Here is a 106,931-nt window from a genome sequence, read left to right as displayed (position 1 = left end):
CCATGGCCGTCGGTGGTCGACGAACTCAAGAATCAGAAATCATCTCAACAGTTCTCCAAATTTTGTGAACAAATAAATCGGAGGTAGAGAGCGCCATGTTTATTTCACCGCCTAGATTTAGGTACCAATAAAAAGATACCATTTTGCTCGTGAATTGACATCATTCGATCAAAGTGAATGGCAGCAAGTTTAGATTTTTAAAATGATTAGATATGATTAGAGTTTTAAAAATTAGGAAGTGAATTGTAATTTAGCAAAATTTGAAGGTCAAATGGAAGTTTAAGAAATTGTTGGGGTAAATGAAATTTCTAGAACCAAAAAAAGAGATTGATAATTGTTCTTGCCAGACTAATAATGTGCTTCTCCAAAATGTTACGGTGTGGCCAATTAATCAAGATTCAAAGAGTAAATTATTTTGGATAAAGTTGTTTATCTTGAATAGTTTCTACAAAGTCTATCTACAACAAGTTTCGGACACCAGGAATTTCATTGATGAATCTTCTAATTCAGATAACATTTCACAAGAGCAAAAAAAAAAAAAAAAAAATCTTGCAAGAGTGGAGTAGAATGATTCTATTCAACTTCAAATACACTCAATATTGGGAGGATGCCATAAGAAGCTCATGGTATTTTTACACTTCTGTGAGTAGTAAGTATTCACTGGAAATCTTAACATTTCATCAGCAAGAAAAACGATTTACGAGTCTCAAAACAGTTGCGGCGAAGGAATCTACCGGCCGATATGTCGGGAAATAACTTAAAATTTGTCAGGTTTGCTCTCTCACCTCATTTGTACCATCCAGCAAGAAAATGCCTCAGCCAGAAACAGAAAATGCATGACAAAGCCTGTAACGAAAGTATTGAAGCAGTCATTACCCTGCTAGACATGCAGGAGGAAGTAATTCCTGCAAACTCACCTGGAAAATAAGAAGTCTGATGCATAACATCTTTTCGGTGCACTGGCCGAACAATCTGAGGAACAGGTTTACCAGGGTGCCATCCTTTGTCCCAGTCAACAGCCCTGTTTGAGGATCAAATCTGGAAGAACACAAACCTTACAATGTCTAAAAAGGGTTTGTAAAGATGGAAACATGATTCAACAGAGAATCTAGAATGAACCTACTTTGGTAGGCGATGCCTTGGGCAAGGAATTATCTTTAAAAGCTGCAATGACAATAGAGACAATACAAAGTAAAATGATCAGGTATCACAAAATAATATAATTGGAACTGAAACTCACAAATGGGAGGCTAACCGAACCTGAGGACATGAGTACAGGAAATTCAAAACTTGTGGCAAGAAGAAGAGCAGCAGTGTCTCACTACAGAATAAATTGATAAGAGTTCAGAATTATGTGCGTGTAAAATCCACATAAAAGTCTAACATGCATATGGATACAATTACATGGTATAGACAACGGGTCTTAGCAAGGAGTTATAAATCCTGTCACTAAATTTTTACCCGGTTGAGCGATTCTTTCATGGTTGAACAGAATATCTAGCATCAAAGTACCCTTGGGAAACTTTATCAATAGCCTTAAAGCTGGCAGTGAAGTACAGAAAGAAAATTAACAAGTGCCTATGATTTTTCCTTCCCTCTGACCACATATTGGTCAACTCTAGCAACAAAGATCTTATCTCACTTTTCCATAGGTCATGAGTTCCAGAGTCAGAAATCTTATGTTTCACCAGACCAATTGTGCAGAAGCGGGTTATATCTGGTTTAAAGAAACAGTGTTCCTATGCCAAAATACTGATTTTACATCAATGCTAAGATGTCCATCCCTCGGAATCTATCAAACATGCTTATAAGCATTTGTATTCAACATGGAGATCAAGATCTTTTTTTTTTTTAAGTGCTTTACTCTGTACAAACCATCTAAATGTTCTACTTTCAGAAAGAATTTTGCAACACAAAGAAATAATATGATGACGTCCATAGACAGACAACTACAGCTAAGAATTTGCAGTTGTTCTAGCTTCATGTATATATAGAAAAATAGAAAGTAAACAAAATAATTGAGCATACCTGAAATGGCCAAGAATTCCAACAACAGCCAAAGCCATTCCAGCAAAGTAGGTGTAGGTGTCACCAACAAAGACTGATGAAGGATACCTAGCATACAAATAGAACTAGTCATATCTTGACAAATCTTTGTTGCATAAACTTCCCAATGCCAAGTCATGTAAATGTTATTTGAAGAGTACCATATAACCAATTGTTGAGCTGACTACGATTACCAGTTATAAGAAAGTAGAGCCAATGAAGAAGTCAGTAAGGGAAGGACAAGATAAATAGAAAATGCATGAGCCTGCTGATATTCTGGGTCTGTTGATGCACCAATTTGCATCACATTATGGATTAAGACCTGTAATTTGGCTGCCTATTATTAGTTTCATCTGGAAATGAAATATTTAGAAGAAATATGAAGATGTGTAGCCTTCTTACTGCAGCTGAAATTACAATAGTCTGCCCAGCTTCCAGACCATTTAAACCAGCATGGATGTTAATGGAATTTGTGCAAAAGACTGCTAACATGCCCATATATAGCTTGTAAATCCAACCTGTTCTTCCCACAAATATACAGACAAAAACAAGAGCAAAGTTATGAATCGATCTTGTGATAGATGAAACCTAATCATTAGAACAAAATTCCAACAGAGGTTGCCAGAAAACCCAAAAAGAGACCATGCAAAACCAGTTTGAAATAATTATTGAGAGAAAACATCTTCATTGAAAAATTCAAGATTAAACAAATAAATAATATGGTTGAACTACTCTTTATCAGGCATACAGGATTCATATCATTATCAACCTTAACTTGAGTCCACTAGGGTTAAAATCATATCTCATCAGAATTAGACTTACAGCAATATCAACCCTATCCTTAGGAGTTCACCTATATAACTACATTTCGCGTTTGGAGAATGGAATGGCAGTGGCATGTTTGATATGTTGAAATCAAAAGGGGAAGAGAATCACTGTTCCACTTTGGATTCCAATCTGTGCCTAATTCGAAAAGGAGGAACCAAACTGTTCATTCTTAGGAATCACCACTCCAAGTTTAAATACCAAAAAATCATACATCTCACCTCTTTTTTTATTTTCTTTTTTAAAATTCACACTTGCATAACCCTTTTTAATTGTCCAAATCATTTCAATGTTTATTGCAATGTTGAAACCAAGATAGGAGAAGCAGTATATACCTATTTCCCCTCCATTCCATTCATTCTTAAACCCAAGACATAGAGGAAATGGAATGGGAAAAAATGGGAGTTGAATGGAAAGGAATGAAAAGTGGAATCCATTCTACCCTCCCAAACATTACCTTATAGTATAATTATATATTAGGAATCTCTGGAATAAAAAGAAAAGTTGGTGGTAAATCCAACATTTATTTCTTACTGATAAAATAATGTACAAATTCAAAATCCTTCAGGGAGGAGATTGTATGAAAAAAAACAAGTGTTCTGCAAGTAGGATTTCCTTTTATTTAACTTGCATCCTTATAGTAAGTAAAACTATGATTAGTCAGATTATTCTGAGTTGAAGTGCCACTTACTGCTAGCAAACAACACAGAAGATGTCACTATCACATCTTCATTGTTTCCTAAGATTCATCTACGTCTATGATACATATATTTATTTTGTATAATATTCTATATATGTTATTCAGTGACATGAGAGCTAAATGTTACGAGAGACTTGAAAGTTGTAAACACCATGTTCACTTCTGAATTGAGAGCTGGGATGGTATTTGGATGAGTTTTTCCTTTTTCACTTTTTATGAGCATTCTCATGGTGCAACCTAACAGTATCTGCAGTTAACACAAAAGTCAAAACTAATATCTAATCTATTCCAATGTGATTGACGGTGTATGTAAAATGTAATGTGTCTAGTATCCACCAAAAAAGTACCTAAATCAAGAACAGCTACTCCAATATATTGAATAAGCGGCTTTGGTATGATGATCGTAGTATGCCCAGCATATGCCATTAACAAGGGAAGAGTTGCAAATGAGGGTAGCACCAATTTTCTGCCCTTCAAAAGAAAAGAGAATCAGCTTAATCTAGGGAACTGCATGCAGAATTGACTCCAGATGAATGAGATGAAGCGGATGCTGGAACTTGTCAAGAAAAAAGATAATATAAGAAAATAGTAGAAAAATTAAATGCAATAAAGTTGCTTCAGAGGATCATACATTCTCCATGGGACATCAAGAACATCATCCACAAATCCCAGAAGAATCATGAAGCAGATAGAAGCCAGTGCTGCATTATACTCAACAAGCCACTGCATTCAAAACACTCAGCTCAGCCATGCAAGTGACTTAAATTCATAAACACATATTAGACTTCTGAAGGAAATGTATCATCCATTTGCATTATCTGAAATAAGAGCTGCCCGCCGAAAGACAACACTGCATGTTAGACTTCTGAACATGTAATGTGAACATTAAGCAGTTGAAATGTGAACAAGTCACAGAAAGATCTTACATGAACAGAGCATGTTCAGAGAATGCAGAAAAGGGTGTGAGTAAAAAAAATACATTGCTTTAGTTAACTCCCATTAAAAGAGTCCATTCATTGAATATTTGCATGAAAGCCCACGCTCGTTGGCAAACTAACATGCAACCCTCGCCCTTTTTCATTCAGGCTTGGGATCGGCATTGGCAAGGTTCCTTTTCATTCGGGCTTGGGACCGGCATTGGCATAAAGAGTCCATAAATATCAAATACAACATAACATTTAAAATATGGAAGTGCAATCATACATGACCATGCTTGCCTCTATCACCGTATAACTAAAAAGGTGATAAGAAATGAGCACAAAATTGTTCCAAATGCAAAAGAGACTTGGTATGGACATGTATGCAAAAGAGGACTGGCACTGCAAGGAGCAACATTAATTGTGTGGTTTGTCATATGATTTGAACATGTATGAGAATCTAAACAAGCATACAATCAGTCATACTATAGGTTTCTTTCAAGGCTTCAAATCTATACATTCATATCTATCGGTTACCACATTTTCTTGAACTCACTGCATACTACACTGAATCTTCATTATAGATACTACATACCTTCATCCAGGTGACCAACAACTGAGTAATAGGTAAGTTAGAAGCTATAAAATCATATTTGTATTTCTTTAGATTCCTAGGTTCTCAATAATTGAACAAGGCCTTTGTTTCATTGTTAATTTATTACAATATTCTTCTAAAATGGAATCTCTGTTTTTAGACAAAATGAAGCTGCTTACCACCACAATTACCGGGAGAGTATTCCAACAACAATTACAGTGCATCATATTCTATCAGCATAAGAAAGTCTACAAAAACTTTAGTTGTTTATTTTCGTATATTTCTGAAGAGTCAGCTCAGAAAATACATTGAGAGATGCACATCTACACAGCAATATCACATATATTTATGAGCTTCACACACAAATATACATACATTGGAGTCTGCTGTGAAGTTGAAATGCTGAAACAATATGGCAACAACCAAGTAGACAAATCCAATAACGATGCCCAAAGATTCAGGCCTGAAAAACAATTCATGATATTATGAATATCTTTATGCATAATATGATGAAACATAGACATTACAATAAATATTTCTCAAAATCATAAATATTCAAATTATTATACAGATTAATACCTTTCAAAAACAAATTTGTCCCCATGCAATCATGCAAGAATTCTTCTTCCAGTGAGAGTAGGTTGATATCATACAAATGTTTTGTGCGAGTGCGTGTGTGTGTGTGTATTGAATTTATTAGCTTAGATTGAACAAAGAAAATGGAAATAAAAACTCATAAAAAAAAACTAACACACATCTTAGCAATAGAGCATCCTATTTTCCAAGCTATTTGGGTATTGCAATCTAGAGATATGGCCCAACCTAAACATTATTACCACAAAGTTATTCATAAGAGAATCCAACTTTTGGAAACCAATAAAAGATCGACAAGACAAACAAACAAAGTAAATGATCATCAGTTTAGTTATGTTGATCCCTGAGAAGTCACCATGGTTAGTCTCCATTATAAGGCAGCTTAACAATAATATAAGCAAGTTCAGTGCAAAAATTGAAATAGTGTCAACTTGATGAGTAACTGAAACATCAACCATGATAGGAAAAAATACAGAAGATGCCATACTAGTAGAAGATTCAAATGTCGATAATTTATATAATATGGAGACTTTATACAGCTTGTCAATAATAATATTACCTCAATAAATATGAAAGTAATGTATAAAACTTCGATATGAAGATTTTGTGAAAGCAGGAAGCTTCAATTTAAAATGGCCCAACTTGTCAACTAGGATAGAGTTCTAACAACAATTTCACCTAACTGGTCGCAAATATGCAACCAGACTTGGCCTTCTCAATGTAAGATGTGGAAAGTGGGCATGCTTGTGTTCCAACGGTTAATCTAACTAACGGTAAACATCCTTTGCCGCTTTGCGTGGAGGAAACATACTTTATTTAGGTAAAACGAAATAAAGTTTAATCGCCAGTATCATAAACTCGGCTACCAACAGTAAATTTTACGCAATCAACTTGCAGGGAGTCAGAAATTAACAAAATTGACACCAAAGAGGCCCGGCACTATCAAAAAATAAACGAAAGCTAACATTTAAATAAGAAAATCATGGTAGGGAAGCAAGGAGGGAAGAAAAAACTAACACTTTGATGGCTCCCTGCGGAGTCCCCTTCTTATTGATGTCAAACCCGAAGAGATTTCGGCGCAGCACGTAGCGTGCCGCCACGGGGATCATCCGTACGGCCACGACGAAGGCGCCGAAGCTCATGGCGGCGCTGATGGAGATGGATCGCCGAATCCCGGGCTCGATCTGGTAATGAACGAACACGAGGTAGAAGAAGGGGAGGAAAAACGCCGCGGCGGCGGGGACAATGACGCCAAGCTTCGGCGGAGCCAAGGGCGGGTCTTCTGCCGGTAGGGGTTTCTTTTCCTCAGCCACGGTCGGAGTCTGGACCTCTACAGGCTTCGAGGAGGGCCTCCGGCGAGTCGGCATGGCGGCGGTGGGAATCGTCGAAAATCAGGGTAAGATCCGAATATTAAATAGGAGGTCCAGGGTATCCACGCGGCGGATGGCGAGTGGATGCTCGACGTGTCGAAGTGCTGGGCCCGCAAAAAGGGTACACGCTGGCTGATTTGGGTACGAATCTAATACAATAAACAATAAGTAGTACTGGCGATGTCAACGTTTACTTGAAAAGGGAAGAACAGGGAAGAACAGGGAACCATACACATGCAAAATTATGATATACTTGATGTTCTCTGAATCTTTACAGTTATGGAGATATCGTAGAGTTGAAACCAACAAAACTTTGATTCGAAACAACACTGCTTTCTTCCCGCTGCATGTTTCTTCTCTTGGACCTGTTCTTCACATCTTCTTCCTTGTCATCCATGAAAGAGAAGAACCTCCGCAGGCTGTGCCTTGATCTCGAACTTCCGGCGCCGGAAGGATCAGTTCCCTCCACGGGGCAGTGGCGAAAGTACTGGCGAATCACGCCTACGAAATACACGAGCAAAGCAAGAACACATGCCAGTCCACATATCAGAAACAGGCCCAGAAAGCTGTATATTTGGAGCGTTTCAGAATCGAGCTCATTCCCGTCGGAGCTGCAAGCGCTCGTGCTCAGCCACTTGTCGTGGATCCGTTGGAGATCTCCGTTTTCCGACAGCGTAAGGATTGCAGTTGAGAAATCAACAGCCAAAGGAGAGTCCCTCGGGAACGCCTAGGTCGAACAAAGGCCAAGGTTCAAGCAAGCTGAACAGTAGAGTGATCATAAATTCTTGCGAAACTTACGAATCCCCAGCCGTTTCGGGTGAATTCTGAGCCGATTGCAGCAAACTTGCATTGAGTCGAGAGGAAAAGCTCGATGTACGGGCGCTCGTCCACCACGGCGGCGACGCCTCCCTCGCCGGAGCCGCGTTCGAGTGCTCTGGCATAGTCGCTAGGCGAGCCAAGAGCTTTTAGTCTGGATCTCGAAACGCCGAGATCCTCGGCGAGATAGTTTTCAGCAAACGAACCGACTTGAAAGCCGATAGGCTCGTCGCTGGCGATCAACTTTTCGATGCCTCCCACTGATGATGACAGATGTTGGACAGTGAGAATCGACGTCAGGCTCGCCGTGTAACTCGACTGGATGATCAGCACGACGAAGAGCCATATTATGAGAACCATGCGCCCTGCAGTGCTTATGGTGTTTTCCCCTGTGAACAAACAGAGAGAAATCTGAATACTCGAATAACAGTAGCAACTCAAGATCAAGTAGGCTTCTCTTACTATGTGCAAAAAATAGACTCGAGAAGCTGAACCTGCAAAGAAATCAAAGATTACTACATAGGATGAAGATGTTTATTCTCATGTGAGATCGAAAGTTGATATACCAAAATATAGTAACTATCTGCCTTTTAGGAGGGCCACGGAATTCGTCGTTGAGCCTGTGCTCGAGGATCCAAATCACTGCTCCTACTAGAAGCAAGGCACACACTGTGACCAGCCACATCTCCCAGGTAAACGGCTGCAAGAAAGCCCATACACCAGAGTTCATCTTTTTCACAGAGGTGACGATCACAAGCCCAGATTGAGCATATGGCTGTGTGAAATCGACAATCTTTGTTCGATTGGTTACTATGCTCATGTCGCCAACGGCAGCATCAAATTCCTAAACACAAGAAAAGAATGATGATCAGCAAGTTTTTCATGTTGCTTTCTTCTGCTAATTGGAAAATCGAATGAGCATTTACCCCTAGTGCAACCATTTCAGCAAGCTTGGAATAACTGGGATTCTCATGGCCATTTCCAAAGGATACAAATCTGTAGGGAAGAGGATAAGGCAGCAAGTTGACAGCAGCAGTGAACACATCTATGCAGAATCCCTTGATGTCATTACTCTTTGATGATACAGAAACAAATTGTCGGAAACTTGCCCGATTTGGAACTCCAATTCTCAGTTCTTTGCCATTGTTAGGGAAAACCCATCCGCGAGGCTTGGATACCGTATCCCCGGGCCAAATCATGCTGAAGAGTTGTTGATTAGAAGCAGAAAGATTTTCTGGCTTTTCATACAACTTCTCAGGAGGCACAATGGACAATCCTGAATAATTTGTCCAGTAACCAATTGTTCTCCACCCAGTTCCTACTATGTTGAGCAAATCATAGGCTGGTCGGATCAAGTTCCTTTCATAATCAAACTGGACTTTACCAGTCACACCATCAAAACTTGTGTTGAGAATCTTGTTCAGCAAAACCTGCCCCTGATCGAACACGCTCATGGCCTCAAGGTGTAGGCTCCCTCCCTCAGCGTCGTGCAAATTCGAGTCATTCGAAAATGAGACCCTTCCTCCATCTCTGAAAAAGGCATCCAATGCATGAGAAACCAACCAAACTGTATCGTAAGCATAGAGACCATAAGAATTCAGCTTGAAATTTTCAGCCTTTCCGTTCTTCACTAGTTGGCTCCATCTCGAGACCAGCACATTCTTGAGCCTCGAATCTGCGGTATGCTGGCGCAGAGCTAGAACTCCTTGCATTGCCTCCATAGTTGTTGCATCCAGCAGTGAGGAAGAATCCAACAGAGAAGAAAGCCAATCTGTTGCTATCCAAACATACCCGCTCGACATCATACCGAGGTATCTTGCCGTGGAGAAGACTTTGATGCCAATGTCTGGGCTCACATGTAGGACGATAATCCTTGAGCCCATGAGTGCAACCTTCACCAACAAGTCCATGATGTCGCTCGATGTTGCCCCGGGTCGTAATGCAGCCTTGTATGATATCTTGTGGCGTTTTTCTGCTAGTTTGTCGCCTAGAGAAGCAACTCCATTCCGACCATGATCGTCGTCGATGAAAACTGCTATAACCTGGTTCCACTGATAATAGTCGACTAGATCAGCAACGGCAGCCATTTGGAAGAGGTCGCTCCGGGTGCTACGGACAAAGAAGGGATACTGCAGGGAGTTAAGTGTGGGATCTGTTGCAGAAAAGGAGACAAGAGGAACTCGGAGCTCGTTCGAAACATGCGAAATGACATGCGCAAGTACAGAGGACTGGGGGCCGATGATCGCGACGATATCCGTCTCCATGAACTGCAAAGCTGTGCAAGTAAAATCCCAAAAGGAAACAATAAGCCCACGGTGTTGAAGCTCGTTGCGGAATTTCAACAGCCAGGTAATGTGCTATGCACCTTGAACAACACCAATGAAGCTGTTGCAATTGGAGTCTTGCATTTCCACAACCAGTTTTGTGCCGCGGAGGATGCTTGGATCTGCATTGATGTCGCTCACGGCAGCATCGATTGCAACCTTGGCGACTCTTCCAATGGTGGAATTGTGAGAGAAAATGGCACCAATGTGCACTGTAGCAGGCCTTGCGGCGGCGGTGCCATTCTTGCCGAGGCCACTTGGAGGGAAATCAAGAAGGAAAGCCAACAATAGAATCAAAGCAAGCTTCATCGCATGAGATTCAAGCAGAAAAAAAAATCTAAACTTTTCCCCTTTTTTTCAAATTTGGCACAAATCCATCTCATATATGCACGATTAGCGAACAAGCAAAAGGGAAGAGTTGCTGAAAAGAAGATCCATGAGGAAGAAACCAAAGATAAAGGATTACCTGAACCAGTTCTCAGAAACAGGTTAAGAGATTTGATTCAGAAGAATTGAAGGTGTGAATCTGTTCAAAACAATATATAATTTTGTTGCAGACCGAAGAAAATACTACAATTGAGGAAACGAATGCAGGATTTAGAGCAGATGAAGAGGAGAACTAGGAACAAGTTGTTCAACTTGAAATTCAAAAGGTGAGATCCAAACCAAATGCAACTACTCCACACGAAAATGGATCCAACTGTTCTACTGAAAAAGGAAAATTAATGGCGAGAGGGACAGGGAACTGCTGCACCGAAATTAGAGAAGAAAATAAGCAGAGGCAAAGAAATCAGGAAGATCATCTCACTGGATGTTGTTCTACTCGTTGCAAGCTCAAGCTTGTAATTCCTTTGGGAATTCTTGGGAGGAACAAGGCAATTCGAAAATTGTGCAGGGAAGAAAGAAATATCATAAAGGTCCCTTTCTCGATATTATTTTATTAAGAGGGACCTCTAATTCCGGCCTTATAATTTCGAAAATCGATTAATTCCTGCATAAATATCAAAAATAATTTTTTAAATAGTTTTTTAATTTCAAAAATATTAAAAATTAAATAACTAAATTCGTTTTCGAAAGAAAGGACACAGCCATAAATTTATATTGATCAAAAATTATTTTTAAAATAACTAAATAAATAATTTAAATAGACTAAAAAATAAAAATATTCTTAAAATTCTAATTCGATAAAATAATAAAAAAATTTAAAATTATTTATCTTATCGTATCATTTTCTCTCATATAGAAAAAATTAATCTTCGAATTGTTGATCATATTGAATTACCATGAAAAAGAGTCAAATATTTCACATCAAAAATATCAAAAATCTTCGACTAAGGGAGCACAATCTGACAATGATGATTATGAATAATGATACTCCACTTAATTTGTCGGCTAGATAGGTGGAATGTGAACAAAACCTTCGAGATCATCCTTGTCTCTACAATAGAATCTAATGGCCAATGATGGACCGATCACTTTTAGAAACAGGTGTCGTATTGTGCTAGGGTTGAATTTTTTTTAAGACAAAAAGCCAAAGGAATAAGAAGTAGTATAGGTGCTCAATCTTGTCACTCCTTGATAAAACCATGACAAAATCTAGTAACACACTCAATATAGACAATTGGAGTTGAACTCCTCATCTCGGTGGTGTTCTCCATTGAACAACGACAATTTCTTTTATTTCATTATCGTCATAAATTAGATTGTTGACTATTTCGATTTTGTCGTCCACAACTACTTCATAAATAAAATTTTTTTTCTTCATCAAAAATATTTTCTCCCTCCTCCAGTTATTGTTTTTGCATTAGACTGGACTTCCTCTATTTCGATTTTTCAATAATATTATCATCCTCTCTGTTACCTAATCCACAAATAGATTACACCATCCGTCGATCATCTCTCGAAATTGTTGTTCCATATCACGATCAAAAGCAAAGTCAACGTATTATTATTTTCTCAGTGGCATGATTCCGCATACCAATTGACATAGCAGATAACTATTAAATCTGATGATGCATTCATGAATATCAAAAGTGATCTTCTATAATCTATATTATTTGAAAAGAAATGGTGCGATTATAAATTCTTATCAATTAAAAACTATTTCAAAAACAAAACAAATAGTTTAAAATAATAACCCTATGAAACATTAAAATATCCTTAAATGCTTGGGGATCAATTCCTCTTTATGAAAAATATTCTCATTTTTTTATTAAAATAGATCATTAGAAATTTCCTAAAGTACTTTTACAAATATCTAACTAAAAAAAAAGCATAATTTAGAGAAAAAAATGTTTTTGTCAAATTTCTCTATTGGTTGAAAGATAGATGAGGAATTGATTTGTACGGACAATGTGAAAATGGGAACAGAGAGGTAGCCAAAAGAGTTGAATCTGATGGGAAATAGTTAATGATTTAGAGTCAAAAATTAAAATTAAATGAGGAGAGAAATAAAAGGTCTTTAGATTTAAAGCACAAAACACATTATGAAATTGTATGATTAAAAAAAAAAGCTGCTCAAGAGTCGTTTTCAGCACATTATAAATGGTTTATTTGATTATTGTGTTTTGATTAATGTAATAATTATCTCTAATTACTCTAGTTCACGCCCAACTACTCAATCTCAACCGTCCAATTGATCGTCCTTCATCGGACGGCCGCCGATATCCTGTCGCCGCGGCAACCTAAATCCCGCTATAAAATGAGGACTTTTGAACTGACTTTGCTCGTCTTCTTCAATCCTTGGGCGTCCGGCGACAAAGATATGGTTTTTAGGTTATCATCAGGTGTGTCAATCTTGCTTTTTTCCTTTATATTTTGTGATATAAGATTCAATTTGAAATTGGCTAGAAGCAATCTTCCTTGATTTGATTTTGCAATGCATTTTGTCTCCTTGGGCTCTAGAGTGAGAAACTTCATTTCTTCGATTTTAGGCGTTCGTTTAGGTAACTGTTTCGGATGTTTAGGTTGGATTTTAGGCGCTCCGTTGAATAGTCGGCAGAAACTGATACTGGTAGCGACTTGGATTTAGAAAGCATCTTCCTTCATGGTTTGGATAAAGTTTCAGCAGTTTCAATGCGATTATCTTCTAGATTGGTAATGTTAGACTGAGGGAATGGAGACAAGGATGATGGATCTTCATTCAGCTCTTAAAAGGTTCTTTAGACAGTAATGCCAGAGGCAAAGGTTGTACCTTTCCTTAGTTTGTAGCCTATATAGAGGTTTAGGCAATTTGGCTTCTTCCACTGAGAAATAAATGGTGAACGGCTATGTTATTTGTTTGGTGAGGCTGTAGCTTAACCTGTACATTCCTTATGTGAAACATCTATTTCAAACTGATCATGATGTTTGGAGAAATTAATTATTGATCTATTGCAGAATTATTGTGATACCCCATTTTCTCAGCGTTTTGACATTTGTATGCATCCATCTTTTATTTCCTGTCTCCAAGTGCTACCAGCAAATTTTGTCCTGGCACATAAATAACCAACTGATACTGCCATCCTGTAATTTGAATTTCTTGAGCCACTAAACAGATTAAACTTTGTTCGTATCACTAGTCCCTATAAATGTTTTTCTTGATCATGTTTGGTAGCTAATATGTGAATTAATTATTTAGAGGGACTTGCTTGTTTAAGACCGTTTATGGTTGTAAGGTTTGATACGAGTTCATAGAAGGGATCTAAACCAAAGAAAGATAAATCAAGCCGAAAGCAAAAGAAAAATCAGTGTGATATAGTATTGCTACTAGATCAATTGTGGCAGAGTACAAATGTTTGTTTTTTCTCTATGAGGAAGTATCTATAAGTTTGAGATGCCATAAGCTAGCCATATGATATCTGTTATTAGAGACATGTGTCGACTCCTTCGATATTATACTAGCATCATCAATTTGATATGCACCTTTATTCAATCCTAGCTTGTCACTGCTCTTACCGGAGACACTTGATGCTTTGGGGCATCAACTTCTTGTTGACATGGCAAAGCCATGGGCCGGGTCAACTGCTCTTGTCTAAGATTGGCATAAGCTCATGATTAGCCCTAAAATGACTGCTGGTTCTCGCATCCATATTGGTATATAATAAATGAGTATCCTATTTGCCCTTCATATCAGTGAGGGGTGTGTATAGAAGACAAAACAGTGGAAGGGACTTCTCTTTAGGCAGAGATAATAGGACCTGAAGGTAGCCGGTGATGGAAGAGGATGACCACATCATAAGGCACCACATGAAGGTAGTGAACACTTGCACTATATATATATATATATAACATGGCACTAGGAATCAATCGATCAAACACAGTTTTCCAGCCTGCTCCATGAGCAAACTGCAATCATGGCTTCTCCTAAGAGTGACCACACCCACAGATTGTTCTCATTCATGACTTTTCCTCCTACTTTTCTTTTTTCTCTGAGTTTACTCATATCATAATCATGGTGCCTTGGAGGGACCCTATTTCAGACCTTGTGACCAAGTTAGCTCGAGCATCAGGGAATGCCCATGCAGTTTTAATTACTAGTGATCAGTATCTTTAAAATAAGATCAGGGAAGAACCGATAGTACCAACAGTCTAATTTTGAAAATATGTTCTATGCCTATGCCTAAATTTTGGTCTCTAATCGGAGCCAGATAGTGTCAGTGGTGTTGTGTCAAGCATGTCAACGTGAGGTGTCAAAGGCACTTGTAAGAGAAGAGGAAAATCCAAAAGAAGGTAGAGACAAAAGGAAAAACAAAAAAGAAATTAACCTACTTCATCACAAAAACCAGTAGATCGACTGAAGCTCTCTTTGTATCACAATTCCAAGTAAATTTTATGTAGTGGTCAAAATGTGAAATGATAAATTTTGTTCATACCAACCGAAAAAGATAATTTTGCCTTCAATTTGAGTGCAAAACCTATCAAGGACTTTACTACATCTTCAAAAGAAAATCTCAAAAATAACTAAACGAATTAATGAAACATTGATGCGAGATGATTTGTACTTGTAGAGGGAGGGATGCACATGATGGCCTTAAAATGCACTGTCATTGAAATGCCCGTGGTTTATTCCCCTGCAAAAGCAATCAAATAAGCTATAAGGCAAAAAAAGGAGCATAACACTGGATGCTCTTCTGACCATCTGAATTTACTATTCAAGCAATCTTAAATGCATTCTTTTGTGGGTTGTATTTTTATTTCGATCGATGCTTTCAATTTTTATCTTGTAAACTAGCCACAAAACCATTCTATACAATTGGATCGTAAGAGAAATTTGACCATTTCATGACTCGTTACAAACCTTCCGAATTTCCTCTTATTTTTATGACCAACTAATGGTTGATTTACAGATACTAGCACTATGCCTGTTGGCTGAAGTGGGAAAGGAAGATGTTCTCAATGGTATTCTCATCGTTCTTCACTGGATAGTCGAGGATCCACTACGAAACCAGTCATCCACTGACACCTGTCCATTTATGACGACGATGCCATGACCGGACGACTGCCAATATCCCCGTCGTCGCGGCTTCCCAAATCGCAATATAAAATGAGGACTTTTGAACAAATTTTGCTCTTCTTCTCAAAAAAAGATCATTTTGATCTATGCTTTCAATTTTTATCTCATAAACTAGCCACAAAACCATTCTATACAACTGGATCTTATGAGAAATTGGTCATTTCATGACTTGTTACTAATCTTCCGAATTTGCTCTTATTTTTATGACCAACTAATGGTTGATTTACAGATGCTAGTTAGCACTCTCGTAAGTAGCATTATCACAACAGTTCACATTTTCAGTTGGATTTCTTTTATGTTGGAGTATTCACAGAAATTTGACATTCAGGTTCTCACTCAATGATTCAAATATTTATTCATTTTTATCAGGCTGGGCTTTAGTTGAAGCTGGAGACTTTGTAACTTAAACTATTATGTATCCAGAAGTTTTGGATCATAAATGACACTTTGATCTTCAAGATGCAAGTTTTTTAATTGCAAATCATGTCTATTTCTGCTGCAGTTACCTGACTCGCAGTTGCGAGGACCAGTTGTTATTGATTGTGTTCATATGGCAAATTGTTAACTAGTCGGTATGCAATTGGCTGAAGACAGACTAGTGATGAACAAAGAGCAGAACGTTATCATGCTACTGGAATATGAACATCTATCACAAGGATTTAGTTTAGAAGACTGAGATGCGAAACTTTGAATGTCAACAGTTGTTTGCTGTAATTTCATATGCATTTGGCAACCTGCCAAGCAACAGAGAGAGCAGAATCTTGCCAAACTTTTTGTAATGCAGAGTAATCTTCAATCAAGAGGTTCTGCGATTTGGTCATTAACAAATCACTAAGTTCTATGTGCCATTTCACTGATTCTTATCATCTCCAAATTCCTGAATCATCAGTTTGATAATTTATTTTCTGTAGACTATGCATGAAAATTTACATCGAAATGAATTACTGCATGTTCATCTACTGAGAAACTTACCAAACTCGTTACAATTTTTTTAGATGTTTTACATGGTTGGAATTGAAATGTACAACTACCCACCAAGATCATTATAAATATAATAAGCATTTCTTTCAAAAGATGAACTGATGGGACTGTGGCCTCAAAAGACTCGTGTATGTGATCAGGTGTCCTATTTTTTGTCTCTTAATATCACCATGTAGTAATAACCTCTCTATAGTATAATGTACGGAGAAAACAAAAACTTCTTCCAAAATTCTGATTTGTTCTTGCAATCTATGATCCCTTTGAAGCCAAAATTGTGCAATTGTGCTTGTATTAGACTGTGTAAAGTTAGTTATTTCTGAACCTCAGTGGTCATATTTTCAGAACTTACATTCTTAATTGTGTCATTTGGATATTAGTCAGAAGTCTTTTGCCATAAATTTATGAATGATAATAAGAACTAAGCACACACTGGTAACTTGTATGAAGGAGGAGGATCCCAGTGCTTCATGTAAATTCCATTATTTTAACTTCAGTTTTGCTCCTGTACTTTAGTCATTCATTATCAAAAGCATCATCAGCAGACCTTACATTTCTTGTCACCATCAAACCTACATAGAGTCCACTCCTACCAACCTTAGTGAGAAGTCGGCAGACCTTACATTTCAACTTGGGGTTCTCTTGAAAAAGATAGGATTGAAAAGATAAATAACTCTCCCCCTCTTTTTTTTTTTGTTTTTCTTTTTCAATGGCATAAGTGATTGGAGAAAAGTTCCATAGTCGTGAAAGCATGGTGAGCAAGTATTAAGTAAAAAAAAAAAAATCCTTTGCTTCTTTTTTTGTGTGTACTCTAGCTTTTCCAGTTTGGAAGGTCTTTCATGCTTATTGCCAGGGGATCCTGCTACCTGTAAAAAAGGCTACCATTGTGCAACCTGTGTCTGAAGGATCTCTACTAATGATTATAATTTACTAATACAGAAATAATTATTATTATTATGCATCAGATAAGAGCATTGGCTCTAATGAGATTAACCTATAATTTTCTAAAACTCAAACTAAATAAAGCTCCATCCTGCACTGTCACTATAACACTGTTAGGCATCTGTCTCCAGAGAGGGGCATGATATCCACATCATGCATTCTTTATGTTAATTTATTTGTTGTGGAATCTCTCTGCAGGGCCTAATTAAGGTGGTGCATAAACTAATATAGGCAAATAAACTTAGCTTGTCTTTTTCTTCTTTCGATGACTTCAGCACACTGGTGAGTTCTATAGATGCCATTGTGCTGCCTAGGGTTGAGACCCTAGCAAAACCACTCACTGTCTAGGCCAATTTTTTAAAGCCAACCTCTCAGAATGAAGCATGGTTGAGGAAGAAGAAAGCTAATGAGGTAGTCCCCATAAACAATTTCTCTTCGTATTGTGATACAGTTTTCAGCTTTATCTGTTTCTGTTTGACATTTTTTTATGGAAACAAGTAAAAGCTTTAATCTTTGTCTGCATCTTTAAACATGTATCTTACTTTGTTGATGAAGGGAAATGAATGAGTCATGTTGGTTGGTCTGGTAGGGGACATGGGCTAGGGTTCCTGAGATTCTTAGAGCCCCAGCGAATAAGGGAAATGTCAAGTAGAGAATTTTTGCACTAAGCTTTGCTCCCTGGGAATTTTTGCTGTTGTCTTACACCAGTGAATGAATATTATGAATGATTAGAACTAGATTCTTGCTGAGATTTGGTTGGATTATACCATAACAACTATGTTTTCTTTCTGTCATGTTTGCCATTGAGTGGGTAACAGAGACTTGAGCTGAAGCTTTATTTGCTCTCATGCTTGTTGAATTCTGGGAGAAATATTGGTACCCCTTCATCATTACTCTTGAAGAGGATCTATTGATTCTATGGATTCTTTCTAGCTACTGAATTTAGGTATCATATAACAAGCATATGTATCTTCGGATATTTGAATTTAACCCGAACTCAATTATGAATCACAAGTATTCATTGCCATTCCAAGTTGTATGTTTTTTTTATGTTTTATATTTGTGGAAATTGATCAAAATTAATTGACATTCAGCACCCATTCACAAATCATTAATCTTTTCCATAGTGCTTTGTCTTTTGTTTTTAGCATATGATATTCTAATAAGCTCTCCTTTGTGATTATCATCATGTTAAGAAAAGTTGACCCTTTAGTGCTTTGTGATTGATGTTTTTGGCAAAAAATTATTCTTGCATGAAAAATTGTTAGTTTGCTAAAGGAATTAGAATGAGTGATGGAATTTGCATGCTCTATAGTTTAACAAGCTCATAATTAAAGGAGCTAGGCAATTAAAGATCTCCTAATTGGTTTGGTGAAGGAACACTTGCCTTTTATCAGCTAAATTTTAGTAGTGTTATCTCTTAGCAAAGTTAAATTATGTAATATATCATGGTCGGTTCACAATTCAATATCAAGAGAGAAACAAAGTCTACAATTAATTATTCCAATTAGAATCAAATCATCAGATTATTTTAATTAAGGATTCTCTTCTGCAAAAGGTGGAATCTGTCACTTTAGCGGCCCCACACGATCGGCTCCACGACCATTTGTGAGGAGGTAAATCGGAAAACTGTAGTTGATCACGACGCAGGAGGGTATTGCCTGACTTCGTCAGGATTCAAACACTTATCCTCTTCTGTAAATCTGCTACGTCATAACCAACTCAGTTATGCCCCGGAAACTTTAATTAAGGATTTTAATTCATGACCACATGATTATAATTAACCTTCTTAAAATATTCAAAAGTTGCACCATGCCACAGCTCCCTTCAGTATATATATATACTTCTCTCCCTCCCTCCCTCTCTCTCATAAACCCACAGGCCTCCCTTCGCCGTCATGCATTCCATCTTTCATGAAGGCTCCGAGGCCTCGGTCGCCAGCTCGTCGCCGCTGCTACCATCTAGCAGCTGGTGGCCGCCGCCCGTCTCCTCTTCCTCTTGGAGATACCAGTGGCAGCAGCAGCAGCCGCCGCCGGCCGGCGGCGCCGCCACCTCCCTGCGGCCCCGTTGTCGTCGCAAACTTAATATCCTCGCCGTCCTCGTATGACGAGCCCAGCATGGACGACTCCTCTGCTGACCTCCCTAGAGAGCCGGTAGCTGAGAATCATCTCTGGAACCAAGTTCTAGTGTAAGTGTTCTAATTAAGTCATATTTATCTCAACTATTTTAGATCGATTGACCGACGACATGAGCTTTATATCTTGCTTATGGCTCCCAAGTGATGATGGCCGCGGTGTGTTCGAGCCCACGACAGCCTTCGACTACTTGAAGAAAATGGACGGCAACTGGGAATTAAATCTGAACCCTAATTCCTCCCTCAGCTGGTTCATTGCTCCTCCAGTTCCACGCCATGATCGCCGCCAGCGGCAGCTGATGGAAGGATCAGACCAAAAAGCTTCCACAAGTGGCTGCTTCCGCGAGGCCGACGTTCCATGGAGTTTGTCCGACGGGATTCCGTTCGATGGATGCTCAGACGCTAAGCGATCCGTGGCAGAGCTCCGGTCGACGGTGAGTTCTTTGGAGAAAGGATCCGAAAGTTCGACAGTACTGAGAAGTGGCGAAGGAAAGAAGAAGAGACGTGAAGAGACTGCTGAATCACTCAAGAAGTCCAAGTGTGGTAGCTTGTCGGTTTCATCTCAAAAGGTTGGGTTTTGTTTGTGTTATTAGATTTGATTCATATTAAGAAACCAGAAATCCAAATTCAAAAAATCTAAAACAATTTTCTTTGATTTCTTTTTTGGTTTTCTAATTCAGTTTTTTATATAAATTTCAAACAGATGCAGGTGCCTAAAGCAAAGATAGCAGAAAAGATTAGTGCTCTCCAGCAACTTGTCTCACCATTTGGAAAGGTATAATAATTTTATTTTTTTTCTTTCTTTTACAAATAAAATAAAATAAAGAATCAATAGATAGACATCGACAAAATCTAGTCTAGTCCGATTAATGTTTGTTTTATGGCATTTTATTTCTGGCAGACAGATCAAGCTTCAGTTTTGATGGAAACCATAACTTACATCAGAATTTTACAGGAGCAAGTGCAGGTAATAACTGTAAATATCATATTGCAAAACCTAATTTCGTATAAAATAATAATAATAATAATATATTTGAAAATAAATTTTCATTTATTTTTGTTGGCTTCCACGGCAATGCAGCTACTGAGTGATCCATACTTGAGGGACAGAGAGATGAAGATGAAGGTGGAGTCGGAGATGCATGAGTTGAGGAGCAAAGGGCTTTGCTTGGTCCCTGTTTCCTCCATCCCTCAACTCGAGAGGGACTCGAAGGGACCGGAATTTTGGATGCCGGCGTTTCACAGCTGCTTGTATTGACAATAGCTCGGAGATGTATCTTCTTGTTTAACTTTGTGACAATAGTCCTAGGCAAAGAGAAGGCAGCTATACAAGTACTATCTGGAGTGATTGAGCATCAAGAGTTTGTAAGTATGTAGATGAGAGATAGGAACAAAGGGAACTTACAATGGAGATTGAAGTGTAAGGGATGAGAAAGAATGTTTCAAATGTCAAACAATATCATTTGCAATAAAGCATTGGATTAAACACTTCTTTTGAGTCAAACTGATGATTTCCTATCCAACCATACATTTGCAAGACAGAACACAATCTATGCTTGAAACAATAAACAACCATACTGGTCGATATCATGGCATGGCAGGAAAGAAAACAGCATAGCACCATCAGCTATTTGGTGTCGAAAGTCAAATTCGAAGGCTTCGAACGCCGGGTTACAAATCCAAGGTAGTTGGGAAACTGAGGGTGTGGCACTCTAGATTCCTCAGATTAAGCTGTGGATCAGCAATAAACAGGTGATAATGCAAAGGAATTAAAAGTGTAGCAGCAGATAGGAATGAGCTAATGGATGCATATGCATGAGATGTAGAAGTAACATCATGTGGTTGGATGATATTCAAAGAATAAGTTTTCAATGAAGCAGGTTAGGCAATTAGTTACATGTTGACGTTTCTTGGCTATCTTAGCATTTGTATCCTATCTTCAACATTATCCTTGGCGTAAAATTGCAAAGGCAGAAGCCCTAATAGATTTGATGCATGAGCAAGAATAGACAAGTATTATGTCAACTGAACTTACTATTGTAACCTAAACTCAGCAATTCATTCTTGTTAGAAAGAAGTTTGGCAGCAGGAAAACTCAAAATGTTCATTCCATAGTACCGATGGTTAGAATGTCACTAGCACGAAGGAAACTACAGTAAAAGCATGCAAGCCTCGAAAGTTTTTAAGAATGCATACTTGCCACAATAATCAGGTTGTGCATACAAACTTGTTTCCTATCATTTGCTAAAATTTGTCAGATACATCTTGAAATGGCTAGGTAAGAGAATCCAAAATTGGCTATCTGAAGCACTGGGACAATTTGGACAGTTAGGAATTAAAAAAATATATATTTTAACAGATTATTTGATCAACAGAGTCTCCTATTATGAAATGTTATCGGGCTGATTTTGGAATACTAGATACACCTAGGTGTGTTCCATTTTGTCCTTTCAATCCTTTCATAGTAAATTTCATGGTTTCCTAACCCTTTATCCAAAAAATCACTCAGCGTCGTTTATGTTTCGTATTAATCTACAAATATAATAATAGGTATTTGCAAACATGATCATTTCTCTTTCGGATACCATGCATGTTTTATATCTAAACTACAATCTAAGAAATTAGCTAACACAAAACATACCACGACAGCAATGCCAGTCTGACAAAACTTTGGGATACAAATGAGCCTCACTAATTGCTTCTCAGGCCCTGCAAACAAATCAAAATGTGACAAATATAAATCAGACATATTTAAAATAAAGTTGTAGCAATGATTTTTACCTTGTACTAATGTGGTTTCGTATTTATCCTGATTACCAATAAAGTACACATGTGGACAGCTTTCAATGAGGAAAGGATCTGTATCGGTGAAAGGATAGCATCCTAAATATGGGAAAATGACAAGAAATGTTACCAACAGAACAAACCAAAATAAATAGATCAATGAAGTTATAACACACTACTCATATTGACAAGCAATGTGAGCATTACCAACAGTGTTTGGAGCTGTGGGTACAAGGTGCCTCCATTTCAATGTCCTCTCCAAAAATTCAAGTCTGTTTTTAGCCTCAGAATATTTATACAGATCATCTATATTCTGGCCAGATGTTCCGAGAAACCTATTAATCAATCGTCCTGTTAAACTTGTAATTACACAAGGGAAAAGTAGATTACAAGTTTGTTAAGTGCTCACAGAATGTCATCCAATTCAAACTGATGAGGATTTGTGCATGACAGAAATGTGTTATATGCGGATGCTCCAGGAAACAAGCATCTGTTTAGAGGCTGGCTTAAAGAGCACAAATGAATACATATAAAAAATTGATTATTAAAAAGAGTCACTACCAATAGATAAGTTATGTTGAACGAACACATGCTGGTTAGAAGGCAAGATCACTGGGCGGTATGAGAATAGGAAAGTAGACAATCACCTGTTGTGGTAAGGCAAAGTTTGCTGGATCATTGGGTCCTGGCATTATATCAACAGGCATAGCTGCAGCAAGCTGCAAACCCAAAATAGACAAGTGAATGGATAAGTCTGTTCACTATGTCATGTGCATGATATAAAACGAATTCTCCTCCAAAAGAGAGAAGAAAATGAATCTTATAGAAAATTATAAACTACAAGGTTTCTTCTTTCATAATCCGACTTGTGAAAATGTTTCTGAAGGTGTAAGTTGAGGGGGTTGAAAGTGCATACCTGATTCAGTAAAATATCTAGCTCCTTTATTGGTTCCGTTAACGCAGACTGATCCCTGGGAGCAATTGTCTGGTCTCACATGTATACAAGAGAAAGGTAATAATCCTTATAAACCTTGAGAAAAAATTACATGAACCAACACAAAGGAGCCCTGGATGCAAACAAAGAACCTATCCTTAAAAGTATATAAATCAGTAGGAAAAACCTTAGAGAATTACATGACCACTAAGAAGTCCTTGTGGAATTTGTACTGAATTTCCAGCAACAACAAGGTGGACTATTTGCGATGCAATGCTTTGTTCCTGTTGTATGCAGAAGCATAAATAAACTCAAACATTGGTCTCCCTCCAATGACCCAGTGAAAGATAGAACGTACATTTCTATCACCTAAATGACCCGTAATATGGTCGACAAGAAGTTGGAATTGAAGAGGATTAAATATGCTGCTTCCAATACTCAATCCAGATACAAAAACAACATACTTGTCTTCTCCTGCAAGAAAGATGAGATAACAACCTTAGATCCCGAGTTGCAAAGGTGAAACATAACTCACGTTTTTAAAGCTGATACAATGAACTGAGAAAAAATATTATTCTTTTAGACACAACTATTTGTTGGTCACGTAGCATCACAATAAGCACATAAAAGGAAAATGGAAATATCTTTTTTTGGTTTGAAGATATATCTTGCACAAGAAAAAACATTGTGAATAGAAATCTCCATGTGATTTCAAGGTTTTAAAAAATGCTGCAATGTTTGCGGTTTATTCACTGCATGACATGTATGCACTATGCAGAGGCATATGTGATCAATATTGAATATTCAAAAAAAATCTATATTGGTATTTAAAATATTTATTTGCAAAATTTACAAGTTCCAAGCTACTAAAAAGGATCGTCTAGTGCTTTATAAATCAAGTTATAACCAGAACATAAAATGTGATGAAGTAATTAAGTGCAAACAATTATTTCATTTCACTAAAGTACACAAACTAGGGTCTCCTTAAACATCAGATTAGTTATCTCTGAGTGCTCCCATTTCTTGAAGATAGACTTCTCTAGCTAAAGAAGTTTGAATTTGTTTTACCATCAAAACTTGTAAATGAGCACACTGGCCTTCCAAATAAGTACACTAACTAGCTATTGTATATATACATAATGTTCAGGAAAGGTCAAATAGCACAGTACTTGAGCTAAGCGGCAGTTCAGTTTGAGGAGGTATCCCAGCTTCCAGCATATCTTCAACAAAAAAATCACCTTCACTAGTTTCCTTCCCATGGAGGGCAACAACAATACCTGAGAGAGATAGTTATAATATTATGTTGTGTGAAGGACTCCCTTTGACTATCTGAAAACTGATGATGAACCAATTACATCTAAATTTTACAAGATGTATGTACCACACTATACATATAAAAAAAATATATATATATATATATATATATATATATATATTATAAAAGAGATAAAACTATTATAATGCAGTTTCTACCTGTTACAAAAGCAGAAGGGTCAAGCAAACTACCAGAAAGTGTAACTCTACCACTTTCATCTTCCAAAATAAGATGGTCATCGGGGTGCACAAAATTGTGAGGCTTCACAAGAGGAACTTTAGATCTCTGTAAAAAAATTGAGTTTGAAAGTTAAGATTGGTCCTAGTAAAGACATGCACCTTCATGGTTCAACATTGTATGGTTGACTTAGGTGTACCTCCTTGGAGTACTCATCAAGTATAGAAGGCTTAAGTTTCATGTGTTTGTATATCGTGCCAACAATTATGCACTCTTTCCCTTCTTCAAGTCCCAAAATTGTTTTAACTGCAGGAGAAAAGAGGAATGAGATACAAACACAAAAAATTCTTAGTTTCTTATTTACAAGGACCCAAAATTTTAATTTTGTTTTCTAGTAATTGAGATCTTGAAATACCATAAGGAACCAAAGAAGAATTATTTATTCTGATTTTCCAAACGATTTAAAAATCACATATGACTAAGATTGACTAGCCATACTAATTGAATGTCCGCACAAATAATCTGAGACAAGACAAATGCTTAAACAGCAACAAATAATATCTTCAAAGTGGTACTCATATTAATGTATAGTAGGCAATTGCCTTCTGTTTCCTTTACACAAAGGTATCCATCTGCCTAAAGACGTGAAAGAACAAAAGATCTCAACCCTCTCACAATCTTCTCTTCATACATCAACTTTGATTGAATTAAGTACTTAAAAACTCAAAAAATATAGCATTTTTTGAGTATTTCAGCTGCACAATAGAGCTCATGTATCAAGATATCATTCAAAGAAACTTAACACAAGATCCTCAACAGAAGGGCAGTTTGATGAATCAAACCAATAGTGGAATGGCAAGACACTTGGAAAAATTTTAGTCATTAAAAAGTATTCAGGTAGCTAACATAGAGGTGAAAAGGCAAATGATTTTACAGACAAGAAGAAAAATTTTCACTGATTCAAATTCGGCCAGTCATCAGAAAACTTTAGAATTGAAATAAATATTTGGAATTTACAAAACCTAGCCATGCAGTTATTAAAAAAAAAATACCGCATCACTATCTACTTGAACACTAAGGCTTTAGTTATGCTATTCTACACTCATATTTTAGCAAATAAAACACTTAGAGAATATTTCAAATCCAATCAAAACTGTTAGACATCCAAACCCATCACTCCGAAATTCTACAGTCACCAGAGAAATCCAGGAAATCACCGGGAAGGTTGGGCTTCCAATTGGGAACGAGCGAGTAAAGAAGATTCCTCATGTGGTGGAGCCGAGTGAAGTATATGTGGCTGTACTGCTGCCCTTTGTACTTCTCCTTGTGCATCTCAAACCTCTCATCCTGCAACCGAACCAAATGATCAACATGAAATAAAATAAAATAAACAAAAATTGCATAAAATATAGGCTAGATGGAGGGATCAGCCGGTACCAGATTATTGTATATAGCTTGCTTCCTCTCGAAAAGCTTAGAACTTGCTTCGTTCATCTCGACGTCTGCTCCCATGGTGGGAAAAAGAGAAGAAGGAAAGCAAGAATTCGGGAATGAAGCTATATACCCTAATTCCTAGAGGGTATTCGAGGTCAGAAGCAGATATCACTGTGATTTACCAGCGCTCGACGAACATATGGCAAGTATAGCCGGGTGATAGGAAATTAAGAACAATTCATACCTCCTTCAGGTATCCGAAAGACGTGCAAGGCCCCAAAGAAACGGAGCGGCGGGGGAACGATGCTGCCTCCTGGAGACGGCAAAAACCACTGCCAGGAAGAACGGAGATCGGAGAGGGAGGAACGGGAAGCGGAGGCGACGGGAGGAGAGAAGATACGAGAGAGGGTTGATAGGGTTTATGGGGTACAGAAGACAAAACAAAGGTGGCACGTGGACTGCGCTGGTTGGCAAGAGCAGTGTTCGGTAGGCGAAACATAACAGGCGATCTTTTTCTTCTTCGGCACGCATAGCGGGAAAGGAAAAGAAAGAGAAAAGATTTTAGAACCATTTTCGAAAATATTAAAATATACATTGTAATTATTATTAGCAAAAAAAAAAAGTCCCTTGATGATATTTTATGAAATTTTTCCAAAGTGTCATTTTAGAGGGTTCAAAATACTTTAAGAATTAAATTCATTCATTCATCTTTGCAATATAAAAATCATTTAAAAAAATATTGGCAAAGAATTTGCTAAAGTACTGTGAAATAAACTTATGTCTCAGTCTAAGAATGACTCAGTTCATTCTGAATCTATCAGTTCCCAATTGTATTTGATTTTATATTCTCAACTTTATCATTTAAAAAAACAGTATAAATATCAATCTGCCTAACTTTTAATCTTTTATTAACTGGTCCACCTATACAATCCAATCTGATTATGAGATAAAGTTGCCATATACTTTTGAGTTAATAGATTGATCATCCAAAGCACTATCAGTCAAACTTCAGTCTACACTCTTAAACCAATACCAGTTCATCTTTTAGAACTTTCTTACTCTATAGAAAATTAAAAAAAAAAAAAAGAGTGGACAGACACTCCTATGTATAATTATGCTTGAAATTGGTTCCACCTTACTTATGTATCAGTCTCAGTATTCTAAATGAATGCCAATACAACAACTTGTATCAGTGGTACAGATTTCAGAAACAGACAACTGAAAGAGATGATATGTGAGATAAAGGTGCAAAAATAAATTTAAAACTTATAAATTAATCAAAGGAGGAATTTAGAAGTTTCTTAACTAGTCCAGTGTTGTAAAACTGAAGCAAGTTTACATAGTCATGTTTGAACTAGTTCATCTTCTTCGAATTGCTTTCGCTTGCCAGTACAATTTTTTTTTTTTTTTGTTCAGTATTCAACATGAATGGAAATACAAGAACTTTGTTTCAGTGATCAAGACAAACAACCAAGTGAGGAAAAGTTAAAACTTCTAGTTACCCTACACACTTCAACCAACAACAGTGGATTCTTCAAAAATTTCTTATGTCTGAGAGTGGATTGCCACCACTTCCCAATTTCCAAACTGCAAGCAATTTTATAACTAGTCCCACCAAACTTATCAAACTTACAGGGAAGCTTCTGGCCCTTTATTTTTTGCCCCCACCTCTCATTTGGATCCTTCCAAGTAGACATCAGTCAGTGGGACAAGAAGAATTTAAAGTAAAATAATCACACACTTTCATCAGTTTTCAGCTTCTTGGAGAAAATTTCAATTTTTCTTCACTGCATTCTGTTCTTACTTCTTTAAAAATTCACCTGCCAAGACCCTTGGTGGAGTAAAATATAGTCGAGTGGTGGAGGATGAGTTGTCTTTCTCAATCAAACTTAAAGGTGTTAACAAAGGACTAGAAAATGCTAGCTTCAGGTTTCTTGAACTGATAAAAATAATATCTTTTAAGTGAATATATATTCCAGATGCTTCAACTTAAATAAATTTGTTTTCTACAAGTTTTTTGTTTGATTTCTACAGTAGTACACAACCCTCAGACACCAATTTACAAGAAGAAAGTCTTAACTTCTCACTCCCACTTCTCATCTTGATCCTCCCAAGTCTACATTAGTCAGTGGAACCATAAAAATTCAAACTAAATAATCACACACCTCCATCTGTTTAGCTTCTTGGGGAAGATTCAAATTTCTTTTTCAGTGTATCTATTCTTACTTCTTTAAAAATCCACCATCTAAGGCCCTTGGTGGAGTAAAATATAGCCCAGTGGTGGAGGAAGAGTTGTGTTTCACAATCAAACTTAAAGAAGTTAATAAAGGATCTTTTCAACATCTGATGGTGTATGCATATTCCGGATGCTGCAAGTTAATTTCTTTTGTTTGATTTCTAGAGTACTTTATTATATAAAGACATCAATTTACAAATAAATGGCCTCGTCACAAGAACAAAGCCTAACCAGAGAGATACAATTTACAATTTTTCGTTTTTTCTGATGAAAAGGTTAAAGAAAAATACTTTAGGGGAGGAACGTACTGGAGTCGCGATCCTCTCTAGCCTTGGCCACTTCCTCCGCCGCAGAGGCGGCGGAGGTGGTAGCACATGAGCCCTCGGAGCTAGCTCCGCACGGCCTTGAGGGCCGAGCGGCGGGAGCGGCGACGACGAGAACCCGGCGGCAGGAGGGGCAGCTGGAGCGGGACACGAGCCAGGTGTCGATGCACCCGACGTGGAATCCGTGTCCGCACTGCGGCAAGATGCGGATCTCGTCGCCGCCTTCGAACTCCGAGAGGCAGATCGGGCACTCGGCCAGCCTCGCGTCGACCGCGCCGCCGCCGTAGGAGACCTTGGGAAGATCCCTGAGCGCCTTCTCTGTGAGCCCCTTGCACAGCGTGGCGGCTGAGGCCCCCTGGCGGAGCCAGGCGCAGCGGGCCACGAGCGCGAGCCCGACGACGCAAATCAGGGCGCAGAGCAGCGCCGCGAGGATCACCATCACGTCGGAGTCTACGGAGAACGGCTCCGACTGCTGGTACGCCGGTAGCATGCCGGAGTTCGTCTGCAGGAGCCTCACCGCCGGGGGCATTGGCGCACCGAAGTGGGATGTGCGATCGGATTGCGAGCCGTCTGAGCTCCGAGCAGACGGCGTCAGTTAATATATAATTAGCCGAAAACAAAATACCCATTTTGCCCTCCGATAGTTTACTCCTTTTTTTCAAATATTCATAAAACTTAATTTTAAAAAAAACAATTTGACATGCATATCTAATTTTAAAATTGTAACAGACACTGTAAAGAAAGATTTAAGAGCTAAATATTTTTTCTAATAATAAAAAAATAATTACATGAAAAAATTGGATAAACAAAGACAGACTTATATATATATATATATATATATTACTTATTAGAACAGACTTCAAATGAGAAATCACACAATTTAGATGACATGAGAGAATAGAAAAGTGGAAAGAGAAATCACACAATTTAAACTTGCAGAATCAATATTTATGATGAATTCAAGCACAAGATTAGAGATCTCTACTCGAGAAAGGTCTTCACAGAATTTGCGTGAGCACCAAAAAAAATCTGCAGCCATTGTGCCTGAAAGAGGTTGAATATCTCACTCCACCTTCTGCATCACTCCACAGCTAGTCCCTGTCGAGAGACAGTGGAGCTCATTGGCACACAGCCATGGCACTGAAGTGGATAGGTAGCATATATGAAGTTTATCAGGTTCACTTATTCAATGTAGATCTTTTTTTTTAAAAAAAAAATGGCATATTGGGAACTTATCTCTGCATATAATGTTAAAAGTTAAAATCTATGGTGGTTGGCAAAGGAAATGTGTGGCTGCCACATACTACCTTATCCAATCGAGATTTCTTCTTGGACCTCGAGGAAGGTGAGTTCCTTCTTCCTCATGAACTTCATATAGATCTCTTATCAGCAGCCCTTGAGCCCTTTAGTTTAGCCATGGCTAGACATGCAACTCTTGCCTCCTCCAGTATCCCCTGCAACACCAGGTTCAACGAGGTCTCTCTCATTCTACATATAGTTTTAACAGTCATTTGCAGGTGTATGCATGATCCGAGCTCAACTTGATGCTTGCAGAGGCTAGAGTTTGCTGAATTCTCAGGGCTGAGATCGAGCATCACTTTTGCAGGACATAGAAGAGAAGCACTATACACAGGAGATCATCGCACAGCTCATACTGTTCATCTGAATTAAGCTTTTGAGATGAGTAGTCAGTTAATCTTATCTTTGATCGAGTGCATTGTAGAGATTGTTTCCCTTCGATGATAGATTCCTCGTTGACCATGGTGATGGAGCTATACATGGTGATGGAGCCGACTACGTGTGAATGTATCATTAAGATGATGGATTTCATTTTCTTTAAGTTTAATTGAGGAAGAGACTTTGATCAAAATAAATTAAAATAAAGATGGAGATTGATTTTTAAAATTTCTTTTCTAAACTTTGTGCATATGTTTAGGAAAATGCTCGTGTGTAAATACTTAATGATTTCATCAGTGATGTAATTCCATGAGACAAATATTTTCCAGGAAAAAATTATGATACAAAATATTCATTTTATTCTTGTCAAAACCTAACCCAAGATAATTAGTCAAGCTCATGTCTCTTAGCGTCTGTCTTCATCTCATATTTTTCCCGACTATATTTATGGAAAAGTCCATTTTGACTAAACTATTTCTCTCATTAAATGTCAAAGATAAACTATATAATAATTTTCAAAAAAAAAATCATTTCAGATATTCTTTCACCTTTGCCAAGGCTTCATAATTGATTTTTTTTTTTAAAAAAACTGACTTGAGACCAGGACTTGTAAGAAGCCGCATTAAATTAGTATTCCACTACACGACAATTTCTAGTTGACTTGACTTTCATGACAAAATCTACGCCATGCATTTCATGTTGGATCCTTTGTTGAATGACTCGTTTGACTTTAACATTGACTTTGTTTCGCACGCCTCCTTGCTTGGGTGAACGTGGTGGACCAATTCAACAGTTAATTTTGAGTTTTTTTTTTTTTTTTTTTGATTTACAAGGGGTGTCTGGGCATTTGGCACCATTTTCACCTCCTTGCTTTAGGTGAACCGGCACCTGACCACATGCCCGACCAGCACAGTCGACTGCCACGCCCCAGGCGAAAATTTTGGTAGTGACGTTTCCTCCACTTGTTTCTTGTTTCAGTGAATGGAATGGCACTGCTGTTTTCTTGTTTCAGTGCATAAACAGTTTGTTTAAAAAAATTATATTAATTCAAAGAAAAAATATTTTATAGAAATATATGCCAAAATTGGCCTTACCTCAAACAGGAATCAGAAAGATTGACAAGATTTTCAGTCAAACAAATCGTCCTACCAAGCCGCATGATAACTTTGATTGTCAAAGCTTTGAATTGAGAGTTAATCAAGATACCAATGCAATGGTTAAATATATTAAATCAAATACATGAGATGAGGATAAACTAAAGCCAAATATAAACCTTTAGTTGATCAAGAACTTGTTAATAAATATATATTACAGGGAATGAAGTAGATCTTTTTAAATTGGAGGATTTGAACTTGAAATTCTTGAGGTATTTGTTTGTTCTGTATCAACCAGCTCCATCTCTATCTGTATAACTCAACCCATTTGATGATGTGAAAGTCAAACTTTGGAAGTAGACTATCAAAACTGCTTCTTGTCTGTACAAAACAAGCGCTTGCCTACTTCCTTCCTCTCCTTTTCCTCACCTTCTTCCTCTTTCTTGCTTTCCATTATTGAGAGGAAAGGCAGTGGAGAACTAGTTTGGGCAGTAGAGCGACAAATATAGATTATGGGGAGCTGTTTTGGTTCTCCTGTGAAGGATTTGAGCCCTCATGATTCCAGACCCTCACCCGCAGGTACTACCTCCTGTGACCTTCACAATCTATGTCGATTCTACGAAGCTTGCATCTTTGGAACCCTAATTTGTTTAAAGGGGTCCCCTATTTCCTGGAAAGGTCACAACTTTTCATGTCGGCTCTATTGTTTGTGACCAAGCTTTGTGCTTGTTTCCTTTTTCCCTCGACAAAAATTGCTTTATACTTCATGCGGGTTGCTTTTTCTTGTTCGGGCACTGGATGAACTGGGCAAACTTTGAGCTTTAGCGACCTGCTTCTATTATCATCAAAGGATTGTAAAAATCTGTTTTTTTTTTATCTTCATCTGTTCTTGCTGATAGTTTTAAATGCTCAGATATACCCTCTTGCTAACAGACGACCATAGCTCATTTTTGTTTCCTTTTCTTCTCGCACAGGCGAGAGCATTTCTGTATCCGATAGCATCAGCAGAGTCGAGATTAATGTTGAAGATCCATGTTTGGAAGGTCGGATCCTGGAGGTTCCGAATCTCCGGATCTTTACCTTTGCAGAACTGAAAAGTGCCACTAAGAACTTCAAACCCGACACAGTTCTTGGGGAAGGAGGATTTGGCCGGGTCTACAAGGGATGGGTTGATGAGAAAACACTGAATCCAACAAAGACTGGGGTTGGGATCACTGTAGCTGTGAAGAAACTGAATCCTGAGAGTGTGCAAGGGTTGGAGGAATGGCAGGTCATTTGCTATATCATTTTGTCGTTACGATTAGTTAAACAAGTAGAAACATAGAGAGAAAAAAATGATGAGATTTCCTTCTCTTGTGAGTTTTCTTTCATCAAAATGAACAACAGCCAAAACTGAAATCACCTAGAATAAGTGAACTAGAAGGCACAGCTAAGATTTTCTACTGTTAGGTCCCTATTCCTACATAATTGTAAAGTGAAACAATCTGAAGTAGTTGATCGGATTCATTTATTTCTATTGCTTCTTATTTTGCTAAATTTTGTGCTTATCTGATCAAAAACACTAGTTTGGTTTCTTAGTCCCTGCTTCTTAAATTGCAGTCTGAAGTGAACTTTCTCGGAAGGTTGTCACATCCCAACCTTGTCAAACTCTTAGGCTATTGTGTGGAGGACACTGAGCTTCTACTTGTCTATGAGTACATGGCCAGAGGGAGCTTGGAGAATCACCTTTTCAGAAGTTTGTATTTGTTGCTCTTTCCAATTTAAAATTTTTATATCAACGTGATGCCGACTAAATTATGCTAATATGAGTAAGCATAGCAATGACCGGAAAGTCGTCTGTTGTTTTGCATCTTATCATTGCCTAAACAGTTATAAAATGATGCTTAGAATGTATAATTTGTTTGTGAATATATACCAGTTGAGAAATATTCCCATTCGACAGTTATTTGTTTTCTGAAAGCTGTCCAAACTTTAATCTTGCTACTGGCACAAGTTTAAAAATTGAACACTTTGATCATTGGCAGAAGGGTCAGCTTTTGAGCCACTTTCATGGGAGCTCAGGCTGAAGATAGCAATCGGTGCAGCTCGAGGTCTAGCATTTTTACATGCATCTGAGAGAAAAGTTATATATCGGGATTTCAAGGCCTCAAATATCCTTCTTGACTTGGTACAACACCAACCTGTTTGGTCATCTGCAACCTAAATTCTCTTCGATAGAGATGCTGATGACCGATGCTTTTGGCTCGTGCAGGACTTCAATGTGAAGCTTTCTGACTTTGGTTTGGCAAAGAATGGACCAACTGGAGAACAATCACATATCACCACACGAGTCATGGGCACCCAGGGATATGCAGCTCCAGAGTATGTAGCCACAGGTATCCACCATTTTTGTTTTCTTATCTTGCTAATCAGATTACTTTTCATGTAGGATATTGCATTTATCAGACAATTTCAATGCACTATTTTGACATCAATGAATACCATTACTGTTGTTGATGTTCTTGTCGTCGTTCACATTTAGTAAACATGTGTTTGTGTGTGTGTGTGTGTGACTAGTTAATGCATTCATATGGTAATGTGGACAAGCAAGAAACTCATTAACTGACTTGATTCAGTATTAACCTGAAAACTTTGAACTACTAGATAATTTATGATTCAACCCAATTTTGTATTGTTCCGGCTTGAGACGAAAAAGGATTGATACCCAAATATTAAATCTTTCTAAGTCAAACAAGATTTATGAACTAGTAGCCAGATCGGAAGGTTCCTGTCAATGTTGCAAAAGGTTTTTCTCAGTTTGAGTTCATCATCTGATGATTTAAATGCTGATAGATTCTATTCTTTTTCTTGAATATTTCAGTCATATCAATTTGTATATTAAGATAAGCCTCTCTGTTCAGGGCATCTATATGTCAAAAGTGATGTCTATGGATTTGGAGTAGTGTTGTTAGAAATACTCTCTGGTTTGAGGGCACTTGATGACACTCGCCCGAGTGGACTACTCAGCTTGGCAGATTATGCTAAGCCATTTCTTGTGGACCGAAGCATGTTGAATAACTTGATGGATCCAAAGTTGGAGCGGAAGTATCCTTCGAAAGCTGCTCGAGATGCAGCCAATCTTTGCTTACGGTGTATCTCGTCCAATCCAAAAGACAGACCATCCATGAAGGAAGTAGTTGAGATTCTTGAGCAGGTAGCAGACATAAAGAGAATACCAAAGGAGCCAAAGGAGTCTAACCAGAACCGAAACCGACACCGACACCGAGGTCTTGGCCCAGTGCACCCAAGATCACCACTTACTCCCGGGCATAGAACTGGAAATGGTGCTTAAGATAGTAAAATTTTCCAAGAACATGATGACGGGAAAAATTTGCTCTAGTTAATGCAGCTTGGAATCAATATCCAATTCCTATCCATGTTGACCTTGATATTTTTGAAACAAGCTATACAATTGTTTATAAGAGTTTGTAGGATTAAGTATGAACACTAATTCTCAAAATGATTCCAATGCATTTTCTTCATTTTTTGAATCGATGTTCTTGGAATCGCGCCATTTGTGAGTCACACAGGTATCTTGTTCATCATATGCTCATCTTCTTTTGCATTACATGTTATAGTTTGTGTTAGAACTTTTATGGTTGTGCATTGAATTGTCAACAAAGAGCTCAAAGAACCATGAAAAGTTCAAGATAGCTAAAGATGAAATCCAGCAAGTACTTACTGTACACAAACCTAGTGCAACTTTCACTGAAATCCAAATGATACAAAGCAGAAAGAAAGTCATTGGATCTGCCAAAAAAATGGTGGCAAATACCAAGTTTACAAAACTATACATGATTACGAACTCCAAATTTGATGTGGAAGGTCTTGGTGCATTAGCAATTCCATAAGCACGAGAATGATCGATACCTTCTTTATAGCTCAACCCTGTCAAGTTTAGTTTTACAGTGAACCAAGCTTGCATGTAAAAGAATCTTGTTTAGGGTTCACCATGATGATCTGGTGGTTGGTTGAGCAACATGAAGAAGAATGGAAAGCTTGATGGTGTGAGCATTTGCTAGTTTGTAGACGTCAATGCACTCCTTAAGGTCGTCATCGCATGTTATTAGGATCCATTCGAAGTCATCATCGAGGTACTTGATATCCACTGATGTCGAATCAGCTATTCCGAATCGATGCTGTATCTCTTGCTTCAAATCTTGGAACCCCCAGGCAGGATGTAGTCTGAATATAACTCTCTCTTCCCCACAAACTGCCTTGACCTTGAACAAATCATGTTGATGCATTGGCAGAAGAGATGGATTTGCCAAAGAACAATGATCCATTTGAAACTCTTGAATTTGGGGTCCTTGGGTTGGGAGATGCAGTTCGATGTGCTCTTGAATCTTATTTGCTAAGGTGTCTTCTACAGGTGCAAGTTCATGAGCTCTATCACACTGCTTTTGCTCACTGGAGCACCCCTGACTTGAATTAGAGTTTTGACTGCACGACGAGGAAAGAGAATTCGATCCAGAGGTGCGCGAGGCAAATCTTCCTTGGATCACAGGGTCATGTGGCTTGGAGAAGGACAAAGTGTTGTTCTCCATTGCAAGGTTGCTCTCCGGCCAAGTGGTTCTGATGAACTTCTCATACAGGGAACTGAACTGAATGCCTCCTCCTCCACCAGAGCCATGGACTGAATCTATAACCACTTGCAGTTTCTTCAAGGAGTGTCCGACTTTCTTGATCTTTCGCGAAGGCCATCGACTGATTCCGTGCTGCCTACAGATTCTCTTCAGAGTTGTAGGGCACACTGAAAGCAAACACGTACAAGAATGTTCATGCAAACACTAAAGAATCATGCAACTCACAAAGCATGATGCTTACCTCCAAGGCTTTTAGCAGCATCTTTTAAGCTGCCAGCAAAGTATTTCTGAAGCTCCTGCAGAGTGACAGTTTTTTCAGTCTTCGTGCGCTTCTTCTCCGTCAACTTCTTCACAGCTGAAAAAGAAATCGTATAATCATTAAGGGAATCATCACGCTGCCGCCTGAACTCCGGCGGCGCTCTTTCAGCAGCCATTACTGCATCCCAGGGTTCCCACTGCGTCGCAACGCTGAACCTCTCGAGTTCCTTTTTCATATGCTTCCCTTTCATGGAAGCTGGGAAAAGATTCTTCGACAAACCTTCTCGGGATCTCACCATTGTTTCTGTTGGCAAATGCCCGTCAATATTGTTTCTAAACAGAGTACTCTCGTCCTCTAATTCCCTATTCGTCACGACTCGCAAGGTTCTGCACGCTTGTTGTATCGTGAGCATCAGTTTCTGTTCTTCACTTTCTATGGAGTTGGCGGGCAAGAAGAACTCCAGCACAAAGTCGACTTTTCCGGTATAAATGCACCGGAGCCGAATCGCCGCTGCAGCCCTCAAGTCGAACAACTTCGCGTGGTGCGACAGCGGGTACTCGATCTTGCTGAAGTCTGTGATGTTTGACGCGAAGCAGGGCTGATTCGTCGTGAATGCTTTGCCGACGACGCCTTGGCCTCTGAGCAAGTGGTGCTCGGAGCATGCTTGTTGAAAGTCCGCCATGGTAGGATCTTGCACGTACCAAGCATCGTCGACGGTTGAAATGCAGTCCATGAAGGTTTCATCGGAGTGGCGATTGCCCGTTCTGCCTTGCTGAAGGCATGAAATCCATGTTTGAGCTAGTGGCAGCCGGTGGCTCTCGCAGGCTGTCTTCAAGACCGTCCGGATCTCCGGTAAGGCGGCTCGGTATGAGTCGCCGGCCATCTGACAAAGAAGGGATATGCGTGTTAGTGTGACGTTGAATTCAATCTGTTTTGAGAAGTTTGTGTAGCTCACTGTTAAACGGGGTACACCAAAAACTTCAGAGGTCCTGAGATCAACTGCCTGCAAGAAGAGACAGAAAGATCAGTAAAAGCAAGCAACATGCATGCCAAAGTTTCAAAGAAGACAACAAGAACCAAGATATGAACTCACCTGAAGAGCATTGCAAATTTTCTCAATATCAGAGCTGTAATTGACCTTCTGTGTGGTCATCACCAGCTCCACCACCCCTAAGCAAGATCGATTCTCCTTCTCGAAGATCGGCAGTGCTATCGTGCCGCGAACATCGAACTGCTGAGCATCCCTCAGGCGAGGGTACTCATCGCTGCTGAAGAACCGGACGTCCGGCGACCACTCGGGCAACTTCTCCAGAAACACCCGGCCGGGCAAGCCCACCGCCTGATGAGAGCCCTCATCGGCCATGAACTGGTACCTAGTCGAGGCCGTTCGATAATTGGCAAGGCTCTGGCAATCGAAATCTAGCAAGAAAGGTTGGCCATGAGTAGTGAGGATCTGCTTGTTCCCTTTCATGACAGGGATCCAAATCTGAACAAGGATATCGCTGTCTCTATGCGATTCCATGATGTACCTAAGAGCATGGCTCATTCTTTGCTTCACAGAAGGCACTGGATCCTTGGGCTGAATCTGCCAGATCATGTCTGGCTCGTCGCCGAAACGACCCTCGGCTTCCAACTCAACTCCTGTGGAAGAAGGTTGAAGAACAGCACAAAGTGGTCTCCCTGCAGCAACTCGATCATCGAAGTTGGAAAAAGTGCTCAAGGAGGTAGATGTGTTTGTTTGCAAGAGGTCAGAGCAATCAAAGTCTGGGCCTGATAACAACTCGTCCAGTAGGTCCAAATCAACCCCAGAATCTTCCATTAGAAGGCAGGTTAATCTTCAGAGCCCCATGGCAAAGGATCTTCGAGCAATATAGGGTTTGCCTCAGCAACTAAGTTTCGATCCATGCAGCAAGGAAGAGTAGAGAGAATTAACACAGCATTAGAAATGGAAGATGAAAGAAACCTTTTTCTCAAAAAAAAAAAAAATCTGAACTTGTTTGCTTTCTGCAAAGGAATTAATTACTGCATCAAGCCTCCCCAAATCTAGCTAGTTTGGAAGAAGCAGTATCTCCCTCCTCGCAGGTGAATCCGAAGAACTGTGTGATGGAATTTGAGGCGGCAGTGGAATCTCAACTCTCAAACCCACGCCTCTCCCTTCGGCCCACCAGCGGCGGAATTTCCAGGCGGATCCCCACGGAAAACCCCGGGGCCAGCCGCCGCAGCGAGCGGGCGGAGGGGCAAAAGGGGAAATGCGCGGATCAGAGAGCTGTCGTTGACCCAGAAGGAGATGCAAATCCAGATTCCTCATTCTCGTTCGGGATCTTGGGAGATATTCAGGATTCGCACACGGTTCGCAAAGCAAAAGGTCAAGATTTTGCACGCAAATGCAAGGGAAACAACGGACGGCGGCGATCGAGCGTTGGCTCCTTGCCCTTCAGACCCATGGAGCTGCTGCTGCTGCTGGCACTTGGCGTCGCCTGGTGGTCCTAAGATTCGCAAGAATCTTGCAAAAATTTACAGCTAAAAAAAAGATCAATGATTGGCTTGTACATTTTACTTAAATTGGAAAAATACGAGTTTGATCGTGTGTGATTTTTATAGATGATCTTCAAGTGTGCCATTGAATATGATAAAGGTAAAAGGGATTTTATTAAAGTAGTGCCGAATAATTATATATCTAATACGCATCACTAACTAATATATTAATATATATATTAAGTTAGTTGTCATGTCATTAACATCAGCGGCCACTCTTGTAAATATTTAAAATATGGAGGACCAATGAGATGTAAAATGGCTAATGCAGTTGGCTACGGAAGCCTCATATTTGACTTTGGATTTCGAATAGTGAGTTTCTCGTGGCAATAGATTACAAAGTCAAAATAAATAAACAAATGAAATGAAATAAAATAAAATAACCGGTTGTTTTACAGCTCCATCAGCGTCAAGTATGTGTATACCTCATTCCAGAATTGACGGTCCAGATCACACTTGCAAATTTCTATGTAGTCAAATTTTCCTAGCTTTTAAAATTTTTTTCCTGATAAAAAATAGTTTGGCACGCACTAGGGCGCATGCTCCGCTATAATTTTGGAAAATTCAAGGGTGTTTTTCTTAAATTCCTAAAAGTAAAAAAAATTGATGAAAAGTCTTATTTCTTTATAGAATTCGTCATCCAACGATCACATATGATCGGTTTTACAATTATCTATCAAAAAATAAATTGAGAAATTGTAATTGACTACTATAAGGAGAGCATTACCTCGACATTATCAAAATTCAACTATTTCAATAAATCTGTCTCGTAATAACCAACTCCATTATGTTCTACCTGGGAGTAGGATATCCGGGTTGTGAAAAATAAAACGACGTATTTGCAAGGATTTTCTTCCAAATGGGGAACGCAATCAAATAATCAGGCATCTGGATTAACCGTTAATTAATTATTTAATTAAATTTTCATTGACAACTAATTAAGTAGTGGAGCCTAGCATGACGTAGGGCTCGATTCAAAATTGAACGGATGGAATGAATAAATCTAAAGCGAACGAATCGAATCTTTTTTAATAACTAAACAGATTGAACTTTGCCTCTAAAATCTAATAAATCAAATTAATATAAAATCAATTAATTCGATGAATTATCAAATTAATTAAAATTTTCTTATCTAACAATTGATATTGTATATCAATCAATTTGATATTGGACAATCGAGTCTCCCAATATTAAGAAAAGTTTGATCGTGATTTAAGATTTTAAATATATCAATCGATTCAACTTTGATAATATAATCATCAAATGATATTAATTCAATTTAATCAGTTTAACAGATCTTTGAATTTTAAAACGGAGGTCAAATCAAATGAATCCAAATAATCGAGATTCTGTAAAAAAAAAATGAAATTCTAAATGAATACTATTATTTCGATTTAATCAATATTTTGTTCAAAGTATCTGTTCTTGGTATTTTATCTTTCTTTTATTTTTTTTTTATTTTTTATTTTTCTGTTTCCGAATTACATAAATATATTTTTGCAACTTGAATTATAATTTACCGATGCTCTTTAAGCATGAAAAAGTCTAAATCTTTGGGAAAAAAATAAATAAAACGAAAAAGTCTAAATCTTTTTAACCTTATCAAAAAGAAGCACTCCACTATTTTTTTTATACGAAAAGAATTTGCCCGATCGATTTTAGTTTCCTTAAAGAAATTTTAGGAACTTTATTCACGCGAAATATAATAATAATAATAAAAGAGTCGCTTTCGTGGGAGAAAAAGGTGGTAGGCTTCCCAATAGGAAGCCAAACAGTTGGTCATTAGGGGCCTCAAATAAGAAAAGAAAGCCTCGAAAATAATAGAGCTAATTGTAATAATAAAGTAATAATACCCTCACTTGAAAGTTGTCCCGAAATGGTGGCAAAGTAGTCACATTCCATCCATTTGAAAAATAAATAAATAAATAACTAGTACATGAGATAAGTTTCATAGTATTTTATAGCCTTTGAGTCTAATAAGTAAATTTAAAAGGAATTAGTTTTACCCACACTAATTAATCAGTGGCAATCATATTGCATGATAGGCCGGCCTCTATATTATTACTTTAATCCTTCTATTATTATGCTATAATGATATGGAAAGTTTTACTGCAACTTCACTTTAGGGCCAAGCATGCTAGAACATAGCCCTGTTCTTAATGAGAGTTCATCAACAAATAGCTAATTTTGGAAATAATTATATCCGGCCTTCAAAGAAAGTTGACACAAAATACAAAACATATGCCAAACTTAAACTCATTGTAGAAGATTTAAATGGAAGAATGAAGAGAGACCTCACAGTGATTGCTAGCTTATTTAGTGGATGAAGATTCATGTCTCCCTTTTTAGCTGGAACCCAAGGCTGGAATGAGCAAGACAAAAAGAATGGTTTCAACTGATTCTTAAAGATAACTCAGACTTGCATCCATAGAGTCATTAATGATTATTCAAATCAAATTTATTATTATCCAAAATCCATCAAAAAGATCAAGTCTTACAGATTAAAAAAATTCACAAGGATGTTTTTGTGATGAAAAATACACCAAAAGAAATTCAAACTCAAATAAAAAAATAAAAGAGAACTATGCGATTGAAGATAGAAATATCTGTGGCTATGTGGATGAATTGAATGAACGTGAGATCCTCTTCAATGCTTTGATTTGTAAAATCGAGGCCTGTTGGTGAATGTCCGACCGTTAGCTCGAACGTATGCTGTGATTCCCAGACTCAATCCAGTCCAAATAAATGATAGAAATAGATGTCGAAGATCAGTTTGAGCTGACAAAATAAAAAATATCAAGACAGTTGTAAATCTCAGAGATTTTTTTATTATATTCAAGCATGACAAAAATGATGCAGCTTTACTATTCAGGAATACAAAGTATTTTGATCTAGAGGCAATCTAACTTTTGTTCCAATAAATTATCTTGATACTTGAGAGTAAAAAAGAAAGAAAGGTTTGAGTTCCATCAAGCAAGTTATAAGAACTATCACAAAAGTTTCAGAAACCAAAATTGCAAATCTTACCTCGTCGAAGAGACATGAATGCGAACATAAGCCCACACAAGACTACTGCCAACGCCAATCGAAAGGACTACAATGAAAACATTTATCAAGAAATTAGGTTGCAAATTATGGGGAAAATAGCACACAAGCTCCAATTAACTAAGATCTCTGACTGAATATTTCAAATTGCAATTATTGGAGGATTTTGCTACTTTTTTTCTAAGAAAAAGGTCATATCTACATTATTTCTATTTCATTTTGTTTCCCCTCCACTTCCTCTATATATCATTAATTAATACTAGGAACATTTTATATGCTTTCATTATGGTAGTTATCTTTAAATCTTAAAATTTTCAGATAAGCTACATTTTCAGAGTACATGAATTCAAACTTTTAGCATTGGAAAAGATTCGTCAGCGATAGGCAACAGGATTCATGCACCTTTTGCAAGAACAAGTTGATTTCCTCACTTTGAGAAAATATGCAAGAAAAATTTAACGAGCCAAACCTACCATATATGTCTCCAGTGCTCCAGCTTTGGTTGAAGAATTCAAATCTCGACTCACAGACACAATGTAGTGTCCTTGGAACAAATCCATTGCATCCTTGTATAAAGAACCAGAAAAAAAGTATTAGTCATAAATGAAGCCAAATAAACAAGTAATAATGGATAAGATTAACAATAGTACAACTACCACCATATATAACATTAAACAGAATAAAAATAAAAAGCATTATTGATGTTTACCATTCCATCGCCACAAAACACAAGAAGATAACATAAAAGAAGGAATAACTCCTGGTCAGTAACAAAGAATATCTAGTTCAGATTTAGCATATAAATAATCAAGTTTATGAAACATGGATAAAATATGGTTTTAGAAAAACAAGGGATTAGGTATCAAGTGGCATATGCTTATATACAGCGCTGCTTTTTTGTAACGAGCCTGTGGACTTTGGCAATGGACCAAAAGTAATTCACATGCATAAAATTGGTTTCCATCATATCGGAGAAGTCAAGGGAGAATATAAAATCATGGTGGATTAAGGAATTTGGGTGGCGCATCAATCAAGCTCTGTATTCTAAAACTGTCTTTTGCTATGAAGATACTATGAGATCAAAGCGCATTTAGTTTGTCCATGAGCTTCAATACTATCAATTGTCAATATGATCAAATCCTAATGCCTAGGTGACTTGCAATTAACTTACACATGTGAAAGCAATGATATGGATTGGTGGTTTCACTGTTTCAGTTATTATATATTCAGATCTATATTTGTAATTCTTTTTATTGTATTCAATAACTTGCTACACCAAAACAACATTATACCTTGGTGTTTGTGGAGCGTCTACCACTTGTAATAACACCCAGCACAACCATTGGGGCTATTTTACTCAGGGAGTTTGCAAACTAGTGATCTGTCTAAAAGTCGACATTGAATATCCCTCATACATTTTCTATTAGAATCTCATGCCTCAGCAAGCTATCGCATGCATGTCTGCCTCTCATCACCTTCCTTCTTAGAGATCCTTTTCAACTAATGTTTTTCAGTGTGCTTTTCTATGACAAGGCAAAGAGCAATGACAATCTAAACTATAAAAAGAAAGTATAATTGTATGTTTTGATTCTCAGATATATGAATTATGAACATGTATATGCCAAAATATTAGAGGAACTAAAGGATTTTGACTAAGGTTGCTCAACAAGAATGTTTAAATTGAAAATTTAGCCATCCCACAGATTATAGATATATTATAATCACCAGTCTATACCTGCTTTGTCCCATCAGCAAAGTTGTTCAAATAATAACGAGCAAGAGCATTCCATCCATCCTTTGCAATTCCTTGAGCTGTCCGTTTCCCATACCTGAAAAAATCAAATAAGACTAAACAATATACTAGACATGAATATAGCAATGTGCATATGACATCTGACAAAACTATGCCACAGTAAATTCAATGAAAAAGTTTAAGGATATCAATACAAAACATGATAATAGAACATCCTGAAGACTACAGAAGAAAAAAAAACATTATTCTTCAAATGCTAACTATCAAGTAGGTAGAGAACCTAATAATGATCATCCAACTCTGAGGAACAAATTCCAACAAATATGTACATCAAGAAACAACAGAAAAAAAAGATAGTCTGTAAACCAAAGAAACATAGTAAGAAAGAATCTTCAATACAAATCATCTCAAGGTTTAAAATATTTCAACAAACTACATGGTACAGGCAGTAAATATCAATTTGACAAGGGCCCAGCACAAGAACCATCAAATTCCAGGTGGACCATTGGTGTACCAAGCATAAACAGTATGCCTTACATATTGCTCCTCTCTATTACTTGAATTCTTCATTTATCCCTTATGTAACCACGTCAAACACCCATACTTCAACGCCAACACTTTGAGTTGACATTTGACAACCCCACTTCACATCTAAAAAATTTTAGCAACCACCATGTTATGAAACTTGGATCCCCATTTGTGTCTTATACTTGTACCTCAAGTCCAAGTAATGATGGACTAGTGGCATGGCTTTGCATTTGATCTCTAGTGGCATATTTTGCATAGAGATAAATGGAGGACTGAAATCCATATAGCTGATTCCAAATAGTGGGGACAAACCATGATGATCAATTTTGATGCACTATATGACAGATTATAGTTGTACTGCCAAGTAAGCGGGTTACTTTTCCATTGATAGAGAACTAATGGTGTTGGTTACATCCTGATCAAGGTTTATGTACCAACATGTCTATATACTCGAATTGTTTCCAGATTCTTTAATCGCAACAAATTTAGTGTCATAACCTGTATCAATGGCAATGGCACGTAACAACTCTCCTGTGACAGCATATTCAAGGATAATCTTGATATGCTTACCAAGAAGGAAAAAGTAGATGTACCACATATCTGAGATGGCATACTCTCTTCTAGCTTTATTTCTTAACAATACAGATGATCTTGATTTGGAGGAGTCCAACTTTCAATCCTTGCCAATATTCAATTTAAGAAAAGTTATATATCTAGTACACACTAACGTGCAGATTGGCATATATATTTCACTAAGATCTGGGTATGATGTACTTGTTCAACAGTAATGTAGTTGAGTATGTGCCAAAATAAGCATGTTATAAAAGAAAAAAAAATGTAAATACCTAGTATACCTAGCAATAATCCACATTTTAGTAATCAATCTCCAAAATTAAATACCAGACAGTTATGAGCTTTAAGGTTCCTATCGAGTTGTATTGCCATACTTAATCATTGAACTAAAAAAAATAGCACAATAAGAAATACAACCTTGGAACTTAAACACCTCAAAAGATTAACTATTCAGAGCATACCTAACAAAATCTCCTTTCAATGCAGGAGTTCCAGAATACTGTATACTAATTGCATCTCCATGGTTAGCCCATACTGAAAGTAGTAATTACAATATTAGATATTGTACAAAAAACACACAAGCTTTACAGAAACTCACAAATTTTATAGTTAGCGTCGAAAAATGGATGGGCAGTGATTGTCTCATCAGGACCAAAAAGACCAATTCGCTTGAGTTGACTTTCCAACATCTTTCTCGCAATCATGTTCTGTTATTACAAGATAGAATATCTAGTAATGAATAACACTTTCTAGAACATAGAAACTTGAGCATGTCAGAAGACACAAGTACAAAAGATAAATTCAATGGATCTTTTATGAAGTTCCTACTTGGAAATTAACATGAACCAAAACATTTCACAGAAAAAGACCTTACCTCCAAAACGAATAAATAATGAAGACTCCAACACTGAAGAGATAATACAATGCAAAATAAATAAAAGTGTTACATTTTATATGGGATATCAGTTTTGGAATATCTCCTTTTAAAAAATATGATGAATTAAATCACTTAATCTAACATCTTCAAGCTCGAAGCCTTCACATAAATTGGCTGGTAAAACAAGGAAAACAGTAAAAAAAAAGGTCGTTTCTTATAGGACTTGGTTGTCTTAGGACCTAAAAAAAGCATGCATAGCAAGTCAAAGGTAACTAGGTAATGTTCAAATTGCCCATCAATCTGAATATATACTACATCAAGGAAACATAATAATAGAGGAAAGATGTATATCTGACAGGTAAATAGAAAAAAAAATGAATGCATAGTCGACGAAATCAGATATAGATTTGGTTAAGAAATTTTATTGTACTTTCTGTCGAGCATTTGAGGTGAACGTTACAGAAATTTCAAGAGTACATGCAAACTGGAGTAATGAGAGCATTGAGAAACTGAGATTTCAGAACATTGATATATTTGCATTGATTTGTTCAAGTTGTAGTACATGCTAACATTAACTATGATGCACAAAACTTCTAGGTTGAAACATAAGGTGAATTACATAGTTTAGCTACTTAGGCATTACATTTGTATGGATGCTATTTATCTTCTTGAAATTTCACACTCTAATTCCCAACTGCTTAAAGGTTCAAATTAAATTTTCATTTAACTTCACAAATGTTATCAAAGTAAACAAAGTAAAAAAGAATGTTCAGCTTAACTATAAAGGAAAATAATTATTTCTGGTGATCAGAATGAGTCATTACAACAACAACCTCCATCTAACAATAAACAAAATAATTCAAAAGGAGCAAATGAGTAGAATAGCTGACAACAATTGTTTTGCTTCTTTTCATAGGCTTAAATCTGCCTTTGATAGGTTTAGATTGCATGAGCCAAGAAATCAAATAAAAATAACATCTGTTGCATAACTAAAATGAACACCAAATATTAACATTCACCTGTGTAACATTTGTTCGATCTAAGCAGTCAATACAATTAGTTCTCACAATTCCTGTCTGACTCGTAACTTTCTCACCTTTGTCATTTGATAGGAAGTACCTAAAAGATCACCATAGTATTCATTGGTTACCATCAATAAGCCAGTTTCCATTAGAGGCACACAGATAATGAAATATTAAAAGAAACTTGTATGATCATAGAGTCATCCACCCTTTCTTCATCTGCCTAAATAATCAGATGAATGCATAGTTTATTTCTAATCCTGGATAACTACACCTCCAATAGCTTAACTGTGTTGACCACCCAATGGCAAAGAATCATCAGTTACCCTTTGATACCACGTGAACTATATTAAATATAGAAACCCATATTTCAGCCATTTGACATGACTTATTATCAATGCAGAACCAAGAATCTACTGATTGCCAGTAAATACCAGATGAGAAATCTGATATTTCAGGTAACAGGCAAGTGCTCCACTCAGAAACTTTGTGACTCTTTGAGTTTTCTTCAAGCCATGAGCCTACTATAAATGGAACTTCTTTCTATCGTACCATTTTGTAAATAAACACTTTACCTCTAACTAGATAATCCAATTCCCATTGGTATGCAATTCTCATGTACTGCTACATAGGTCATGCAACACCAGGACAAACAAACTAAGAAAAATAATTTGTAAATTTTATTAAGGTGAAAAGTGAGCTAACATGAAGGGTTGGGGCTTCTTTTAGAGGCCCAACCGTGGCCAAACTTGGGAATGAAAAATACGATATTGTTGCAAACTAGGTAAATAAACCTATCCTTAAACTAACTTAATTTCCTAAAACATAATTAACATAACCTAGTTTGTTATGACTTGACCAAAATAATATATTGCGTCTCTTAATACTCATAAAATTCAAGATCTTCCGAATTTAAAACTACCTAATTTTTCTACAACATTATAGTCCACCAAAGAAAAACTCATTTGGCCTCCTTTCTAATCACTAGCTGTTCCTCTTCGTGATATTTAATATATTGTAAGTTTACAAAGGAACCCAATTCCTATAAAAGATTAGCAAGTCAAAAGTTGTTTGCATAAATGAACATTGAGCAAGTTGGTGCTGAATCAAAAAGAAAGACACTTAGCAAACAACATACCCATGCTTATTCAGGAAATCCTCTATTTGGCTATAAAGGATCGACAGGCGCTCAAAATGTATATGGCCACAGATCTGGTGGAAGTCAAAATGTATATACCTAGAGAAGACAATAGATAAACTAAAGAAATAAGAAAAATCAATTTTATTATCATGATGCTTTTTTTTAACAGGGGTAAATGTGTATATATTGATATCAAAAAGGGATGTGTACATGTAATACTATTGTCTGCACGATGCTATTATTCTGATGCTACATTACCTAATCTCATCATTTTGAATTGTCTGCATGGCATTTGCAAATCTTTCACTCAGACGTCCCTCACTTCCATGCTGATGATTGTGCCAAAAATAAGAAAGCGTGAATAAAATCTTTACAGTTTAAAATTGTCTATTGTATATGCAGAAAGATAAGTTAGCATTGTAACACGTAACATAATAAAAGCAACAACATCCAATAAATTCACCACAGACAAGAGGAGTTTAGTCAGGTAAGAAAATAGCATTTGTAATACGATTTCTTGATAGACTAGCTCTTAAGTCGAGATAGGAGGAAGTAAAGATGCAAAATTAATCTTGACATTTAACATTAACGAAACTATGAATGTGCTCATTACTCATCATAGCATCTCCATTCCTGAACAATCCGATTCTTTCTGAGTTTGCATTGCAGGTTCATGCCAATGCCACTCAAAGGAATCAAGTCTTGTATTTGGCATATCGTACACTTACTAGCATGGCACTTTTGGCTGTGGTATCTATGTAACTTCTCCAATATTTCTCTTTTACTTCCATACTTGATCATCTTGCTTTGTAAGCTAACTGTGCAAGTTAAGATGTTTCCATGATATATTAATTCTATTTTTGAGCATTGAACTTTCATAATAATCAGGGTAAATCAAATCCTTCTTTCAATTAATTTGGACTGCATTATTTCTCATATTAAGAAAGTTCATTGCCCATACATATGCTTGAGATTCAAAAAACCCGAGTTCCCTTGCAAACATTAGCATAAAATTTGAGACTTGGATCAATCTCATATATAATCTCATGCAGACTCACTAAAGCCACAAGATGGAGGCAGAGACATAATCAAGCTAGGTTACTTTCCTTTTTTTTTCACCTTAGCTAAAATCTATTTAAGTTGATTCGCTAAAATAATTAGGTTTGGATCTCTCATTTTTCACTATATTATTCACAGTTGACTAAACTAATCTAATAGAAAGAATATCTACAGATATATGGGAACAAAATATGTGCCTACCAACCCTGCAAGACAGTTCAAGCCCATATCTGAAGCAAACACGTGAACAAGGAGGCTGGTCATAATACTACCACTCCAAGATCCCAATATTGTCATCAAACAGGTAAGGTCTAATGTAGTGAGTATGGTACATATCAGTCGGTACAGAACAGTCGGTCCAATATAGATTAAATTCCTCTAAGCAATGCTATTAAGAACTGAAAAGTTAATAAAATATTCATTGCATCAATGTGGAAGCCAAAGTGTCATATTTAACAACAAAAGCAAATACTTTGCATAAACATAATGTACAAATTTCTGAATAGTTAGCAATAAGATAAGCATGAAGGATGCTGCAGTAATGATTACCTGATTGACAAGGTCAACAGCTACAACTGAACCATATTTTTTATTTAAATCTAAGAAGTGTCTTTCAGCCACTCGAGACTGTCAAGTATAAAGAAGAGGATAATGAGAGAAACTACAAGGAGCCTATTTTAGAGAGGAGAGAGTATAGATGAATTATTACCGCCTCATCAGGCCTAACAATATCAAATTTAGGTTTATATGTCAGGTCAACAATCTGCTCCCATAGAAATGGCATCGATCCACGAATCTGCAAGCATTAATTTGATAAATCCTCTTTCAAAAAGACTTTCTATAAACTACCCTTAATATATCACTTTTCTTAAATGTTTCAACCACCCATAAAATAGACACCGATGAGAAATAAGGATATGGAGTAACCAGATGCTAAAATCAATTTGCTTAAACAAAGAATACTGTATTACGGATTAAACAGGCAGAAAGCCAACTATTTTGGTAGATACTTAACCTACATATTGTTAATGCTTAATTATTCTATCAAATATCAGAAAGAGAAATTCATCTCTATTTAGCAATTGCATGTCTAATCAAATGGACTGCCTGCTTGCTTCTATGCAACGTTTAGAATACACAGTTTAATATAAACAATAATATTTGGTATAGCCAAGTAGTTCAACAAAGAAACACATCTATCCAGAAAAGCAATCAAGGATACTATTGAGCAATCTAAATTCCTGATGATGCTCAGAAGTATCTTAATGTATTATGTAAATAAGTGCATCCAATGAAAGCATAAGACAATTTCTAGACTTTTCTGTACCCAACACCAAGCTGCAACCACACAAACAAACGTAGCAAACAAGTTTTGCTAGATGTGGGGTAATTTGATTCAATTTAACATTATAACAAAAAGGAAAAGAAGTAGTACTTGGACAAAGGATGCTGTAAATCCATTAGTTTGCAAAATCTGTTCTGATTCAACAAAATTTGCAACATAGCCTTCTGAATCAGCTCCTCTTCTCCACATCCGAGTACCTTAAAGCAAAAAACAGATACAATAGCACAGCAATTTCTTACAAAAGAAGAAACTAAAATTGAAATGAGTGAGACACATCATGTTATGATTTGAACTTCGATTTCCTTCCATTTGGACCATTGGTCACAGTGTTATAATTCAAATAAATAATCCAAAACTGAAGCAAATAACAGTGAGTTTTTCTAATGAACAAAAACCTGCTCTCCTTGTGCATCGACGTGCAATTAAGGTAACATCAATGATTTGTGAACCAATGGCTGCTTGAAAACTTTGGAAACCTGATGTATGGTTAAGGCTATTGCAATGACTCAATAACTTACTCGAAACTTGCAAAATGAGACTAAAAACAAGAAAGCAAAAGACAATATCAGGATACTTCCTTGGATGATTGGTAGCATATACGAATCCAACTGCATAAAGAATGCAACATATTAACATATTATGATAATCTCATGCTAATTCATTGAGAGAATCACATCTCACTTTGTTATCAATAAGTGCTTCCAACATATAGCTATTCCAAAGAAATCTAGGTTCTGCCTGCAAGATAGCTTTGATTAAAGTGATAAAGACAGGTAGAAAATTGTCATAAGACAATTCAAATTTCATAGTGTATCTATGTAAAACAATCAATTATATCCTTATTTTTATAAAATAAAATGGTTAAGTGAAAGATCATACGAGTCCCCAACTATCTAAATTGATATAGGCTACTATAACACATGTCAACTTGTTGAGTACGGGTGCGATATATAACAACAACCAAGTCTTATCCCAATAGGAGGGTTTTCGTGAACAAGTTTGGTAGAGTACAGGTATGATATAGAACAATAAAAAATCAATTCAATTGACTATTTAATTGCTATAACCTTATTTTTAAAATAAAAAAAAACTAAGTGAAAGAGTAGTGAAAGAGTAAAGCACATCTAAATTTATCACAACATGTTTTGTGTGATAAAGCGTGCCAAGTGTCAGCACTACATGGTTCCAAAACATACCATTTCAAATGGGGATTGACATGGAACAACATTGGCAATGTGACAGCAAAGCTACTATTGGGCCTAATAGAAGTTCAAAATGACTAATTGAACAAATCAATTGCTTGATTGTTTAGGCCAATGATGGTCCCTTGCCAACCCAAACTCACCTTTTTGCTAAAAATTTTTTCTCTCATGCTTTAGAATACCATGAAGATTGGCATGGCTGAAACAAATTCCACAATTGCACGACACAAGAACCATAGTCGTCAAACTTAGTCGAGTCTGATGTAGATAAGTTGAGTTGGATCGAAGAAAGATATCAAGTATATGGAAGACAAATTTTGGAAAATCAAAGATATGGTCAAAAGGAACTATTCACCTAAACCTAAAAAGCAGGTAGGATTTTTTTTTCTTTATTACCAACTTCTCACTGAATTGAGATCTAGGCCTAAATTTGTGAGGGATATGGAGGAGAACAATCTATAAATAAGGATGTTGAAAATGAATAAGAGACCTTGTTAGCTATGCCTCAACCTAAGTATTTCTCTTCATCTCAAAAGCCCTCTTCTTCTTGTCAACAACACCAATTAAACCAAAAGACGCTGGAAAATGTCTTTGAACTAGGCATTGCTTTTTCTTCTACCTAGCAACATTACCTCTTTCATCCTCAATGACAACACTTCTTTTTTCAGGCGCAAGCACGCATGCGTTTTTGAGGTGGCAGGCGCAATATTAAGTTGACACTATGAGGTTGATTCTATACAAGCAGCAAGATCTAATTCTAGTAAATCAATGAATGACAGAACGAGCTTGAAGCTTTAAAGAATGACTAGGCAAAACCAAGTACGCGCACACTAAAAAGGCCAGCATGATGCCAACACATCTTGTTCTATCAGGACCACCACCTTGATTTTGAATGAGACTTACAAACTTGTCTTGCTTGTCTATGTCATCCTACATACAACTCAAAGCAAGAAATAGGTGTTCAAAATTTAAGAGAGGATAGACCTATCTTGAAACTCTAACTTAGATTATTTTAGGTTTCATGTCAAAATCTCAAATTTTTGTGAGTTTCTTCTCTTAAAAACAGGATTTTGGTGCTAAACTGAGATGGAATGTTTGAAATTTAATATAGCATAAGTGAAGTGCTAGCGAAGTGTCTTTAATGGAACATTTTGTTGTGAGAGTTAAGACATTGTATGAGGTAGAGTGTAGATAGTCTAAATTGCCTGTCAAAGATGCAATAGTTGAGATCATTTCTCGATGATAAGGCACATACATGAGGAAAAAGAAATCTAATTTAATGGTTGTTCTAGGAACATAAATACAACATAAAAGCATCAAAAGACCCTCAATAAATATCAGACTTCCAACAATGAAACATTGTCTTAATCAAACCCTTCCAAATTACTGTCAATACAAGAAAATTTTGAATGAAAACTATGCAAACCCAAACCAACAAATTTCTCTTACATGTCAGGAGTAAAAAATTTGTACCTGTCTCCAAAGAGGTACCATCTTCGAGTCATTTCCTAACTCATGTAACTTCTGCAAGCTGCAAAACAAATAATCATTATGGCCATTAGAAAATAGCAGAACAAAGACATTTGTAGTTTAAGGCACAAATGTCCAAAAAAGTAGAAATTAGCATACAGAATATATTCGCCAGATTAAATATAAGATGCAGGGTAAGAGGCATTGTTCAAAATAGGCCATAGCATAAATCAGGTTTTTGTTGTGGAGAATGTTAAGTTGTTAGTGATCTTTATGAAGTAATATAAAGCAAGACTGGCCTAGACAGGAGAAAACTGACCGTCAAGTTGAAGTTGAGAGAATATTAAATCTGTGGTGTTCATCCAATTAGAATAGCATTTAACACGTTCAATCAACTCTTAAAGCTTTATAACAAAATTAATCTATTTTAGAAAGTACAGGTGCTTCTTGAGGGGTTTGTTGGGTTCAAGCATTAAGTCCACATGAAAGAGGAATATGATAAGAGGTTACTAACTAAAGCTGATTCAAAATTACATACAAGTCATACAACCATTTCTGACTTTGACCTTGTGGAAGAAAATTGCCATGTTAGTTATATGCATAATGGCCAACTAGTTGAACTGTCAGCAAATTAGGGCTGAGACAAAAAAAGTGAGAGTTGCACCAATGGTCTTCTTGGAAACCTAGGAGACTAGCATAAGATTACCTCCCTGCAGGTATGGTTAAGGAAATTCCATATTAGAAATTGACTGATGCATTATGAGACCATTTCCAAGAGAAAGCAGTGCCTGGTGGTAATAGTCATTATTTCTTTATGGCATCGTAAGTAGAAGGAATTAAAGAAAATATAGGAGGCTGACTTATTTTAAACTCCTCAGTCTCTTGCTATAATTACCACCAGAACAAAAGAGCACATACTTGGCATCAAATCATTGATCAGTAGACTTAGTATATTCAACTGCCAAAATATTTCAACACATATGACAAAAAGAGAAAGAATCTGAAGAATCAAATCAAGAAAACTTTCTACCTGCTTAGACAAAAATTAATGAACCTGGCATCACAGACTATTGATACTACAGGTTAAATTTTACATGTTACACACATCTCACAAAGATTCCAACAGTACACACATTAAATCAAGAAATTAGTTCATCAGGTGAAAAGTAAATGTGGCTAAGAACACATCTTTAGTAGAATAAGTACAAACTTATAGGATATTCGCATGAAAGAAAATGGCTTCAGTTTTATTTTTATATATCTAGCTCATGAAGAACTCTGGAAAAGATAAAATCAGAAAGAAACATACTTACCATAGAGTTAAATTAACGTCATAGGAGAAGTACAGGCCTGGCGTACTTTGTGCAGCCTCTAGAAGAACAGAAAACTCAGATTCCATCTTTTTCTGTCAACATATAATTTAACCACAAGTTATTATTTATGGATAGATATTACCAATGAACCAAAAACATATATTTTAACCACATAAGTTATAATAACTGAATAAACGATGCCAGTGAACCTAAATTTAAACAAAACCCTTCCAACCTGTTCAGACGAGGAATTTTTCAGAGAATTATTGCACGGAAGAATCTGCATGCCTGAGACCTTGTAAATTGCATGCCCTAGGTAAGATCCAACACATTCACGCTCTGTTACAACCAACAAATACGATCCTACAGCACGAGTATATTAGTTAGTAAGAATATCATACTAGTAGAAGCTAGAAAGCACAACAAGAAGAGATAAGTCTGAAGTAGCATTTAACTAGATGGTTCTTTGTCCTCCACTAAACTTAATGTGACTATATCAATTGTTCATATTTTTTTTAAAAAAAATATTTGAATTACGTTAAATGAAGCTTTCATCTCTAATCAAGTCAAGTCAAAATATAGAATCAATTGGTCATCTTCAAATATATGCATACCAATTACAATGCATTGTCTCCAATTTTACCATCAAGTTACACCTAATGCTCTTGAATAGTATTTTTTTTCTCTAATAACTCCACTAATCGATGTTAACATTAACATCTTTGCTAACTAATTTCTTGTATATGTTCTTTCCAAACTGTCAAAATAGATGGTCATACTCCAAAATATTTCTTTTTACATGAGGCTCAGATGATCACACAAGATTCTAGAACCTTTTCTCTATCTCAAGCACTGACTTTTTATTTATTCTATTAATGATATTTTCATATATATATATATATATCATATTGTTGAATAATAGATATTGGACATCTAAAATTGTTACTAATAGAAATCTTCTCTTTGACCATCTTAATTATTCTCACTTATTGTCTTGTTCTCAAAAGCTACAAGGTATGGTTAAAATAATATAATGCATTTAATTTGGCTATAAATAGTATGAAAAAAAAATCAAAAAGAAAGCATTATGTGAAAATAGCAGAGTTCAACTTGAGCATAGAGCGTAACTTAACATAATATATATATATATATATATATAGTGAGGAACAACACAAAACCTACAAGCCATATAATCAACAGAAAAACCATCTATCAGCTACCAGATAGTGGATAGAATGTCAACTCAGTCAGAGATTTGACCAATGCCTCATCTTTCATGACTTAAAGGAAAGAAAATGATTCCTATCATTAACATGGGAAGAAATGGATGAATTCCCATGATTATTCCATGTTAATACATCAGGTTGCTGAAGCAACTTGATAAAGTATCAGCTGAAGGCTAACAGATAATTCGATCACACGCTTCCATCAAATTGCGTATAAATTATAAAAGTCATAAAGCCAGGATAAATCTTCCGCATATGATATTGCTTGTGTCCAGCAACAAAAATAATGTTCTTCATCTGACACAATTACCAGCTTCTGCATCCTCTCTACAAGTTACAAGCTATGCTAACCCTAGTTACCAAAAAGGATCTCATTAGAAATATGATAGCAACATCTATCAGATATGGACGTAGATATTATGGAAGCAAAGAATATTATGTTATATTGGTCTTACAACCTGCCATTGATCTATGCTAAAAAGGATCACATTAGAAACAGTGATAATGCTGAATATGGTAGCAACAGCTATCACATATGGAGGTAGATATTAAGGCAGAAAAGAATATTATGCTTGCATTGGCCTTACAATCTGTCCTTATGCTTGATTCTTCTTCGACATATGCCAACATTCGTTGCACTTTGCCATCTCCATGGAGTCGTCTGTGTCCTATAAGGTCATCATTGATCTTCTGCAGCACCGACTCTTCAGCTCCCAAAACTCACCTATAGAGCATCAGATATGTTTTCTTCCAGTTCACCATCTCCATTTTCTCCCTGTTGTCTTCGCCTCTGCCTGGATCTCCTTCGATTCAGACCACGCCTCACCAGCCTTGCATCATCCTCTTGTGACCCTATTTGACTGTCTTCCCTGATATTTGCCACTTCATTGGTTGCACTCGTTGCTCTCTGTGTTCCTTTGCATTTGTGTCTCAGACAATCAAATATCCTCCTCTTGCATCTACTCATCTCAGTTTTCTTCCAACGCCAACCTTTCAAATTGACACCTGCACTGTCATCCACAATAATCTGCGACAGATGTAGGTGTAGCAAGGATGTAGCTCCTGTGCATTCGACAATGGTTTCTCATCCTCCATTGCAGTATCCATGCCACCTAAAGCCAACATCACCCTTGATTGTTCCTTTGTTTTGATTTCTTTAGTACTCAAATTTGGATGGATATGCTAATGAAAAGAAAAGAAAGTGCTTCTTCCTCTCCTTCACGGCAACCACAGCCTACTATCCTCTTCTCATCCTATGCACCTTGCGACGGTTACCTCTTCTTCCTAATAGAGAGCTTTACCTCCCTCGATTCTCACTAACTTTTGTTCCCTCAAGCACTGTTGATGCCTCTCTTATTTGTCATCTTTTGCTCTTATGCTCTTGTTTCCTTCACATTTTGCCTCCTCCGGATGAACTCTCTAGAGCTGCCTGACTGCCTCTCCAATGTCTCCATATCAATGCCATCTAGATCCAGATCTGAATCCTTTCATCATTGGACCTCCCAACTTCCAATGCCTATTTGAATTCAAAACATACTCATCAGCTCCAAGCCCGAGTTCAAGCATCTCCAGCCAGATGACAAGAGAAGTGTTTGTTGCTTTATTTTCTTTGTTAAAGCAATGTTATGTCTTCCTATTCGGGCATTCCAAGAGATTGCCATCCCTCTCCATTGAATTTCTTCCTCAAGCACAAGATTCTTCTCCAATGATCTATCCACCACGTTGTCATTTGTGCTTATTTGTTCATCTTCTCTTTCATGCTCTCATTATTATCCTCTTAGCTGACCCTTAGGAAACCTCATTGAGTGATTTCCTTCAACTCCTTCATTTGACTATCAAATGTTGTCAACATCGCTGTAAGGAGAAGCAGATTCAAGATATATCTCCTAGATTTTTAGCTCATCTATTGTGTTCTTACTTCGTCATTGTCATATCTTAGTCAACTTTTATGAGACCTTTATAGTTTATATAACAAGATGGGCAAATATAGTATGCGGAGTGATTAAGGTATTATAAAGTATTGTGGATTTAGTCTCAGATTGAATGTTTTAGGTTTAGAGTTTATATTGAGTCCAATATATACTGTGTAGTAGATGTCTCTCATCACTAGCATACAATATTTCTTTCCCATTTAATAAGAACCAAATAGAATCCCATTTAACAAGAACCAAATAAAAGGCTCCACTGTCATAAGTTCACCCATGTTATGTAGATAGGCCTGTGATCATACATTTTCAAACCTCTGTGACATTACTGGTCAACGAAATCATCATTACATTTCTTCACAAATCATAATTGAAGTAAACACTAAAACTAGATCTCACCATTATTTTGAAATGGGTTCAATGATCAACAATACAACACAAATAACACCTAACAACAATATATTATTATTAGGGACAACATACACATACCTACTAAAAGCTTAAGCATGCCAATCACACCAAAAATAGTGCAAACACTTGGAGACTGTGTTGTGCTGCACTTTGGAAGTTGAGCTGTACATCAAAATAGATAAAATTAGGTGAAAAATTTTCTTTATTGCTTCAAGGTAGTAATTTTGTAAAACTACAAGTCAAAATTTCTTTAAACAAGTTGATTAACAAGGTAAAGAAATTACTTCGTGAATGTAATGATGTTCAACTAGCAACTTGATAACTGAAGAATAGTTACCACTGCAAAGAGATATTCCTAGCCAACAATTGATTAACATGATTGAATTAATGAGGCTTGCAATCGGATTCAACGTTCTATTATCCCAACTATTTGGAAGCATATATACATGGATCTTAAACACCATTGAACTCTGACAGTCAGGTTATTTATGTCCCTTCATATTAAGTCAAGGACAATTTTGTTTAATCTATAATCTACCACCCACAACTTTAATTGTATCAATTCAACTAATAAAAAAACAGAAAATAGAAAGAATAGATTAGCCAAAAATAGGAAGTATTTAATCCATATATTTGTTATTTAAGAAACTATACTTGATTATAAACATAAGTCAGAAGGACAACGACAAAAAAATGAGGGGAAACAGACCTATTAAGCTGCTTGATCCATCAGTGCGATTGATCGACAAGTAAGAATCAGAAGAGACATCAATTGGCTCAAGGATATACTTGTCGGGGAATTGCCATAACCTCAACCGCGTGTAAAGCATCTTTCCATGATCACCTTTATCATTGTCATCCATCACTGTACATTCAAGAATTAGAAAAACTGAATATTTTCTACCTCTAAAAATAACATGCATATGAGTTTATTAAGATGCAAAATATGGCATGGGCCAAAAAAAGGAAGGCTTGTATCAACCCCATATACCAATTGTAATAAAATCATCCAATGAAGAAAGTAATAACAAAACAGAAATAATAGTTTGCAATTACTTAAGTATCTATATCAAATTGAAAATGAGAAGAATAATCAGAGGAAACTACAATTCTAATATTTATATAGATACAGTGCAAACATGACTGCGAGCAAAGTCTCAAACTTACCCTCCAGATATAGTTGCTTGTTAGGTCAGAAGAATCTGAAGGACAAAAAGTTCACACATCTCAAAAGAAGTAAGATTAGGACAATGAACACATCAAAATGCAAGGAGAAAGAACACTGTAAAAAAAAAAAACTAGAGGTGAAAAATCCATGGAGAATGCTATTGTTTTGTGGGATAGACAATTTTACCTAAGGAGGTACCAGAAATTTTTATTTTTTCTTTCAGATCCGACGACGTGAATTCAAAATCGAAGAATCAGCCATTATGACAGAGGGTGCGACGTGAGAGATAAGGGATCAACCATCAAAATATGGGAAACAATGAGGAAATTTACAAATTCAAGGATTGGGAAGAGATTAATTTACCCTAAAAAATCAAGTAGTCGATTTTTCTTGTCCGACAAACTCAAGATTCTCGACGACGTCGCGAAACCAAAATTGAAGAATTCAGAGAAGATCGCAATAACAGTGTAAACAAAAACTTAATCAAGCGGAGAAGGAAGAGTACTGAGTATCGCGTTACCTGCAAAGCGACGAAAAGAGGGGATGATAAAGCGGAGGCGCCGAGGGGCGGGAGAGAGGAGGAGGAGAGGGCAGGGGAGGAGTGAATGGGAGAGCAGTGCCGAGGAGGAAGAGAGACAAGAAATAGGGGTGGGGAAGGCGGAGGAGGGAGCAATCTGCGGTCGCGGGCTTCGCGGTGGGCACGGCCAGCGAGCGCCGATGGAGAGCATGCGCTGCGCACAACGCCACAACGGTATCCGGCCTCCCCTTCTTCCCAGTAGTTATCGCCACGTTTATTCGAGAGCTTTTTCGATGTTAGAGGAAATTTCATTTTACCCACTGAAATTTACTTAATTTGTAAAAGATACTCCGAAATCATCATCAATATTATCTTCTCATTTCTATTAATCGTATTATTATTAAATCAGTAATTGGAGCTACACTGGTAGATGCTTGGTCTACTCGTGGACTATAAATAGTCCTTCTAATCCTCGTCGTCGGAGACCGCGATGGACAACGCCGTGATTCTCCGAGAATGGTTCGACCGCGTCGATTCCAATCGCTCCGGCAACATCACGGCCGACCAGCTCCAGGTTCTTCTTCCTCATTCACCCCCTCAGCTTGTTTTGATCCAGTAGGACTTGGTTTGTTCTCCTAACCAAAACCCTAGTTCTGATTATTTCGGCATCGATGAACCTGCGATCAGAGAGCCCTCGCCGTCGGAAACCTCGACTTAGCCCTCTCCGTAGTACAGCAGATGATCAGGTTTGTCTCTCTGCCCTCCTTGTGTTTCCGTCGATTGCTGGTCGGGGCTCTGCTTCTTAATTTGATGTTTCTTGAACTGCAGAATGTACGACTTTGATGGAAATGGGACCATGAACTTTGAAGGTGGTTTCGATCACTCCTTTCATAGATATGCAATGCTTTGGATGCTGTTTCCATGAGTAGTATTGGTTACTTTTCAGTTACATGAAGCATTTGGCGGATTGTGTTCTTAATTCCTTTTTCCACGAGTAGTAATTAATTACTTTTTAATTCCAATGTGAATTTGCGGATTTTGTTCTCTCAATCAGTAATTAAGTTGATTTAGTTAATCAATTAGCAGCGACCTTTATGGATCATATAAAACTACATCATATGCAATCACTGGCAAAGGTACCTCACAGTTCACATTAAGAACAGCAAAAAATTTAATAATTTTCGCAGTGGTGGTTTCTATAAGGTTGTAATACTAATTGTGTTCATGCGACTATATTAATGATAGTAATGAAAAAACCTTCTTAACTTGTCCGTGGATAAACTAATTGAAACTGAGAGATCTGCTGCAAAATAATATTGTACCTTTTTTTAGTGTCAAGTTATGTATTTCCACATTTGATTTTCTTAACCCAATGTAGTATTGATTGGGAATGGCCTCATTTCTTATTGTTTTAATTAAACCATGTTTGATCATATGTACATTTATTGAGCTACAAAGAATCTGGTCAGATTTGTTGGAATAACTACTGACTGGCTGTCATATTAGTTTGCATAAGGTCAAGACGCCCATGGTACAACTGGAATCACTAGCATTATATCTCTTACTAACAAAAGTTAACTAATGACTTTTTGGTTGAATGCTGTTGCTTTCTAGATATAACTCCGTTAACCTGTTTAATTGTGTTATCGCAGAGTTTCTTGCTCTCAACAAGTTTCTTCTCAAGGTCAGCTCTCATATCAACCGAGTATAAAAAGCTCATGTTACGATCTTAGTTTGCGTAAAACTGAAATAGGACCAATTGCAATAATTTATGTTTCTAATTTTACATATCTTGTACTGAAGATATAGCCGATATAACTGCCATTTTGTAATAGTTTATCCATATTTTATGTTCTTTAATTTTGTCCCTTCCGGACTCCAGGCATGTTTGGCTTTCCTGAGTATACTGTTTTTATATCATTGGGACTTATACAAAGGGGTCTATAAACTATCTATTTACCTTTTTGCTTTAAAAAATATATGTGGCAATAATAGTGTGATAGAATTATCATTTTTTTGTTATAAAATAACCAAATTTTGACAGATTATATTCTGTTTCTTAAATATGGTTGCCCTAAGTGGGTTGGTTTTTTGTTCTTTGTCCTAACATCTTACTACTTGAGCTTTGCTTCTATTTTATGTCTTATTTACTAACATCGTGATCTTGCATCTCTTTTTTTTTCTTTTCTAGTAGATGTTATGAATTACTTTATCTTGTATATACATATTGGTGCATTTTAGACACATGGAACTTGTGATGTTAATATTTGTGGCAACAAATTATGACAAAAAATTGTGATCCATTCATTGCTTAATAGCATTCATCGAATCCTTGTTTAGTGTGCATAATAGGATGTTCCTGCCAGCACACAGCATATTATTGCAACTGATAACTAATTTATTAGATACTTGAACTGAAACCCACACTAGAAAGGTCTAAAACAAGGAAGCTGACTTCGTGGGCCTTTAGTCTCTCATATGTTCATCCTAGCTAACTTCAAATGTCCGTTCTGTTGACACTGTTACACATTATTATTTTTGGCATTTTTTTTATTTTAATTGAGTTGCTTCAGTTGCTAAAGGATAATAGCAACATTTTACCTTGAAGTTTACTGCAATTGTTTTAGCTGAAGTAAACTGGTTTATCATACACAATGAACTCTAAGTACAATCTGAAGAAGGCAAATGGTAGATTTAGTTTGTTTTGATGATTCTGAATTATATTGATGTGTTACCTGTTATCCTGGAGTCTTTATTTTGGAAGTTATTGCCCATTAATTTGGATCATTTAAAAACTAATAAAAACGAAATACAAATGCATTATTTATTTTTATTGTACCCAATATGTTGTTCTAGGGGGTATTGAATCATTATAAATTTAGAGGTTGTATTAATGTAAACCTTGATCCCTACCTTTGTGCTTGTTGCCTCCAACTGCTGAAAATTTTAACATGTGCTTTATCCAACCCAATATTTCCATTTAGAATGTTCATCCTTGGTGGCATGAATTCAATACTTCAAGGTAAAAACATTGAAATGCTACCCAACTAGAATCAGATTTATTTGCAACTGTTTCTGTTTATATTACAAATCTAATGCTTGTTATCTTGGATAGGTTCCTATCTAACCAAAGATATGTAACACCTTATTTGCCTCATGATTTTTATGTATATTTCAATTAAGATTCTCATAGTTTTTTTTTGTTATATTCTTGTTTCTTTTGTACTGACACATAAACACTCTAATCCTTTTGCAGGTTCAAAATGCCTTCACCCTCAAAGAAAGGTATCGTCCTTCATCCTTACATGTGGTTATCTTTCAGTGATGTTGCTTGCAGAATCAGAGCTGACCAACTTACAATAAGTTTCTTGGATTTAGAAAACTTCCACAGATAATGGTCACATAATTTTTATTATTTGTTATAAGATGACTTTACCATATTCAGTTTTTGAAGTAATGTTTTTGTCTTATTTTCTTCCATTTTTGTTTGTGCTTACATAGTCTTATTTTGGGTATTTAACTTGATGCTAACATACTGCCCTGCAGAAGCAACAGTACAACTACATAAACTAAATAATCAAAGTACAATAAGGAATCTACGAGATTAGATACTAATTGGTAAATCGGTGTCTTTCATACCATCAACTATGGTCCCTGTGGTAGTCTATGTTGGAGTGGTGAGGTCACCTATGAGAAGTTTCCTGTGCCATTGTACAGCAGGGACCTCAAAATATAGAGTTGAGTTTCCTGTTAGTTGGCATAGGTTTTGCTATGCACAAGGTAGTCAAGCTCACTCTTAGGTAGGATCAGACAACGTTAGACAAGGTTCATGGACTTTGACCAGGAACGGATCTTAAGATTGTAAGAGTCTGCAAATCAAACCAAATTAATTATATTTTCTTTAAGTTCTATCATTTTTTTATATCTTAAAATGTATTCTTACTATCTTTTTGAGTCTCCCTTTATCCCTTTAATTTTATACTCTAAATCCATTTAACTTGGCTGCCTTTGGACATGTTCATTTTCTGTTAACGTATTTTTTACTTATTTTGTCATCTATTGGTTGGTGCTACATCTAACTGCTCCTATGTCTGATATAAGTGATAGTAATAGAACTTCGACTCTTTGTCAATTATCTAATCCCTCATGAGAACTGAGCTGTTGACCCAAATTTTCCTACCAAGTTGGTAGCATTTATGGTTGACAATTGAGGAGTGGCGGTGAAGAAGGCTTGGAAATGAACCTCCTGTCTTTGTAGGGACTGCATCCTTTTTAAGAATGTAAAGAGGAGGCCGATTGGGATATCATATCCTCATAACCTCGAACGTCCACCTTAGCTTTCTCATGTATAGCACATTATTAGTCATTATCAATATCCTGGATGATATAAATGCTCAAATTGTAGAAGAAGTATCATTTATACTTGTTAACACATGCTGAATAATTAGTACATATTAATTCATTGCCATGCTAACAGATGCAAACGATAACATTAGTTTGCTGCTAGACATGTATATCTAGAACATATCTAATTCAGTATTTTATTGACTAATATAGTTAACCATTTGAGTTTTCCAGACAACTTAATGTTTTGAATCAAAAATAAGAATTGTGTTGTAAGTTACAGTATTTTGTCATTGCATCAACAAATGTGATTCGATGTGATTCATTGCATGTGATCACATATATTCAATTTGGCTCTAAATTCCACAATAAGTCATAACCTCATGCCCCATAAGTTTACACGGGGGCCATCTCGGTGGACGGTATCAACTCATCGAAGACTTTTCACAGTAGATACAAACTTTGAAGCTTCTTGTAGTGATGACATGCTTCACATAGTTCTCTTATGGGTGCAACAACGATGAGCTCTGTTAAGTCCACTCGTATAAAAAGTGGATCTTGCAAGTAAAGGTTTTCTACGTCATCTCTTCCTCAACAGCTTTTCCCTTCTCTCCTCATTTCTCATATATAGTTCTTTGTTCTCTGCTATATCTTGTGTTTGAGAGCAAAAACTTGTAGCAATTGAACTGCAATCTCAACATCATGGCACATGCTTCATTCTACCCAGTCCATATTTTGGATCATGATCCACAAGGATTGCCTGTTTACACTATAGGGGATGAGTCCACTTGGCTCGCATGTTTTGGGCTGTAGAATTGCACAATTCTGTGGCCTAGCCCATTAATTCATAAACCTGGACTGTGCTTGATTTATTTCTACTTTGGTTCATCCTGTAATGTGTTCACTTTTTAACTAGTTCTTGCTTTAATTTCTCTCACAGGTGTTGGAAATGCATCTTTTTAAGGACAGCATTGTACAATAAATAAGTTATTTGTAACTGTGTATAGATAAGTGTATTTTCAGTTGATATTTCATACAAAGTTGTAGAATTTGGAATTAAATAATCGGGGCCCTGTTTAGTATTTGTCGATATTCCCAGTCTTCATTTTCTTCTTCAACCTACATGGTATACGTTGCTCACCAAAAATCTATTTAGTATTTGTTAGATGAACATGATCCTTCAAGTTAGTCCTTGGGTAGATTGGGAATCTCACATATGAAATGGGCATGCACAAGTATTTATATTGGTTCTCTATAATATAAATTTTGTTGATTATTGATATACATATGTCTCATGATATGTTTCTTCCTGAGTTTCAATTAAGAATAGAATGATTTTACTCAATTTTTTATAAGTTACCATGCCAAGTTAGTATAATCATAAACTTATCTTGTTCATACATGTTGCTCGTCTTGTATAACTTTTCTTCTACTTGGAAATATAGGGGTCGTGGATATCTAAATCCTGATGATGTCTATGAGGTAATGGTTTCTTGTCATAGTAATTTTTTTAGAAAATTATTCTTTCGTTAATGTAGGAAGAGGTTTATTTAGCATATGAATGTTATATGTTTTCCAAAATCAATGCTGGAAAGTTTCTGTTACAAAATTAATTACTTATGTTTTCTTATGTCATTTTAACTATTTTTCCCTTAATTTATTTCTTTTAACTTATGCAAATTGTTACAAGTAACCTTGGTGGTTTCTTTCTTTCTTATTTAATATTTTAAGAAAAGGAGCTTGTTAATGAAATTTATAGTTCATAGAACAACAATGGAAATTTATAGTTCTTGCTTAAATCGTAACTAAATAGATGGATTCTATAGTTTAATTGAACAATATGAGTGTGATTACTATTTTTTGCTGTCGAAGCAATATATGACAACTCCAATCAACCTCTCCAAAGATGTTTTACATATATAATCTGTATTACATTTATACAATCTATTACCTTAAGAAATTAAGATTTTTTTTTTTTGTTTATGTTGTGAAGTTTGTTGTATATAATGTATTTTTTTTCTTCCAAATAGACACAATAAACTGGGAGACACTTTCTTTTAATCTTCTAAACAATGTTGAGGATAATTTTTCTGAAAAAAGCATTATATTCTGATTATAGTTTTTCTTCCAGCTTTCAGACTCTCGCCTGCAATTCCCATAATCTAATCCATAAGATGGCAATGAAATTATTCAACTCCCACAATTTTGTTTTTTAGTTTGAACTTACGATGCTTATTTGATTATCTTTTTATTTTCTTCTTTGTGGTTATATACATCTGCAACACATGCTGTCCTATTTTTTTTTCACCTAATGTTGAGAATTTCCACAACATTCTTGCAGGGATTGGTGAGCCTTGGCTTCTCCCTTGATTCACCTTCTTTCTTAACAGTCTGTGAGGTAGTTGGCATGCTATTTTAATGTTCTGGAGAATATCCATTTGTATTTTGATATTGGTGTATGGAAGGCATGCTTGATATTTAGCTTCTATCTTTATGATTTTGTCAGTTTCACAAGATACTATGAACTATTCCTTATGAAATTAATGTGTATAGTTTTTTGTAATATGATATCAAGCTTCTTTGTTTGTGTCTTAACCTAACACTGAAACTTTTCTTTCGTGACATGCTTCGCTCAAATGAGCTTCATATCAGCAAAAATTAAATTCTTCGTGACCTGCTTCGCTCAAATGAGCCTCATTTCTAATGCTGTCAAATTTTGTAAACGTAACTTAGTTTCCTTCTTATGCTTGCATTGTTACTAATTTTGGTTGATAATTGATGTCAGAGCTTTGACAAGAACAAGAGGGGAATGGTTCGGCTGGATGACTTCATCTCACTTTGCATATTTGTACAGTCAGCTCGGTATGCATATTCTTTTGCTCATGGGTGGAGTAGTTAACTTATCGACTCCAACATTGTTCTGTGTTCTTTATTTCTTGAAAATCTAAAGGATATGGGGAAAGTGTGGATTTACTTTTTCTGAAAAATGCCACAATGAGCCACTTTTTCTGGGTAGGCATGACTTAACAAGGTCATTTTGTCCAACACATCCAATTTATTCAACCCAACCAGCCTTGCTCGCCCGACCTATTTGGTGCACGCAGCCCGCCTCCTAGTTCATTCAACTTGTCCGGACTATCAATCTTGTTGGATTGCTCAACCTGTCTAGAGCATTCAGCCTAACCGACTCAACTAAACCATCCTAACTACCTGATTTGACTAGCTAGTCTGACTATTTTGCTTCTCATGGCTATTTACATTTTGGAATAGATAAAGAATAGCCACGGCATTTCACAGGGAATACAAAAGCTTTTCTATCCAAACATGCAATTAGTTTACTCGTCGAACCTAGTCTTAAACTTGTTAAGCTTCAAAGAGTTTTCATCTGCGTGTCGATGAATGAACGAAGACATGTAAGTCTGTTAATTGTTTCCTTTTTCGTTGCAGGAATTTGTTTAATTCCTTTGATACAACCAAACAAGGCAGAGTAACATTAGATTTCAACCAGTTCATATACTGCAGTGAGTAACTCAGATTCATTTTTATTTGGTTCTCTTGCTTAAAGTTGCCATAAGTCCACATTTTGTTAATCCTTTCTATCATTCAGCTTCATACTCATCAACTATATCGTGTCTTTTATTTCCAGCCGCCAATTGTCGAATATAATTAAATTCTGCTGCTCTTCGTGGTTCATCACTCTGAATCTAGTGAGACTTTGTATCCTTTTTGTTCATGTAAATTACTTGTATCTCGTTAATCAGCTTAAATAACTTCGACACCGTAGGAAAGATTTGAAAAGTAATGACTTAGACTTCTGTTATTCTTTGATAGCGTTTAGAAAATTTGGCTCGACAGAATGAGATTACATAGTTCTTCCTACTCTTTTAAAAAGATAATTTGTTTTAGATTTTTTTTTAACTTGACACTCTTCAAGTCACTTTTTGAAAACTAAATTAAATATCTAAATTGCTCTTATTACTTATATTTATTTATCTGGAAATAAAATGGAATTTAAGAATGAAAAGACGTTATGGAAATAGAAAAGATTATGTTTATTTAATGGAAAATAAAATTAGAAGATATGAATTTTAATTATTTGTGAAATTGTTTTCTCAATTTATTATAGAATTCTGTTTTATAGATATACTTATGTGTTGATATCTTTGAGTAGAGATATATAGAAAAGATTACGAAGGTGCTCTATCTATCTATCTATATATAGTTACATTAGACAGTTTTTAAAGTATAATTGAGTTGGTTACGATGGAACAAAGTTGTAGAAAATGATAAAGATTTGAATCTTGATAAAATTAAGATAATATTTTCTTTTGTCATGATCAATTAAATGTGGACACAGAGTGAGTTCACATTGGATTATCTGCCATTTATATGATTTTATTTTATTTTATTTTTTTATAATTCAGATATTTCTACCTGTTTTCTGAATTTGTTGGCTCTTTAAAATCATGGGCTGTACCAGTAATTCTGAGGGATCTGATTAGTGACGGCCTCGCCCCCCTATCAAGACCATACCCTTTTAGGGCCCATCTCGGGTGGTCTAGTCTACCTGTCCATGTCATGTCATGCCTTGTGAGGGAGCTAGGGTCATGTCTTACTCTTATTGGAAGCCGAGGATGTTCAAAAAGAGCATTCCTCTGGGCTGACCTGATTGTTGTTTGGATTTTGGCGTAACATTTTCATTTCACTTAACAGTTAACAACGTCAGTAAATTTCAATATTATCCATTTCATTTCACATACTCGAGTTTTAAAATTCAAAAAATACATAATATTTTTCTCTTATACTCCTCTCCCTTTTTACTTTTCTTTAGTAAAAAAGAGGGATCCACCACTCTAGCGATCTCTACACGATCGGTTTCACGATCATCTGTAAAGAAGTAAATTAAGAAGTTGCAATTGATCACGACGGAAGAATACATTATCTCTGCTTCGTTGAGATTCAATTCTTGTTCATTTCAACAACTTTGTTCTATCGTAACTAACTTAACTATACCCCGAGAACACTCCTCCCTCTTTCCATACATTTAAATGGTATCTTTCTATTCATGAATTCATTATTCTCAATTTACATTCTCGAATTTAATTAGATCTAAATATATAAATACAAGATTTTTAGAAAATATTAATTTTAATTTGAAATGATAAGATCTAAATATATAAATATAAGATTTTTAGAAATATATTAATTTTAATTTGAAATGATTCAAGGTTCTCCATCATTAAATTTTGGACAAAATTGATAGACTTACAAATTCAAAATTTTAAAATTTTAATATTTTTTGAATCAATAAAGTCCTAAAAATCTATTAACGATGTTGATTAGTAAGTATCATCCTCCTAAATTTTATAATGGATTTGTAATAAATTTTATTTGATTTTAATAGCATTAATAAATAACAATAAATTTTTAAATAGATATAGCAAAATAAAATTTAAGTGAAGGTTCAATAAAATACCGTTTCTTATTGAAGATATGTAGCTGAGAAAATGCGATCAGCATAACAGATATAATTTTTTACTTTCTTTTTGGTTTGTTATAATTGTTATGTTTGAATATTAAAAGTTTAAATATTGAAAATGTTTTAGGATTTAACTGTTGAAAATCAGATAGATAGTATTTAGCACAGCAGAGATAGATGTACTTCTTGATCAAATGTACACAATTACAAAAGACTTGTTTGAGTCATCGTTTGCTGCTAATAAAAGACCGACTCTTCTACCAAGTCTAAATTAATTAAATGGATAAGTCTCCAGCTCCTACTACCGTCGGTATCCGTACTGTTTGAAATTGAAGAACAAATATAAAGTCCCATGCTCGAAAGTACACTTGAAGCCCTTATCACGAGAATATTCCCATTCTTTGTTTACAATGCGAAAAGCCTGTCAAATTTTACACAAACAAACAAAACAAGCATATTAAGCATGAAAACATATAAGTACTAAATTACAACTAGGACAAATACCTAGCTCCAATCTTTCTAATTAAAATTTTCCAAGTTCAGATATCCTTAATTATTTGAAATGGTTAAGCCCAGCCGCCTCACCCACCGTGCTAATAATTCTTTTTGACCATCAACATGTTTGATATTCATACTAAACTTGACAAAAATTGATTGCAAGTGGTTCCAATAAATTCAAAGATAAGGAAAAGCTATAAATGATATTCATCCTCAACTTGGCAAACTTAGATTCTAGGTGACATTAATAAATCAAAAGATGAGGAAAGTGTCCCATGGATGCAAAAAAAAAAAAAAAAATTGACCAACTATCAAACTATTAATCTCATTCACCAAATGTGAATCAAAAGTATAATGATAACATTTTGTATTAAAATCAACCTATATGTAAGGATGTATTGGTTAATTATGACAATTTTGACACAAAATACCCATTATCAAGTTAGTTGGCAACATGACTTGATGACTACAAAAGGATATCTTAATTCTTAATACAATAGGTGGAAAGAGGCTTCGATTGGGTATTTTAGAATAGGATTAAAATTTGAAATTCTTCATTAGCAAGGGCTGGATGTCCGTATTTGCTATTTTAATTAACATATTATTAGAAGCTTAAGATAAATTGCAACTCACAATATCCTCGTAGGGCGGCCCAGCATGAAATCTGATAATGCAAGTCTCATCCCTGTCGCCATCCTTCTCAACAGTATACACTGGTGCTCTCGACTTATCGACAAGATTAGTGTAAAATATCTTGAACTTGTATCCCTGGACGATCGCAGGGGGAGGATTGTCGTGATCGTAATGAGTTTGATTGTATCTGTTCCATTTGTATCCAGCATGAACCAAATTGGTATACTTCGGCTTTCGCGGACGGTATTTATCATGCCACCAATATACCTGAAAAAATGAAAGCCCGATAGAAAACAAAAATAAGTGTGCTTCAATATGCATTCCTTTAAAACTTTCACTTGTTAGGTATCTCTTTTTTTTTCAATCGGAACACAATGTTCTTCAAAATGATCCATATATGAGGCTTCTAAAACAAAATGGATTTCATATAAATTGGTAACTGATGAAATAAGAGTCACAGCGCAAAAGAACATGTAGTTTTGATATGAAGAAAAGAGAGTAAAATAATACCAATGAATCCAGAGTTACTTCAGAGTTGGCGCCAAAAACTGCATCCCCTTCGTCCATAGCTCCCAACACTCTCATGGCTTCGAGTTCCATATTCTCTTTGGATGTGCTCGCCTTCTTTGCAGTCATTGCTTCCCGAGTCCTCATTTGGTGCTCCATTTCTACAGCCTTTCGTTTCTGCCCCTGCAAGAGATGAACTACTAAATTAAGCATGCCATGAAAAGTCTCCCAATTCAGAAAGTGATGCAATAAGGAGAAGATCAAACAAGTTGGTTGTCAGATTTCGCAAAAGCTATAAGCTTATCCATCACTGATCACACAGTTGAATGGCTGATATGGGCAGTTTGTTCTTCCAAATCAGGCATACCAAACACCAACTAATCAAAAAGAAAGAGTTGGAGGAAACTTTGGGCAGGATTAGTCATCAGGATTCAAAATCAGCGACGACCGGAAGAGAAACAAATTGCCTTACCCATATTAATAGCATATTATACGATAGCAAAAACGACAATTTTAATATGTACTTTCTAGACTTACCTTTCACAAATTTGAGCCAAAAAATATGTAATAGTCAAAACTATCACCTGCATTAACAATCTAATTACTGCAAACACAGTACCAAACCCTATAATCTCCCTGGGAGTGCCCAACTCAACATGGAATATCATGAATAAAAACAAAAAGTTAAGATAAATTCTACTGTTGTTCCCTAACACGTACAGTAAAAACCCAACATGGGATTCAATGTGGAAAATCAAGAATAAGAACAAAAAGTCGAGATGAAATCTAGGCTTGTTCCATGACATGTACAATAGACGTTGCCCAACAGTAGGAGAGGAGCATTACCAGTTTAATCCAGTCTTCCTCAGGATCAATTGCTTTATTGTCTTCATCACCTTGAAAGAGTTGAGGTGAGAATGAACCGGCTTCTTCAGGTTTATCAGCTTCCTCAATTACATGCTCAGAAGAATAATGCTTGGAATCTAGGGGGAAAAACTTACAGCATAAGCATAGCACTCAGACAAGTGAAGATAACTAAGTCGATTAAATTCCAAAGCTATATACCCTCCGGATCCTGCAACTCTTCCTCTTCTGCTTTTGCATCTTCATGTTCTATTAACTGGTTCTTGGCCTCTGCATGATGCTCCGAACATTGAAGATGCTTTTGAAGAAGTGAGGCATGGATTTCTCTAAGAGTAGCCTACATATAGTGTTTGAGCATAACACCAATAAATTAAAAGAGAGTTCATCTTAATCGAACCAATAGATTGAGAGAAACACTTCAAAATGCACAGTATAGGCTTAGATTACATAAATCCTAAAATTTTAATTTTGAACAATAACCAGATGCATAATGGAAGACATGTTTTATTTAAATGTGTTTGTGGCACATTCTTTACAATTGAAATGAAAAGGATAAGTAATGAGACAAGGGCACATCTGATATGGGTCCTCAATTATCCTTTTCTATTCAAGGACTCCTATCCCTACTTGTGAAAAAAAAAGGCTAAATCTGAACTGATTGTTGGAAGATATAACTATAAGCTCAGTTTCTTAGAGAATGGGTAATTTTTGCACATAACCAATAGATGTGCAAGTGTCCACTTGAAGTGTTGGCATGGGAGTGACAGTGTTCAAATCCAACATGGGCACATAGAATAACTTGAAGCATCCACTGAAGGGGTCCAACAACCACAGCTTACAAGATGGGGAGCGCATTATCTATACCTGATGTTTACCGAGAGAAGAGAAAATAGAATGTAACGAAATAGTTTAAATTGAAGAGAAAATAAAAGAATAGTATCTTATTTTCACTTTATTTCATTTATTTGTTTAGCTAGACAAAATTGAAAAGAGAGAATACGCATCTGTATTTATGAGATGTCTAAACTCCATTTCAATCTATTTCTGCCTAGTCTGGGTGGAAATAAAAATAGAGGAAACTTAAGGAATTAAATTACATTCTCTTTTTTTTTTTTTTTTCCAAGTAAACAAGAGAGTCATTTCATCCATTTCTAGTTCAAGTTCACACAACATTAATGTTACAACTCAAGGTACAGGCACTCTTACTATGGTTTTTTCCAATAGCAGATAGCAAAGTTTTCAATTTAACTCCAATAGTAACTAGCAGAGGGCGTAGATTCAGGATAAGTACATTAAAAGATCAATATGAAGGAATATAGAAGAGGCATCAAGACTAACATCTGATATGAAGTTGATTCAACTCTAGCAGAACGAAAGAGGTCATTGTAGATGATTCCAATCATTTAAAACATGCAATTATTGTAATAGAGACTAGATACTAGCACAAGTACAAATCTTTAGCAGAAGTATTTAAATGCCAAAGAAGTCTAATCTCACTCTTGCTGTCAAGATTGGTAGAATACCTTCGCCTTGTATATTTGCAGGCGTTCTAGAATAGCCTCCCAATACTCGACAACCTTGGCAGTGCCTGAGCGCATTAGCGACTCAATTCTTTGTTGCATCAACTCCAACTCCTTGGACTTTTTCCCTTCCAACAGATTCATCACATCAGCTTCAATGCTCGAGTGCAATCCCCTTTCTTCTGCAAGAATTTCAGGAGGTGCTTGCTCACCACGTACTCTAGCTCGATCAATTGCATCTCTTTTCTGAGCTTCTGCAAGTTCCCAGTTACAAACTACCATCAACGCCTGTGCAACATCAAGAGCACACAAGATATCAACTGCATTAGGGGAAAAAAGGGAAAACAATTCATAGAGGTAAGAAAAAAATATCAAAGTCATGTAACGATAGTTCATAAATCAGATTAGAACTGTAAATAGCCTAATTAGAATATTATCCTTTGAGTAACAGAAAGAGTTCAATCAAATTATGAAATATGGATAGATAAAAGACTATAAGAAGTTATTACACAAATTAGTGTTGAAATTTCCATAGCCTAATTAGAATATTACCATTTGAGTAACAGAAAGAGTTCCATCAATTTGTGAAATATGTAATAACCTATCTGTGGAGATAAATAAAAGAATCAAAGTTATTAATTAACCATAGTTCACAAGTTGAACTATCAATAGCTTAATTAGAAGATTATCATTTGACTATTAGAAAAGGTTTGATTTCATCTTTCAAATGAACATGAAATCCCAAGCTTTGTTTTCATTAATCTGATCTAATGATCAGAAGCCCAAACTGAGACACATCAAATAAATAGAAAATTTTAGGAACACATGTATCTTCTACCTTTTGAACCCACTCTTTTGCTAATTATTTTTGGATGGAGATGGACCACCTATATAATCTGAAATCTTAAAGTTGTTCAGAAAACATAATTCCCTTTTCATAACATAAGTTGATCATATGCAAGTTTATTTGAAGATATTTGCATTGCATTAGACATCCCTCATCTTTCATTCAACCAAATTCATGTACATAATATTTTCCTTTTGAATCAGCTAAATTAAAAATGCTAAGCATTAGTGCCTATAAAAAATATGATTATGTAAATAACAAATTTTAAAAGGATAAATCAAGAATAGACATTCTTCTCATGTGAGAGAAAGAAAGAGAAGGCAGTACAATGGAATCTACAGAAATTCAAATTGTGAGCACCAAGAAAGATCTAAAGGCAAAGACTTCACCTCCCAATATCTGATATGAATTGGTATTGTTGTATCCAAATCTAGATGCATTTTAATGTCATTACAAAGTTCTTCCAAATCCTTCACGGTAAGCCCCTGCAGTTTCAACGTTTAGAATCTATGAATAATTGACTCAAAAATCAAAAAAGGAAACCACATCACGAGGTAACTGTTTTGGAAAACTACAATTCTCAAAGATATTCATGGTGTAACATAGACTTCGATGTTACAAAGAGTACTCAAGAAACCTAATCTAAATGTAAACATCGGCATTACCAAATTTTAAGCCAGAGCTTTATCAAAAGGGGTTGAGAACTGAGAGCTAAATACCTTAAATACAATGTATGGTTCATTTAGATCAAAGCCAAATTCTTCTGAACCGCTAAGGGTCTTGGTAAGTATGTCAATGGGTTTTGCACGTCCTTCTTGCAGTCTAATCTTGGATCTAACTTTGCTTTGATGAAAGTGAAACTGCACAGTAGAACAAAATTAATAGAAGATGATAAGAATATCATGAAAGGCTACAAAATCAGGAGTAGAAAAAATGTGGCAAGTTGAAAATATAATCACCTCCTCTTCTTTTTTCTCCGAATCTAGAAACTCAGCCCGGGCTCTCTCTCTTGCCAACATTGTCTGCAGCATTTTACCAAAGAAAGTATGAAAAAATTTAACTAAACTATCGTAAGGAAAACATTTACAAAGATTCAGATAAGTGTATTCATAGAAAATTGAGAATTTGGCCAAACCATTTCTTCCTCATGTTGTGTTTTCTCAATTGCCCTTTCTTCCCTTCTTTTCTTGATATTTTCAATCTCAGCCTACATCAGTAGATTATATTAGTATGCGGCAATAAATACCAACCTACAGATAAACTTTGGATCTACAGCAAATAAAAAGAAGTAAATTAGAGAATTCTATCTCCTGTATAATGTCAATCCATTTTTTTTTTTCAAAAAGAGAACATAGGATAATAAACTGAATTACTCAAAAGAGTTGAATCCAGGAAAATCTACTTAGGATTTTGCAATGGAATACACTTTTCTTTTAGCAGATTAGAAAGTTTTATCTTTATTCATGAACAATAATCACCATTCATTTCCCTTAAGTACAGTATCTCAAGACAGAATGCAAAATCATGCTCAAACTACAAATTCAGCAAATATAAAGAGACCAACGTCTAAGAAGTTGATTAATATGCAGTGACATTATATTATCACATACACAGATGGAATTAAAGTGTATATTCTCTAACAGGAAGTGACTCTGCACTCAATGCGACCATCTTAGTTAGTGACAGGTGGAGCAAACCTTAAATGCCACTATGAGTTTTGAAGTCGTACACTAATGGGTATCCATGCAAGGAATAAGCACTAGGAAACTATACTTAATTAGTAACTAAAGCCAGTCTTCCTTGATCAATCCAAGCAAAACAAAATATATAACATAAAAGAACTGACTATTACAAATTGTATCATTATCAACAATAATTACCATTCTTTCTCTTTGTCTACTCTTTTCAGCATTTACTGATGTATCAATAAGTACACCTCGTCTAATATCAGATTCTATCTTTTTCATCCATACAAACCTACCAATATGTAAATGAATAGAGTAGTAAGTACAAAACAGTGACATGATGTTTCTACAGGAACTAACACGCAACTAAATGATAAATGTCTAACTAGGAAGAAAACATATTTTCTGTAGAAATAAGGAAATGAATGCATAAGATAAAGGCGAAAAATGTCACATCTAATTATTCGTGTCTGATTTTCTACGTGCCTTGGTGTGTAGAGCAAATATATACAATGAAAGCTTTGGCAGCCTTGTCATAGAGTAGCTTTTACTAAGCAATCTAATTGTCAGTAATTGAGTATGTTATGCTAACCCAAAACTTATTTCCACTTCATGCTTGTCTACCTTTGTTTTCTCCAACTATGAGAAAAGGACCTAATAAGAGAACTCAAATAGCAAAGCCACCCTCTACAGACATCCTTTAAACAAAGCAAAGAAATGTGTCGTTTCAGCTTTTCCCTATCAATTTTTCCCATCATCTTCTCTCTTATTCATTTTGTTTGCTTTTGATTTTGCAACTTGTCCAATCTAAATTTTTGTTCTACATTCTCAACAATAACAAGGATTATCAACCTGATCACTCTATGTCTGTTACATTTTCCCTCTTCTACCTAACACATTTTCTCACTAATCATTACAAACTATTTCATGTGATGGTATAAAAATATACTCCACATAAAAAAAAACGTCTCAACTGTACAATTATGTCCTGCTATTTGATAAATTGAGATGATTAATGGTATGATTGATTGCAAATTACGACTATTCTTCTATATCTTTAATGCACTATCACAGTTACAATCATGCAAACCGAGGATCAAGATTTTTTTCTTGGGATTGAGTAAATCAAAATCAAAGAAATAATCAAAGATTAAAATGAACGTACGAATAAATAAAATATATAAACATAATTTATTTGGAAAAAATCGACTTAAAAAAAGAAACATTACTTCTCAGTCAGATTATGGTCTCCAAAAGGATTTGAATCGTTAGAATATCCAGTCACCTTGTTTGCTTTGAGTTTCTTCGCAACCTTCAGAGCCTAAAAAGAAGCACAGTTTGCCCCACTTGAGAACACTCACAAACCGCAATAAACGTATTCAAAAGAAATAAAGACAAATACCTTCTTTTGCACCTTCTTCACCATGTAGTCCACGATCTCCTCCTCCGTGATATCCCTCGTAACCCTCGGATCTTCCGGCTCGGAGAAACGACATCCGTCTCTTCGCTTAGTCTCCTTACTGCTCTCGTGGTTGCGGCGCCGGGAATATCTCCGAGAATCGCCGGTTGATCTTCGCCGCCGCTCCATGATCTCCTCCTCCACGATAGCAACTGCCCTTCGCCGGTCTTTGAATTGAAACGACCCGGGTATACTCGCTAACCCCTTTTATGTCATTAAATATTTAAATTTTATTATTAATTTTTATGTTTTTTCTGTTTAAATAAATCATAAAATATTATTAAAAATTTTAACTTTCAAAATTAATTTTGATTAATAATAAAAAAATGAAAATATCATGTAAAAGATTTTATTTTGGCCAATAAAACTGTCGCTATTATTTTTTTTTTTCTTTTTCCTTTACTCCTCCCGTGGCAACACCGAGCAGACCTTCGAGTCTCTAATTTATAATACTCGGTTGATCTCTATCGTAGTTTGTTATCATACTCGATCCTCTATATATCGTCGTTTGTTTAGTGAACCTACGATCCAACAAGTAATTACTCAATTATCTCATTGTTGCAACAGAATCACAATATTGAAGGACTTCAGGGTTTATCAGCTAAAAATTAGATGACTTTTACTAACGAAACTATTAAAAATAACTAGCACTGTTAAATTATATATATATATATATATACACTTTATTTGTTAAATTTATTTTAATAATAGTTTTTTACTCTCAATTTTTAATCGACAGCACAAATATATATAATGATTTTTAAATAATGATAAATTATTATTAAAATGTTATATAATTTCTAGTATGTCTTAAAAATTTTATGTAATTTTTATTGACAAATAATAATGATAAATTTTTACAATTTTGTTAATGACGGTGTTATTGGCGTCATGGTATTCACGATTATTTGTTGAGTTATATTTTTTTCCAACTATATTTTTAGGGTTAGCTACATTAAGGAGGAACAAAAATTTGATTAAATTAAATAAATCGATTAAATTAATTTAAAAATTTAGTTGATTATTTTAAAATTTTAGTTATTTTTTAAAAAAAAATCGATTAATTTGATTCGATTTTGATTTTAAAATTTGGATTATTAAATTGAATTAATCGAAATAAAAAAATAATTGAATAAATTGTTATATAAGTAAATTTATAATTCCTTGATAAATTTTTTATAATATTTAAAAAATTTAAATTTTGATTAATTCAGTTGTGTTAATCGGTACTAAGCACGTATGTGTATCGTACCGTACGTACGTGTACTAAGTACTAATAAAATTTTATGATTAACTTCTTTCTGGCTTTTGGTGATTGCATGAGGGATTTTATTTTGCGTTTTAGCATTCACAAAAAGTTAGACAAATATATGGACATCGTGTATACTATGAGATTCAATGCGGATGGTGATATTCTCATCTCCAGGGATGATGATTTGGACGTAGTTCTGTGGGATTGGGACGCTGGTCTGGTTAAACCACTACAAAAATAATCGTGATTAGCGATTAAATTTTTGATCGCTAAATCCGATTAACGACCGATTAGCGACCGATAAAAAAATCGTTAAAAAATCTGTTGTAATTCGATTTAGCAACCCAATTGGGTAGCGACCGAATCCCAATTCGGTCGTTAAAATTAGTGACTGAATTTGTATTTGATCGTTAAAATTAATGACTGAATTGAAAATCGATCATTAACTGTTCGATCGCTATTTAGGATTCGGTCGCTATTTAGCGATCGAATTTAGAGTTTAGGAGAAGAGAAAAAGATCGCGATGGAAAATTTATGAAAAAAATAGCGATCGAACAAGTTTGGTCGCTAATTAGATTAGCGAAAATTAGTGACCGAAGTTGTTCGGTCGCTAAGTTTCGCTAAAATTCTTCAAATACCGTCCAACTCTAAAATTAGCGACCTAATATAGATTCGGTGGTTAATTTAGCGATAGATATTTGATTTCCATCGCTAAATAGCGATCGATTTAAGTTTCACCATTAATTAGCGATCGAATTATAATTCAGTCGCTAGTTAGTGATGGAATTTAAAAATTGATCATTAAAACAGCGATTGAATTATAATCGATCGTTAAATCCATCGCTATTGTGATTATTTTTGTAGTGGACTATCATTTGACGATGTAGGTCACGAAGGACAATATTTTAGATGCATGTTTCATGCCATTTACAAATGATCGTACAATTGTCACCGCTAGGGAAGATAGTGAAGTATTATATCTCTTTGTATATTAATATAACACGTACGTACGTACATATAAACGTGTGTGTCTTTATGTATATCGTTAGGTTAGACAAGCCTTAATTTCAGAAGATGGACAAGTTACTACAACTCTGTTAGCTGAACATACGGGCAAGGTTACTAAGTTGGCAGTCGAGCCTGGAAATCCAAATGTACTTTATAGTTGTGGCCATGATGGGCTCGTCCCAGCGCGTAAGCGTATTTGCAGTTTATATATATAGATTTTCACGTTTTTTATATTATATTGCATGTTTTGATTGTTGGCTGACATGCATGACAACTTTCTACTCTACACACATTGATTTGAGAACACAAAATGTGAATAAGTTATTCATATGCAACAACGCAGAGATGTCTGTTTCTCCAACTAGCATCGTAATTGATCCACGAAGCGCACATCAATTTGCAATCGGCGGAGAAGATGAATATGTTAGAGTCTACGATATTTGCAAGCTTTAGTCATATCCTAATCACTACAAAAATAATCACAAATAACAACAAATTTAATGATCGAATTATAATCGATCGTTAATTTAGCGATCGATTTTCAAATTTCATCATTAATTTTAGCGACCGATTTTATAATCGGTAATTAATATTAACGATAGAACGTGAAATTCGATCGTTAATTTTAATGATCGATTTTAAATTCGATCGCTAAATATAATGACTAAATATAGCGATCGAATCTAAAATCGATCGTTAATTTTAGTGATCGAATTGAAATTCTGTTGCTAAATTTAGCGACCGAATTGGATTTCGATCGCTAATTAGCGATCAAATTCGATCGCTAAATCGAATGACGATAAAATTTTTTATGATGTTTTTTCGATCGTTAATCATATTTAATGACCGATTTACAATCGAATATTCATCGCTAAAAGTATTTATTTTTGTAGTGAGTTATCCCATTAACTACTATTGTCCTCCTCCTCTCGTCGATTATAAAAGAAGTACAATCAGAAACTTGGCATTTTCAGATGAGAGTGAGTTACTGGCTTCCTACAACAAAGAGGTATATATATTTGTTCTCTAAAGATCAAGGACTTGACTTATATGCAGTCAATGAGTCTATTGACGATTTTTTTGAAAGTGCTTCTGCATCTACATATCCATGGCCAGTTGCTGGAGACCAGATTATTAGTTGTCCACAGGCATATAAGGGATATTGTGGCATAGAGGAAATCACTAGTGTGAGCTTCATCAGTCCAAATTGTGAGTACATTAGCAGCAGTTCAAACCGTGGCCAAATTTTTATTTGGAGAAAGAGCGACGGCATGCTTTTGTTGTGTTGAAAGGAGATAAATTTGTAGTCAACCGTATTGCATATCATCCTTATGTTGCTGTTATTGCTAGGGGTGAGTAAAAATTTAGTTAAATCAAATAAATCGATCGAATTTAAAATTTTGATTCGGTTATTTTAAAATTTTAATTATTTTTTTTTAAAATCGATTAATTTGGTTCGATTTCAATTTTAAAATTTCTTATTCGATTAAACCGAATAAACTAAATTAAATAAAATAAAAAAGTAATTTATAAATTCATAAGTAAGTAAATTTATAAATCCTTTAATTAATTAGTAAATTTTTTTTATAATATTTAAAAAAATTAATTATTTTGGTTAATTCGGTTGAAAACTGAATTAATCGGTATTTTATCGTTTGGTTTGTTTGATTTTTATTTGAAAATTCAGTCGGTTCAGTTAATTTAAAAAAATCAATTCGATTCAATTTTAATTAATTCAGTTTGATTTAATTCGATTTTAATCGAATACTCAATCTTAATTATTGCTAGTTGCATGCGGTATGGACAATGTCGTAGAGATCTGGACTCCAAATGCTACCGAACCAGTTCCTGCAGTTCCAGCTCCAACTCCTGTGAATTTAGTCATTTAGAGGAGGTATAAACTGTTTTTTTTTTTAAATTTATTTGTATTTTCACAATTGCCAGTTACATCTTGTGGCATGCCCAAACCTTTTTTTGGTTTTGACATACTAGCGCTAAGGAATTAAAATAGCTGCAGGCTTCCACTCGAAGGGATCAGTTGAGATCAGGCACATGATGTCTCCGAGACATAACTGAGTTAGTGACGACGGAACAGAATTGTAGAAGAGGATAAGAATTCGAATTTCGATGAAGTAGAGATAATACTCTCCTCTGTTATGATTAACTGTAACTTTTCTATTTAATTTCTCATATATAATCGTGGGACTAATCCTCTATGAGAGGATCTTAATTATACCCTATTTGTTGTTAAATGATCTCATCGTAATGAGACTATATATATTATATTTACAATAACATGCCATTAATAATTAAATGAGTAACAATCAACCAAATTATTATATATTGTGTTTTTTTTTAAATCTTGAACCACCCCTCCCTCTCTCCCATATGTATGTATGGTCAATTATTGTTTTGTTCACCTTTTTTTTTTCTCTCTTTCTCCGCGACTTAAAATATTAAAAAATATAAAAATTACTTCTAAATTTTATATATTAAAAAAAGAAAGAATAAAATATACACTACATAATTTTTCCATTTAATTTTTTGAAGATTGATCTCTGGGTGCGTGCTGCATGCTAATTAAGTTGGTCTAGATCCTCCTCTCCGCACATTGACGTCCTATTTATATATGCAAGCATGCATGCTTTAATTTAGGTGGGTCAAACACTTAGGAATGTGCATTGCTAACCTTAATTTGAATGATGAGGAAACAGGCCGATCTATATTTAATTTGTTTGTGTATTTCTCACGCCATATATAGCCAGCTGATCATTCCAACAAAATTTGAATGATGTGCATTGCTTACCTTAATTTGAATGGTGTGTATTTCTCACGCCATATATAGCTAGTCGTTGGATTAATTAGTTCCAACGAAATCCAATAACACTGTCAGAATATTGAGCTTTAACGACGGGACGAATGTTAAATAGAACACTGTCGTTAATATTAACGACGGGACGAATAATTAAATCGATCATTAAAGTTAACGATAAATATTAAATATTTTATCATTAATTAGCAATAAAAATTTAAATCCATCACTTAAATCGTAAACGGAATGTACTGTTCCGTCTCTGATCTAATGACGGATGCATGTTTAACTCCATCACTAATTAGTAATGATGGAAATTTAATTTCGTTGCTAATATTTGATAAAATTTTACAACACCTTCCCATTTTCACATTTCCCTATTTACAATTACATGATCAATCATACACCATCACAAACGATGGTTTTGGCAATACAATCACAATTCAATATACAACAATACAATTACAATCCAATAAACAACAATACAATCACAAATCAATTTAGAAAATTAACTACCAAGATATAACAAGTTAACGAATCCAACAACTTAACAAATTCAACAAGTTAAACCAATTCAATCATGATACAAATTAAACCAATATAATCGAATTACAATACAAGTTAACCAAACATGATACAATAAGTTAATAATCATGATACAACAAGTTAACTAATCTAACAAGTTAAACTACTCATAATCACAATACCTATAGGACAAATTAAACAGTTAAATCGATTCAATTTGATTTTAATTAATTCAGTTAAATCGATTCAATTTTAATCGAATACTCCCCTAGCTACCTCATATATCTTTTGCTTCCATAAGATCACTATCATTCAAATTTATTTATTTATTTGATTCTAATTAAATCATCTTAACTTATCGTCCTGCACTTAAATCAACCTATAGGACAAACAACATCATAAAGCTTTTGCACAGCTAGCGGTTCTCCGTATGTCAAAATAGTTTTGGGGCCTTAAATTTTATTAATTACGAGTTGATATGCAATTCGGCCAGATATGAATAGTATACTTAGAATGCATTTTGATAAATAATTATTATTACAATTATAATAATTCACCTTATTGTTATAAAGCAGTTAGGGTGGGCATTTTGATAAAAACATAGTAAACCTTATTGTTTTTGTGTTTTGAAAATTAAATACCGATTTTCTAAAATTCAATAAATTTTTAAAAGTTAATTAATTTTTATATCTTATTTCAAATCTAGTATAACATTTACAAATTTTAATATATATATATATATATATATATATATATATATATGTAATATATATATATTTTAAATATAATCATCGTTAAATTTTTTTTTACTTTCCATAGTTAAAATCATGACATAAATAGTAAGAAAAGTTAAAAATTATGCTATATTAATTCTTAAGTGGTCTTGATTAAATTGAATAGAGCTGATCAGCCTTAACCACATGCATGTTAATTTTTCATTCCAGTCTGATCCAAAAATACTTATCAGTATTGTTAATTATTTTACTCTCATATATTTAAATTATATATTTAAAAATAACCTTTGTAATTTCATAAAATAAAAACCTAAAGCATAGAATAATTTGAAATTTCGAGGAGCACAAGAAAGCGTGTGTGTTTGCTTAAGAAATTTTTAGTAATTTAGCTAGCTAGTCTTTGAAAACTTAAATAGAAATTTTTAAAACATATATACATTCAAATAAATAAATTTAATGAGGGGGTAAATTAATAATTCTATGCATCCTTTTATACATGTATGATATTAATAATTTTAATTAGCTATAATGTTTTGTCGCTAATAAAAAGACTCTTCTACTAAACTTAAATGAATCTACTAAATTTAAATGATCGCAATCAAAAGATGCTGGGCATCTCGGTTGGCTGCTGCGTGCATTTCCCGATTTACCTTGGTGGTCGGTGGGAAATTTTTGTAAGACCGGACCGGTCATCCCAGGAATTAAGTTAATGTGTGACTAACTAGAATTATCATTTTTTTTAATGAATAAGTTCCAATCTTCTACTATAGTTGGTATAGGTACCGTTCTTCTACTATAGTTGGTATAGGTACCGTTTAAAATTGAAGAAAAAAATATAAAGTCTTATGGTTGAAGGTAGACTTGAAGCCTTTCTTGTGAAAATATTCTCATTTTTTGTTTACCATGCATGTGAATAGCCTGTCAAATTTTACAAAAAAAAAACAAATAATATAAGCATATTAGGCAACCATATATATATATATATATATATAGTCGAATTAGAATTAGAGCAAATATGTAGATAGAAATCGATTATAATTCGGTCGTTATTTAGCGACAAAATTTAAAAATCGATCGCTATTTAACGACGGAACTTAAAAATCGATCGCTATTAAGCGACGGAATTTATATTGAGTTGTTAATTTTAGAATTGGACGGTATTTGCATGACATGGTGAAATTTTAGCGACCCTTTGTTTGGTCGCTAAAATAGCGATCGAAACTCGATTTTGGTCGCTAAAATAGCGACCGAACGCGAGTTGGATCGCTAAAATAGGGACCATACTATACGTACGTGTGGGTACTAATTAAATTTTCTGATTAACTTCTTTCTGGCTTCTGGTGACTGCATGCAAGATCTTATTCTGTGTTTTAGCATTCACAAAAAGTTAGACAAACATACGGACATCGTGTATACTGTAAGATTCAATACAGATGGTGATATTCTCATCTCTGAGGGTGACGATTTGGATGTAGTTCTGTGGGATAGGGATGCTGGCCTGGTTAAGCTATCATTTGATGCAGGTCACGAGGACAATGTTTTAGATGCATGTTTCATGTCATTTACAAATGATCGTACAATTGTCACCGCTTGTGAAGATAGTGAGCGCAAATATTATATATATATATATATATATATATATATATATATATATTCCATCAATAATATTACACTATAAAAATAATCACAAATAGCGACGGATTTAGTGACCGAATTATAATCGATCGTTAATTTAACAATCGATTTTTAAATTCCATCGCTAAATAGTGATCGAATTATAATCGATCGCTAATTTAACGACTGAATAATAATCGATCACTAAATTAGCGACGGAATTATATTCGGTCGTTATTTAGCGATGAAATTTAAAAATCGATCGCTATTTAATGACGAAACTTAAAAATCGATCGCTATTGAGCGACAGAATTTATATTGAGTTGTTAATTTTAGAATTGGACGGTATTTGCATGACATGGTGGGATTTTAGCGACCCTTAGTTTGGTCGCTAAAATAGCGACCGAAACTCGATTTTGGTCGCTAAAATAGCGACCGAATGCGAGTTCGATCGCTAAAATAGGGACCGTACTATACGTACGTGTGGGTACTAATTAAATTTTCTGATTAACTTCTTTCTGGCTTCTGGTGACTGCATGCAGGATCTTATTCTGTGTTTTAGCATTCACAAAAAGTTAGACAAACATATGAACATCGTGTATACTATAAGATTCAATACGGATGGTGATATTCTCATCTCTGAGGGTGACGATTTGGATGTAGTTATGTGGGATTGGGATGTTGGCCTGGTTAAACTATCATTTGATGCAGGTCACGAGGACAATGTTTTAGATGCATGTTTCATGTCATTTATAAATGATCGTACAATTGTACACTACAAAAATAATCACAAATAGCGACGGATTTAGTGACCGAATTATAATCGATCGTTAATTTAACAATCAATTTTTAAATTCTGTCACTAAATAGTGATCGAATTATAATTGATCGCTAATTTAATGATTGAATAATAATCTGTCACTAAATTAGCGACGAAATTATATTCGGTCGTTATTTAGCAACGAAATTTAAAAATCGATCGCTATTTAACAACGGAACTTAAAAATCGATCGCTATTGAGCGACGGAATTTATATTGAGTTGTTAATTTTAGAATTGGACGATATATTTGCATGACATTGTGAAATTTTAGCGACCCTTAGTTTGGTCGCTAAAATAGCGATCGAAACTCGATTTCGATCGCTAAAATAGCGACCGAACGGGAGTTCGATCGCTAAAATAGGGACCGTACTATACGTACGTGTGGTTACTAATTAAATTTTCTGATTAACTTCTTTCTGGCTTCTGGTGACTGCATGCAGGATCTTATTCTGTGTTTTAGCATTCACAAAAAGTTAGACAAACATACGAACATCATGTATACTGTAAGATTCAATATGGATGGTGATATTCTCATCTCTGAGGGTGACGATTTGGATGTAGTTCTGTGGGATTGGGATGCTGGCCTGATTAAACTATCATTTAATGCAGGTCACGAGGACAATGTTTTAGATGCATGTTTCATGTCATTTACAAATGATCATATAATTGCCACCGCTTGTGAAGATAGTGAGGTATTATATATATATATATATATATATATATATATATATATATATATATACCACCAATAATATTACACTAAAAAAATAATCACAAATAGCGACGGATTTAGTGACCGAATTATAATCGATCGTTAATTTAACAATCGATTTTTAAATTCCGTTGCTAAATAGCGACCGAATTATAATCAGTTGCTAATTTAACGATCGAATAATAATCGATCACTAAATTAGCGACGAAATTATATTTGATCGTTATTTAGCGACCAAATTTAAAAATCGATCGTTATTTAACAACAGAACTTAAAAATCGATCGCTATTGAGCGACGGAATTTATATTGAGTTGTTAATTTTAGAATTCGATGGTATTTGCATGACATGGTGGAATTTTAGCGACCCTTAGTTTGGTCGCTAAAATAGCGATCGAAACTTGATTTCGATCGCTAAAATAGTGATCGAACGTGAGTTCGATCGCTAAAATAGGGACCGTACTATACGTACGTGTGTGTAATAATTAAATTTTCTGATTAACTTCTTTCTGGCTTTTGGTGACTGCATGCAGGATCTTATTCTGTATTTTAGCATTCACAAAAAGTTAGACAAACATACGAACATCATGTATACTATAAGATTTAATACGGATGGTGATATTCTCATCTCTGAGGGTGACGATTTGGATGTAGTTCTGTGGGATTGGGATGCTGGCCTGATTAAACTATCATTTGATGCAGGTCACGAGGACAATGTTTTAGATGCATGTTTCATGTCATTTACAACTGATCGTACAATTGTCACCGCTGGTGAAGATAGTGAGGTATATATATATATTTATATATATTCTTTCCACCAATAATATTATACTACAAAAACAATCACAAATAACGAAAAATTTAGTGACCGAATTATAATCGATCATTAATTTAACAATCAATTTTTAAATTTTGTCGCTAAATAGCACGACCGAATTATAATCGATCGCTAATTTAACGATCGAATAATAATCGGCCACTAAATTAGTGACGGAATTATATTCGGTCGTTATTTAGTGATGAAATTTAAAAATCGATCGCTATTTAACGACGGAACTTAAAAATCGATCATTATTGAGCGACAGAATTTATATTGGGTTGTTAATTTTAGAATTGGATGGTATTTGCATGACATGGTGGAATTTTAGCGACCCTTAGTTTGGTCGCTAAAATAGCGGCCGAAACTCGATTTCGGTCGCTAAAATAGCGACCGAAAGTGAGTTCGATCGCTAAAATAGGGACCGTACTATACGTACGTGTGGGTACTAATTAAATTTTTTGATTAACTTCTTTCTGGCTTCTGGTGACTGCATGCAGGATCTTATTCTGTGTTTTAGCATTCACAAAAAATTAGACAAACATACGGACATCGTGTATACTGTAAGATTCAATGTGGATGGTGATATTCTCATCTCCGAGGGTGACGATTTGGACGTAGTTCTGTGAGTTTGAGATGCTAGCTTGGTTAAACTATCATTCGATGCAGGTCACGAGGACAATGTTTTAGATGCATGTTTCATGTCATTTACAAATGATCGTATAATTATCACTGCTGATGAAGATAGTGAGGTATTATATATATATCTTTCTTTCCACCAATAACATTACACTACAAAAATAATCACAAATAATGACGGGATTTAGTGGCTGAATTATAATCGATCGCTAATTTAGCAATCGATTTTTAAATTTTATCGCTAAATAGCGACCGAATTATAATCGATCCCTAATTTAACGATCGAATAATAATCGATCACTAAATTAGCGACGGAATTATATTTGATCGCTATTTAGCGACGAAATTTAAAAATCGATTGTTATTTAGCGACGGAATTTAAAAATTGATCGCTATTGAGTGACGGAACTTAAAAATCGATCGCTATTGAGCGACAGAATTTATATTGGGTTGTTAATTTTAGAATTGGATAGTTTTTGCATGAGACATGGTGGGATTTTAACGACCCTTAGTGACCGAAACTTAGTTCGATCGCGATCGAACTTGAGTTTGATCGCTAAAATAGCAACCAAATTGAGTTCGATCGCTAAAATAGGGGTCGCACCGTACGTACATGTGGGTACTAATTAATTAAATTTTCTGATTAATTTCTTTCTGGCTTCTGGTGACTGCATGCAGGATCTTATTCTGCGTTTTAGCATTCACAAAAAGTTAGACAAACATACAAACATCGTGTATACTGTAAGATTCAATGCAGATGGTGATATTCTCATCTCTGAGGGTGACAATTTGGATGTAGTTCTGTGGGATTGGGATGCTGGCCTGGTTAAACTATCATTTGATGCAAGTCACGAGGACAATGTTTTAGATGCATGTTTCATGTCATTTACAAATGATTGTATAATTGTCACCGCTGGTGAAGATAGTTAGGTATTATATATATATCTTTCTTTCCACCAATAACATTGCACTATAAAAAATAATCACAAAAAGTGACAGATTTAATGGCTGAATTATAATCGATCGCTAATTTAGTAATCGATTTTTAAATTCCGTTGCTAAATAGCGACCGAATTATAATCGATCGCTAATTTAACGATCGAATAATAATCGGTCACTAAATTAGTGACAGAATTATATTCGATCGCTATTTAGCGACGAAATTGTATTCGATCGTTATTTAGCGACGGAACTTAAAAATCGATCGCTATTGAGCGACGGAATTTATATTGGATTGTTAATTACGGTATTTGCATTAGACATGGTGGAATTTTAGCGATCTCTCTTCAATCTATCCGACCCCTAGCGACTGAACTCGAGTTCGGTCGCTATTCTTTCTTTAAAAATTCCCAAACTCCAATCTTTCTCTCTTCTCCCGAACCCTAAAGTTTCCACTGCGATCTCTCTTCAATCTATCCGATCTCTTTTCGATCTCTCCGATCCTCCTCCGGTGGGATTTTTCCAACGGGATTTCTCTCCGGCGTCTCGGAGTAAGTTTGTTACTTCGATTTTTTTTTCTATTGGACGCGGCTACGGTGTCGTCGGGCTGGTGCACCCGTGTTCGCGCGGGTGAGGTAGTGGCACAGTCGGTCCCACGGCTGAGCGCGGGGCTGGTGACGCAGCCAACCACGACGGAATTTATATTGGATTGTTAATTACGGTATTTGCATTAGACATGGTGGAATTTTGAGTTCGCTATTCTTTCCTTAAAAATTCCCAAACTCCAATCTTTCTCTCTTCTCCCGAACCCTAAAGTTTCCACTGCGATCTCTCTTCAATCTATCCGATCTCTTTTCGATCTCTTTCGATCCTCCTCCGGTGGGATTTTTCCAACGGGATTTCTCTCCGGCGTCTCGGAGTAAGTTTGTTACTTTGATTTTTATATTGGATTGTTAATTACGGTATTTGCATTAGACATGGTGGAATTTTGAGTTCGGTCGCTATTCTTTCCTTAAAAATTCCCAAACTCCAATCTTTCTCTCTTCTCTCGAACCCTAAAGTTTCCACTGCGATCTCTCTTCAATCTATCCGATCTCTTTTCGATCTCTTCGATCCTCCTCCGGTGGGATTTTTCCAACGGGATTTCTCTCCGGCGTCTCGGAGTAATTTGTTACTTTGATTTTTTTTTTCTATTGGACGCGGCTACGGTGTCGTCGGGCTGGTGCACCCGTGTTCGCGCGGGTGAGAAAGTGGCAATGAAACGGCTGAGCGCGGGGCTGGTGACGCAGCCAACCACGACGGAATTTATATTGGATTGTTAATTACGGTATTTGCATTAGACATGGTGGAATTTTGAGTTCGCTATTCTTTCCTTAAAAATTCCCATCCAATCTTTCTCTCTTCTCCCGAACCCTAAAGTTTCCACTGCGATCTCTCTTCAATCTATCCGATCTCTTTTCGATCTCTTCGATCCTCCTCCGGTGGGATTTTTCCAACGGGATTTCTCTCCGGCGTCTCGGAGTAAGTTTGTTACTTTGATTTTTTTTTCTATTGGACGTGGCTACGGTGTCGTCGGGCTGGTGCACCCGTGTTTGCGCGGGTGAGGTAGTGGCACAGTCGGTCCCACGGCTGAGCGCGGGGCTGGTGACGCAGCCAACCGCGGGTCTAGTGGCACAGCCGATTTTGCAGCCAAACACGAGGCTGGTGGCGCGGCCGACCACAGGTCTGGCGGTCTTTATGCACGTACAACTTATTAATATAACACGTACGTACGTACATATATATACGTGAGTATCTTTATGTATGTCGTTAGGTTAGACAAGCCTTAATTTCAGAAGATGGACAAGTTACTACAACTCTGCTAGCTGAACATACAGGCAAGGTTACTAAGTTGGCAGTCGAGCTTGGAAATCCAAATGTACTTTGCAGATGTACCCATGATGGGCTCGTTCAGTGCGTAAGCGTATTTAAATTTGCAGTTTATATATATATAGATCTTCACGTTTTTTATATTATATTGCATGTTTTGATTGTTGGCTGATATGCATGACAACTTTCTATTCTACACAGATTGATTTGAGAACACAAAATGCGAATAAGTTATTTATATGCAACAAAGCAGCAATTAATGTCTGTTTCTCTAAATAGCATTGTAATTGATCCACGGAGCGCAGATCAATTTGCTATCGGCAGAGAAGATGAATATGTCAGAGTCTACGATATTCGCAAGCTTCGCCTCCTCATCTCGTCGGTTATAAAAGAAGTACACAGACTTGGCATTTTTAGATGAGACTGAGTTACTGGTTTCCTACATCAAAGAGGTATATTTAATTTGTTCTCTAAAGATCAAGGACTTGGATCAGATGCAGTCGATGAGTCTATTGACTATTTTTTTGAAAGTGCACAGTCAATGAGTCTATTGACGATTTTTTTAAAATCTACTTTTTCTGAAAAAAAAAAAAAAAGTGCTTCTCATCTACATATCCATGGCTAGTTGGTGGAGACCAGATTATTGGTGGTCCACAGGCATCCAAGGAATATTCTAACAGAAAGGAAATATATCACTAGTGCATGTGAGCTTCAAATTTCTATTTGGAGGAATTAAGAGGGACGGAATGCATGCTTTTGCGCGTAGTACTGTTAACTTAAAGGAGATATATAAATTTGTGATCAACCGCATCGCATTTGTTTATCATCCTTATACCGTTGCTATTGCTAGTTGCATGCGCGCGCTATAGACAATGACGTATAGAGATCTGAACGCCGAATGCCACCAGCTCCTCCTGTGAATTTAGAGGTTTTCCTTTAAATTATTTTTTCTCAATAATGTTAATTAGAGTTGAGTAAAATATCCATCAAACCGAATTAATCCATCACCTTTCAGATATAGGTTATACTAATCAGTGATTTTCTTATGAATGGATCCTTGATGAAAAAATCTCTGAGAAATTATACAAGACTTTTAGAGCGGATTGAGAAGTACGTATATATATTTAGAAGAAACTCACTTCTCTAATAGGAACTATTCGATCGGATAAGAAATCTTTTCAATCCACAATATCCGACGAATAAATTCACACCACAACTTCCACTCACTAGGAAAAATCATAACTTTTGAGCAAGCAGTGTGAGTTGTAACCGAGATCATGCACCCACGCCATTAATCCAAATGCGATCAGAAATCAAATAATTCAGAAATTTATTTTTAAATATCAGTTAATTATATTCGATTGGTTTATTTCGATTTCGAATTTAAAATTTAAAATATTAATTCAATTTAAATCTAATTGAAGTGAATTGTAAATTGAAAAGAGTCTTTAGAGATTAATTCTTTTATTATTAATTATTAACCTCTTAGCTTAAAAAATGGAGAATATAAAAAAAAGATATACTATAAAATTGTAGCACAATTAGGAAACAAAGTATACAGCATATGGAATATAAGACTAGTTGACTACTTTCAGCGTGAATTATTTTTCCTCCTGTTATGTTTCTATATCAAGATCAAATGCATGACAGTTCTTCCATATAGTAATAATTTGAATGTAGAATAATGATAATGTCGTTTGATAAGCCATTAAAAGGACATTTTTTAATCAAATTGGATGAAAAAAATATATATTTAATTTTTTTATTAAAAAGACATCTCATTTTATTGTTCAATCATATATATAATTACTTAATTGCTCTTCAATACTAGTCAACACTATTATTTTCTGAATCTCTCATCTAATTTCTCAATCGATCAAGTATATTATAGTAGCTACGAAATCGTAATCGCTACACATGTTATAACAACAATAAATTATAACTCATATAACATGAATATTAAGTGATATTATAATTTTGTAACTATTATAATATATGTAATAATTATAAAATCATAATAATTATAACACATCGATCAATTTAAAATTTATATGAAAAATAATAATACTAATAATATAAAAGATAATTAAATAACTATATATAGGATTGAATAATTGAATATATATATATATATATATATATATATATATATATATATATAATATCAATTTGAAACGTCTTTTTCATGAAAAAAAAGACCTTTTCACTTTTTCGGTTTTTTCACTTTTGACCAAAGTAAGAACCCGAAAAAAGTATGTCTACCACCGCTACGGTTTTTTGTGTTCTTTTCCACCGCCGTTTCTTCTTTTTTCTCGTCCACTAGAACCGCATAGAAGATACAGCCAAACAAATTATACTATTAGCCAAAGCGTGCGGGACACCGCCACCGCGATGACCACCACCCCTTTCCTTTCTTTCCTTTCCCTTCCTTTCTCTCCGCACAATCATTTTGTTGTCTACCCTCCTCCGCCTTTGTCGCCCTCCCTTGAGCCGCCGGGACCCGCAGCGAAGATTCTCGATCTAATAATTGGACCGGGTCACTTCACGTGGACCACCAACCAGTCTGTTTGACTCGTCCCCCTATTACTTTAGAGAAGAAAACGACCACGAAATCACTCAATTTCTTGCCCGGAATCGGCTTGGGGTCCTAATAGGCAATCGTCTATTATTTATAAAATATTTTTAATGTATGGTTTAGAAATTTAATTCTTCGATATATTAATTCTCGCACACTTATTAATATTTAATGATGAAAAATATTAATTCATCGCTCCATTATTCTCCCACCACTCGCTTGTTTTCCTGTGCGCTGTGCGGGCTGCGTTTACTTGCAGGAAAGGTAGGAATACGAAGGAGAGAGAGAGAGACAGAGACCTTACCTTATCAGGCTCCTGTGCTCGTGGTCAATCATTTTCCGATCCGGTCCAGGCGGGGCTCGCCGTGTGTGAATCTGATAAAATCGGTGAACCGGGCCAATTCGCATCCTTGCTTTGGTGCGTTTTCATTTCCCCGCAGACGGCCGCCCTCCCGCTATAAATTGCGCCGGGCTGCGCAACTCCTCTCTTCGTGCCCTCCTCCTCTCGATCTGCTTCTGTTCTCGGTGGTTCCATTCGGTGCTCGCTTCTGTTTTTGAATGGCTTGCCGATGCGTCGTCATCCAGAAGGTGGACGAGGGCGGGGAGGAGGCGAAGGCAAATGGTAGGGTTTCGCTGGGAGGATGCCACCGGGAGACTATCTTCCCCATGTACGCAGTGGGAAGGTCCAAGGCGAATTCTATCTCCCGGACGATTCTCGATGTCGCTGGCGACCCCATCTGGGACTCTATTAGATCCGATGCCCGATTCGAGGTTGTAGTCCAATTCTTCCCCTACTCGTGTTCTGAACTAGAAAGCAGCGATTCGAAGTTAACAGTAGTTTAGTGTCACTCGTTTTTTCTTTGTTGGAGGATTCTTGAAAGAATTGGTTTTTGGGGTGGCGAAGTTTGGTAAATTTGTGTTTCCATGCTCTGTTCATTCCTCTAGTAATTTTTTTATGATTCCTCTAGCTTCTGGTTGATACCTCACTGTATTTTTGTGTGCGTCTATGTAAACCTATTTGTACCTCTATGTATACCTATTTGTACGCATAACGTGAGTGTTTTCTTATTAGTTGCTGTACTCTTAAATTTTTTGCAGGCGGATAAGGAGCAAATTTTGAGCAGCTTCTTATACGCTAGCGTCTTATCTCATGATTGTTTAGAGCGTGCATTGGGGTTTGTTCTCTCAAATAGACTTCAGAATGCAACACTTTTGGCTACACAATTAATGGATATCTTTTATGATGTTATGAAGAATGATCGAGGTATTCAACGTTCAATTCGCCTAGATGCTGAGGTGACTGAGTTTGTCATTTTTGCGGGTTGCCTTGGAATTGTTTCACCGTTAGTTAGTAAGTGGCACTATGTTTTCATGCAGGCATTCAAGGACAGAGATCCTGCTTGTGCATCATACAGTTGGGCAATATTGTACCTTAAGGTGCAATTTTATTATAGTTATTAGCTGAAAATATAAGAAACATAGCTACCTTAAGTGTGACTTTGCCATGATGTTTTTGCATTTGTTTGGAGTGGATAGGCAAACATAGAAATATTTAAGGTTGTTGATTTAATTAATCATAATTTTCATCAGCTTTTTATGGTTATGTTAGTTTGGTATCGGGTGTTTCTTTTTCAGGGTTACCATTCTTTGCAATCATATCGAATAGCACATGCTCTATGGAATCAAGGGCGTAAAATTTTGGCCTTGGCATTACAAAGTCGAATTAGTGAGGTGAGTTTATGTGATTCTATTAGCTATGACCTCTTGTGTGCATTAATGATAGCCAAAAAATATAGTTTACCTTTCTAAGTTTATTTTCTTGTATTGTGATCTTTCCTTAGGTTTTTGCTGTGGATATACATCCAGGTACTTGTTAATTTTAAGGTTATACCACAGAAGCATTTTTTTGGTACTGTTGTTTACACTAGAACCATTTGTTATCAAAGTGAAACATAGCTTAGTGATTAAATATTCTCTGTTGTTTGTATGCATTAGTACCATTACGTGTAAGTGTGCTCCTGGTTTACTAATGCTGAGGTCGTAGTAGAGAACTTGGATATCTTATTCTCTCGACAAATAGAAATATGGCCCATCTATTTATAGGTTACACAATGACTAATCAATCTAAAAATTAGGTAATTGGACTTTGTAATGTAATAACCGTGTAATTTGAATGAACTTATAAAATAAATAGAGGCTTACATTAAGGTTATTGTTAGACATTGGTTAATGTCAGAAGACAGTTTTTTTTCATGTTCTTGTTAAGTTCTATGGTGGAACCTAATATCATATAAAATGCTAATGTCGTTATTCTGTCAGCATGTTTGATGATCTGTATCTGGCACTAATTGGCATAGGCTGTATAACATTCAACTGTCGCTATCACTTCTTTTTACTTCATCTACATACAAAGAATTGGCCTTAGAGTTGAAGTTCATTTCCTGTTTTTTGTTAACATTCTAACCCTCATTAATCTGTGTTTCCTTGTTTTCAGCTGCAAGGATTGGTGAGGGAATACTATTGGATCATGGAACAGGTTTAGTTATTGGGGAAACTGCAGTTGTTGGAAACTGGGTTTCTCTGATGCAGGCAAGCATTCAACTCTGCTTTTCCATTAGCAAATACCAATCCATACACACACACACACACACATACATGGACCATCCACTTTAGATATAAATCTGAACGTTATATTTTCTTCTCGTATGTGCTTGTATTGTTCATTCTAGATAATCTGACATATATTTGGATTGTCTTATCATCATGCAAAAGCTGATTTAGGCGACAAACTTAGGGAAGATATTCTTTGCAACTCAAAATTGTCTTTGGTGACAGAAGTGGAAAGTCTTTCTTATTTTGTTCATTCTACTCCTTGTGCTAATAGTCAGACATTTCTTCTTGTTAGTCAAGCTCTTTATTTCTAATATCCAGGCTTGAACATCTAGTTCTGATCCTGTGGGTACACTAACTTTTTTTGCATATTGGAAGCATTACAGTGATCTGGCTTATCTGAACTACTTTTGATTGGTTGAATGAGCCAAGAGTTATTCAAATATTTTTGTGCCTAAGTGGCTTGGACATGGTTCTGTCTTCAATGTTTAGGAGACTTAAGTCTTTGAGTGGCATCAAGTTATGTTTTATTAGGAGCAAAAGTATTTGGTGTTTAAAATGCCATGAGATTGCGGTTTGGCAAGGAAAAGTAGAACTTGGAGATGATATTACATAATTAGTTGATTGTGAACTTGTGGATCAAAGTGATATTCCTCAGGGTAATTAGGTTACTAAAGGTCCTCTGACATGCAAAAGAAAAAAAGAATTACTGGAAATTGCACTTGTCCTGTCAATCACAGGTTAGGATGTGTTTATCAAGGTGCTTTCTTCCTCCCATACGGCTCAAATATGCAAATACAATTTAGGTGGATGAGAGAGACTTTGCAAATACTTGTTAATGGCATGAAACTTTTCTTGGCAAAGGTGGATGAATATATCCATTTGGACACCAGTATTACAATAACAGTTGATGTTGTATAGGGTGACCATTGGCTATTCTCAATGCATTTAGTAACTGGCAGAGTCCTTAAAGTAAGCTGAATTGTGTGTTTGGGACATAATTTATTATTTCTTGTTGATCTTGTAAATGGTAGAGTTCTTAAAGTAAGCTGAAGTGTGTGTTCTTTAAATATCTGTTTTATTCGAATATTTGTTATCAATTAATATTCTGTTCTTGCTTTTCAAGTAGCATGTGCAACTCCTTTTTTTCTTCTTCCCAGAAGACAAACCTATGTGTATTGAAGGATGGTAAATTTTATTGTTTCTTGTTTTCTACAGGGAGTTACATTAGGAGGAACTGGTAAAGAAGTTGGGGATCGTCATCCCAAAATCAGTCAAGGTGCTCTAATTGGAGCTAGTGCAACAATTCTTGGTAATATTGTGGTTGGTGAAGGTGCTATGATCGCTGCTGGTTCCCTTGTCTTGAAGAACGTACCTCCACACAGGTTGGTTAGTCCATCTTTGTGATTTGATTAAAAAATGTTAAACTATAGATATCATTTTTAATGTTAAACTATATATATTGTTTTCCTTTTCCTTGTTGAGAGTATCATCATTATCTTTTTAAGCAATTTAAGTAAATTGTGATTATTTTCATGCATAAGGAGAGCTTGTACTGCAATATAGTTCAACATAACACAATATGTGTGCTTATATGATTTTGTTTCCTTTATAATTGTATACGAAAGCTGAAATGAATGTTCATACTTAGTTATGTCTATAGGATTGAACTAAATGAATCTGACACATTGGCTAGAGGGGGAGCCGTCGAATAGATAGAATTCTAATGCCCAATTCTCACAATAAAGTCAATAAAATTGATAGTTTCTAGATGGTGTGTGCATGCGTAAAGAGTGTTAATGTGCAATGAAAATAAAATATATAAAAAATCACTCGCTAACAAGTAGATTCAACATTATTCTAAGACCCCACTCTTAATCCCAACCTATGATTGGTCTGGTGAGTCACCCACAAAATGTTTCACTATAATCACTCTTCATTTGGGTTAACTCTTTTACAATTCCAACCATGGGATGGATATAATAAATCACTCCTCTCAAATACAATGTATATGTAAAGCTAAGAGAGATTACTGCCTAAACCTTCAAACTTGTCTAAGGTCTTGGGGATCTTTGTGCATATAGTAGGTACTTGTTCAAAGGAGTTTCATGAATGTTTTCGTAGGACCTTACAAAATCAAAACTTCTAAGATATTCTAAGCAAGGCTCCAACATATACATTTTGTTCACCTCCGGTTAACTAATTAGACACCAACAGTTGTTGAACAATCACAACTATATAGCCTGTCAACTAAAAGGCTTCCCATCAACTAGAAGCTTGAATAGGAAGCTTTTGTTCACTGAACGCTCAGTTGACTCTCTGGTCAACAACTGATGTGCTCCAATTGATTGAATTAGCATGCCAATCGGCTGTATCTTGTCGATGATTCTCCTTCACTCAGATTACTTTGTCATAAGCATTGAAAAGTGCTAGGGGGCCGAGCTAAGTCATGGACTATGACTTGGGGCCAACATTTCTCCAGTCAAAGATTCAAACCAAGTCGCTAGGTAGCCATACCCCACCTAGCTAAATGTCATTCCAAGGATGTTGACCAAAAGCACAAACTCCCAATTTCACATTTCACTCACGTTGTCTCATGTTTTCATGCCTCTTAAATTTCAACATTGTCGATGCTCCTTGCCCTAGAGTCCACCTTGTTAGTCCTCCAATCAATTGGATGCACCAAACTCCCCAAACTTGCTCTATACTATGTTATTCTTTTCACTTTGAATTCACTTCATTCTAGACCACCCTAGAGTCCACCTTGCATCAGACCTCCATGTGTATTATGGTAAATCCTAGAACACTTAATGCAGACATCGGAGACAAAGGTAAATCTAAATTTCTTCACCAAACACATCAAAATAATCTAGTTGAACCTCACCACTTGGGAGCATTATTTCCCCAACAATATCTTCCTAAGAAACTAAGTATACTATCGTTGACTGTTGTTTTTTACAATGTGTTTGTTAAATTAGGTTGCCAAGTTCTCATATACTGTGTCTTGTGCAATAGATTGCTATAAGGGTTGAGTCTTGGTGTCATATTAAGGTGCTTTTTTTTACCTCTCTGACTGAGTTTGAAGAATATAGCAGCCACTGTTTTGGGAGGCAAATCCTGATATATTACTACTATCTACAAGTCTATAGCCTACATTTTTGGTGTTATGCTTATTATTTTATAGAATTTTTATGTAATTGTTACACTGTCATTTGCCTTGACAGTTGTACCATACTGTGTTTGGAATTGATTGCTAAATTGTAGGTGTTTTAGAACCACCCTGATCGGACCCTATGGTTTCAAATATAATCCAGTTAGTTGGGTGGAGAGACTGATGCTTTTCAACAGAATGATGTCCGTTTGTTGTTAAAGATGAATGTAGTGATTGTAAAATTGCTGTTTGGCAGTGATAAATCATCTAGAACAAGTATATCAAAGATGTCTTTGTAGGTGAGGGTTAGCAGTTGTGTTGTGCTGTAGCAATCTGTATTTGTTAGTCTTTGAAAATTTTAAGCGCATAGATAGTACTTAGCCTATCAAAAAAAAAAAAAAAAAATGAAGACAAACTTTATTTTCAGTATGTAGCATTCTTCTAGTGAACATTATGTTCAAATAATTTTTAGGGCCATGATATATGATCAACTATTTGTGTATCAATTATTTTTGAATCCTAGTTGTAAGCTCAATGTAATTCTAAAACTCGTACCCTTTTATTTTCACTATCTGAAGCATGGCCGTGGGGAATCCAGCAAAAATTATTGGGTACATTGAAGATAAGGACCCATCTCTAACAATGAAGCACGGTACCAATATGACATGAAAAACTTTTTTCATGATTACAAGGATTTTGAACCCAAATTTCTGCCTAACAATTCTGATATTTTATCCAACTGCAGATGCTGGCAAAGATTACTTTGAACATGTAGCTGTTGGTTCTCCTGATGGACCGAATTATGGTAACTTTTCTACTCTGAACTGTTCGAGTGCTGTACTGTTGGTGCTTTGCTAGAATAAGTCAAGAATCAAGTATCAATATACAAAGAGAGAGAGAGAGAATTCAAAGAGAATACCATAGTGTCCTAATAACTTAATGCTGCATGGACCTCTTTTTGGAATTGCTTTTGGATGGATAGAAGAAATATCTTGGTACTCTTAACTAACTATTACATAAATTTGCCCTCTCTAGAACCATTTTAGTAGTTACATTGAAACACACACTCATGCTACTGAATTTATTTTCCTCGATGAATTGATCAACATTCTGGTCCTATCCACTGGTTAACACTTAACCAATATGTCTTACTTGTCTTTTGGCTGTATCACTTAGATATGTGGTTTTTTTTTGTGAAATATGCAGTGCACAACCTTTTATGAGCTTCTCTGCAACTCAGTAAATTCTTTATTTCTACTTTCACATGTGACAGTCAGACTTATTATTCCTATGCCTGTCCAAAATTATTCATGTTACTTTATCTATGATGTCAGATCAAAGGTTCATGACATTATTATCGTCATATTTGTTCCAACTATTTAGGATCAGCTACATATAGTTTATGCTTCCATAAGATCATTTTTATTAAACAGTTAGTAGGACTAAGAAAAAATTTATCACTTGCATTCAAATTAATTAAATCATTTTTTATTAATTTGATTCTATTTTTTCTAGTTATATAATTATTGTCAACTTTGAACATGCTCAGGCCATCTAACTTAGATCGTTTACACCTAACTGATCCAAGAAACCTTATATATATTAGCATTCAGTAGGTATGCATTGGCACAAGTAAACTTAGCACTCTCTTGTGAGCTGAAACCAAAACCAGGTTGGCACGAATGAACGAAACATGTTAAGCATGCCCTGCCTGTAACTTGCCTTGTATGTCCAGTGTTACCGGTCCCATTCCTGACCCATATCGACCTAGACAGCTTCAGTTTTGCATCCATCAAGATCACACTAGCAGAGCAGCAAGGACAGGAGTAAAAGGCTTCTTCCTTTGCCGCTGCTCTCACCTTCATACAGAAGTCATGAGTCAACAGACCCAGGCACGATCACCCTCTGTTATTGTTTGTCACTCAACTCCATCTTGCTTAGCCAAATGAGCATGTTAATGGCTAAATCAAAAACTTTCAACCAAACATCTTAATCAAATTTGACCTGAAAATATCTTGATTGAAAATTGACTTGTTTAAGTTGCTTCCTTTCCTAATCGACAGGAATCCACTGTTCAGGAAAAAAAAGCTGAACTGAAGCAACTTTGTCAGATCAATCTTCCGATCACATGAGATCAAAGAGTACATCTGGCTTATCCTGGCAAGCAAAGCTTGGTGTGGTTTGTGGAAGGTGTTTACTCCAGAAGAAGCAACGAGGAGCACTGGCTTGTACTTTTGGGATCTCTGCAATGAAAACATTGCAAGTCCACATGAACAAAGTATGTTCACTAGGCAAAAATGAATCTAGTTGTACTAATAACTCAAGTTAATATGCATTCGAGACGCATATATATATATATATATATAGCGTGTAGTTGTACTAGTTTCTGATTCCTATTTAAGCAGATAGTGATTAATTCGTGCAAGATCCACTTCATCATGTGCTAAAGGTTTGTTCTATCTTTCCTCAATTTCAGGTTCTTGTTGGTTTTGAGGATTTAAGTTTCCGTTCTCTCTCTTTTTTGTTCACTGCTCGATTATGGTTGCCAATTGTATCAGCCCATATAACAAAGTAACAAACACAATCATATAGATTTTGCTTAGTTGGTCTCAGTTTATGTAAAAATAGTTGTGGGCCTTATATTTTATTACAAGCTGATATGCAATTGGCCAGATATGAATAGTTTTGATAAATAATAATAATAATAATAATAACAATTCATCTTATTGTTATGAAGAGTTTATGGTGGGCATTTTGATAAAAACATATTAAACCTTATTGTCGAGGTGTTTTGATAATTCACCTTATTTTAAAAGTTAATTACCAAATTTCTAAAATTTAATAGATTTAAAAAGTTAATTAATTTTTATATTTTATTTCGAATCTAGTATAACGTTAAAATTTTTTTAATATATATATACTTTTTTATTTTAAATATAATGGTTGTTAATTTTTTTTACTTTTCAGTGTTAAAATCATGACATTAATTATTCAACCTTAAATTGGATAGAGCATAAGGTTGGGCTTGATCCAAATGTTAATTTTTCATTGAAGGAGTCAAAAGGTGATTTAGCTCTCCTCAAATGATTTAGTATCGTCGGCTTTATAGTAAGATATAGACAGGTAAATTAAGTATGCAATAGGCTCTCAGAAAGGAGGGCATTCCGTGCCTATCAACCTAGCCAAGTTAATTTTTCATTCAAGTTTGATTTAGATCATGTTTAGATAAGAGTTCATATTCTCCATCTCATCTTCATGTCCATCTCCATCTAATATTCAATTTCATCCCCATATTCATTGGATATCTATCTTCATGCTTATCAGAGAATCCAATATTTTTTACACTAATAATTTTCTTCATTTCATCTAACTAATCTTTCGATAAAAACATATTAGAATTAACATCATATCTAAATATATATATATAATTTAAGAAAAATAGAATAAATATCTATAGGTTATAAGAGAAGAAGCCGAGAAAGAGAAGATCAGATTTATTTTTTCTTTAATTAGTTGTGATGAAATGAGAAAAAAAAATTAGTGGATATATATATATATATTATTTAATTAAGTATTTGAATGGGATATAAGTAATTTTATCAAATCCACTTCCATATTAGAGATGACAATAGGTCATGTTTAGTATTGTCCATCCCATCCCCATATCCATTTCCATCGAATATTCAACTTTCATCCTCCTACTCGATATCCATCTCCATACCCATTAGAGGATTGAATATTCTCTACACTAATAAATTTTTTCATTTCATTTAACTATCATCTTTCGACAACAAAAGCATATTAGAATTAACATCATATCTAAAAAATATATTAAAAAAAATAGAATAAATATCTATAAGTTATAAGAGGATAAGTCGAAAAAAAATATCAGATTTATTTTTTTATTTTTTCTTTAATTGATTGTAGTGAAATGAGAAAAAAAAATAATTAATGGATATATATATATATATATATATTATTTAATTAAGTATTCGGATGGGATATGAGTAATGTTATCAAATCCACTTCCATACTCGTATTTAAAAATTTTCATATTTGATTACGCGATTATTTAATCAAATTAAAAAAATCTCTATATATTTTTTCATATAATATTGTGAAGGTATCTCTTATAATTTACTATTATTAGTTACGTTTAATTATCCATTTGCCTTTTTAGTTATATGAACAATTTTATTAATAATAAAAGTTACCCCTAGACATAATTAAGTTGGTTACGATGGAGCAGAGTTGTAGAAATGAACAAAGATTTGAATTTCGATGAAGCCGAGATAATATCCTCCTCCACAGGTGAAGCCAAGACAATAGCCAACTACAATTTCTCATAGAACTGATCGTGTAGGGCTGTTGAAGTGGCGGATTCCACCTTTTTACAAAAAAAAATAATAATAATAACACGACATTTGACAACATACAACGTAATAATAACAAAACTACAAACAAATACACAAAATTGCAAAGTTGGGTCGTTGATATGGAAATCTTAACGGGCCGGGCCGAGCCCTAGGCGGTCACCGGATAAGCAATCTGGCATATCCCGCATAGACTCTTCTCTGCTGGCGAAAGACCTTTCCAGAATCGGCGGTGGCTTGAAACCGCAGGAGCCAGGAAGCAAAGGATCCAGAAAAGGGAGGCGTAGTCGATCCGTTTATTTTCTGCCTCATTTCAAGACGAACGGGGGAAGGAAGACGACATCGATCCGTTTGCCGGCTTCGTGATAAGGTTCGATCAGATCACACCTTTTCTGCTCTCGATTTCCTTTGTAGATATGGATATAGTTTCCTTTGTTTTCATTTTTTTGTTATTAGAAATGATGGTATTTTTGCATCGGATTCGGTGCGCGTTTTTCAATCATTTCTCTAATTTCGTTGTTTCTCCTAGAAAAGGTCAGCGTTTGCGAGATGTTGGAACCTGTTATTCTCTTTGTTTCTTCCTGCGTCGTTGTTTTTCCTCCTGTTTGGATCTGAAATGTAAAAACTATTCCGAGAACTTGATGCCATTGACTATATTCTTACACTTTCCTCTAGGGAAGCTCGAACTTTTAAGGACCGAGTTTTATCTAGATCTCAGAATGCGCTTCTTCCTGTTTGTGTTGTTTATCTAAGCGTTGTTTAATTTATACCTACCCGTTTGCGTCTCAGTTTTCCCAATTTTTTGTTTGGATTTATTGAATGGAGATTTATACATGAAAACGGTGCTCCGTTTTCTTTTCTCTTCCAGCATACAAGATCAAAAAAATATCAAATGTTCTTCTTTCCCCCTTGAATCGCGCTAATGGGGGCATTCCTTTTCTCAATTAGCAGTTTTGGAAAAAAACTGCATTGGTATTTAATCTCGTTCTTACTTTAACAAGTATTATATAAGGTATTATTTGTGTATGAAAACGGAGTTTTGGTATTATGAAATTTGGAAGTTCAAAAACGTAAGTTATGGGTTATTGCAAGTTGGAACTATATTGGATGGTTTTATAAGCGTGACGATATAGTAGATTTCGTCCATGTTTAGCACTTGTACACTGAAAAGAAAAATGAAAGATTCTGTGCATCCATGTGCATGATTCCACTATGATGGTTTGCTCACTGCTTGTGATATTTATTGTCGTTTGATATGAATGATATTCTTGTTTGGACACCATTATTTTTTTTCTTTTTTAAGATTGCAGTAGGTGTACTATAGCTCCATGTGTTCTTGCTCTAATACGTGTATATATTTGTCATTTCCCCCCTCAAGTAGTCACAAGAAAGTCATAAATGGACTTAAATTAACATTTTACTTTAACTAATTTCACACTCCATCACATGGTTATGACTTTTATGCGTGTTCATATTCAACAGGATGGCTACTGATCAAAGCAAGTGTTCAACCTCAGGAATTGGTGAATCTTCAGATTCAACTATACAGATTAATGTCAAGTCACTGGATTCTCAGATCTATACATTTTCTTTAAACAGAGATGTAAGGCTACTATAAGTGTTTCAAGTTTCTTGTGAGTTTGCTTAGCCTTCTGTTGTGCTTATGGAGGTGCAACTAGTTTACTATAAGATGTTAGCAATCTAGTTTTTCCTTATTTTTGGTGGTGTAACTTGGTTTTCGTATAACAAAATCGTTATAATTTATGGGTGTTGTTTCTCTATGCATATGGTGGTGTTAGGTAATCTTGTAGTAGGATATTCTAATTTTGCAAGTTGAAGTTGTGATTCCATGCTTTTCTTAGCTAACTCATGTGAATCTGGTTTATTGTAGACTGGTTGGTAATTTGGAATATATCCCTCTTGCTAGGGTTGCAATAACATTATAGGACAAAACCACTCCTACTTAAATAAAACATCTGGTATCATAACAATGCCTAAGCCTCATTGTAGTGTTTAATAATTATTTCGTACTAAACACTTAGTACTTCATATTATGTATTGTTTTTGTTAATTGAAAATATGCTATTACTATTTATGGCATATGATTATCATATAAAATTTTCATATATTTTAATATCAGGACAAGATCAACCTAAGCAATCCAAACATTTGAACTAACATGGATTGATGATATTTATTACAAAGACATCTATATAATATCTTATTCCATTAGTTTGTATTGATACTTTGAAAACCTAACTATCTAATCACACACATTTCTGTATAGACCGACATATACATATAGTGGTTTTATATCTTTTTGAGTGTTGATAGAACTCCAAGGAACAAAACACCTTTCTAGAAGATAACTATCTAGAATTTTCTCCCATACAGTGAAATATATTTGATTACATCTCCAATTGCATGCAATCCTACAAATCTTTATGAGATTACACCAAAACAAGACATTCTAAGAGTAGTCATGGTCCTTTTTAAGATTTTTTTTTCATAGAATATGTAGGTCAATTTGCAATATGAATTATTTTGTTCTCATTGAATACAAAAAAGGACTATTTGCCCATTTTGAATATCTTATATTTATATGCTGGATAAAACATATTAATCAATGGCACTAATTTAACTTTTTTTTATTTTCAAAAAATTTTCTAGACACCTATTCCTTCACTAAAGAAAAAGGTAGCAAGTGCTTCAGGTATTCCAGTAGAGCAGCAACGGTTGATATTTAGGGGGAAGGTCTTAAAGGATGATCACCTTCTTTCTGATTATCGTATCCTTTATTTCTTGTTTCTATTTAGTTCTGCTTTGTTAGCTGGCAATAATTAAATTTCATGAACAATATGTTTTCAATTTTCGTCATAAATCATGATACCCACAAGGATATGATAAATGATTTATTCCTCTTTCTGATTTCATCCTTGTCAT

The 106,931-nt window shown here is 35.5% G+C and overlaps 10 protein-coding genes and 2 pseudogenes across 20 annotated transcripts in view; 5 read left to right on the top strand and 7 right to left on the bottom strand.

Annotated features, from left to right (window-relative positions):
* Positions 1 to 544: 544 nt before the first annotated feature.
* LOC141840328 (uncharacterized) lies at positions 545 to 7,044 on the bottom strand. Its single transcript, XM_074728278.1, has 11 exons — positions 6,695 to 7,044; positions 5,459 to 5,546; positions 4,203 to 4,294; positions 3,919 to 4,037; positions 2,449 to 2,564; positions 2,241 to 2,368; positions 2,029 to 2,115; positions 1,261 to 1,321; positions 1,124 to 1,164; positions 918 to 1,038; positions 545 to 846 (listed from the first exon to the last, which is right to left on the bottom strand). Exons 1-11 carry the CDS (start codon positions 7,042 to 7,044, stop codon positions 787 to 789), a joined length of 1,263 nt encoding a protein of 420 aa, XP_074584379.1. The 3' UTR covers positions 545 to 786.
* Positions 7,045 to 7,229: 185 nt separating this feature from the next.
* On the bottom strand, positions 7,230 to 11,071 carry LOC141840086 (glutamate receptor 3.1-like). Its single transcript, XM_074727979.1, has 6 exons — positions 10,229 to 11,071; positions 8,790 to 10,138; positions 8,430 to 8,707; positions 8,326 to 8,357; positions 7,846 to 8,252; positions 7,230 to 7,774 (listed from the first exon to the last, which is right to left on the bottom strand). The coding sequence occupies exons 1-6, from the start codon at positions 10,494 to 10,496 to the stop codon at positions 7,325 to 7,327; spliced, it is 2,784 nt and encodes a 927-aa protein (XP_074584080.1). The 5' UTR covers positions 10,497 to 11,071; the 3' UTR covers positions 7,230 to 7,324.
* Positions 11,072 to 19,498: 8,427 nt separating this feature from the next.
* Positions 19,499 to 20,993, top strand: LOC141842142 (uncharacterized; annotated as a pseudogene).
* Positions 20,994 to 21,034: 41 nt separating this feature from the next.
* Positions 21,035 to 26,890, bottom strand: LOC141842140 (DNA polymerase delta small subunit). Of its 2 annotated transcripts, none has more exons than XM_074730359.1 (15): positions 26,624 to 26,890; positions 26,383 to 26,517; positions 26,163 to 26,292; positions 25,145 to 25,251; positions 24,927 to 25,053; positions 24,623 to 24,730; positions 23,812 to 23,927; positions 23,654 to 23,737; positions 23,436 to 23,504; positions 23,167 to 23,238; positions 22,929 to 23,020; positions 22,727 to 22,854; positions 22,517 to 22,618; positions 22,377 to 22,444; positions 21,035 to 21,466 (listed from the first exon to the last, which is right to left on the bottom strand). In XM_074730359.1, exons 1-15 carry the CDS (start codon positions 26,876 to 26,878, stop codon positions 21,407 to 21,409), a joined length of 1,653 nt encoding a protein of 550 aa, XP_074586460.1. In that variant the 5' UTR covers positions 26,879 to 26,890; the 3' UTR covers positions 21,035 to 21,406. The 2 variants fall into 2 exon arrangements, with proteins under 2 accessions (XP_074586460.1, XP_074586461.1); XM_074730360.1 differs by having other exon boundaries at positions 21,042 to 21,466; positions 26,383 to 26,510; positions 26,624 to 26,749.
* Positions 26,239 to 29,622, bottom strand: LOC141842144 (RING-H2 finger protein ATL8-like). The gene is made up of 2 exons (XM_074730362.1): positions 28,924 to 29,622; positions 26,239 to 26,292 (listed from the first exon to the last, which is right to left on the bottom strand). The coding sequence occupies exons 1-2, from the start codon at positions 29,465 to 29,467 to the stop codon at positions 26,288 to 26,290; spliced, it is 549 nt and encodes a 182-aa protein (XP_074586463.1). The 5' UTR covers positions 29,468 to 29,622; the 3' UTR covers positions 26,239 to 26,287.
* A 2,508-nt stretch (positions 29,623 to 32,130) lies between these two features.
* LOC141842141 (putative serine/threonine-protein kinase PIX13) lies at positions 32,131 to 35,230 on the top strand. Its single transcript, XM_074730361.1, has 6 exons — positions 32,131 to 32,288; positions 32,684 to 32,979; positions 33,309 to 33,444; positions 33,734 to 33,876; positions 33,961 to 34,084; positions 34,610 to 35,230. Exons 1-6 carry the CDS (start codon positions 32,222 to 32,224, stop codon positions 35,038 to 35,040), a joined length of 1,197 nt encoding a protein of 398 aa, XP_074586462.1. The 5' UTR covers positions 32,131 to 32,221; the 3' UTR covers positions 35,041 to 35,230.
* A 465-nt stretch (positions 35,231 to 35,695) lies between these two features.
* Positions 35,696 to 38,412, bottom strand: LOC141841556 (protein NLP1-like). Its single transcript, XM_074729723.1, has 4 exons — positions 37,687 to 38,412; positions 37,549 to 37,596; positions 36,576 to 37,476; positions 35,696 to 36,501 (listed from the first exon to the last, which is right to left on the bottom strand). The coding sequence occupies exons 1-4, from the start codon at positions 38,410 to 38,412 to the stop codon at positions 35,696 to 35,698; spliced, it is 2,481 nt and encodes an 826-aa protein (XP_074585824.1).
* Positions 38,413 to 41,571: 3,159 nt separating this feature from the next.
* On the bottom strand, positions 41,572 to 59,946 carry LOC141838816 (phosphoinositide phosphatase SAC7-like). 2 transcript variants are annotated; one of them, XM_074726403.1, is made up of 22 exons: positions 59,707 to 59,742; positions 59,186 to 59,220; positions 58,728 to 58,883; positions 58,097 to 58,180; positions 54,692 to 54,819; positions 54,457 to 54,548; positions 53,147 to 53,204; positions 51,153 to 51,209; positions 51,046 to 51,079; positions 50,867 to 50,947; positions 50,562 to 50,668; positions 49,836 to 49,922; positions 49,676 to 49,753; positions 48,326 to 48,396; positions 48,065 to 48,163; positions 46,924 to 47,023; positions 45,626 to 45,734; positions 45,489 to 45,561; positions 43,909 to 44,002; positions 42,647 to 42,739; positions 42,156 to 42,222; positions 41,572 to 41,906 (listed from the first exon to the last, which is right to left on the bottom strand). In XM_074726403.1, the coding sequence occupies exons 3-22, from the start codon at positions 58,879 to 58,881 to the stop codon at positions 41,776 to 41,778; spliced, it is 1,797 nt and encodes a 598-aa protein (XP_074582504.1). In that variant the 5' UTR covers positions 58,882 to 58,883; positions 59,186 to 59,220; positions 59,707 to 59,742; the 3' UTR covers positions 41,572 to 41,775. The 2 variants fall into 2 exon arrangements, with proteins under 2 accessions (XP_074582504.1, XP_074582503.1); XM_074726402.1 differs by lacking the exon at positions 59,186 to 59,220 and having other exon boundaries at positions 59,707 to 59,946.
* A 219-nt stretch (positions 59,947 to 60,165) lies between these two features.
* Positions 60,166 to 67,916, top strand: LOC141839670 (uncharacterized). Of its 2 annotated transcripts, none has more exons than XM_074727473.1 (10): positions 60,166 to 60,277; positions 60,391 to 60,449; positions 60,532 to 60,572; positions 61,356 to 61,387; positions 62,960 to 62,988; positions 65,493 to 65,529; positions 66,389 to 66,445; positions 66,833 to 66,909; positions 67,495 to 67,568; positions 67,694 to 67,916. In XM_074727473.1, exons 1-10 carry the CDS (start codon positions 60,194 to 60,196, stop codon positions 67,711 to 67,713), a joined length of 510 nt encoding a protein of 169 aa, XP_074583574.1. In that variant the 5' UTR covers positions 60,166 to 60,193; the 3' UTR covers positions 67,714 to 67,916. The 2 variants fall into 2 exon arrangements, with proteins under 2 accessions (XP_074583574.1, XP_074583576.1); XM_074727475.1 differs by having other exon boundaries at positions 60,199 to 60,277; positions 60,355 to 60,449.
* Positions 67,917 to 69,827: 1,911 nt separating this feature from the next.
* Positions 69,828 to 78,432, bottom strand: LOC141841473 (splicing factor Cactin-like; annotated as a pseudogene).
* Positions 78,433 to 94,299: 15,867 nt separating this feature from the next.
* Positions 94,300 to 102,032, top strand: LOC141840004 (putative serine acetyltransferase 2). Of its 2 annotated transcripts, none has more exons than XM_074727878.1 (10): positions 94,300 to 94,625; positions 94,953 to 95,150; positions 95,232 to 95,291; positions 95,490 to 95,585; positions 95,696 to 95,720; positions 96,349 to 96,443; positions 97,683 to 97,849; positions 100,194 to 100,267; positions 100,361 to 100,420; positions 101,694 to 102,032. In XM_074727878.1, exons 1-10 carry the CDS (start codon positions 94,413 to 94,415, stop codon positions 101,705 to 101,707), a joined length of 1,002 nt encoding a protein of 333 aa, XP_074583979.1. In that variant the 5' UTR covers positions 94,300 to 94,412; the 3' UTR covers positions 101,708 to 102,032. The 2 variants fall into 2 exon arrangements, with proteins under 2 accessions (XP_074583979.1, XP_074583977.1); XM_074727876.1 differs by having other exon boundaries at positions 101,679 to 102,032.
* A 2,172-nt stretch (positions 102,033 to 104,204) lies between these two features.
* The window catches only part of LOC141840189 (uncharacterized), an 11,330-nt gene continuing 8,603 nt past the window's right edge, over positions 104,205 to 106,931 (top strand). For all 7 annotated transcript variants that reach the window (XM_074728106.1, XM_074728101.1, XM_074728102.1 and 4 more), the window contains exons 1-3: positions 104,205 to 104,358; positions 105,471 to 105,591; positions 106,659 to 106,776. In XM_074728106.1, the coding sequence (XP_074584207.1) occupies positions 105,472 to 105,591; positions 106,659 to 106,776 (238 nt within the window). In that variant the 5' untranslated portion in view covers positions 104,205 to 104,358; position 105,471. The remainder of the gene's footprint in view (positions 104,359 to 105,470; positions 105,592 to 106,658; positions 106,777 to 106,931) is intronic.

This window comes from Curcuma longa, chromosome 11 (genome assembly GCF_044706935.1).
Source record: "Curcuma longa cultivar G26 ecotype Majalengka, Jawa Barat chromosome 11, ITB_CL_G26_1.1, whole genome shotgun sequence".
Taxonomy (NCBI): domain Eukaryota; kingdom Viridiplantae; phylum Streptophyta; class Magnoliopsida; order Zingiberales; family Zingiberaceae; genus Curcuma; species Curcuma longa.
Note: the sequence above shows the minus strand (reverse complement) of the source record. Positions and strands in the feature narration are given on the sequence as shown.

Excerpts from the sequence above, each read along its gene's own strand:
- LOC141842141 (XM_074730361.1), top strand. The coding sequence starts at position 32,222 with ATGGGGAGCTGTTTTGGTTCTCCTGTGAAGGATTTGAGCCCTCATGAT. Across the intron at positions 32,289-32,683 it reads TTCCAGACCCTCACCCGCAG|GCGAGAGCATTTCTGTATCC; the intron begins GTACTACCTCCT and ends CTTCTCGCACAG. Across the intron at positions 33,445-33,733 it reads GGAGAATCACCTTTTCAGAA|AAGGGTCAGCTTTTGAGCCA; the intron begins GTTTGTATTTGT and ends GATCATTGGCAG.
- LOC141838816 (XM_074726402.1), bottom strand. The coding sequence starts at position 59,914 with ATGCTCTCCATCGGCGCTCGCTGGCCGTGCCCACCGCGAAGCCCGCGA. Across the intron at positions 51,210-53,146 it reads TGGTACCTCTTTGGAGACAG|GCAGAACCTAGATTTCTTTG; the intron begins GTACAAATTTTT and ends GCTATCTTGCAG. Across the intron at positions 42,223-42,646 it reads GAGCACTGGAGACATATATG|TCCTTTCGATTGGCGTTGGC; the intron begins GTAGGTTTGGCT and ends TTTTCATTGTAG.
- LOC141840328 (XM_074728278.1), bottom strand. The coding sequence starts at position 7,044 with ATGCCGACTCGCCGGAGGCCCTCCTCGAAGCCTGTAGAGGTCCAGACT. Across the intron at positions 1,039-1,123 it reads CCAAGGCATCGCCTACCAAA|ATTTGATCCTCAAACAGGGC; the intron begins GTAGGTTCATTC and ends GTGTTCTTCCAG. Across the intron at positions 847-917 it reads TCAGACTTCTTATTTTCCAG|GCTTTGTCATGCATTTTCTG; the intron begins GTGAGTTTGCAG and ends CTTTCGTTACAG.
- LOC141841556 (XM_074729723.1), bottom strand. The coding sequence starts at position 38,412 with ATGGAAGATTCTGGGGTTGATTTGGACCTACTGGACGAGTTGTTATCA. Across the intron at positions 37,597-37,686 it reads AAATTTGCAATGCTCTTCAG|GCAGTTGATCTCAGGACCTC; the intron begins GTGAGTTCATAT and ends CTCTTCTTGCAG. Across the intron at positions 37,477-37,548 it reads TTGGTGTACCCCGTTTAACA|ATGGCCGGCGACTCATACCG; the intron begins GTGAGCTACACA and ends CTTCTTTGTCAG.
- LOC141840086 (XM_074727979.1), bottom strand. The coding sequence starts at position 10,496 with ATGAAGCTTGCTTTGATTCTATTGTTGGCTTTCCTTCTTGATTTCCCT. Across the intron at positions 8,253-8,325 it reads GAGTCTATTTTTTGCACATA|GGGAAAACACCATAAGCACT; the intron begins GTAAGAGAAGCC and ends GTTTGTTCACAG. Across the intron at positions 7,775-7,845 it reads CCCGAAACGGCTGGGGATTC|GCGTTCCCGAGGGACTCTCC; the intron begins GTAAGTTTCGCA and ends TGTTCGACCTAG.
- LOC141842144 (XM_074730362.1), bottom strand. The coding sequence starts at position 29,467 with ATGCCCCCGGCGGTGAGGCTCCTGCAGACGAACTCCGGCATGCTACCG.
- LOC141839670 (XM_074727473.1), top strand. The coding sequence starts at position 60,194 with ATGGACAACGCCGTGATTCTCCGAGAATGGTTCGACCGCGTCGATTCC. Across the intron at positions 61,388-62,959 it reads TCAACAAGTTTCTTCTCAAG|GTTCAAAATGCCTTCACCCT; the intron begins GTCAGCTCTCAT and ends ATCCTTTTGCAG. Across the intron at positions 66,446-66,832 it reads CTTTCTTAACAGTCTGTGAG|AGCTTTGACAAGAACAAGAG; the intron begins GTAGTTGGCATG and ends AATTGATGTCAG.
- LOC141840004 (XM_074727876.1), top strand. The coding sequence starts at position 94,413 with ATGGCTTGCCGATGCGTCGTCATCCAGAAGGTGGACGAGGGCGGGGAG. Across the intron at positions 95,292-95,489 it reads GGGCAATATTGTACCTTAAG|GGTTACCATTCTTTGCAATC; the intron begins GTGCAATTTTAT and ends TTTCTTTTTCAG. Across the intron at positions 95,721-96,348 it reads TGCTGTGGATATACATCCAG|CTGCAAGGATTGGTGAGGGA; the intron begins GTACTTGTTAAT and ends CCTTGTTTTCAG.
- LOC141842140 (XM_074730359.1), bottom strand. The coding sequence starts at position 26,878 with ATGTTTCGCCTACCGAACACTGCTCTTGCCAACCAGCGCAGTCCACGT. Across the intron at positions 23,928-24,622 it reads TGAACTGCCGCTTAGCTCAA|GAGAAGACAAGTATGTTGTT; the intron begins GTACTGTGCTAT and ends TCTTTCTTGCAG. Across the intron at positions 23,021-23,166 it reads ACTTTGCCTTACCACAACAG|CCTCTAAACAGATGCTTGTT; the intron begins GTGATTGTCTAC and ends TCTTTAAGCCAG.